The sequence below is a fragment of the Callionymus lyra genome, chromosome 1, assembly GCF_982586985.1.
Source record: "Callionymus lyra chromosome 1, fCalLyr1.hap1.1, whole genome shotgun sequence".
NCBI lineage: Eukaryota > Metazoa > Chordata > Actinopteri > Syngnathiformes > Callionymidae > Callionymus > Callionymus lyra.
The window spans coordinates 36,034,195-36,160,848 of NC_141818.1; the positions used below are offsets into that span (position 1 = coordinate 36,034,195).

General features: G+C 38.7%; 14 protein-coding genes, 1 long non-coding RNA gene and 1 pseudogene across 18 annotated transcripts; 2 read left to right on the plus strand and 14 right to left on the minus strand.

Annotated features, from left to right (window-relative positions):
* Positions 1–16,427: 16,427 nt before the first annotated feature.
* krt98 (keratin 98) lies at positions 16,428–21,267 on the plus strand. The gene is made up of 6 exons (XM_087805133.1): positions 16,428–16,802; positions 16,974–17,056; positions 17,976–18,132; positions 18,298–18,459; positions 18,539–18,664; positions 20,744–21,267. The coding sequence occupies exons 1-6, from the start codon at positions 16,428–16,430 to the stop codon at positions 20,966–20,968; spliced, it is 1,128 nt and encodes a 375-aa protein (XP_087661259.1). The 3' UTR covers positions 20,969–21,267.
* A 2,607-nt stretch (positions 21,268–23,874) lies between these two features.
* LOC148089270 (keratin, type I cytoskeletal 13-like) lies at positions 23,875–25,725 on the minus strand. Its single transcript, XM_087805004.1, has 7 exons — positions 25,266–25,725; positions 25,111–25,193; positions 24,875–25,031; positions 24,642–24,803; positions 24,452–24,577; positions 24,158–24,375; positions 23,875–24,074 (listed from the first exon to the last, which is right to left on the minus strand). Exons 1-7 carry the CDS (start codon positions 25,662–25,664, stop codon positions 23,960–23,962), a joined length of 1,260 nt encoding a protein of 419 aa, XP_087661130.1. The 5' UTR covers positions 25,665–25,725; the 3' UTR covers positions 23,875–23,959.
* A 445-nt stretch (positions 25,726–26,170) lies between these two features.
* Positions 26,171–27,999, minus strand: LOC148089271 (keratin, type I cytoskeletal 13-like). The gene is made up of 6 exons (XM_087805076.1): positions 27,558–27,999; positions 27,402–27,484; positions 27,166–27,322; positions 26,936–27,097; positions 26,748–26,873; positions 26,171–26,668 (listed from the first exon to the last, which is right to left on the minus strand). The coding sequence occupies exons 1-6, from the start codon at positions 27,954–27,956 to the stop codon at positions 26,447–26,449; spliced, it is 1,149 nt and encodes a 382-aa protein (XP_087661202.1). The 5' UTR covers positions 27,957–27,999; the 3' UTR covers positions 26,171–26,446.
* A 1,677-nt stretch (positions 28,000–29,676) lies between these two features.
* Positions 29,677–31,793, minus strand: LOC148089272 (keratin, type I cytoskeletal 13-like). 2 transcript variants are annotated; one of them, XM_087805029.1, is made up of 7 exons: positions 31,380–31,793; positions 31,214–31,296; positions 30,977–31,133; positions 30,748–30,909; positions 30,248–30,373; positions 29,954–30,171; positions 29,677–29,871 (listed from the first exon to the last, which is right to left on the minus strand). In XM_087805029.1, the coding sequence occupies exons 1-7, from the start codon at positions 31,776–31,778 to the stop codon at positions 29,769–29,771; spliced, it is 1,248 nt and encodes a 415-aa protein (XP_087661155.1). In that variant the 5' UTR covers positions 31,779–31,793; the 3' UTR covers positions 29,677–29,768. The 2 variants fall into 2 exon arrangements, with proteins under 2 accessions (XP_087661155.1, XP_087661163.1); XM_087805037.1 differs by lacking the exon at positions 29,677–29,871 and having other exon boundaries at positions 29,950–30,171.
* Positions 31,794–32,963: 1,170 nt separating this feature from the next.
* Positions 32,964–34,485, minus strand: LOC148089273 (keratin, type I cytoskeletal 13-like). Its single transcript, XM_087805098.1, has 6 exons — positions 34,087–34,485; positions 33,921–34,003; positions 33,685–33,841; positions 33,452–33,613; positions 33,262–33,387; positions 32,964–33,185 (listed from the first exon to the last, which is right to left on the minus strand). Exons 1-6 carry the CDS (start codon positions 34,483–34,485, stop codon positions 32,964–32,966), a joined length of 1,149 nt encoding a protein of 382 aa, XP_087661224.1.
* Positions 34,486–37,219: 2,734 nt separating this feature from the next.
* Positions 37,220–38,739, minus strand: LOC148089274 (keratin, type I cytoskeletal 13-like). The gene is made up of 6 exons (XM_087805108.1): positions 38,336–38,739; positions 38,170–38,252; positions 37,934–38,090; positions 37,705–37,866; positions 37,520–37,645; positions 37,220–37,443 (listed from the first exon to the last, which is right to left on the minus strand). The coding sequence occupies exons 1-6, from the start codon at positions 38,732–38,734 to the stop codon at positions 37,222–37,224; spliced, it is 1,149 nt and encodes a 382-aa protein (XP_087661234.1). The 5' UTR covers positions 38,735–38,739; the 3' UTR covers positions 37,220–37,221.
* Positions 38,740–42,773: 4,034 nt separating this feature from the next.
* LOC148089275 (keratin, type I cytoskeletal 13-like) lies at positions 42,774–44,544 on the minus strand. The gene is made up of 7 exons (XM_087805064.1): positions 44,087–44,544; positions 43,921–44,003; positions 43,690–43,846; positions 43,462–43,623; positions 43,273–43,398; positions 42,979–43,196; positions 42,774–42,898 (listed from the first exon to the last, which is right to left on the minus strand). The coding sequence occupies exons 1-7, from the start codon at positions 44,483–44,485 to the stop codon at positions 42,808–42,810; spliced, it is 1,236 nt and encodes a 411-aa protein (XP_087661190.1). The 5' UTR covers positions 44,486–44,544; the 3' UTR covers positions 42,774–42,807.
* A 4,195-nt stretch (positions 44,545–48,739) lies between these two features.
* Positions 48,740–50,310, minus strand: LOC148089276 (keratin, type I cytoskeletal 13-like). Its single transcript, XM_087805122.1, has 6 exons — positions 49,854–50,310; positions 49,688–49,770; positions 49,457–49,613; positions 49,229–49,390; positions 49,040–49,165; positions 48,740–48,963 (listed from the first exon to the last, which is right to left on the minus strand). Exons 1-6 carry the CDS (start codon positions 50,250–50,252, stop codon positions 48,742–48,744), a joined length of 1,149 nt encoding a protein of 382 aa, XP_087661248.1. The 5' UTR covers positions 50,253–50,310; the 3' UTR covers positions 48,740–48,741.
* A 3,296-nt stretch (positions 50,311–53,606) lies between these two features.
* LOC148089277 (keratin, type I cytoskeletal 13-like) lies at positions 53,607–55,296 on the minus strand (annotated as a pseudogene). The gene is made up of 6 exons (XR_015710558.1): positions 54,891–55,296; positions 54,725–54,807; positions 54,489–54,645; positions 54,261–54,422; positions 54,072–54,197; positions 53,607–53,995 (listed from the first exon to the last, which is right to left on the minus strand). The product of XR_015710558.1 is annotated as a keratin, type I cytoskeletal 13-like (transcript).
* A 4,002-nt stretch (positions 55,297–59,298) lies between these two features.
* Positions 59,299–61,089, minus strand: LOC148089278 (keratin, type I cytoskeletal 13-like). The gene is made up of 7 exons (XM_087805050.1): positions 60,633–61,089; positions 60,467–60,549; positions 60,236–60,392; positions 60,008–60,169; positions 59,819–59,944; positions 59,525–59,742; positions 59,299–59,444 (listed from the first exon to the last, which is right to left on the minus strand). Exons 1-7 carry the CDS (start codon positions 61,029–61,031, stop codon positions 59,354–59,356), a joined length of 1,236 nt encoding a protein of 411 aa, XP_087661176.1. The 5' UTR covers positions 61,032–61,089; the 3' UTR covers positions 59,299–59,353.
* A 4,197-nt stretch (positions 61,090–65,286) lies between these two features.
* Positions 65,287–66,857, minus strand: LOC148089279 (keratin, type I cytoskeletal 13-like). The gene is made up of 6 exons (XM_087805089.1): positions 66,401–66,857; positions 66,235–66,317; positions 66,004–66,160; positions 65,776–65,937; positions 65,587–65,712; positions 65,287–65,510 (listed from the first exon to the last, which is right to left on the minus strand). The coding sequence occupies exons 1-6, from the start codon at positions 66,797–66,799 to the stop codon at positions 65,289–65,291; spliced, it is 1,149 nt and encodes a 382-aa protein (XP_087661215.1). The 5' UTR covers positions 66,800–66,857; the 3' UTR covers positions 65,287–65,288.
* Positions 66,858–70,870: 4,013 nt separating this feature from the next.
* On the minus strand, positions 70,871–72,590 carry LOC148089280 (keratin, type I cytoskeletal 50 kDa-like). The gene is made up of 7 exons (XM_087785469.1): positions 72,156–72,590; positions 71,990–72,072; positions 71,754–71,910; positions 71,526–71,687; positions 71,336–71,461; positions 71,042–71,259; positions 70,871–70,994 (listed from the first exon to the last, which is right to left on the minus strand). The coding sequence occupies exons 1-7, from the start codon at positions 72,552–72,554 to the stop codon at positions 70,871–70,873; spliced, it is 1,269 nt and encodes a 422-aa protein (XP_087641595.1). The 5' UTR covers positions 72,555–72,590.
* A 5,484-nt stretch (positions 72,591–78,074) lies between these two features.
* LOC148089281 (keratin, type I cytoskeletal 13-like) lies at positions 78,075–80,025 on the minus strand. The gene is made up of 7 exons (XM_087804991.1): positions 79,480–80,025; positions 79,317–79,399; positions 79,081–79,237; positions 78,849–79,010; positions 78,660–78,785; positions 78,356–78,573; positions 78,075–78,283 (listed from the first exon to the last, which is right to left on the minus strand). Exons 1-7 carry the CDS (start codon positions 79,960–79,962, stop codon positions 78,184–78,186), a joined length of 1,329 nt encoding a protein of 442 aa, XP_087661117.1. The 5' UTR covers positions 79,963–80,025; the 3' UTR covers positions 78,075–78,183.
* Positions 80,026–100,598: 20,573 nt separating this feature from the next.
* Positions 100,599–100,998, plus strand: LOC148089282 (uncharacterized). Its single transcript, XM_087785561.1, has 2 exons — positions 100,599–100,836; positions 100,922–100,998. Exons 1-2 carry the CDS (start codon positions 100,599–100,601, stop codon positions 100,996–100,998), a joined length of 315 nt encoding a protein of 104 aa, XP_087641687.1.
* Positions 100,999–101,984: 986 nt separating this feature from the next.
* hap1 (huntingtin associated protein 1) lies at positions 101,985–115,397 on the minus strand. 2 transcript variants are annotated; one of them, XM_087805153.1, is made up of 15 exons: positions 115,077–115,396; positions 112,263–112,339; positions 112,013–112,129; positions 111,133–111,227; positions 110,958–111,066; positions 110,805–110,883; positions 110,602–110,732; positions 109,165–109,239; positions 108,869–109,080; positions 107,772–107,981; positions 107,378–107,709; positions 106,110–106,295; positions 104,573–104,675; positions 104,144–104,193; positions 103,183–103,291 (listed from the first exon to the last, which is right to left on the minus strand). In XM_087805153.1, exons 1-14 carry the CDS (start codon positions 115,261–115,263, stop codon positions 104,154–104,156), a joined length of 1,953 nt encoding a protein of 650 aa, XP_087661279.1. In that variant the 5' UTR covers positions 115,264–115,396; the 3' UTR covers positions 103,183–103,291; positions 104,144–104,153. The 2 variants fall into 2 exon arrangements, with proteins under 2 accessions (XP_087661271.1, XP_087661279.1); XM_087805145.1 differs by lacking the exon at positions 104,144–104,193 and having other exon boundaries at positions 101,985–103,291; positions 115,077–115,397.
* Positions 115,398–117,552: 2,155 nt separating this feature from the next.
* On the minus strand, positions 117,553–123,721 carry LOC148089284 (uncharacterized). The gene is made up of 3 exons (XR_015713214.1): positions 123,613–123,721; positions 121,309–121,420; positions 117,553–117,743 (listed from the first exon to the last, which is right to left on the minus strand). It is a non-coding gene; the product is annotated as an uncharacterized LOC148089284 (long non-coding RNA).
* Positions 123,722–126,654: the final 2,933 nt, after the last annotated feature.

Below are 126,654 nucleotides of genomic sequence, written 5' to 3' on the forward strand. Positions count from 1 at the left end.
TTTATGTTTTCATTTTGAGGAACATGGACAATTTCTACCTGTCTGGAATGTCTCAAGCATTCACATTGATGATGTGACACATGCCCTGTAAATAAATCAGCAGGACGGTCTTTGTGTGTTATAATTGTGTGTTATTAATTAAGTCAGAGTATCCAATCTTTTACCTTTGAAAGAAATTTTGCAGACAGAAAGTGTGCCTCAATAGCAGCAGATCCCAGCAATCCGTATGCGTACTAGTGCACACATGGCTGCACTGATTGTAGTGAAAAATCACCAACAATTAAAGATGGCCAAAACACTTGTTTAATTCTACCTTGAACATATAATGCATGCATAAGGAAACATTATAAATTGTTTTGCCCTGTGAAGTTCAATGAGTTCATTAACTTAATACAACTGATGTAGAACATTATGTCTCTCATACTGAGATTGTAACTCAATGAGGAGATCAACTTTACTCTGTAATATCCTGTGTAATATTAGTGCGATGTGAACATACCAGGTCAAATTCATATCCTCTCACGAGACAACATCGTATAGCTTTTACTGCAATGGAATTTAAATGGAGTCCACCCTTCCAGAGCCCCACTCACAAAAACATTTCCTGCGGAGATCTTGAAGAGATACCATTTCTATAGCATGATGCCAGGAACGTATTTCTCCTGAACATAAACTCATGATGATAGATACGTTTATTCTCTCAGATATGTTCAACCAAATCACAATATGTTCTTGCAGAATCTTCAGGGATAACTAAACTTCTATTTTGGCCAGGTTGATGAACTTTGACCCTTGGCTGGACAAGTTGTTACAAGGCAGAGCTTAAGTGTAAATAAGGAAGTAAGTTTTTTGGTTTTTGGTGGTATACACCATCTTCTTCTTAAGTTAAGGGTAAGTTTTAGTTTAGAGGTATTGTTTTTGTAAACATACGTTTAGCTATGCATGTAGCTTATATTTCCATTAACCTGGGATTCTTTTGCATTTTTTTAGGACGTAAAAGTATTTTGTTATCCTAGATAGCACTCTTGTTTTATAACATTTGACTTTGAGCAAATATTTTAACAGAACCTATTTCTAATTAAGCCAACAGTGCCACCTAATGAGCCCGGAAAATGTGTCATGAAGGTTCACCAGGCCATCACTGTCAGTTACACAGTCTACGACAGTCCATATCAACTATGTCACTTCTGAATGTCAAGGAAATGTAATTTAGAGATATATTTCTTTCACATTTTATCGTTCAGTCCAACTTTGGGAAACTTCTCTCACCATGATGTCCAATGGCTGCTTATTCAAGAGCCAACTAAAAAAATTGGAAGACACCACATGGGAAAAAGGTTTAATACCATTTTTCAGAGTTTATACAAGAGCTGTAAGTGTCACAATGTTATTGTTAATCCGGGATTTAACACTTTGAACGCGTTGAACCAAAAGATGGTAATTTATTTAAGAATCATCTGTAGTCTTGACGGACCATAGGAAAGCAGCTCTGTGAAATTCCTTTACTTTATTTCGGTTCCCCTCTGGTTCCGTTGAATAGACACTCCTGAATGGATGGCAGAGCTCCGGCAGATTTATCTGCTGCTGGTGTGAGCCCAGACTTAGTAAATCCAAGCAATGATCTGGAAATGTTGAGACAGTTTCTTCTTTGACCAACATGAGTCACACGTACCAAAAAAAGAAAAATCTCCATCTTTAATTGTAGACTGTTGAAAATCAGAGACACGTACTTGAACAAGATATAAACGTGGAATCAAACGAGAATCCCAATTTTTTTTGTTCACAGCATTACTGTGCTTAAACATGTTTCCATTAAATTCATTATTCAAACATGGTTGTTAGTACATCAGGCCAGGTGGCAGAGTAATGTCTTGACATATATAGGCCAACATCTAGTAAAAGAAAGAAAAATAAATACTTTTGCATCACTTTTGTGCTTTTGGAAAGTCCCTATGGATCAAAGCGTCTGCTAAACGACCTCTAGGGTTTGACACTTTGACGCTAACGGTTGACTTAGCTCTCTGACTTTTGTGTGACATTTGTGATCCTGCATTTTGTATGCTGCCTCATTGATAGGTATAGAAGGTTGTGCTGCTTATATACAGTACAAAGGTAAATATATATGCCAGCTCTTTCACCAGTGGGTTTGTTTGCTGAATGAGTTGCTAAAGGTGAAGCTTCTCCGAAGTACAAACACCTTTTACTGTAGTTTTACTTGTTGTTTTCGAGTATCTATACTTTATCCAAGTCAAGTATTTGGTAGGTAGCCTTAACTCATCTCTCATTTAATGGTTATCAATTTTCTATTGGATTGCAACTCGGTAGAAATCCTTCAGGAGAAAAGGTCGATGTGTACTGTATGTCAACACCTGGTTAAGGACTTTGCATTAAGTTAATATACGTGCTTGATTAAACACAGTCATGAAAAAAGCCGCTGTGTACACCTGCCTACAAAGGTAAACCAGTCGACATTGTTCACAATGACGAAATCTGATGCAATAATTACAGGTTTAAATGTTTGCTATACGATTTCAAAACCATTTAATTGAAGAAGTAATTATGGTATCAGTATGAAACTGTAATACCTCGTTCTAATATTACCTACACTAAAACTATATATTTTAGTTGAGTTGTTGAAAAATAATAATGATTTTTATCACTCTGCAAAAACACTATTTTTGAATTATATGTGCTAAAATACAGTAAATAATTTTTAAAAAATGTAATGTTTTTAAAGATTCAAGACAAAAACAAAAAAAGACAAGAGTGTCTTTTACCAGGAACTTATTATTTGCCGGGCTTCTATAAGGTAAGGATAGACACGCCCGTCCTCCTCAACAGACTTTCGCTCGTGTTTATCTAAAAAAGGTGTGTTCGTCTGAGGTTTATATTGGAGTCTTGGAGTGATCGACGGCGTGACTCAGCAGACGTGTCCTCCGCCCGCTTTTGTGTCTGGACGAGTTGAACTCAATCCAAGGATCTTTTGTGTTAGACCTGTCAATATTGTCATGACGGATGTAGTAGATCATAAATGAGTCATTTATTGAAAGTAAATAAACACCTGTGCTGAAGCTGAGAATTTTCTGTTTTCAAACCCACAACAAAGAAAGGAAGGAAGTCAGAGAATGGCAAAAGAACCTGTGTGTGTTTTTTTGTTTTTTTCTGAGTTGCCATAGACTCACAACAGCATCATAATAATTAGCTGCCCAGCAACCAGGGGTGTGTGTCACCGCTCGCACCGGAACATCTTATGCGGGCGGTGAGGATTCATCAACATGAGCGAGGCTTGATATCACAGTGTGAACACGAGTCGGTTTATTTTCACACATGCATCACGGAGAGTGTGTCATCAAACATCAGCAACAAAAGTGTTGCCTCAACATCAACACAGGGATGGATTTACCGTAGATTAATGACAAATACAAGACTGTCTGGTTTCGTCCTTTATCGTAGATTTGGATGTGTTGGGAAGAAGGGGAGTGTCGAGTGAAGTCGTGGCTGATTGTGTGACTGTCATTTTTTTTTTACATCAAAAATCTTCAATGGAAGAAGTTTTTCTAACTTATTTATTAAAAAATAAAGTTTTCCAATGGACTATGATGTTTGTTGATGATATGGTGATTCGTAGTTAGCCCGAGTAAGAGCTGTAAATGCAAGACATGCATGAGTGTAAACGAGGCCGTGTACACTGTGGTCTTTCTACTTTTATTTTGAAATAAAGCTCAAGATGGTACGAGAAAACTGACGAGTGTCCAAAGTGGGTAAACTTTACAGTTGTTTGGACAAACATATAGACTTTTATAATTTAGGGTTTAAGTCAATACCAGACACAGAAAATAATACAAATAATTGTCTTTGAAAAAAAAGAAAACATATAAACGATTGTTTTCAAAAAATATAGAATTATTTTATCAATAAATATTAGTTTGTTCTTAGGTTTTAATGTTGTGGCTCCATCATATAAAAGTATCAACAGGGAAGGTGAAGAAGAGAGTGTAGGCAGGGTGGAGAACTCCTAAAAAAAAGAGTTAAAAGGACTAAGAATATTTAGAGGTGCCTCAAGTCAAAGCTTCTACAAACATCTCCGAGGACACAGGAGGTCACTGAAGCAATCAAACTATAAGAGAAGAGCTTTCAGAACACGCTCTCTGAGAGATGGTCCAAACATTTGCCAGGAGCTTGCTAGCCACCATAAATCCTGGAGGAGTTTGGAAAAGCCACAGAGGAGATCTTTAAAGGATTCTCGGGGACATTGTACGAGGAAAGAAAACATTTTGTGAAACTAGAAGATGGTCAAATGGATTCCAGGGTTCAAGAGCCTCAGGTATGGCATGTCACGACAACTTAGCTGCAACACACATTTCACTCTTCAAACGACTCTAAAACAAAGGATCTAATAGATGGATAGATAAAACTTTATTTCTCACTAGTTCCGACCTGTCCCTGAGATAAACATTGTGGCAGTGAGTCATGTCTTATCCTGAGGTGTTAAGTGTGACTTCCAAAATTCTTTGTTCACAGGTGAGGATCTCTGAAATGTCAGGTGTGCGGGGCAGCAGGAAGAGGCCCTACATACAACTGTTCACCGTTCACTGCGCCCATCACGGACCATAAACTCAGAACAAGATCAAGGACAGCAAAGGGAGGTTCCTGACTTGCTTGGCTGCTTCTTTAGTACAGCGTTCACCCCAAACCCTGTTGTCTTCTTTTGGCAGTCACGGACAGCAGGGAACTCGACCCATGAGCAGGAATTCCCGGAGAATAAATCTCCCCCTGTTTAGGGAAGTTAAAAACCAAACCCATTTAATGCTTACGACAATTTTCATTAAAGTGAACTTAAGGAACTTTATTAGATCTTAGCTCAGGGCTTGGAGAGAAAATCCAAGAGAATCTGGATCACAAACTGCTCTTATGTTGCAATGATAAATTGATAATTGGGATCATCTGATGATTTATGATAATAATTTATTTCAACACAAAAACACGTTCTCATGACTTTTCATGGTGCTTCTAATTTGTGCTCAGAAGGAGGAGCTTAAGAAGGCGCCAGGCTTTCCAATTAAATTTACATTTGTCAAACTGACTTGGTGGAAAAAACTTTTTTACACTTACTTAGTGGTTGTTTCAAAGACAAAATGTCAGAAACTCTAGTTTCCTCCCACAGCAGTTCAGGTACTTAATATTTTAACTGTTTTGTAGAGGGATTGGAGAGATCTGTTTTGCCCAATCTTAGGTCATAAAAGTGGTCTTGGTTTTGATCTTGGTCGGGGAAAAATCTTGGTCTCCACTCTCTCAGGTTTGACCGACACATAAACAAAGATGTTGTCAAAAAAACAACTTAAGTTGTAATTTAATTGTATATTTGTTCATATATATACGTTAATCCTAAATGCTACAATAATAAACATCTAATGAATTACCCATAACATTTTACTTTTTTACTGCTCGCTTTAGTATAACAAATGAAAAGATAAAAGTGATAGATGATGTTCGACTAGCAGTTTATGACTTATTCAGCACCTGTAAAAGCGCTACTGTGAGTTAATGAGTTATTCTCTTGCATGATAGTCGACGAGCCACAATGGTTTCCATGCAAACAGACTCGGCCTGCAAACCTTTTTGTAACCGATCACAGCTGTGGGCAGCAACAGGGTCCCTGTATGAACCCCACCCAACGGCTTTATCACATCCTGCTGCTCTCGTGCACCTCAGTCTTGTCAGATACAGGAACTGAAATGAAGTATCCACATCATATTAAAGACTGTATCAACCAGTCCCTGCAGGTCTGTCAGCTTACAGAGGAGTATTGAATTATGGGCTGCGCACACAGACTTGTGCACTGTACTTTGAGCAAACAGAGCGGCTGTGTCAACAGAAAAGAGCCTCGTCTGGTTCCAGTAAAGATTGTTTTATAAATGGGAGGAGGGGGTCGATTACCTCACACAATTTTAGATAATCCTAAGTCAGAAATATATTTATTTATATATTTTAAAACCACTAGTTTTCAACTTCATTCATCTGACTTTTGACTCATTTTTTCACCGAGCAGTGACCAAGCAAAAGTAACTTAAATGTTTGCTTGTTGAATTATCGGTTATACCAAGAACAGATGGACGGTGTTTAAAGGATGATGAAAGCTTGGTCTAGTTCGAGCACCAGCCACACCCTAAGTATTCGGCTAAATCGGATTTCTGCATAAAGCATCGGTTCTACAGCGCTCTCTGCTGGACAAAAAAAACAGTCGCCATATGACCCCCGTTCTTATTTATTAAGTGAAATGTAAAAGAAAAAATGGAAACCTATAAACAATTGACACTATTTAATTTATAACCTGGTTGTCTACAAAATATCACAAAAAAGAATTAGTTGCGTAATAATAAACGCGTTTTAATATAATTATTTAGTATAAATAACTGACTGAAGTTTTGACACTTCAATTGATATTTTTCTCTTCTTTTTCATTACTAATAATGTAATCCTTTATATGTCATAAAAAGCACAGTACAAACAATTGACAGAACGCGACGTATCTGATCACACGACTAGTTAACTTCGTAATAAAGTTTCGAAATATGGTTGTTAGCAATGAGTTTACCGTTTTAAAAAGTTTGTTTTGTTTGTGTGCGTGTTTTGAGGAATTGCTGTGATTAAAAAAAACAAAAAAAACGAGCAGATAGATTATATTATTTAGATTATTCGTGCAGGCTTTTCCCTGATTTTCTTGGACACCTGTGTGTCTTTCTGTACGTGTCCTAAGTTGTGTTAGTGTTAAGTCATAATCTACAGAAGTTCAGAGACGTTCAGTGTGTGGATGCAATAACAACAGAAAAAAGCAAATGTATTTTATTGTTGAGCGATGCACTTAGATTCCAGCAGGGGTCACTCTTTAACCACCACAGCACGGAATCCATCGTATAGCTATGTTTGTCCACATTTGAAGCTCCTGTGTCTCACTCGCGCCACTTCCCTGAAAAGGTCGAACACGTCAGTCTTCTCCAGAATGAAAGCACATGTCAAGATAACGTTGATCTTTTATCACTTGTCCTTGAGGCAGTTGACATTTTCTGAGACGCCTTTGACATGAAAATGGGTCTTAAATATGTTTGAAAACTTGTCTGCGCACGAACGCAGGAAGATATTGAATGTGTGTGTTAAACATTCAGAACAGTGTGTGTGTTGAAACTTAAAATCGTTTTAATTTGTAAGCGGATTTTAAGCAACTTGCTCTGCATTGACTTGGTAATTTACACGACCTACTTGTAGTTGTAAATTATACGATTATTGTTGTCTTTAATTACTTAATTCGACGTTTTATGATAGTCGTGCGCCGTTCACGACACACCCGCACACACCTGCTCACACATACACACACCACTGACAACGCCCGTGTTGAAACTTCATGTCATAAATCAATGTTGTTCTTTTTGCGCAACTTTTCTTTGGCTAGTATTTTTATTTGCCTTTCTTTCTTCCTCATTTGTATGTTACACGCTGGTAGGTTGTAAGATAAACAAGATTTACGATATAAATGAAAATAAATGTTTCATCTGAACTGAATGAATGCAGAACCCATCCAAGTCTTGTTATTTGTTAGGTTTATAATATTAATTTATTTTGGCTCGACGCGTTTCAGTAACAAATTTAGTATCCAGTACTACCTCTAGGTGTTACCCTATCGACGCACAGTGCTTCGAAATACAGCAGAAATTTATTTTTACATTTTTTAACCAATTTTTTTCTTTTTTTTGCTAAATAAAATCCATTACGATAACCACAGTTTAACATAACAATATACATGTTGTAATTTTATTTGCACCAAAAATACTTTTCATAATATAAAGCCACAATGTTTCTTGGCAAAGACTACTCGCAAATAGGGAACAATCCGTGATGCCTCTTGAAAATCTGTACACAACGAAAAAGGAAATAATGTTATTGAACTCACTTTCACAGCAAACGGCATTTGAGAGAGAGAAAAGAAAACTGCTGCTTCTGTGCTAAATAGTGACAATTCTACAAATGTATTATGTATCCAGATGGTAACTCTGAACATCACCAAAATAAGCATTTACTGAAAATAGAAAAAAAAAGAAAAAGATTAACAACAGAACTGATGGATTACAGTTGTTTTATGTGTCACATTTTTTAAATTCAAAGACATTAAAAAAAAACTATGGTAGCAAATAAATATTTTAAAACCCTTTTAATTTTTTTTAAACCTGGCAGCGTCAACCTTGAACTTGGTGCAGGAATGTGGAGTTGAAGGTGTGTTTCTACACCTGCGTTGTCACTCAACACATTTTTCTGTCTCTGAGTGAAACCAGCAGAACAACATTGTTACAGTAGTCAGGAACAAAAGATTATTAATGCAGTGAGTTAGAGGTCTTTCCTCTTACAAATGATGGTTGTTCAAGTGTTGTTTATGGTACTTTATGTGGCATGTTTGCCAAAGGTTATTTCCTCTTGCAGTTCAAAACCATTCAGAGTCTGTGTCTGGTGCAAGAGCTTCTCATTTTGTAATTTAAATGATCAAAAGTGATACATTAAATGTGTGAATTATATAATTCACGCTTCAATGTCATATTTTTATTTCCCATTTTTTAAACCAAGAATATAGACCATTTCTTAAAATCTGGAATATCCCATAATTCATTAAGCAACAAAATATGACTCTATCCTTATTTAAAGTTATATAGGCTAAGAGCCAGTCAGTGTGGCCAGTTTGACACTGAGGTGACCAAGATCTTGGAAACCACAATTAAGGGGGAATTTAACCGGCGGCTCGAGAAAATGACTGCAATCATAGTGAGCTACGTAGCTGAGAGCTTTGGCCACATTTAGAGCAGTAAGTCCAGCTAAACTATGAACAATAGAGCCAGCCAGATCCACAAACTGCGTCAGGAACTTCGAAGCCTCAGACAACAGCGTGAGGTGGCTAGCGAGGACAAAAAGTAACCACTTGTCGAGCTTCGCAACATCTTCAGGAAGAAGCTCATGACGCTACGCAGGGCAGAGTAGCACTGAAGGCGGGGAAGGAAAGAGCAAGAAAGAACACCGCTTTCATCTCCTTTCACCAAGAAGCGCATGAGGGATAAGCGCATTGGCAGCCTAGCTTGCTCAGCGACGTTTTGAGCAACCCAGAGAGCAAACTGGAGCTTCTGCCGCAGAGGGCCCTCGTCAGCCCACAACTACCATCAGTGGATTTTGCTACGAGGGTGCCTACCTGAGCAGAGGTTCAGGAGGTGGTGAAAGGAGCCAGAACTGCGTCAGCCCCAGGCCCCAGTGGAGTCCCATACACTGTTTACAAGTGCTGCCCACAACTCTTTTGTAACCTGTGGAAGATCCTGAGGGTGATCTGGCGCAGGGGCAAAGTTGCCAACCAGTGGAGGTGTTCTGAAGGTTTGTGGATCCTTAAGGAAGAGGACTCCAAGGACATTAGTCAGTTTGGAACCATCTCACTGTGTTGAAGGCAAGATTTTCTTCAGTATCTTGTCACAACGACTGGGTTTTCCAAGGCATAGAGAAGCTCATCACCTGGGCAAAGATACGTTTGTCTGGAGCCACCATCCCAACCATCTCAGAAAAGCCAGTTAATGCCCTGTGGCCTCTGCTAGTGTATGTCTATTACAACAGTTGAGGGCATGGAGAGAAAGATCAGCAGCTATTCAATTAGTGGCCTCACTGAAGAGTTCATGGTTTCCAGAACACGGGAAGCATTGCAGTACGGACAATCCAGAGATCCTAAGGTAGCATCAGCTGGTATCCAGGTGCAAACAGGCAGGAAATGGAGTGAAGCCAAAGCCCTAGACATAGCTGAGTTGGCTACCTTCCATCAACCAGAGTTGACAATGTCCAGGGCAATCTGATCCAGGAGCAAGTGCGGGCAGGCGTGTAGAAAGTACGAGCCAGCAGGATGGTTGGAGTGGGGCAGCAAGGAGGGTGGACTAAATGGGAGAACAGTATGCAATGGAAAATCACCTGGTCCAACATCTGGAAAGCAGACTTCCATCTCATCTGGTTTTCAGTCCAGGCTGTTAATGATGTCCTTCCAAGCACTGCAAACCTCCAAGTCTGGGGTAAAACAGAGACGCTATCCTGTCCCCGCTGCTCAGGATTGGGCCCCCTGGAACACCTTGAGTTCCGCTTCCGGTGCGTTTGATCGGCTGCTTAAACGTGAGCTCTTGCAATAATTGCCAAAAACAGTCGTTTTAACGACTACTTGTCCGGATATTATGCTCATATCACTAAAGATATGTCTCAAGCATCACGGATCTATGATCGTAATGCTCTTTTCAACATCAGAGAGTCGATGGAGGACTTCACTCGCGACAGTTACCAACGTCCCGTTAGTGTGTTTCCTCCATCACTTCTCATCGACTCGGACTCTGTGGAATATCGTTTGATCTCTCGGGTACCGAGCGATTTCCACAAGCGATCGAGTAGGTCTGGAGTACAGGTCAGGTCTTCAAAAGATCCCGCTCTGCGTGCCTGTCAGTGACGCGGCGTCATCAGTGACGTCATCTGTGCTGAATGTAGGACTTCTGAATGTTCGCTCCATTACTAATAAATCCTTTATTCTTAATGATCTTTTCACAAGATGTCATTTGGATTTATTATGTCTTTCTGAGACTTGGCAGAGAGAGGAAGAGTTTATTCATCTGAACGAACTCTGCAGCTTCAAGTCAAACAAAATACAAGCTTTACGATCGATGGGGCGCGCTTTCTGCTGGCGACTTTACAGTTCAATAGTCCCAGGAGAAACTGTCTCGAGCTGTAGAAACATTGCGATTTTTAAGGAAAATGTCCCGCCCAGGGGGTCGTCTCTTCCGGGGCAAATGGTTCTTTCGTGTTGCCTGTGTCTTGATCACCCGCTGAGAAACTTCCTAACTTGCCCTCTTGCTCGGAAGGGGGCTTCTGTCTTCCAGCCCCCCCGACCCAAGGTGTGAAAAGGCAGACAAACAGACGTTTAAATAACCGGTGTCATGTCTCTAATTCTGTTCCAAGCTTGTCTTGAAAACAGTGTGTCAGTCTGAGTGAAATGTTGATTGTGAATGTGTATTCAAACATTTAAGCTCTTAGATGAAGCTAGTAATTTATACTTTATATTTTGATTATCTTTTAGCATTCATTTAAGTATGGCGTATACGTAAAGTGTATAATCATTTTTAATCTAACACTAATGTATCTGTACATGATGTCCATCTGAGTGATCATTCTCTTGTCTTGTTTAACCTGGACTTTATCCCTGAACCTAAGCCTTTGGAAGTTAGGTCTCAGAGGCGTGTCATCTCAGCCGATACTGCAGACAGTTTTTCTGCTATGTTTGACCCTCTTTCCTTTGATGACTGCCCAAATGTGGACATTTTGATTCACTGTTTCACTGGTCATTGTGTTGAAATACTGGATCAAGTGGCACCTGTTAAATCGAACTTGAAAATTCAGAAAAAACGGTGCCCTTGGACAAATGAAGATCTCCTGAGACTGAAGAGACTTTGTCGAAAGACTGAGCGTCTCTGGAAGTCCATTAAACTTGAGGGGCACAGACTTCACCTCAGGGATCTGATGTCTTCTTACAATGAGATTGTAGAAACTGCTAGATCTGATTACATCAGAAAACTGGTAGCAGCAAATAAGAAAACCCCCAAAGTGTTGTTTGACACGATTAATTCTCGTGTCTCCTGCTACTTAAATCACGCCTGTCTTCTGTAAACCTGACAGCAATGCATGGTAGAGATTTTTCATTGACAAAATTAAATTGATCAAAGAGAAAATCTCTCCCCCTCTTCTCCTCTTGGTCTTCCTTCACTGCTGTATCTTTGGGTGATATTTCGGCACTAGTGAACAAGATGATACCCACCTCTTGCTCAGCTGACGTCCTACCTTGTAGGCTTTTTATCAAAGTATTTGATGTAATTGGCCCCGGGGTTACCCATATGGTGAACCTCTCCCTTTCCACAGGGGTTTTTCCCAATGCATTTAAACATGCCATTGTGGAGCCTCTGCTCAAAAAGTCAGGCTTAGACCCAACTGACCTCAGTAATTTCAGGCCTATTTCTGAGCTCCCTTTCTTGTCCAAGATCTTGGAAAAGCTGGTGTCTGAGCAGGGACATCCTGATGTCGGGTGACTCGGGTAAATTCACTGTTCTGGTTCTCTTGGATCTGTCCTCAGCCTTTGACACAGTTGATCACCAGATCCTGCTGAGAAGACTGAGGGATGAAGTGGGACTATCTGGGTCTGTGTTAGAATGGTTCTCATCTTACCTTTCTGGGCGCAGTTTTAGTGTATCTGCATATCAAATGAGGTCTGAATCGGCAGATATGTTGTGTGAAGTCCCTCAAGGTTCTGTTCTGGGTCCTTTATTGTTTTTGCTGTACTTGATTCCCCTCGGTAAAATAATTCAGAGATTTCCTGATGACATCCAGCTCTACTGCTCTTTTGATCCAACTGAGCCCCAGAGGCTGAACAGCTTAGTCAATTGTTTGCTAGAAATCAAACAATGGCTGAGTGAAAACACTTTGCAGCTAAATGTGGACAAAACTGAAACTCTGGTAATTGCTCCTGATGATAAGATTCCAGGGTTGAGTCAGTACTTGGTACTTTGTTCAGGCTTTTCCTTGATTTTCTGGAACTCCTGTTGTGTTATCAGTTTTATCTTGACCTTAAAAGTATATACTTTATTGAATATTATTTTGATGGTTTAAGCGCTTTGTGACCCTGGTCTGGAAAAATTACTTACTTACTTACTTACCTTCTCAGAAGCTGTCCAAAAGCCCTTGGAGATTAGCGCTATCGATGGCGCCACAACCAGGTGCTTGGAGCAGCATCTCCACCGCCATCAACACCAGCAAAGGCCACTACCGACCAAAGCTTGCAAAAAATATATATTTTCAGTTGTTGAAATAATTAAAGTACTAAAAAAAAACGTTTTATGTGCTTTGAGAAACCTTGAAATACACATAAGTTACTGGTAATAATTTCTTAGGTTTCAAACTTAGATTGATTATTCAAATTACATCTGTTCAAAATGTTTGGGCTTGAATACAGGTTTTGATCTTTGGTCTCATTGACTAATATTGTACTTATTTTTTTTAATCTGCCAAGGCTTGAACTTTGAGAGGGTTTAAATAAGAGAGAACTGTGAGAAGATGTTAATGCCTGTCTGAGAAAAGTGTATAAAAGTGTGTGTTCAGGTTTTTTTTACGGCCTTAAAACATGTATAATAATTGTAAATAATAAAGCTAATTACTTCGCGAATTTCATCTTTTGTGGATAATTTAACGAGGGACCACTGTGTACCACCTGAGGCGAAGTTCAGCCTCGTCACCTCCACCAACGGCTGTCAACTTGAAGTAGACTTGGCCAGAAAACTGAAGTTCCCTCCCAGTATTACATCAACATTTTTTTTTCAACATCTTTGTCCAGACATGATTGTTGTCTCAGATTCCACCAAGCAGCAGAAGTTTCGGAAAATGACAAGAGTCGGATTTGAGTGTCATGAAGTTTATGAAGAAAACCATTTATATATTCGTCAGTATATACGCTTTACAGGTTTTCTCACTTTTATAGCAGTTATAGCATCATACACATGTCATCTTTGACAATGTCAGATGAGATCAGGGGTCCATAAACTTTTTCCCCTAAGGGCCACATGACATTTCCCTTCTCTGATCAGGGGCGGGGTCAGTTGGTAACAGAAAAACTGTGACGGTGCCTAGACATAAAATATTGCTTTCCAGAAAGCCACACATTAACACATATAACATAATAAATAACAATACTATTAAATAAATAAATAATAATAAAATAAGCCTCTTTGGGTTATTCACAGAAAAAAGGAAGGAAATATATGACAATATTTATGATTTAAACAATAACAAAAAAGTCTGATTTGAAAGATATCGATATTTACATCCCTAAACATTTTTTTCTTTCAAACTTCTTTCAAACTTTAAAACCAAACCTTCTTAGAGAGCAACAAAATGTTGGTACATGTAGAATATAACAACATTGATTTTTATTTATTATTATTATTATATTAATATATTATTATTTATCCCTCCATAAATAGGTGGGGGGGGGGGTCATCTAGTTTGTTGACACACTGTTTATGAAAATGAATAATCTAAATGTGTCTCTGGTATTGTTCAGGGGGCCGGCCAAACGTGGTTCGTAGTTTGGGGACCAATGACTAAGATGGTTCAAATATACTGATTGAATTATTGATTCCTCTAAAAGTCTTCATTGAGTTGTTGTGAAGTTTTAAGGTGTACTTGTGCATATCTTCGAGAAGACATCTCAGACATTCAACGATTATAACTTAGTCGAAGAGCTGATTTATAGCATCACAAACTGTCATCTTTGAAAATGGCATATACACGTTATAGTTATGAATGTCTCTAAAATTCCACATTTAAATGTTATGATGTTGAGTGAAATCTTTTAGAAGTGATTGTGTGACGTATGCAGAAGTGGTGGCCCAACAGACTATGAAATCGATGATTGTAACTCATGGAAAGATTGTTGTATGCCATTTTAAACTTTCCATTTTAAATGATCTAAAACCCATTATTAATAACGCAATAATGGCTTCACTTCTACTCCAGCCTGCTGTAACCACGTCCCCTTTGTTTATACAACGAGTCCCTTGGAGGTGGAGACTTCCGGGATCAATGACGCCGCGTGACAAACCTTGATGCTTGACCAATCACAGCAGAGTGGGTGTGGTTATTGTAAACCAGATTAAAGTCTATAAAATCAAAGTGTTTTCAGTGTGCGGGGCTTAAGATAATTTTCTAATGTCAATATTTAAATGAAAAGAAAGTTTTTTATAAACACAGACACATACTGATGAGTAAAAAAATATAGATCCATTGAAGACACACAGACAGTATGTCAACACATTAGTTGCCTTTTCGCTAATGTCAAAACTGATTGACATTACTCTCCAGTTTTCAATGGTGTTTTTTAATAATGGTTTTGTTCAGACAGAGTCGAGAAAAGATAAATCATCTTCGCCTGTCGCCACTGTCAGCCTCAGGAACGCAAACGTCCCGCAGCTGCACAAAGTTTCGTCTGTCGTCTGGTTTCTTATCTGATGTAGCAAATCATTAGGTTGATCTCGCTTAAACAGATAGAAACAGTGAAAAAACCCAAGTTTTACTCTTGTTTTCCTAAACAATGTTTATGCAGCTAGAAATAATTCATGTAATGCCTTGAAGAACTTTAGTTTGTAGTAAAATGCTAAAGCTATTGACTATAGAACTTTTTCTTGTAACCAAGAAAACTATCGAAAATGTCTATAAATATCTATAAATCTTTTGTATTTTAAGCTAAAAGAGAAATTGCATCAAGGAAGATTCATCAAAATTGATCAAATGATATATATTTTAAAAAAATCGGAACTTTATTGCTTGAAACTTAACCTGGTCCTCCAGCAACGTCGAACAACTGCCCAAATCCAGCAACTTTTAAAAAACTGGGTCCAAAGTTTGAATGAGCTTTTTTTTACAACACAAATCGACGTGAAAACATTTCACAATAGTACAATGTCTCCACCTTCACCTCTCTGTCACACATGGTCAACTACCGTGGTGGAGAAATCAAGCTCCCTATTACCAGCAGCTGTATTATAAAGATAAATAGATTGAACTTTATTGATACACCGGAAAATAAATTATTTTGTCCAGCAACAATAACACATCCATCCATACAAACATCAATAAATACATGAATACAGTCAAATAAACACATAAATACGTATTCAAATGAGAAAATATCGCACAGGCCCATTTGAAGCAATTTTTCCTTAATTGATTTCATTATAATTCTATTGGTAAAAGAAACCAAAACTAAACATTTCGTTTATTCAGGTGAAAACTTCTTGACTATCTTAAATCGATTGTCTTGACAAAAGTGTAAAACTAAATCGAGATGAAATCATATTTAGACGTATATATTCGGGGTTGAGCTTTTGGTCTCCATCACACCTTCTTATTGTGACAAGAATGTCTATTTTTACTGACATTTTCAACCTTCTAAGACCCACTGTGATGAAATTGTCACTGGCAGGTGTCAGTTCCGTCACTGCGGTGGGAAGAGAGAAAGGTAAATACTTCAGTTAATTCTGTCATGGATGGTTTTGTCCCATGGTGCCGAATTATGATCGGTGACAGTGTCTGCGTATGGACGCAGCAGGAATGTGAAAATTACACATGTGGTGCAAGATTCAAAGAATGTTTTTCGAACGGAAATGTGGAATCACGGGTTTGACCTGTAGACATGGTGGCTGAGCCCACTACCCACCATACCAGTGTTAATGTTACGCTTGAGATGAGTTAGGGGCTCGTTGCATTCCTCTCTTTCATGAGCAATCCTGGGCTCCTCCTTCCTTTTTCGTGCGGCCACTATATAACCTGGATGACTGTTGATGCCTTCAACTGCAGATCCAGTCCTTGACTTGTCCAGATCCAGACCTCCCATCATGTCTCTCAGATCTTACGGCCAGAGGACCATGAGTGTCTACGGTGGAGCCGGCGGACGCGGCACTCGCATCTCCACAAACGGGAACACCTACAAGCCTTTCGACCTGGCAGATGGACTGGACCTCCACGTCAGCGCCAACGAGAAGGCCACCATGCAGAACCTGAACGACCGTTTGTCCTCTTACCTGCAGAAGGTACGCACCCTGGAAAAGGAGAACGACCGCCTGGACAAGCAGATCCGCGAATGGTATGCCAGCCGCACAATCGTCACACACGACCACAGCAGGTTCTTCGCCATCATCGCCGACTTGAAGGACAAGGTGAGAGGACGTGGGCGGGTCTTATCTCATCAGGGCGACATCTTTATCAGGGGGAAATTCCTTCTACTGTACAATCACCACAGAAGATCTTCATTCTTGACATAGGCAGACACACACAGGGGGAGCGCCAGACTGGCAGTTTGACAGTTATGTATTTGCAATTGTTGACAGATCCGGGTTGCAGCCAGGCTCAACGCCAAAACGATTTTGGATATCGACAACGCCAAACTCGCTGCTGATGACTTTAAAATGAAGTGAGTGTGGGAAGATATTTTAATGTTTATTATAAGACCCTATTCAAAGTGATAGTTCACCCAAAATTCAAACTTCACTCATTTTCTACTCACCCTCATGTTGATTTAGGATTGAGATTATTGTCTTAATATGAATTATAGACAAAAATGTATGTTAATTTGAATGTAGGGACTAGCGACAAAACGACACCTCATGCATCCAAATTCCTCCATACTGCTCGTCTGTAACGTAGTATTGAAGCCTCAACGAGAATAATTGTTCCTGGAAAAATAGTCTATATTTTACGCTTGTTTGTGGCAGAAGGTTAATCAGGAAGTACTTTGAAAGTACTCCAGGTAAACATCGCAACCGCTTCCAGAGCGCACACAGTCGACTGTCTACTACACTGGAAGCGCTGGCGATGTTTAGATAAGATACTTTATTCATCCCTCTGGAGATCTCCATCTGGAAACTAGGTAATTACCAGGTGTAAGCTATTTACCCAGAGTACAAACGCGCATAAAATATAGACTTGTTTAATGTTGTTTAGCTCCAGTCACTACATTAAAATAAAAAAAATGTTTTCTATATGTCAGATTACTCTGAAAAAATCCCAACCCCCTAGTCAAAATTCGAACTTCCCTCATTTTCCACTCACCCTGAAAATGAGTGGAGTTGGAATTTTGGATAAACTAAACCTCTTATAATTGCATTGATGACGGTGTATTGTTTGTCATCAATCTGTGAATAAGATGTTAAATATTTGTGTCCCTGAGCAAGAATGCTCCTGATGGTTGATCTGGCGCATTGTGCTCTCTCATCAGTGTGCGATTGTGTGTATGAATGGGTGAATGCGTAACTTAGTGTAAAGCGCTTTGGCTGCTGCATAAGCAAAGAAAAACATATAAGTAAGAGCCATTTACCATTTACTCTCCACAGGTATGAGAGTGAGCTGGCCATCAGGTTGGCGGTGGATGCCGACATCGCTGGGCTGAGGAAGGTTCTGGACGACTTGAACATCGCCAGGATGGATTTGGAGAGTCAGCTGGAGGGCTTGAAGGAAGAACTGATCATGCTGAAGAGGAACCACGAGGAGGTGAGGATGACAAGATGAGGTCTACAGAAGGAATCGACGAGTTTAAGATGTTTTCAATCAGGCCCCATCGTGAGCCAATACTATGTTGGAGCTTAAAAGTCTTCCAGAAGTCTTCAGGGCTGCGTTGAAGATGAGAAGATTCATTATTTTGTTGCTCCTCTGCAGGAGATGGCTATGCTGAGAAGCCAGATGGGAGGACAGGTCAACGTGTCCGTGGATGCCTCTCCCTCTCAAGACCTGAACGAGGCCATGAAGGAGATCAGAGGGCAGTACGAGAACTCCATCGCCAAGAACCGCAGAGAGCTGGAGGACTGGTACCAGAACAAGGTAAGAAGATGATCTTGAAGGCTCACGCGCTCTGGTTCGTTATCGCCCGTTGCTCACAGCCTTCCTTCATCTGTTCCAGATCTCAGGTCTGGAGGCCGAAGTCAGCACACACACAGAGGTTCTGTCCACATCACGCACAGAAATCAAAGATCTGAAGAGCACCCTTCAGAGACTGCAGATTGAACTGCAGTCTCATTTGAGCATGGTAAGTCAACCATTAATAAACACTTAAGTATTATAAAACTGGGTATAAACTTCATATAAGCCACTTAAATTGACAGTTCAACCCATAGTTCTATAATAATAATAATACATTTTATTTAAGAGCTCCTTTCAAGAAACTCAAGGTCACTGCCCTGTATGGAAAACCTGCCACCAATAACCACTTAGCAGTATAACATCTCAGTCCAATGGGTCGTGATTCCGGTGCTTTTTCTTATTTATAATTCTAATTTCTATTCAGCATCTCCTCGTGTAGACAGTAGTCAATCAGAACTCGTGATATTAACCAGGAGTGTTTCCTGTCTGTGTAGCATGTTAGCCTTTTAGCATCTGCTACAAAGCTTAAAATAAAGACTTGTTCATTCAATTTCTCTTGTTGAGGCTTCAATATAAAAGGGACATTACAGACGAGCAGTACGGAGGTATTTGGATGTTTAATTGTCTTTTTGACAAAGAAAATGTGTGTTGCTATCGACTGTGTTACTGGCATACGATTTTGCCCATAACTCCAAAAGCGCATGGATAAATCCCAACCCTTAGTCAACATGTGGGTGATCCGAAAATGTGGGAATTTAATGAATTATGGGTGAACTATCACTTTAACAACCATTACAAAAAAGTATACACAAACATTCTGTTCCACATGATTATATATTTATTCTAGAAATATGTTTCCTTTTGATTCACAATGGAAATGCAGAAAAGTGTTACCAACTGTTTGATAATGATTTCTAATCTACTTAATAGATTTAAAAAAACATTAAACATAAAAAGTCATTATATATTTAATATATGAATGTATATTTGTTTTTTTATATTTTGTTTTGATTCCCAATTTCCCAATTTAAAACATATTAAAAATATATATACGTATATTAAAAAGATTTATTGTCAATTCATCGGAAAAAAAATAAATATATACATCACAGTAGAGACTGGATTCCAGGATAGGATTCTTCTAGTTGAGATTGGAATTCCAATCTAGTAGAGATTGGAATTCTTCTAGTGAATCAAAAATGTTTTATATACGTTAATATATATCATAATAATTGTATCATCATTATTACTACTATCATTTCAACAATGCAGAATACAAAATAATAGGATAATAATTCAAAACTAAACTATTTGATATCAAACTTAACCTAATTTATTATAATGTACATGTTTGCAACTGACTTGCTGAAAAAATTAAATATTTTCTATGAAGCCAGAAAGAAATTATAGTTTAATTAATTGTAATTAAGTATTTTTCAGGTCTGCACAAATTTGAAATCACATTTTTGAACAAACCAAAGGAAAATACGATAACGATAATACGATTGTTTTGCGTGTCACTGTTCCTTTAAGAGTGAGACATGTGAGGGAGGGGGGCGCGAGGAGTCAAAGTTCTGCGCTGATGATCCTGAAGAACTAATATATTATAATATAATATAATTGTTCTTATATCAGTGAAGAACTAATGTTGTTCTTATGTCAGCAAAGTTACGTCTTACACTTACAGTTTGTATTAAATATAAAAAAAGGAAACGGAAGAAGAGGTTTGCATATTGTTCATGCATCATTGGAAAAACGCTACGAAACATTAAAATAAAATTCCCACATTTATCCTTTTTTTCTTTTTTTTTAAACTCAGAGAGTTGCCTACCCCTGGTGTAAGGTAACTAGGGCTACAATTGTTGAGTAAAAATAGTGAGTAGTATAAAGCATATGTTTTACATCTAAATGCAAGAAAAACATGTTACAATGTGTATTAACAGAGGGGTTATCAGATATCTAAAACATGAAGTCATTTGAAATTTTAGGTATGAAATGATTTAGTCTATTTTCCAAAACATTTTAATGCAATCTGAATTTCCCCTATTAGAATTGGAGATTGTCCTGGTAGAATTCCAATCTCTATTAGTAGAGTTCCGGACTCTCCTGTATTCCACTCTCTACTGTGACATATGTCTCTAGATCTGGGATAATAAAGTTTTTTTTCTCTCTGAGATTGTTCATTAATACCGACACAATCACTCGTGTGGCTCTGAGTATCCTCCTCCGTCTGTGACCCAAACAGAAAGCTTCACTGGAAGGAACTCTGGCGGAAACTCAGGCCCGCTACGCATCTCAGCTAGCCGCTCTGCAGAACCAGGTGTCCGCACTGGAGGATCAGCTCTCGCAGATCCAGGCCAACATCGTGTCCAACAAGCAAGAGTACGACATGCTGCTGGACCTGAAGACCCGACTGGAGCTGGAGATCGCGGAGTACAGACGTCTGCTGGACGGGGAGGATCAAACGTGAGAAGAAACACAAACTGTTTCGAACGACAAGTGTCAACATGAACTCCTCTAACCTTTTTTTTTTTTTTTTTCCTATCCCTCCGTCAACACCAGAACAAAGAAAGGTAAACATTTTCAGTCACTCGAGGACCTTCTGGAGCTTCATGAACCAGTTCGTTGACTTTTCTTTCCCTCTTCAGTGATCACCAAAGTCATCACGGTGGTGGAGACGCTCGTGGACGGCAAAGTGGTCGAGACCAGCCAGACTGTGGGCTGATGTCCCATGAACATGATAACACTTAATAAATACCACGCAGTGAATTCCATGTCTACCTTCACATATCAGTATTGCAGGTGTTCTTCCAAACGTCGTGACCGAGCTGCAATTTGGACTTTAACTTTTCCAAGTGCGTCTTTCAAAAGTGCTTAAAAATACATACCATTTCCTTAACACAAAAGAAATAGAAATTATAACCAAATAGAAAGATAAAGGTTGAGAAAAACTGCTGCATTACCTTGTTAAAACTCAACCAACATGCAATATGAAACAGGTTATATGTGTACAAAGGAAAGAAAACAACTGTTTGACCAAAACAACAACAACTAACATTTACCAGAATTGCTCATATTACTAAGAGGCTTAAGCAAAGAAATGGACAATATCTCCAGTCAAGACCCACAATTTTGAGTTGAGTTGTTGGAAAAACATTCATTATTGCTCCTAACACCATTCAGGACATTTTGTTTGGAAGTCCATATTTGATGGTTGGAACCAGGTCCCACTTCAAATTTGTCGTTTTTATTTGTCTTTTCATATAAAATACAACACCAACACTGAATCTCTTAACTTAAAGCACATGCAAAAGTGTTAAAGCTGTTAGAGAGTGAAAAAAAAGGTTGGTAATGTACCGAGCCAGAAAATAAAGTCTGATGAAGAGGAACATGGAGGAAGTTCAATATAAGTAAGTAAGTAAGTAAGTAAGTAAGTAAGTAAGTAAGTAAGTTATAGATCTTTGTAATGCGCCTTTCTAGTGCAACATAAGTTCCTATTACTCTGAGACAAATAAACACTTAAATCAAGGGTTGGTATTATTTTCAGAGTAATCTGTTCTCTTTTAGAGTTATAGAAAGAAAATGTTTGTTCATTTTAATGTAGCGACTGGAGCTCAGTTGTCTTCGTCCAAAAAGCTGCTCGTCTGTAATGTGTATTGAAGCCTTGACTTGAGGAAGTATTCTGGAAAATATTTTAAAAAAAGTCTATATTTTAGAATCCTTTTGGCAGACGCTAGAAAGGCTAGCTGCTAGGCTAGTTGCTGGGCTAGCTGTGTCTTCATCTTGGTCCAAAGAGACACTTAAAAACATCCAAATACCTCCATACTTTTAATCTGTAAAGTCTATCCTGTATTAAAGCCTCGACCTGAGGAATGGTTTAGGTACAAATCTATAGTTTAACTGGTTCTTCATCAAACTTGCTAGGCCATCAGCCTAAATCTTGCACATGCTCAATGATACTTGCAATGTGTTTCAATGAGTTTAGACGTCAGGCAGCAGCTGTGAGACTTATAACCTCCGCTATAAAAAACAAACCTAAATTATATAGACTTATGTAAGTTTTTTTTTTTTTTCAGAGCAATTAATTATGTCGAGGCGTCAATACAAGAGGGACGTTACATAAGTATGGAGGAATTGGGATGAAGATAATGAAAAAGGTAGAGTGTTATTGCTTGTATAGTTCAAAGTATGTCTAGGTGCGCTAAGAAAGTAACCAAGGAATCTCTCTATGATTTTGTACTGAGGGAGGAAACCTGATACAACCTGCAGAAGCATCATGAGAACAAACAATCTTCAGACAGAAAAGTGTAAAATGCAAATGACTGCTTTGACTACAGCGGAACCCTTTTTAATTAAAAATTAACCACTGTTTGTGTCATTTAGGAATGTTCTTGAGAAATTCTCCTTATCAGGCCCTGACACAGAACCGAGCCTCACCCTCTTCTGTTGTGTCACTAAGTTATTTATCATCTTACTTCCTCTTGGAGTTCACAGAAATCCCTCTGTTCTTATCTACCTTTCAGTGGACAGCTGCAGTTAATGTTTAAAGTGAAAAGAGGCGCAAAATATCCACAACTTTATTGATAGAAATATGAAAAGAAAAAAAAAGAACCCTTTACCTTGAGTATTTGCTTCATCTGAGCAAGTATTAACATGCTGTATCTGACATGAATTTGAGTGTTTGAGTGTGCGTTTCCATGACAAAATCGTAAATCAGCTGCTTTGCCTTTTTTTTGTTCACTTGTTATTTATGTTCGTATACAAATATATCACTAGTACTTGAACTGTGGCACGGAATTCAAATTCCTATGCGTGTGGGGAAAGTTCAAACAGGAGACATACAGACTGTCGTATTTAATCTGTTTATATTCCGCTGTTTTTGAGGTGTACATAATCTTTTGTTGGTTCTGGGATATCATTTTTTTTTATGTTTTGCTAGTTTTTTTAAAACTTATTTTGCTTTGAGTTTAGCCAGATACCCACCTGTATACTCATCCAGAACACTTTTTTCAACATCACCTGAGTTTATGGATGTTGTTGGTTCTCAAGTTTTTGACCAACAAACAGGAAGTAAACTTGTAGTGTCACACCAGAAGAAGTGTGCACTGACATTTAGCGCGAAGCCCTTCCTATGGGCTAACCACCTGTGAAAGGGGCCAGAGGGGTTCTGTACAATGTGCATGCCAAAAGTCAGGCCCTTATGTTAGCTTGATAGAATCTGTTCCACTGATGTTAGTCCTGTAAAACATGATTCTATACAACATGGGCCTTTAGATGAAGCCAGATAAAGTAGCACATTTCTGATATCAGATTATGACATTTTTTTAAATTATTTATGCATTATTACATCTCAATAATAAAGGAGCAGAGAACAGGTAAGTTTAGAGACTTTTATTTAGTCCAGTGATTTTATCAACGGAACTCTTGTTCAAAAGTCTCAGATCTCAGTTTTTCCCCGTTGTTACTTTGAGAGGGTATGGCTTCTGGAGGAAGATGAAGACACCACTTTTCCATCAACAACTTCCTCGACGATGACCACTTTGGTCCTGGTGGTGGAGGTGGAGGTGGAGGTGGATCTGTAGTTCAGAGAGGAGACGTGGTTATTTAAAAACCTCACAAAGAAGTTATGTTTGCAGAACCCCATTCTTCCTTCTCTTACCTCGCTTCTCCGTCCAGCAGTCTCCTGTATTCTGCAATTTCCAGCTCCAGACGAGTCTTGATGTCAAGCAGCATTTTGTACTCTTGGCTCTGGTGCTCAATGTCGGCACGCAGACCCATCAGCTGTTCTTCCAGACTGGTCACCTGCATCTGGAGGGCTTGAAGTTTCATGGAGTATCGTGCCTCAGTTTCTGAAAGAGTTCCTTCCAGAGCCGCTTTCTGAAGAAGGTAACAAGTCAAAGAAATGAGTTGACTCTACATAAACCTGCAGAGTAAATCAAGCGTTCATTATTACCATGCTGAGTTGAGACTGGAGCTCGATTTCCAAGCTCTGCAGTGTACGACGGACCTCAGAAATCTCTGACCTGGAGGTCTGGAGGGTTTCTGTGCTGACAGCTACTTCTTTGTTCAGTTCTTCTGTCTGAAGGATGAAAATGTTCAGTTTTTTTTACTTAAAGTTAACAAGTTTTTAAAATAGATCTTGCCTTGGTCTGGAACCACAACTCCAGTTCGCGTTGGTTCTTTGCAGCGACACTCTCATACTGATCACGGATCTCACGCATAACAACACTCAGGTCAACAGCTGGCGCTGCATCAACCTCCACGTTGACCTGTCCACCCACTGCCAACCTAATGTTTGCCATTTCCTGCCAAAGCGTGATAGTGAGAAACAAACATCCTCTTGTTAAACAGACTTATAACTGTGACAAAAACAAACCTCCTCGTGGTTCTTCTTGAGGTAAATCAGCTCCTCCCTTAAGCCTTCAATCCGCATCTCCAGATCTGATCTGGCCAACGTCAGCTCATCCAACACTCTCTTTAGACCAGCGATATCTGCTTCCACTGACAGGCGCATGGCGAGCTCATTCTCATACCTGCATGACAGAAACACATGAATATTTTGACCCTCAAATAGTTTCAACAGAGGATCGTTCTGAGGACTAGGTTTCTCACTTCATCCTGAAGTCATCTGCAGCAAGTTTGGCATTGTCAATGGACAGATAGATTCCACCGTTGAGCCTGGTGGCACCCTGGATCTGTGTGTCAAGGAAAGGTTACCATATTGACAGAAAGTAATAATTTAGTGCCTTTTGTCGTGACACACATACCTTTCCCTGCAGGTCCAAAATGGTGGCAAAGTAAGCAGAGTAGTCTCTTGCAGAGGGAGAGGTCTTGCTGTCCAAGAACTGGCGGATCTTCAGCTCCAGCTCAGCATTGGCCTTCTCCAGACTGCGCACCTTGTCCAGGTAAGTGGCCAGACGGTCGTTCAGGTTCTGCATGGTGGCCTTCTCGTTGGCTCCAACATGGAGGTCCATGCCTCCACTGCTCATGCCATAGCCAAAGCCAGCAGCACCACCTCCTGAGCTGAAGGAACTGGAGGCAACTGAAGCTCTGACTCCACTGCCTCCAGCGCCACCATACACAGACAAGGACTTGCGGGCTGGACCGCCTCCCATGCGGTAGCCACTAGATGAGCTCCTGATGCTGCGGGATCCAAACACTTCCATGGTGATGTCTTGTTGTGTGTCTCTGTGCCTTTGATTGCAGAGGGTTGACTGAGATGCAGAACTCATCTGTCACTGCCCTTTTATTCTCAATTTGGTGGCGTGGGAGGGGACCAATCGGGTCAAAGGAGGAGACATTCCTTTGATAAGTATGCGGCTCCACCTAGACATGCTATTTGGCAATGGGGCATTTACCAAAACATTGGAGTGTAGAGTGATTTCAATGTTCCTAGTTCGACAGAAAACTGTATTCAAGTGAAACTTGTTTAACCACCTATCCATCTCGAAGTTCAAAATAATAATGACAGTTGATTAATTATGTGAGGTGCTGACATCTGTAATAGTGAGGTTACCCAACTCTGTAGTGAATCACTCAAACGATGACAACTTTGTTTTTATTAAAAAATAAATGAAAAAATGCATAACCTCTGATGCACTAAAAATGGGGCCATTTCATTTTTTTATAGATTTATATCTTTTATTTAGATAATAAAGAACTGAGCAACGTGTAGGTTTTGATCCTTTTATTCAATCCATTGATTGTATCAAAATAACTCTTGAATTCAAAGGTCTCGGATCTCAGTCATTCCCTTGCTGTTACTACGAGATGGTTCGGCTCGTAGAGGAAGATGAAGACACCACTTTGCCATCAACAACTTCCTCAGTAACGATGACCACTTTAGTGTTGGTGCTGGAGGTGGATCTTTGGTTCAGAGAAGAGATATGTGGTTATTTCAAAAGCTCAAAAAAGACGTTACGGTTGTACAAGAGGGATCTGCCTTCTCTTACCTCGCTTCTCCATCCAGCAGTCTCCTGTATTCTGCAATTTCCAGCTCCAGACGAGTCTTGATGTCAAGCAGCATTTTGTACTCCTGGCTCTGGTGCTCAATGTCGGCACGCAGACCCATCAGCTGTTCTTCCAGACTGGTCACCTGCATCTGGAGGGCTTGAAGTTTCATGGAGTATCGTGCCTCAGTTTCTGAAAGAGTTCCTTCCAGAGCCGCTTTCTGAAGAATATAAAAAGTCAAAGAAATTAGCTAGGATCTTGACTCTACATAAACCTGCAGAGTAAATGTCCATTATTACCATGCTGAGTTGAGACTGGAGCTCGATTTCCAAGCTCTGCAGTGTACGACGGACCTCGGATATCTCTGACCTGGAGGTCTGGAGGGTTTCTGTGCTGACAGCCACTTGCTTGTTCAGTTCTTCTGACTTCAGGATGAAAAAAATCATTTTGTTTCTTAAAGTTTACAAGTTTCAAAAAGACATCTTACCTTGGTTTGGAACCACAACTCCAGGTCTCGTTGGTTCTTTGCAGCGACACCCTCATACTGCTCACGGATATCACGCATAACAACACTCAGGTCAACAGCTGGCTTTGCATCGACCTCCACGCTGACCTGTCCACCCACTGCCAACCTAAGGTTCGCCATTTCCTATGAAAATATATTAGAAACAAACATCCATTTGATTACAAAAAAAAATAGCTGTGACGAAAACAAACCTCCTCGTGGTTCTTCCTAAGGTAGATCAGCTCCTCCCTTAAGCCTTCAATCTGCATCTCCAGGTCTGATCTGGCCAACGTCAGCTCATCCAACAACCTCTTCAGACCAGCGATATCTGCTTCCACCGACTGGCGCATGACGAGCTCATTCTCATACCTGCATGACAGAAACACATGAATATTTGGATCCTCGAATAGTTTGAACAGAGAATCTGTCTGAGAACTAGGTTCCTCACTTGGTCCTGAAGTCATCTGCAGCAAGTTTGGCGTTGTCAATGGACAGATAGATTCCACCGTTGATCCTGGTGGCATCTTGGATCTGTGTTGGGTACAAGTTGTCAAACATTGTCTCTGTCTTATTAAATTCAAGAGTTTCATAGTCACACACGTACCTTTCCCTGCAGGTCAGAGATGGTGACATAGAAAGCCCCATAGTCTCTTGCAGAGGGAGAAATCCTGCCGTCCATGAACTGGCGAATCTTCAGCTCAAGCTCAGCATTGGCCTTCTCTAAACTGCGCACCTTTTCCAGATAAGTAGCCAGACGATCGTTTAGGTTCTGCATGGTGGCCTTCTCGTTGGCTCCAACATGGAGGTCCATGCCTCCAGTGCTCATGCCATACCCAAAGCCAGCAGCACCACCTCCTGAGCTGAAGGAACGGGAGGCAACTGAGGTTCTGACTCCACTGCCTCCAGCGCCACCATACACAGACAAGGACTTGCGGGCTGAACCGCTTCCCATTCCGTAGCCACCAGATGAGCTCCTGATGCTGCTGGATCTGTACACTTCCATGGTGAGGTCTGGTGAGGTGGTCTGTGTACCTTGGAGAGCAGAGAATGGACTGAGATACTGACCTTAGCTTTCGCTGCCTTTTTATCCTCTTGAGGATTAATGGGAGGGGACATCTGTGGGGTCAAAGGGAGGAGACATTCCTTTAATAAATCCTTTGCTCCACCTATAGACTCAATGTGGTCATCTGTGTACTCAGCCAAGGGTTGAAGTGTGGAGTGATGTGTACACCCTTAGTCTGACAAAGAAATTTACATTTGAAAGGAAATACATGCTTGTTTGAGTTAAACAAGCAGAAAAAAACGAACTTCCATTCAAGTAACAGGGTTGTTACACAATGTTGTAAAACTGGCCTGGGTTTGACAGAGAGATAACGCTTTCTTATCAGTTACAATTCTTCATTTTCTTTCAATAAAATAACCTATGATCTTGTAGGAGGTTGTTAATAGTAGTCACTGTTTATCTAAAATAATATTATTTGTAACATTTTAGAAAGTTGAGGGGGAAAAAGAAATCCTTTCCTTTGTACAATCCCATGAGAAAAACGTTTTTATTTGATTTGATTTGATTACCTTAAGAATAAAAATAAGAGAGAAATCATTTAAAAGTTAGAGTAGAGATGTTATAAAACTACACTTGTAGTTGACTTATATAAACAGCCGTAAATCACCTGCAGGTTCAAGTGCCACATTTATCTAAACTGAATCGGTCAATCTTTGTTATTGTTCTTACTTGCCAGCAGATGTCCCAGTTACTCAAGGCATTTACCAAACTACACAAACACCATTTTTCATCAAGCAGGACATTTTATTTTACAACAACTCCATTATGAAATCTGAAATCTGTAAGTCATAGCTCTGGAATCAAAAGTTTAGTTTTTGCCGCCAAACTTTTTGTTGTTACATAATCACCATTCATGTAGAAAGATATATTTACATTTTTCGAAACTGCTTCCATCCTTCTCCAAGATTTGGCTCAGGTTTTATTTTATATGTGCTATTGTATTGTTGGGATTTCCAGTTTTCAGAAACTCATTTTGATTAATGTCTGTCAAAATAAGTGACATTGAAAGTAGTTAAATTCTGTAAAACTTGTTTGAATATCTTTACAAGTGTAATCTATATTATTAGTCAAAGGTACTAAGAACATGGACAATTTCCTGAAATTCGTAAATTGCCACCTACAAAATAAAGAATCCATTAGAGGTTTAAGCTTTCAAAAACATTTTCCTTAATCACATTGTCTAATGTATGCCCATGATACAGTACCACATTGGCTTTATAGAGGAAAGGTATAGTTTTTTTAATTAACATAATGATTTATGTCCCCTCCAAAATTCTGCATAACATCCCATAACAATGGCATATTCTGAACATTACAAACCAAAGTTTCAAACAGGAAAGTTCCCACACAATTTGTTTACATTTATAGACTCTTTTGACATAATCTCTAACACTGATGTAAGCCTCATAAAACACGGTACACAGAACCTGTTGAAAGTCATCAGTGATGATGTTTGATGGACTTTTTGAACTGAATCATATGCATGCTTGATCCGTTCCTCCATGAATACTAGTTGAAGTTGTTCTGAGGTGAAATGTAATTCATCTGTTAAGTTTCACGTATAGGAACTATATTTCCAATATCAAATTTAGGACATTTTGCGAGTTTAAAAAAATAAAATCAATCTACATATCTTTGTAATAAAGAAGCAGAGAACATGTAAGTTTTGAAACTTTTATTTTCTCCAGTGATTATTTTCAATAAAACACCTGGATTAAAAAGTCTCAGATCTCAGTTATTTTCCTGTTGTTACTATGAGACGGTCTGGCTTCTGGAGGTAGAGGAAGACACCACTCTTCCATCAAGAACTTCCTCAGTGACAATTACCACTTTGGTGCTGGTGCTGGAGGTGGATCTGTAGTTTAGAAGGAAAACTTGGTTATTTAAAAAGCTCACGTAGAAGCAACGATTTTAGAACCCCATTTATCTTCTCTTACCTCGCTTCTCCATCCAGCAGTCTCCTGTATTCTGCAATTTCCAGCTCCAGACGAGTCTTGATGTCAAGCAGCATTTTGTACTCTTGGCTCTGGTGCTCAATGTCGGCACGCAGACCCATCAGCTGTTCTTCCAGACTGGTCACCTGCATCTGGAGGCCTTGAAGTTTCATGGAGTACCGTGCCTCAGTTTCTGAAAGAGTTCCTTCCAGAGCCGCTTTCTGAAGAAGATAACAACTCAAAGAAATTAGTTGACTCTACATAAACCTGCAGAGTAAATCAAGCATTCATTATTACCATGCTGAGTTGAGACTGGAGCTCGATTTCCAAGCTCTGCAGTGTACGACGGACCTCAGAAATCTCTGACCTGGAGGTCTGGAGGGTTTCTGTGCTGACAGCCACTTGCTTGTTCAGTTCTTCTGACTGTAGGATGAAAAATGTCAGTTCATTTATTAATTTTCTACCGCTTTATCCCTTATGGGGGTTGCAGGGAGATTGGAGCCTATCCTAGTTTCATTGGGCGAGAAGGAGGGGACACCCTGGACCGGCGCGAGTCTGTCGCAGGGCATACAAAACAGACAACCACACACACACTCATACCTACGGACAATTTCCTCAAGTTCTCAATAAACCTCTGTATGTTTTTGAACTGTGGGAAGAAACCAGAGTGCCCAGAGTAAACCCATGCAACATGGGAAGAACATTCAAACTCCACACAGAAAGGTAATTAGTTGGCTTGGCCTGGAAGCGAACCAGCAACCTTATTAAAGTTAACACGTTTTAAAAAGAGATCTTACCTTGGTCTGGAACCACAACTCCAGGTCTCGTTGGTTCTTCGCAGCAACACCCTCATACTGCTCACGGATCGACAGCATAACAGCACTCAGGTCAACAGCTGGCGCTGCATCAACCTCCACGCTGACCTGTCCACCTACTGTCAACCTAAGGTTCGCCATTTCCTATGAAAATATATTAGAAACAAACATTCATTTGATTACAAAGAAAATAGCTGTGACAAAAACAAACCTCCTCGTGGTTCTTTCTAAGATAGATCAGCTCCTCCCTTAAGCCTTCAATCTGCATCTCCAGGTCTGATCTGGCCAACGTCAGCTCATCCAACACTCTCTTCAGACCAGCGATATCTGCTTCCACCGACTGGCGCATGGCGAGCTCATTCTCATACCTGCATGACAGAAACACATGAATATTTTGACCCTCGAAATAGTTTGAACAGAGGATCGTTCTGAGAACTCGGTTCCTCACTTGGTCCTGAAGTCATCTGCAGCAAGTTTGGCGTTGTCAATGGACAGATAGATTCCACCGTTGAGCCTGGTGGCATCTTGGATCTGTGTTGGGTACAAATTGTCAAACAGTGTCTCTGGTGGTCTCAGTCTTGTTAAATTCAAGAGTTTCATAGTCACACACGTACCTTTCCCTGCAGGTCAGAGATGGTGACATAGAAAGCCCCATAGTCTCTTGCAGAGGGAGAAATCCTGCTGTCCAAGAACTGGTGAATCTTCAGCTCCAGCTCAGCATTGGCCTTCTCCAGACTACGCACCTTGTCCAGGTAAGTGGCCAGACGGTCATTCAGGTTCTGCATGGTGGCCTTCTCGTTGGCTCCAACATGGAGGTCCATGCCTCCACTGCTCATGCCATAGCCAAAGCCGGCAGCACCACCTCCTGAGCTGAAGGAACGAGAGGCAACTGAGGCTCTGACTCCACTGCCTCCAGCGCCACCATACACAGACAAGGACTGGCGGGCTGAACCGCTTCCCATTCCGTAGCCACCAGATGAGCTCCTGATGCTGCTGGATCTGAACACTTCCATGGTGTTGTCTTGTTGGTCAGTTTCTGTGCCTTGGAAAACAGGGGGTGGACTGAGACGCAATACCCAGTCTTCACTGCCCTTTTATCCTTAATGTGCTTGCATGGGAGGGGTGACCAATTGGGTCAGAGGGAGGACACATTCTTACATAAATACTGTGCCCCACCTATAGCTTCCATCTTGTCAAATCTGTATTTTCCAGAGAGTTGAAGTGTGGAGTGATGGGTATGGACCACTTTTCTAACAAAGAAAAGTTTATCTGAAAGAAAATAAATTCCTGTGAAAGAAGCAGAAAAACCAGCTCCTGTCAAAGAAGCACCAGGGTTGTTAAACAATGTTGTAAAACTTGGCTCAGTTTCAACAGCTCAGTGGAGATTAGCCTTTCCTTATCAGTTACACTTCTTCATTTTCATCTCATAAAATAATGTTTAAAGACAAGTAGCAGTTAACACACAACAAAAATAATTTTAATGATGATATTGTCTAACTTTAAGAGAAAAGGGAATTCTGTCCATGTCGAATGATTCCTGTCGAAGCTTTTCAATCTGAAACCTTAATTTTAGTTGATATTATAATTATTTTATAATTCAAATTCTTCTTTAAATAATGTTCGTGCCAAACTGAACATCTGAGTGTAGCAACTGCACAGGTGAGATACTATGACCTAACGCCAGCATATTTTCACAAACCCCAGCCCCTGTTGTACTTAAATTAAGTGCATTCAAAGTTGCAAGGTTGGACTTACCTTAGATTTCATTTCATCAGAAGGGTTTCTATATATCTACCTTTTTATTCAAGGATTTTAAGTCAATTTATGTCGCTGGTTAATCGTATTAATACTAGACTAAGTATAAAAAGTTCTCTGAGGCTATGAAAAAATAAATGCACTCTATGAAAACTACATTCTGTTGTTGGTATAATGAAGACGCAGGAAGTGTGTAATTTTAGAAACTTTATTCAGTCAAGTACACTATTGGATTCCAAATCTCTCATTCAATCTCTTGATGTTGCTGTGAAGTAGTTGAGCTTGATGAAGTAGAAGACACGACCCTGCCGTTAACAACTTCCTCAGTGATAATGACCACTCTGGAGCTGGTGCTAGAGGTTGATCTGTATTCCAGAGAGCAGACATGGTTATTAAAAAGGTCACGAAGAGGTTATGGTTGTTCAAGCGACGCCTTGCTTTTCTTACTTCGCATCTCCGTCCAGCAGTCTCCTGTATTCTGCAATTTCCAGCTCCAGACGAGTCTTGATGTCAAGCAACATTTTGTACTCTTGGCTCTGGTGCTCAATGTTGGCACGCAGACCTGAAAGCTGTTCTTCCAGACTGGTCACCTGCATCTGGAGGCCTTGAAGTTTCATGGAGTACAGTGCCTCTGTTTCTGCAAGAGTTCCTTCCAGAGCCGCTTTCTGAAGAAGATAACAACTCAAAGAAATTAGTTGACTCTACATAAACCTGCAGAGTAAATCAAGCGTTCATTATTACCATGCTGAGTTGAGACTGGAGCTCGATTTCCAAGCTCTGCAGTGTACGACGGACCTCAGAAATCTCTGACCTGGAGGTCTGGAGGGTTTCTGTGCTGACAGCCACTTGCTTGCTCAGTTCTTCTGACTGCAGGATGAAAAATGTCAGTTTCTTTGTCTTAAAGTTAAAAAGTTTGAGAAAGACATCTTACCTTGGTCTGGAACCACAACTCCAGGTCTCTGGCATTCTTTGCAGCGACACCCTCATACTGCTCACGGATCTCACTCATAACAGTGCTCAGGTCAACAGCTGGTGCTGCATCAACCTCCACGTTGACCTCTCCAACCATGGAAAACCTAAGGTTCGCCATTTCCTACCAAAGCATGATAGTGAGAAACAAACATCAACTTTATAAACAAACGTATTCATCTAATAAAAACAAACCTCCTCGTGGTTCTTCTTGAGGAAGATCAGCTCCTCCATTAAGCCTTCAATCTGCATCTCAAGGTCTGATCTGGCCAACGTCAGCTCGTCTAACATCCTCTTCAGACCAGTGATATCTGCTTCCACCGACTGGCGCATGACGAGCTCATTCTCATACCTGCATGACAGAAACACATGAATATTTGGATCCTCAAATAGTTTGAACAGAGGATCGTTCTGAGAACTAGGTTTCTCACCTGATCGTGAAGTCATCTGCAGCAAGTTTGGCATTGTCAATGGACAGATAGATTCCACCGTTGAGCCTGGTGGCATCTTGGATCTGTGTTGGGTACAAATTGTCAAACATTGTCTCTGGAGGTCTCAGCCATGGTAAATTCAAGAGTTTCATAGTCACGCACGTACCTTTCCCTGCAGGTCAGAGATGGTGAAGTAGAAATCAGAGTAGTCTCTTGCAGAGGGAGAAATCCTGCTGTCCATGAACTGGCTAATCTTCAGCTCCAGCTCAGCATTGGCCTTCTCCAGACTGCGCACCTTGTCCAGGTAAGAGGCTAGACGGTCGTTCAGGTTCTGCATGGTGGCCTTCTTGTTGGTTCCAACATGGAGGTCCATGCCTCCACTGCTCATGCCATAGCCAAAGCCGGCAGCACCACCTCCTGAGCTGAAGGAACGGGAGGCAACTGAGGCTCTGACTCCACTGCCTCCAGCGCCACCATACACAGACATGGACTTGCGGGCTGAACCACCTCCCATGCTGTAGCCACCAGATGAACTCCTGATGCTGCTGGATCTGAACACTTCCATGGTGATGTCTGGTGAGTTGGTCTCTGTGAATTGGAGAGCTGAGGGTGGACTGTGATACTGACCTCGGTCTCACTGCCTTTGTATCCTCAAGAGGCTGCATGGGAGGGGACCCCTATGGGGTCAAAGGGAGTAAACATTCTTGCATAAATACTTTCCTCCACCTAAAAATGCAATGTAATCATTCACGTATTTATCAGGTTGACCAAGTGTAGTCCTGTTCTGCATGTGAAAGTTGAATTGGCAGAAAAACAAGTTCTACATCTTGCAGGTCCAAAAATTTGATCGAGGGGGCCTCATTTACTTAGAATTACTTGTATTTACTACTAAAAACCAGTGTAGTCTCAACTTCAGAAAAAGTTCACAATAATACTTAGATTTATGAATCTGCGGGAATGAATGAATCTAAGAACTTATAAATCAAAATCATGGTAGAATTCAGTGCAATGTTTAGCCCTTTCCATGCCCTCAGTAAATTACGTCAATCATATTTAAATTAATCAAAACCTGGGATTCCCCTGTACAAGATAAAAAAAAAACATTAATTTAAGATTAATAAGATTAATAGCTTATATTTGTTTTGACATGACTAACACATTGTTTTAGATTCCTACAGAATCTCTGGTGAAAATGTTTGTATTTAACATACTTATTATCATGAATAGTTGAATCACAGAGTAAATCAGGAGGGCTGGGGGTGTAGGAGAAAAGAATGAGGTAGGATACAGTGAGAGAAAAAAGGAGAGTATAGAGTAGGGCAGAAGAGTCCATGGAGGGTCATGGATTGAAATCTGGATAAATTGACATTGTGGAGATCCTGGTTCCAGCAGTACCTCTGGAAGTGGAGCCCTGGGGCGCCGTGAGAGAAGAAAAGTGTGGGTATAAACTGCACAGGTGATGAATATAATGAAGAAAAGAAGGATACACAGATAGAAATCTCGGTTTCTAAATATCTTCCTCCAAAAATCTAGGCCTATAGCAGCATCAAAACAATCCAGAGTCAGTCCTTACTATAGACTTTATCGAAAAATCAAGTTTTAATATTACTCTTGTGGATAGAGAGGGTGTCTGCCCTCCGGACTGAATCCTGTAGTAGGTTCCACAGCAGAAGGGCTTGAAAATCTAAGGCCCTGGCTCCAAATCTACATTTAGAGATTTGAGTTTAAGAATAGTAACATCCTAGAAAGTTTATAAGGTTGGATACGAATATCTTGGAATACAAGTTTTTCAAGTTACAAATCAATTACATTCATGTCACCTCCGGGGCTCAGTAGTACATAAGGCCCCAGGACTTTCAAACAATGTCAAAAAATGGTGACATTTCTCTTTATATACTAAAATGTGTTTCATGAAACAGTGTCATGTTGTTTAAAAGTCAGTAAGTGGCACCATCAAAACAAATAATAATGTGACAGGCTGTTCAGAGAAGCAGGTCAGTACGGCTGGGTTATCTGGAGAGTCTTTCATGTGTTCTTGGGTTTCCTCTTTCTCTTCAACCCACCACCAGGATTTGGCTCCCTGGCCAACACAGTGTGGCTATCCGGTTTGTTCTTGTCCTTCCCACCGCAGTTTCTGCTCCTCCCCCTCATTCAAAGGGTGAGGCTACTGAACTTAAGGGGGGTATTAGTGGCTGTGGATTGTCCCAGTGCTCCCTGGTTTCCAGAGATAGTGCAGATGGCAATAGCAGACCTGTGGCCGATCCCTTGGCACCGCTGTGGCTCTGAATCAGGCGGAGGGAGCGCTTTTCCATTGTGAGGGTGGCCACTAAAGGTTTGGTTACCCTACAGGACAGGCTGAACAGTTGGGGTCTTGGCCCAGGGGTGATGCACATCACCCAGAACTCGAGGGATTCTTCTACCAGGAAAACTATGCCTCAGACAGCTTGTTTTTCACACACTGCTGTGCAGTAAAGTCTATCACTCCCAATCTTGCCCTGTCCAGGAGTTATTGTCCTTTATGCAGTATCTATGTCTACCCACTGCTTGTCGCCTTTTGGGTCGGAGCAACCATTTGTCTGACTGAGCCAGCGGTTGGTCCCGACCCTGTGACTCCAACTGGGGGTTTCGGTGTAAGACACCACAACAAGTTCCTTGCCTTATGTTTGGCAGCAGAGCATTCGACATGACTTCCGAGGAGAATATTTAGATAAGTGGATTTAATACGAGAGAGTTCAGATTGAGATAACAAACTACTTTTTTCAAAATATGCGTGTTAAAACTTTTATCTATCTCTGGCCTGTTTTATGCTGTCTTTTAGTTTTGTGGCAGCTGTACAATCCCTTGCTTTTAATGACTGAGCAGAAGCTCCACTTTTTTTTTACTTTACTAAAATCTTTTTTGAGATACTATTTCCAGTGCAAACATTTTCAGTGGAAGCTCCACTCTTAAAGCTTTGATAACAAATAGTTGTTGATGGTTTTTTTTAACTATGAAAATGATTTATTTAAGCCAATAAATGACAGAACAATGTGTAAGTTTAGAAACTTTTATTCAATCCAGTTGTTTTTTGAGATGGAGCTCTTGGATTCAAAAGTCTCAGATCTCAGCCATTCCTCAGTGGTTACTGTGAGATAGTTTAGCTTCTGGCGGAAGAAGAGGTAACCACCTTGCCATCGACAATCTGCTCAGTGATGATGACCACTCTGGAGCTGGTGCTAGAGGTGGATCTGGAATTGAGAAAAGTGGCTATTTAAAAAGCTCATGTAAAAATGACAGTTGTACCAGCACTGGCGTTCTTCTCTTACTTCGCATCTCCGTCCAGCAGTCTCCTGTATTCGGCAATTTCCAGCTCCAGACGAGTCTTGATGTCAAGCAGCATTTTGTACTCTTGGCTCTGGTGCTCAATGTCGGCACGCAGACCTGAAAGCTGTTCTTCCAGACTGGTCACCTGCATCTGGAGGCCTTGGAGTATCATGGAGTACCGAGCCTCAGTTTCTGCGAGAGTTCCTTCCAGAGCCGCTTTCTGAAGAAGATAACAAGTCAAAGAAATGAGTTGACTCCACATAAACCTGCAGAGTAAATCAAGCGTTCATTATTACCATGCTGAGTTGAGACTGGAGCTCGATTTCCAAGCTCTGCAGTGTACGACGGACCTCAGATATCTCTGACCTGGAGGTCTGGAGGGTTTCTGTGCTGACAGCCACTTGCTTGTTCAGTTCTTCTGACTACAGGATGAAAAATGTTTTGTTTGTTAAAGTTAACACGCTGGACAAAGAGATCATACCTTAGCCTGGAACCATGCCTCCAGGTCTCGTGCGTTCTTTGCAGCAACACCCTCATACTGCTCACGGATCGACAGCATAACAGCGCTCAGGTCAACAGCTGGTTTTGCATCGACCTCCACGCTGACCTGTCCACCCACTGCCAACCTAAGGTTCGCCATATCCTGTAAAAGCATGTTAGTGAAAAAACAAACATCCATATACTGACTAATAAATGTGACGGAAACAAACCTCCTCGTGGTTCTTCTTGAGGTACATCAGCTCCTCCCTTAAGCCTTCAATCTGCATCTCCAGGTCTGATCTGGCCATAGTCAGCTCATCCAACACTCTCTTCAGACCAGCGATATCTGCTTCCACCGACTGGCGCATGGCGAGCTCATTCTCATACCTGCATGACAGAAACACATGAATATTTTGACCCTCAAATTGTTTGAACAGAGGATCGTTCTTAGAACTAGGTTTCTCACTTTGTCCTGAAGTCATCTGCAGCAAGTTTGGCGTTGTCAATGGACAGATAGATTCCACCGTTGAGCCTGGTGGCACCCTGGATCTGTGTTGGGTATAAGTTGTCAAACATTGTCTCTGGAGGTCTCAGCCTTGTTAAATTCAAGAGTTTCATAGTCACACACGTACCTTTCCCTGCAGATCAGAGATGGTGAAGTAGAAAGCAGAGTAGTCTCTTGCAGAGGGAGAAATCCTGCTGTCCATGAACTGGCGAATCTTCAGCTCCAGCTCAGCATTGGCCTTCTCCAGACTGCGCACCTTGTTCAGGTAAGTGGCCAGACGGTCGTTCAGGTTCTGCATGGTGGCCTTCTCGTTGGTTCCAACATGGAGGTCCATGCCTCCACTGCTCATGCCATACCCAAAGCCAGCAGCACCACCTCCTGAGCTGAAGGAACGGGAGGCAACTGAGGTTCTGACTCCACTGCCTCCAGCGCCACCATACACAGACAAGGACTTGCGGGCTGAACCACCTCCCATGCCGTAGCCACCAGATGAGCTCCTGATGCTGCTGGATCTGAAAACTTCCATGGTGAGGTCTGGTTCGTCTTTGTACCTTTGAGAGCAGAGAATGGACTGAGATACTGACCTGAGCTTTCGCTGCCTTTTATCCACTTGAGGATTAATGGGAGGGGACCCCTGTGGGGTCAAAGGGAGGAGACATTCTTGGATACATTCTTTACTCCACCTAAACATGCAATGTGGTCATTCGCGTATTTACCAGGTTGACCAAGTATGTTTAGTCCTGTTCTGCATGTGAAAGTTGAATTGGCAGAAAAACCAGTTCTCCATCTCGAAAGTCCAAGTATGAACCAGAATTCTAAGTCAATTTCAAAAAACTTAGACAACATTCCTCCGTAAGTCTTCCTTTTCAAGACCGTGATGAATTATGTAAACCAACTTTGTCGTCAGTTACAAGGTACTGGATACAGAGTAAGATTCAATAATGTATAATTTGGAGTAGATATTGATATTTGGTCTTGCTGGTCAAAATGTTTATTTCTTTTAAAAAAAAGACATTAAGTCTCGTTCTTAAAACATGTGCATAACGAATTTGTGTGTTAAACATTAGCATTATAATATTTAACAGAATTCAGAATCCATCTGTATTTTTCTGGCTCTGATCTTTTCGTCGCTACTAACAAAATCGACATATGCTCCTAACTATGTGTAGTTCTTGCGTAAATGTAAGAATCAACATAATGTTTGCCACTATTCATGTAATACATTTTTATTCATGTTCCTGTTATGTTATGTAAAAATGTACAGATGATGTCTTTGAAAAACGTGATATGAACTTTCCAAAATATTGAACCATGATGTATTTCTTTTATAGCAGGTTTAAAATAGATATTAAGTACATTTTTGTTGGCTATCTACGTGAATTTACACAATAAATTACACGTTACTAGAAATCTAATTTTTCTAAAAGGAATAATAAAGTCTTTCTAATCGAATCAAATCTATTTCTACTTATAATCTAAATAACCGTCTGGTATAATTCCCGACTGGGAGGTCTACCTTATAACGTGAGCAATTATCTCGTCAGCAGGTGATATTTTCAAGTATATCCAGCTGCAGCGGCAGAGGATTCAGACCGACGTCGATTCAGACAGGATGTGGGTTTAGACGAGCGTTGGGGGCGTGGACAATTCCGGAAGTAGCCTCAGACTAACTACGCCTTTTTTTATTTCGTGAAAGACTTATCGAAGACGAAGATGGAGGAATTTGTACAAGACACAAAAATAATTAAAACTGTGACAACCATGGTGGACAACACGGTAAAATAAACAAATGACAATTTTAAAATTTATTTTACATTTTTACTGTTATTTCATGTCATAACGTTTTCACGTAGTTAAATGACAAATTCTACGCTTTTTAAAAGGTTTACTGTCATTTCATGTCAGAGTTTTCATGTAGTTAAATGGCAATTTTTACGCTACTTTAAATGTTTACTGGCAATTCATGTCATAACTTTTTCACATAGTTTTAGCAATGCTTCTGTTAAAGTGTTTTTTTAGATGTATAACCTCAGCCAAATGTAGGCTTACAACATTGTTTTTGTTTATTAATTAGTAAGTAAGTGAGTTATTTTTATTTGTAAAGCAATTGAGGTTCAAGCAATATATATACAGTTTATACTGTATATATATATATATATATATATATATATGTATATATATATACACACACACCAAATAGGCATAGACGAAAAGTTAGTAATTATTATTATTACTTCACTGCGTGTGACCCTGGTCTAGAAAAGCGCTCTACAAATACTAATTACTTACTTACTGTTGTTTGTTTTTTTAATTTTCCTAATTCGAAACGTTGTCTGTGTTTACTATCTTTAAATCCCTTCAGTTACACATCTCAATCCAGATGGAGAACAGCCAAATGACCATTGAGAAATGCAACAAGTGTTGCTTGTTCTATCACTGCCCTTTTTTGATAGGTCACCAAATTCCAACCAGCACGGATGGACGAAACCGAACAGCACATACAAAGCCACTTCAGAAAGGCAATCATCCATGGAGGTGTGTACAGTATTTCTTTAGTTAGTTCCTTATATGTAGCATATTAAAAGTCTAACCATTTTTATGTTTGACAGACTATACGATACACAGATGTGGGCTGCAGACCAGAACCTAACGTCCATTGTCCGTATTGTGGTGAGCTGTCATGGTTGCATGTTGCATGGATGTGTGTATCTTTAAAACATGTTGTATAACGGAAAAATGTATTCAGTATTAATACTGTTTGGTGTGTGTTCAGTTCTAAAAATCCAATGGGCCTTTTCATACAATGCTAACAAACTCATCTGTTATCTTTGCAGTAAGATCACATCCAAAGTATTTCCTTTATATAGCACACTCCACAACAAAAGACTGTGGAGTCTTCATGCTGATGGTGAGATATGGTTTTAAATATTTGAAATTCGGGTTCTACTTAACACGTTTATCATTTAAATTGTTTCCAATTTATCTTTTTTATCGTTTTTTTTTGGTATGCCTTGCGGCACCATGCAACTTCACAGCAGTATGTACAAATGAAAATATTAACCTCGGTTTTTTTTGTTTTTGTTCAAACAAACATTGAGTTCTTCCAATACATATTTTTCTTCCAGTCTGACCTTCCAACAATAAGGAAATTGTGGACCCTGGTTCTGAGGGAGAACTTTGGGGACTTCCATGAAAGACAAGTCCTACAACATTGAATTACTCTGTGAAGAACCCATGTCTAACCAATTCATTGCAGGACAGAAAACCATGATGACAGAGATGGCCAGCTAAACCATTCGTTTTTTATTTCATAGTTTGGGTTAGGTGGTTTGTTTGTTCCTTTTGGTTGTTTGGATGTTTTATGTAAATAAAGTTTTATGAACAGTGCCACTGTGTCTTTCAATAATGTGATTTATATATCAGATATATATATAGATCATAACATCTAAATGAATCTTCACAGCAATGCAAAAATGAATACATCAGATGATTACTACTGTTGCAGGTGTCTCATATTTAAGCATTATATTGGCATGTTTCTATTCAGATACGAAGAATGACACTGACAAGATACTGTGTACAGTGTTCCAGTTTCTGTTTGGTAAACTGTTCAAGATTTTATGCCAATAAACACAAATTTATGTTTGATTTTGAGACAATACGCAAAAACTTTTATCTTAAAACATTGAGGGATTCTTTATAAAGGTAAAAATAAACAAGTGAGTTAATAGTACATAGCAATACAATAAGTACTTGTTTATGGTAACCCTTGCTGCAGGACATAAACAAAGAAAAAAAGACAAAATGGAACGTGTCAGACCTGTATACGTGCCTGTCATGCATGGTATAGTTTTCAAAACAGGTTATTTTTTATTTAAGTCACATTACGTTGCAGGTATCATTAGATCATCCATTATCTGCATGAAGTATCTTTAAAGTGCTGTTAACTAACTAGTTGTGTTGTTTCTAATTATAAATAAACTTAATGTGTGTTGAACGTTCAAATAACTCCCCGTTTAATTATGCCTATGAAGGCTATCATGGCATTGATGGTGAGATGACTTGCAAAGGTGTGCATGGGGCTGTGGCGTACGACTGAGCAACATTGAGATGCAGTGGAATTTATAATATCTCTTATTTGTGAGGATGTTGCACCTTCTTGTGATGCCATTTGTTGATTTGTCAATCATCCACCTTGTCTAAATTTTAAAATTTGCATATCAAAGCCTTCATCTCTCCCTGGTCTGTGTTCCACTTTTCACTATTGTTTAGTCAGTGGTACGATCCCTTGTTTAAATGACTGAGCAGGTCAGTTGCACAGTTCAAAGATGGTGCTTTATTGAAAATCTGTTTGGATCTTTATTGAGATACTATTTCCAGTGCAAACATTTTCAGTGGAAGCTCCACTCTTGGAGCGTTGACAACAAATAGTTGATTTTGTTTTTTTTAAATATGAAAATGATTTATTCAAGCCAATAAATGACAGAGCAATGTGTATGTTTAGAAACTTTTATTCAATCCAGTTATTTTTTGAGATGGAGCTCTTGGATTCAAAAGTCTCAGATCTCAGCCATTCCTCAGTGGTTGCTGTGAGATAGTTTAGCTTCTGGCAGAAGAAGAGGTAACCACCTTGCCATCAACAATCTGCTCAGTGATGATGACCACTCTGGAGCTGGTGCTAGAGGTGGATCTGGAATTGAGAAAAGCGTGGCTATTCAAAAAGCTCATGTAAAAATGACAGTTGTGCCAGCATTGGCGTTCTTCTCTTACTTCGCATCTCCGTCCAGCAGTCTCCTGTATTCTGCAATTTCCAGCTCCAGACGAGTCTTGATGTCAAGCAACATTTTGTACTCTTGGCTCTGTTGCTCAATGTCGGCACGCAGACCTGAAAGCTGTTCTTCCAGACTGATCACCTGCATCTGGAGGCCTTGGAGTATCATGGAGTACCGTGCCTCAGTTTCTGCGAGAGTTCCTTCCAGAGCCGCTTTCTGAAGAAGATAACAAGTCAAAGAAATGAGTTGACTCTACATAAACCTGCAGAGTAAATCAAGCGTTCATTATTACCATGCTGAGTTGAGACTGGAGCTCGATTTCCAAGCTCTGCAGTGTACGACGGACCTCGGATATCTCTGACCTGGAGGTCTGGAGGGTTTCTGTGCTGACAGCCACTTGCTTGTTCAGTTCTTCTGACTACAGGATGAAAAATGTGAGTTTTGTTTGTTAAAGTTAACACGCTGGAAAAAGAGATCATACCTTAGCCTGGAACCATGCCTCCAGGTCTCGTGCGTTCTTTGCAGCGACACCCTCATACTGCTCACGGATCGACAGCATAACAGCGCTCAGGTCAACAGCTGGTTTTGCATCGACCTCCACGCTGACCTGTCCACCCACTGCCAACCTAAGGTTCGCCATATCCTGTAAAAGCATGTTAGTGAGAAACAAACATCCATATACTGACTAATAAATGTGAAGGAAACAAACCTCCTCGTGGTTCTTCTTGAGGTAGATCAGCTCCTCCCTTAAGCCTTCAATCTGCATCTCCAGGTCTGATCTGGCCATGGTCAGCTCATCCAACACTCTCTTCAGACCAGCGATATCTGCTTCCACCGACTGGCGCATGGCGAGCTCATTCTCATACCTTCATGACAGAAACACATTTTTGACCCTCAAATAGTTTGAACAGAGGATCATTCTGAGAAGTAGGTTTCTCACTTGGTCCTGAAGTCATCTGCAGCAAGTTTGGCGTTGTCAATGGACAGATAGATTCCACCGTTGAGCCTGGTGGCATCTTGGATCTGTGTTGGGTACAAGTTGTCAAACATTGTCTCTGGAGGTCTCAGCCTTGTTCAATTCAAGAGTTTCATAGTCACACACGTACCTTTCCCTGCAGGTCAGAGATGGTGAAGTAGAAAGCAGAGTAGTCTCTTGCAGAGGGAGAAATCCTGCTGTCCATGAACTGGCGAATCTTCAGCTCCAGCTCAGCATTGGCCTTCTCCAGACTGCGCACCTTGTCCAGGTAAGTGGCCAGACGGTCGTTCAGGTTCTGCATGGTGGCCTTCTCGTTGGTTCCAACATGGAGGTCCATGCCTCCACTGCTCATGCCATACCCAAAGCCAGCAGCACCACCTCCTGAGCTGAAGGAACGGGAGGCAACTGAGGTTCTGACTCCACTGCCTCCAGCGCCCCCATACACAGACAAGGACTTGCGGGCTGAACCACCTCCCATGCCGTAGCCACCAGATGAGCTCCTGATGCTGCTGGATCTGAACACTTCCATGGTGAGGTCTGGTGAGTTGGTCTCTGTGCCTTGGAGAGCAGAGAATGGACTGAGATACTGAACTGAGCTTTCGCTGCCCTTTTATCCACTTGAGGATTAATGGGAGGGGACCCCTGTGGGGTCAAAGGGAGGAGACATTCTTGGATACATTCTTTACTCCACCTAAACATGCAATGTGGTCATTCGTGTATTTACCAGATTGAACAAGTATGTTTATTCCTGTTCTGCATGTGAAAGTTGAACTGGCAGAAAAACCAGTTCTCCATCTTGAAAGTCCAAGTATGAACCAGAATTCTAAGTCAATTTCAAAAAACTTTGACAACATTCCTCCGTAAGTCTTCCTTTTCAAGACCGTGATGAATTATGTAAACCAACTTTGTCATCAGTTAAAAGGTAATTGATACAGAGTAAGATTAATTAATGTATAATTTGGAGTAGATATTGATATTTGGTCTTGCTGGTTAAAAGTTTCTTTCTTTTAAAAAGAGACATAATGTCTCGTTCTTAAAACATGTGCAGAACGAATTTGTGTGTTAAACATTAGCATTATAATATTTAACGGAATTCAGAATCCATCTGTATTTTTCTGGCTCTGATCTTTTCGTCGCTACTAACAAAATCTACATATGCTCCTAACTATGTGTCGTTCTTGCGTAAATGTAAGAATCCACATGATGTTTGCCACTATTCATGTAATACATTTGTATTCATGTTGCTGTTATGTTATGTAAGAATGTGCAGATGTCTTTGAAAAAAGTGATATGAACGTCCCAAAATATTGAACCATGATGCATTTCTTTTATGTTTGTAGACAAATAGCAGGTTTAAAATGAGATGAGAGAGATCAGATGATAAAAAATAAAAAGATAACACTGAGAACAACACAGGAGTTCCAGAAAATCAAGGAAAAGCCTGCACAAATTAAAAGGTCTTAAGAAGTTTCTTAAAGGAGTCAGTAGAATCATCAAGCGCAAAGAGAGAGGAAGATCGTTCCAAAGCTTAGGACCAAAAGCCTGGAAGGATTTCTCTCCTCTGGTCCTGAACCGTGTTCAGGAACCATCAGTAGATTCTGATCCACAGACCTCAGAGCCCGAGCTGGGGTTTAAGGCTGGATCAGATCAGTGATGTAAGGAGTAGTCTGACCATGAATAGCTCTGAAAGTAAGAACCAGAATTTTAAAGTTGATCCTGAAAGAAACTGGAAGCCAGTGAAGAGTATTAAGGATCGGAGAAATTTGAGTTCTTCTACTAGAGCGGGTCAGAATTCTCGCTGCAGAGTTCTGTATCAACTGCAGGCGAGACAGCTCCTTCTTGTTAAGACATGAAAAAAAACTGTTGCAATTGTCCAGGCGAGAAGACACAAACACATGGATTACTAGCTCCAGATCATGTTGTGACTACATTTTCCTTAATTTAGATATTTTTCTCAGTTGAAGGAAACAGTTTCTAGTCAGTTTTCTGCAGTGTTGAACAAGAGTCATGTCTTTATCAAATACAACACCCAGGTTTCTCAGGCTCAGTTTGACAGACTGACCTAAGTCACCCAAGTACTGACTCAACTCTGGAACCTTATCATCAGGAGCAATAACCAGAGTTTCAGTTTTGTCCACATTTAGCTGCTTTTTTTTAATGTGAAAATGATTTATTTAAGCCAATAAATGATAGAACAATGTGTAAGTTTAGAAACTTTTATTCAATCCAGTTATTTTTTGAGATGGAGCTCTTGGATTCAAAAGTCTCAGATCTCAGCCATTCCTCAGTGGTTGCTGTGAGATAGTTTAGCTTCTGGCAGAAGAAGAGGACACGACCTTGCCATCAACAATCTGCTCAGTGATGATGACCACTCTGGAGCTTGTGCTAGAGGTGGATCTGGAATTGAGCAACAAATTAAATCTTTCAATGAAGGAATTATTGAACTAAATGATTACAAATATAAGAATCAAATGAAAACAACAGTTAAATGTTATGACCTGAAGCTTCTGATCTAGATGTCTTCATGTGTTCAAACTTGGTACAAGTAGAGGCAAGATGGTCAACTCTGGTTTTATAAGGAATTACATCTATAGGAATAGTAGTCACTATCAGTTTGAAGAGCTGTCATACCACAAGATAATCGAAGATTCATTACTGGCACTTTTTCCTCTTTTAAGACAAACCAGTCAAGCAGGCAGACTTAGGTATTTACACGTACATTTGATTCAGGTATACTGACTGAAAAGAGAAGAATGCTGCCACTATTCATGTAACGCGTTTTATTCATGTTGCTGTTATGTTATGCGAAAATGTGCAGATGCCTTTGAAAAACGTGATATGAACGTCCCAAAATATTTAACCATGATGCATTTCTTTTATATTTGTAGACAAATATCAGGTTTAAAATCTATATTAAGTACATGTTTTTGGCTATCTACGTAAATCAACACAATAGATTACACATTACTAGAAATCAATTTTTTCCAAAAGGAATAATAAAGTCTTTCTAATCAAAACAAATCTATTTCTACTTATGTTCAAGAATAAAAATCAATGAATATTGGCTAAAATAACAAATAATTTAAATAACCGTCTGGTATAATTCCCAACTGGGAGATCTACCTTATAACGTGAGTGATTGTCTCGTCAGCAGGTTTCAAACGACAAGAACAAGAACAAAATGCAAATAAAAAGATCATAGATCAAAGGAAATAACACAAAGACCCAAAAAGTTACAAACATAGAATTTCATCATCCCTTCTCTCGGCTCCTGCCACCAATCTCAGAATTATACAGTCTAATAGCACGAGGAAAGAATGAGTCCCTGAGTCTATTGGTGTTGCATCTGGGGAGGAGCATTTGTGCACTCCATCTGCTTCTCTTTTCACTAATGACGGTGTTCAGAGGATGACTTTCATCATCCATGATGGACAGTAGATTGTCCAGAGATATCCTCTCTGAAACTGTCACCAGTGATTCCAGCTTCATGTCAACCACAGAGCCAGCCCTCCTGATCAGCCTGTCCAACCTGTTGACACTCCTCTTGGTTCTCGGTGTTATCTTGACCTTTTAAGTATATATTTTATTGAGTATTGTTTTGATTGTTTAAGCGCTTTGTGAACGTGGTCCGGAAAACGCTCTAGAAATATAAATTACTTACGTAATTACTTACATTCCGACCACATCATAGAACAGGACACTGGCCACCACAGACTGGTAGAACATGCAGAGGAGTTTCCTGCAGATGTTAAATGATCGGAGCTTCCTCACAAGGTACAGTCTACTCTGGTCTTTCTTATATACATGGTCTATGTTGCAGGACCAGTCCAGTTTACTATCCAGCCACACACCGAGGTACTTATAGTTGTCAACTCTCTCCATGTTGTCACCTCTGATGGAGACATTTTGGACTCTAAAATGTACGCTCTCTGTGGCTAACGTGTTTCTTTTGTGTTTCTTTTCAATAAATCATACAGTTTTCATCTGGGATACGGTGGATGTTCTACAGGTGCAACACCATGGTAAATTTAATTTGATATTGCATGTTCTCTCCTGAAGTAGCTGAGCCTTTGTCCTTCACGCCAGAAGTTAGCTCTCTTATCACGGGCCGGTTAATCTTGAACCTCTCTAGCTGCAGCGGTTCATCTGTTATGAATCTGATAACATGGAATATCGTCTGATAGAGATGTTAGGATGATTAAGGGCATCTGGCATCTCCTTTAAAGAACCAGAGCTTCACCTGAACCTTTCACAACTACCCCTACTAGCAGAAGAAAATAAAACATATTTACTTACCTCTTAAACACATTTTACCAGTTTTATAAGCATATACCTTTGATTAAAAGATGGTTCTTTATTGAAAATCTGTTTGGATCTTTATTGAGATACTATTTCCAGTGCAAACATTTTCAGTGGAAGCTCCACTCTTGGAGCGTTGACCACAAATAGTTGATGTTGTTTTTTTTTAAATATGAAGATGATTTAATCAAGCCAATAAATGACAGAACAATGTGTATGTTTAGAAACTTTTATTCAATCCAGTTATTTTTTGAGATGGAGCTCTTGGATTCAAAAGTCTCAGATCTCAGCCATTCCTCAGTGGTTGCTGTGAGATAGTTTAGCTTCTGGCAGAAGAAGAGGTAACCACCTTGCCATCAACAATCTGCTCAGTGATGATGACCACTCTGGAGCTGGTGCTAGAGGTGGATCTGGAATTGAGAAAAGCGTGGCTATTCAAAAAGCTCATGTAAAAATGACAGTTGTGCCAGCATTGGCGTTCTTCTCTTACTTCGCATCTCCGTCCAGCAGTCTCCTGTATTCTGCAATTTCCAGCTCCAGACGAGTCTTGATGTCAAGCAGCATTTTGTACTCTTGGCTCTGGTGCTCAATGTCGGCACGCAGACCTGAAAGCTGTTCTTCCAGACTGGTCACCTGCATCTGGAGGCCTTGGAGTTTCATGCAGTACCGTGCCTCAGTTTCTGCGAGAGTTCCTTCCAGAGCCGCTTTCTAAAGAAGATAACAAGTCAAAGAAATGAGTTGACTCCACATAAACCTGCAGAGTAAATCAAGCGTTCATTATTACCATGCTGAGTTGAGACTGGAGCTCGATTTCCAAGCTCTGCAGTGTACGACGGACCTCGGATATCTCTGACCTGGAGGTCTGGAGGGTTTCTGTGCTGACAGCCACTTGCTTGTTCAGTTCTTCTGACTACAGGATGAAAAATGTGAGTTTTGTTTGTTAAAGTTAACACGCTGGAAAAAGAGATCATACCTTAGCCTGGAACCATGCCTCCAGGTCTCGTGCGTTCTTTGCAGCGACACCCTCATACTGCTCACGGATCGACAGCATAACAGCGCTCAGGTCAACAGCTGGTTTTGCATCGACCTCCACGCTGACCTGTCCACCCACTGCCAACCTAAGGTTCGCCATATCCTGTAAAAGCATGTTAGTGAGAAACAAACATCCATATACTGACTAATAAATGTGAAGGAAACAAACCTCCTCGTGGTTCTTCTTGAGGTAGATCAGCTCCTCCCTTAAGCCTTCAATCTGCATCTCCAGGTCTGATCTGGCCATGGTCAGCTCATCCAACACTCTCTTCAGACCAGCGATATCTGCTTCCACCGACTGGCGCATGGCGAGCTCATTCTCATACCTGCATGACAGAAACACATTTTTGACCCTCAAATAGTTTGAACAGAGGATCATTCTGAGAAGTAGGTTTCTCACTTGGTCCTGAAGTCATCTGCAGCAAGTTTGGCATTGTCAATGGACAGATAGATTCCACCGTTGAGCCTGGTGGCACCCTGGATCTGTGTTGGGTACAAGTTGTCAAACATTGTCTCTGGAGGTCTCAGCCTTGTTCAATTCAAGAGTTTCATAGTCACACACGTACCTTTCCCTGCAGGTCAGAGATGGTGAAGTAGAAAGCAGAGTAGTCTCTTGCAGAGGGAGAAATCCTGCTGTCCATGAACTGGCGAATCTTCAGCTCCAGCTCAGCATTGGCCTTCTCCAGACTGCGCACCTTGTTCAGGTAAGTAGCCAGACGGTCGTTCAGGTTCTGCATGGTGGCCTTCTCGTTGGTTCCAACATGGAGGTCCATGCCTCCACTGCTCATGCCATACCCAAAGCCAGCAGCACCACCTCCTGAGCTGAAGGAACGGGAGGCAACTGAGGTTCTGACTCCACTTCCTCCAGCGCCCCCATACACAGACAAGGACTTGCGGGCTGAACCACCTCCCATGCCGTAGCCACCAGATGAGCTCCTGATGCTGCTGGATCTGAACACTTCCATGGTGAGGTCTGGTGAGTTGGTCTCTGTGCCTTGGAGAGCAGAGAATGGACTGAGATACTGAACTGAGCTTTCGCTGCCTTTTTATCCACTTGAGGATTAATGGGAGGGGACCCCTATGGGGTCAAAGGGAGGAGACATTCTTGGATACATTCTTTACTCCACCTAAACATGCAATGTGGTCATTCGTGTATTTACCAGATTGACAAGTATGTTTATTCCTGTTCTGTATGTGAAAGTTGAACTGGCAGAAAAAACAGTTCTCCATCTTGAAAGTCCAAGAATGAACCAGAATTCTAAGTCAATTTCAAAAAACTTTGACAACATTCCTCCGTAAGTCTTCCTTTTCAAGACCGTGATAAATTATGTAAACCAACTTTGTCATCAGTTACAAGGTACTTGATACAGAGTAAGATTAATTAATGTATAATTTGGAGTAGATATTGATATTTGGTATTGCTGGTCAAAAGTTTCTTTCTTTTAAAAAGAGACATAATGTCTCGTTCTTAAAACATGTGCAGAACGAATTTGTGTGTTAAACATTAGCATTATAATATTTAACGGAATTCAGAATCCATCTGTATTTTTCTGGCTCTGATCTTTTCGTCGCTACTTACAAAATCTACACATGCTCCTAACTATGTGTAGTTCTTGCGTAAATGTAAGAATCCACATGATGTTTGCCACTATTCATGTAATACATTTTTATTCATGTTGCTGTTATGTTATGTGAAAATGTGCAGATGTCTTTGAAAAAAGTGATATGAACGTCCCAAAATATTTAACCATGATGCATTTATTTTATGTTTGTAGACAAATAGCAGGTTTAAAATGAGATGAGAGAGATCAGATGATAAAAAATTAAAAGATAACACTGAGAACAACACAGGAGTTCCAGAAAATCAAGGAAAAGCCTGCACAAATTAAAAGGTCTTAAGATGTTTCTTAAAGGAGTCAGTAGATCCATCAAACGCAAAAAGAGAGGAAGATCGTTCCAAAGCTTAGGACCAAAAGCCTGGAAGGATTTCTCTCCTCTGGTCCTGAACCGTGTTCAGGAACCATCAGTAGATTCTGATCCACAGACCTCAGAGCCCGAGCTGGGGTGTAAGGCTGGATCAGATCAGTGATGTAAGGAGTAGTCTGACCATGAATAGCTCTGAAAGTAAGAACCAGAATTTTAAAGTTGATCCTGAAAGAAACTGGAAGCCAGTGAAGAGTATTAAGGATCGGAGAAATTTGAGTTCTTCTACTAGAGCGGGTCAGAATTCTCGCTGCAGAGTTCTGAATCAACTGCAGGCGAGACAGCTCCTTCTTGTTAAGACATGAAAAAAAACTGTTGCAATTGTCCAGGCGAGAAGACACAAACACATGGATTACTAGCTCCAGATCATGTTGTGACTACATTTTCCTTAATTTAGATATTTTTCTCAGTTGAAGGAAACAGTTTCTAGTCAGTTTTCTGCAGTGTTGAACAAGAGTCATGTCTTTATCAAATACAACACCCAGGTTTCTCAGGCTCAGTTTGACAGACTGACCTAAGTCACCCAAGTACTGACTCAACCCTGGAACCTTATCATCAGGAGCAATAACCAGAGTTTCAGTTTTGTCCACATTTAGCTGCTTTTTTAAAAAAAAAAAAATTAAAATCTATATTAAGTACATGTTTTTGGCTATCTACGTAAATCAACACAATAGATTACACGTTACTAGAAATCTATTATTTCAAAAAAGAATAATAAAGTCTTTCTAATCAAAACAAATCTATTTCTACTTATGTTCAAGAATAAAAATCAATGAATATTGGCTAAAATAACAAATAATTTAAATAACCATCTGGTATAATTCCCAACTGGGAGATCTACCTTATAACGTGAGCGATTGTCTCGTCAGCAGGTTTCAAACGACAAGAACAAGAACAAAACGCAAATAAAAAGATCATAGATCAAAGGAAATAACACAAAGACCCAAAAAGTTACAAACATAGAATTTCATCATCCCTTCTCTCGGCTCCTGCCACCAATCTCAGAATTATACAGTCTAATAGCACGAGGAAAGAATGAGTCCCTGAGTCTATTGGTGTTGCATCTGGGGAGGAGCATTTGTGCACTCCATCTGCTTCTCTTTTCACTAATGACGGTGTTCAGAGGATGACTTTCATCATCCATGATGGACAGTAGATTGTCCAGAGATATCCTCTCTGAAACTGTCACCAGTGATTCCAGCTTCATGTCAACCACAGAGCCAGCCCTCCTGATCAGCCTGTCCAACCTGTTGACACTCCTCTTGGTTCTCGGTGTTATCTTGACCTTTTAAGTATATATTTTATTGAGTATTGTTTTGATTGTTTAAGCGTTTTGTGAACGTGGTCCGGAAAACGCTCTAGAAATATAAATTACTTACGTAATTACTTACATTCCGACCACATCATAGAACAGGACACTGGCCACCACAGACTGGTAGAACATGCAGAGGAGTTTCCTGCAGATGTTAAATGATCGGAGCTTCCTCACAAGGTACAGTCTACTCTGGTCTTTCTTATATACATGGTCTATGTTGCAGGACCAGTCCAGTTTACTATCCAGCCACACACCGAGGTACTTATAGTTGTCAACTCTCTCCATGTTGTCACCTCTGATGGAGACATTTTGGACTCTAAAATGTACGCTCTCTGTGGCTAACGTGTTTCTTTTGTGTTTCTTTTCAATAAATCATACAGTTTTCATCTGGGATACGGTGGATGTTCTACAGGTGCAACACCATGGTAAATTTAATTTGATATTGCATGTTCTCTCCTGAAGTAGCTGAGCCTTTGTCCTTCACGCCAGAAGTTAGCTCTCTTATCACGGGCCGGTTAATCTTGAACCTCTCTAGCTGCAGCGGTTCATCTGTTATGAATCTGATAACATGGAATATCGTCTGATAGAGATGTTAGGATGATTAAGGGCATCTGGCATCTCCTTTAAAGAACCAGAGCTTCACCTGAACCTTTCACAACTACCCCTACTAGCAGAAGAAAATAAAACATATTTACTTACCTCTTAAACACATTTTACCAGTTTTATAAGCATATACCTTTGATTAAAAGATGGTTCTTTATTGAAAATCTGTTTGGATCTTTATTGAGATACTATTTCCAGTGCAAACATTTTCAGTGGAAGCTCCACTCTTGGAGCGTTGACCACAAATAGTTGATGTTGTTTTTTTTTAAATATGAAGATGATTTAATCAAGCCAATAAATGACAGAACAATGTGTATGTTTAGAAACTTTTATTCAATCCAGTTATTTTTTGAGATGGAGCTCTTGGATTCAAAAGTCTCAGATCTCAGCCATTCCTCAGTGGTTGCTGTGAGATAGTTTAGCTTCTGGCAGAAGAAGAGGTAACCACCTTGCCATCAACAATCTGCTCAGTGATGATGACAACTCTGGAGCTGGTGCTAGAGGTGGATCTGGAATTGAGAAAAGCGTGGCTATTCAAAAAGCTCATGTAAAAATGACAGTTGTGCCAGCATTGGCGTTCTTCTCTTACTTCGCATCTCCGTCCAGCAGTCTCCTGTATTCTGCAATTTCCAGCTCCAGACGAGTCTTGATGTCAAGCAGCATTTTGTACTCTTGGCTCTGGTGCTCAATGTCGGCACGCAGACCTGAAAGCTGTTCTTCCAGACTGGTCACCTGCATCTGGAGGCCTTGGAGTTTCATGCAGTACCGTGCCTCAGTTTCTGCGAGAGTTCCTTCCAGAGCCGCTTTCTAAAGAAGATAACAAGTCAAAGAAATGAGTTGACTCCACATAAACCTGCAGAGTAAATCAAGCGTTCATTATTACCATGCTGAGTTGAGACTGGAGCTCGATTTCCAAGCTCTGCAGTGTACGACGGACCTCGGATATCTCTGACCTGGAGGTCTGGAGGGTTTCTGTGCTGACAGCCACTTGCTTGTTCAGTTCTTCTGACTACAGGATGAAAAATGTGAGTTTTGTTTGTTAAAGTTAACACGCTGGAAAAAGAGATCATACCTTAGCCTGGAACCATGCCTCCAGGTCTCGTGCGTTCTTTGCAGCGACACCCTCATACTGCTCACGGATCGACAGCATAACAGCGCTCAGGTCAACAGCTGGTTTTGCATCGACCTCCACGCTGACCTGTCCACCCACTGCCAACCTAAGGTTCGCCATATCCTGTAAAAGCATGTTAGTGAGAAACAAACATCCATATACTGACTAATAAATGTGACGGAAACAAACCTCCTCGTGGTTCTTCTTGAGGTACATCAGCTCCTCCCTTAAGCCTTCAATCTGCATCTCCAGGTCTGATCTGGCCATAGTCAGCTCATCCAACACTCTCTTCAGACCAGCGATATCTGCTTCCACCGACTGGCGCATGGCGAGCTCATTCTCATACCTGCATGACAGAAACACATGAATATTTTGACCCTCAAATTGTTTGAACAGAGGATCGTTCTTCGAACTAGGTTTCTCACTTTGTCCTGAAGTCATCTGCAGCAAGTTTGGCGTTGTCAATGGACAGATAGATTCCACCGTTGAGCCTGGTGGCACCCTGGATCTGTGTTGGGTACAAGTTGTCAAACATTGTCTCTGGAGGTCTCAGCCTTGTTAAATTCAAGAGTTTCATAGTCACACACGTACCTTTCCCTGCAGATCAGAGATGGTGAAGTAGAAAGCAGAGTAGTCTCTTGCAGAGGGAGAAATCCTGCTGTCCATGAACTGGCGAATCTTCAGCTCCAGCTCAGCATTGGCCTTCTCCAGACTGCGCACCTTGTTCAGGTAAGTGGCCAGACGGTCGTTCAGGTTCTGCATGGTGGCCTTCTCGTTGGTTCCAACATGGAGGTCCATGCCTCCACTGCTCATGCCATACCCAAAGCCAGCAGCACCACCTCCTGAGCTGAAGGAACGGGAGGCAACTGAGGTTCTGACTCCACTGCCTCCAGCGCCACCATACACAGACAAGGACTTGCGGGCTGAACCACCTCCCATGCCGTAGCCACCAGATGAGCTCCTGATGCTGCTGGATCTGAAAACTTCCATGGTGAGGTCTGGTTCGTCTTTGTACCTTTGAGAGCAGAGAATGGACTGAGATACTGACCTGAGCTTTCGCTGCCTTTTATCCACTTGAGGATTAATGGGAGGGGACCCCTGTGGGGTCAAAGGGAGGAGACATTCTTGGATACATTCTTTACTCCACCTAAACATGCAATGTGGTCATTCGCGTATTTACCAGGTTGACCAAGTATGTTTAGTCCTGTTCTGCATGTGAAAGTTGAATTGGCAGAAAAACCAGTTCTCCATCTCGAAAGTCCAAGTATGAACCAGAATTCTAAGTCAATTTCAAAAAACTTAGACAACATTCCTCCGTAAGTCTTCCTTTTCAAGACCGTGATAAATTATGAAAACCAACTTTGTCGTCAGTTACAAGGTACTGGATACAGAGTAAGATTCAATAATGTATAATTTGGAGTAGATATTGATATTTGGTCTTGCTGGTCAAAATGTTTATTTCTTTTAAAAAAAGACATTAAGTCTCGTTCTTAAAACAAGTGCATAACGAATTTGTGTGTTAAACATTAGCATTATAATATTTAACAGAATTCAGAATCCATCTGTATTTTTCTGGCTCTGATCTTTTCGTCGCTACTAACAAAATCGACATATGCTCCTAACTATGTGTAGTTCTTGCGTAAATGTAAGAATCAACATAATGTTTGCCACTATTCATGTAATACATTTTTATTCATGTTCCTGTTATGTTATGTAAAAATGTACAGATGATGTCTTTGAAAAACGTGATATGAACTTCCCAAAATATTGAACCATGATGTATTTCTTTTATAGCAGGTTTAAAATAGATATTAAGTACATTTTTGTTGGCTATCTACGTGAATTTACACAATAGATTACACGTTACTAGAAATCTAATTTTTCTAAAAGGAATAATAAAGTCTTTCTAATCGAATCAAATCTATTTCTACTTCTAATCTAAATAACCGTCTGGTATAATTCCCGACTGGGAGGTCTACCTTATAACGTGAGCAATTATCTCGTCAGCAGGTGATATTTTCAAGTATATCCAGCTGCAGCGGCAGAGGATTCAGACCGACGTCGATTCAGACAGGATGTGGGTTTAGACGAGCGTTGGGGGCGTGGACAATTCCGGAAGTAGCCTCAGACTAACTACGCCTTTTTTTATTTCGTGAAAGACTTATCGAAGACGAAGATGGAGGAATTTGTACAAGACACAAAAATAATTAAAACTGTGACAACCATGGTGGACAACACGGTAAAATAAACAAATGACAATTTTAAAATTTATTTTACATTTTTACTGTTATTTCATGTCATAACGTTTTCACGTAGTTAAATGACAAGTTCTACGCTTTTTAAAAGGTTTACTGTCATTTCATGTCAGAGTTTTCATGTAGTTAAATGGCAATTTTTACGCTACTTTAAATGTTTACTGGCAATTCATGTCATAACTTTTTCACATAGTTTTAGCAATGCTTCTGTTAACTTGTTTTTTTAGATGTATAACCTCAGCCAAATGTAGGCTTACAACATTGTTTTTGTTTATTAATTAGTAAGTAAGTGAGTTATTTTTATTTGTAAAGCAATTGAGGTTCAAGCAATATATATACAGTTTATACTGTATATATATATATATATATATGTATATATATATACACACACACCAAATAGGCATAGACGAAAAGTTAGTAATTATTATTATTACTTCACTGCGTGTGACCCTGGTCTAGAAAAGCGCTCTACAAATACTAATTACTTACTTACTGTTGTTTGTTTTTTTAATTTTCCTAATTCGAAACGTTGTCTGTGTTTACTATCTTTAAATTCCTTCAGTTACACATCTCAATCCAGATGGAGAACAGCCAAATGACCATTGAGAAATGCAACAAGTGTTGCTTGTTCTATCACTGCCCTTTTTTGATAGGTCACCAAATTCCAACCAGCACGGATGGACGAAACCGAACAGCACATACAAAGCCACTTCAGAAAGGCAATCATCCATGGAGGTGTGTACAGTATTTCTTTAGTTAGTTCCTTATATGTAGCATATTAAAAGTCTAACCATTTTTATGTTTGACAGACTATACGATACACAGATGTGGGCTGCAGACCAGAACCTCACGTCCATTGTCCGTATTGTGGTGAGCTGTCATGGTTGCATGTTGCATGGATGTGTGTATCTTTAAAACATGTTGTATAACGGAAAAATGTATTCAGTATTAATACTGTTTGGTGTGTGTTCAGTTCTAAAAATCCAATGGGCCTTTTCATACAATGCTAACAAACTCATCTGTTATCTTTGCAGTAAGATCACATCCAAAGTATTTCCTTTATATAGCACACTCCACAACAAAAGACTGTGGAGTCTTCATGCTGATGGTGAGATATGGTTTTAAATATTTGAAATTCGGGTTCTACTTAACACGTTTATCATTTAAATTGTTTCCAATTTATCTTTTTTATCGTTTTTTTTTGGTATGCCTTGCGGCACCATGCAACTTCACAGCAGTATGTACAAATGAAAATATTAACCTCGGTTTTTTTTGTTTTTGTTCAAACAAACATTGAGTTCTTCCAATACATATTTTTCTTCCAGTCTGACCTTCCAACAATAAGGAAATTGTGGACCCTGGTTCTGAGGGAGAACTTTGGGGACTTCCATGAAAGACAAGTCCTACAACATTGAATTACTCTGTGAAAAACCCATGTCTAACCAATTCATTGCAGGACAGAAAACCATGATGACAGAGATGGCCAGCTAAACCATTCGTTTTTTATTTCATAGTTTGGGTTAGGTGGTTTGTTTGTTCCTTTTTGTTGTTTGGATGTTTTATGTAAATAAAGTTTTATGAACAGTGCCACTGTGTCTTTCAATAATGTGATTTATATATCAGATATATATATAGATCATAACATCTAAATGAATCTTCACAGCAATGCAAAAATGAATACATCAGATGATTACTACTGTTGCAGGTGTCTCATATTTAAGCATTATATTGGCATGTTTCTATTCAGATACGAAGAATGACACTGACAAGATACTGTGTACAGTGTTCCAGTTTCTGTTTGGTAAACTGTTCAAGATTTTATGCCAATAAACACAAATTTATGTTTGATTTTGAGACAATACGCAAAAACTTTTATCTTAAAACATTGAGGGATTCTTTATAAAGGTAAAAATAAACAAGTGAGTTAATAGTTCATAGCAATACAATAAGTACTTGTTTATGGTAACCCTTGCTGCAGGACATAAACAAAGAAAAAAAGACAAAATGGAACGTGTCAGACCTGTATACGTGCCTGTCATGCATGGTATAGTTTTCAAAACAGGTTATTTTTTATTTAAGTCACATTACGTAGCAGGTATCATTAGATCATCCATTATCTGCATGAAGTATCTTTAAAGCGCTGTTAACTAACTAGTTGTGTTGTTTCTAATTATAAATAAACTTAATGTGTGTTGAACGTTCAAATAACTCCCCGTTTAATTATGCCTGTGAAGGCTATCATGGCATTGATGGTGAGATGACTTGCAAAGGTGTGCATGGGGCTGTGGCGTACGACTGAGCAACATTGAGATGCAGTGGAATTTATAATATCTCTTATTTGTGAGGATGTTGCACCTTCTTGTGATGCCATTTGTTGATTTGTCAATCATCCACCTTGTCTAAATTTTAAAATTTGCATATCAAAGCCTTCATCTCTCCCTGGTCTGTGTTCCACTTTTCACTATTGTTTAGTCAGTGGTACGATCCCTTGTTTAAATGACTGAGCAGGTCAGTTGCACAGTTCAAAGATGGTGCTTTATTGAAAATCTGTTTGGATCTTTATTGAGATACTATTTCCAGTGCAAACATTTTCAGTGGAAGCTCCACTCTTGGAGCGTTGACAACAAATAGTTGATTTTGTTTTTTTTAAATATGAAAATGATTTATTCAAGCCAATAAATGACAGAGCAATGTGTATGTTTAGAAACTTTTATTCAATCCAGTTATTTTTTGAGATGGAGCTCTTGGATTCAAAAGTCTCAGATCTCAGCCATTCCTCAGTGGTTGCTGTGAGATAGTTTAGCTTCTGGCAGAAGAAGAGGTAACCACCTTGCCATCAACAATCTGCTCAGTGATGATGACCACTCTGGAGCTGGTGCTAGAGGTGGATCTGGAATTGAGAAAAGCGTGGCTATTCAAAAAGCTCATGTAAAAATGACAGTTGTGCCAGCATTGGCGTTCTTCTCTTACTTCGCATCTCCGTCCAGCAGTCTCCTGTATTCTGCAATTTCCAGCTCCAGACGAGTCTTGATGTCAAGCAACATTTTGTACTCTTGGCTCTGGTGCTCAATGTCGGCACGCAGACCTGAAAGCTGTTCTTCCAGACTGATCACCTGCATCTGGAGGCCTTGGAGTATCATGGAGTACCGTGCCTCAGTTTCTGCGAGAGTTCCTTCCAGAGCCGCTTTCTGAAGAAGATAACAAGTCAAAGAAATGAGTTGACTCTACATAAACCTGCAGAGTAAATCAAGCGTTCATTATTACCATGCTGAGTTGAGACTGGAGCTCGATTTCCAAGCTCTGCAGTGTACGACGGACCTCGGATATCTCTGACCTGGAGGTCTGGAGGGTTTCTGTGCTGACAGCCACTTGCTTGTTCAGTTCTTCTGACTACAGGATGAAAAATGTGAGTTTTGTTTGTTAAAGTTAACACGCTGGAAAAAGAGATCATACCTTAGCCTGGAACCATGCCTCCAGGTCTCGTGCGTTCTTTGCAGCGACACCCTCATACTGCTCACGGATCGACAGCATAACAGCGCTCAGGTCAACAGCTGGTTTTGCATCGACCTCCACGCTGACCTGTCCACCCACTGCCAGCCTAAGGTTCGCCATATCCTGTAAAAGCATGTTAGTGAGAAACAAACATCCATATACTGACTAATAAATGTGAAGGAAACAAACCTCCTCGTGGTTCTTCTTGAGGTAGATCAGCTCCTCCCTTAAGCCTTCAATCTGCATCTCCAGGTCTGATCTGGCCATGGTCAGCTCATCCAACACTCTCTTCAGACCAGCGATATCTGCTTCCACCGACTGGCGCATGGCGAGCTCATTCTCATACCTTCATGACAGAAACACATTTTTGACCCTCAAATAGTTTGAACAGAGGATCATTCTGAGAAGTAGGTTTCTCACTTGGTCCTGAAGTCATCTGCAGCAAGTTTGGCGTTGTCAATGGACAGATAGATTCCACCGTTGAGCCTGGTGGCATCTTGGATCTGTGTTGGGTACAAGTTGTCAAACATTGTCTCTGGAGGTCTCAGCCTTGTTAAATTCAAGAGTTTCATAGTCACACACGTACCTTTCCCTGCAGGTCAGAGATGGTGAAGTAGAAAGCAGAGTAGTCTCTTGCAGAGGGAGAAATCCTGCTGTCCATGAACTGGCGAATCTTCAGCTCCAGCTCAGCATTGGCCTTCTCCAGACTGCGCACCTTGTTCAGGTAAGTGGCCAGACGGTCGTTCAGGTTCTGCATGGTGGCCTTCTCGTTGGTTCCAACATGGAGGTCCATGCCTCCACTGCTCATGCCATACCCAAAGCCAGCAGCACCACCTCCTGAGCTGAAGGAACGGGAGGCAACTGAGGTTCTGACTCCACTTCCTCCAGCGCCCCCATACACAGACAAGGACTTGCGGGCTGAACCACCTCCCATGCCGTAGCCACCAGATGAGCTCCTGATGCTGCTGGATCTGAACACTTCCATGGTGAGGTCTGGTGAGTTGGTCTCTGTGCCTTGGAGAGCAGAGAATGGACTGAGATACTGAACTGAGCTTTCGCTGCCTTTTTATCCACTTGAGGATTAATGGGAGGGGACCCCTATGGGGTCAAAGGGAGGAGACATTCTTGGATACATTCTTTACTCCACCTAAACATGCAATGTGGTCATTCGTGTATTTACCAGATTGAACAAGTATGTTTATTCCTGTTCTGCATGTGAAAGTTGAACTGGCAGAAAAACCAGTTCTCCATCTTGAAAGTCCAAGTATGAACCAGAATTCTAAGTCAATTTCAAAAAACTTTGACAACATTCCTCCGTAAGTCTTCCTTTTCAAGACCGTGATGAATTATGTAAACCAACTTTGTCATCAGTTAAAAGGTAATTGATACAGAGTAAGATTAATTAATGTATAATTTGGAGTAGATATTGATATTTGGTCTTGCTGGTCAAAAGTTTCTTTCTTTTAAAAAGAGACATAATGTCTCGTTCTTAAAACATGTGCAGAACGAATTTGTGTGTTAAACATTAGCATTATAATATTTAACGGAATTCAGAATCCATCTGTATTTTTCTGGCTCTGATCTTTTCGTCGCTACTTACAAAATCTACATATGCTCCTAACTATGTGTCGTTCTTGCGTAAATGTAAGAATCCACATGATGTTTGCCACTATTCATGTAATACATTTGTATTCATGTTGCTGTTATGTTATGTAAGAATGTGCAGATGTCTTTGAAAAAAGTGATATGAACGTCCCAAAATATTGAACCATGATGCATTTCTTTTATGTTTGTAGACAAATAGCAGGTTTAAAATGAGATGAGAGAGATCAGATGATAAAAAATAAAAAGATAACACTGAGAACAACACAGGAGTTCCAGAAAATCAAGGAAAAGCCTGCACAAATTAAAAGGTCTTCAGAAGTTTCTTAAAGGAGTCAGTAGAATCATCAAGCGCAAAGAGAGAGGAAGATCGTTCCAAAGCTTAGGACCAAAAGCCTGGAAGGATTTCTCTCCTCTGGTCCTGAACCGTGTTCAGGAACCATCAGTAGATTCTGATCCACAGACCTCAGAGCCCGAGCTGGGGTTTAAGGCTGGATTAGATCAGTGATGTAAGGAGTAGTCTGACCATGAATAGCTCTGAAAGTAAGAACCAGAATTTTAAAGTTGATCCTGAAAGAAACTGGAAGCCAGTGAAGAGTATTAAGGATCGGAGAAATTTGAGTTCTTCTACTAGAGCGGGTCAGAATTCTCGCTGCAGAGTTCTGTATCAACTGCAGGCGAGACAGCTCCTTCTTGTTAAGACATGAAAAAAAACTGTTGCAATTGTCCAGGCGAGAAGACACAAACACATGGATTACTAGCTCCAGATCATGTTGTGACTACATTTTCCTTAATTTAGATTTTTTTCTCAGTTGAAGGAAACAGTTTCTAGTCAGTTTTCTGCAGTGTTGAACAAGAGTCATGTCTTAATCAAATACAACACCCAGGTTTCTCAGGCTCAGTTTGACAGACTGACCTAAGTCACCCAAGTACTGACTCAACCCTGGAACCTTATCATCAGGAGCAATAACCAGAGTTTCAGTTTTGTCCACATTTAGCTGCTTTTTTTAATGTGAAAATGATTTATTTAAGCCAATAAATGATAGAACAATGTGTAAGTTTAGAAACTTTTATTCAATCCAGTTATTTTTTGAGATGGAGCTCTTGGATTCAAAAGTCTCAGATCTCAGCCATTCCTCAGTGGTTGCTGTGAGATAGTTTAGCTTCTGGCAGAAGAAGAGGACACGACCTTGCCATCAACAATCTGCTCAGTGATGATGACCACTCTGGAGCTTGTGCTAGAGGTGGATCTGGAATTGAGCAACAAATTAAATCTTTCAATGAAGGAATTATTGAACTAAATGATTAAAAATATAAGAATCAAATGAAAACAACAGTTAAATGTTATGACCTGAAGCTTCTGATCTAGATGTCTTCATGTGTTCAAACTTGGTACAAGTAGAGGCAAGATGGTCAACTCTGGTTTTATAAGGAAAAACATCTATAGGAATAGTAGTCACTATCAGTTTGAAGAGCTGTCATACCACAAGATAATCGAAGATTCATTACTGGCACTTTTTCCTCTTTTAAGACAAACCAGTCAAGCAGGCAGACTTAGGTATTTACACGTACATTTGATTCAAGTATACTGACTGAAAAGAGAAGAATGCTGCCACTATTCATGTAACGCGTTTTATTCATGTTGCTGTTATGTTATGCGAAAATGTGCAGATGCCTTTGAAAAATGTGATATGAACGTCCCAAAATATTTAACCATGATGCATTTCTTTTATATTTGTAGACAAATATCAGGTTTAAAATCTATATTAAGTACATGTTTTTGGCTATCTACGTGAATCAACACAATAGATTACACGTTACTAGAAATCAATTTTTTCCAAAAGGAATAATAAAGTCTTTCTAATCAAAACAAATCTATTTCTACTTATGTTCAAGAATAAAAATCAATGAATATTGGCTAAAATAACAAATAATTTAAATAACCGTCTGGTATAATTCCCAACTGGGAGATCTACCTTATAACGTGAGTGATTGTCTCGTCAGCAGGTTTCAAACGACAAGAACAAGAACAAAAAATGCAAATAAAAAGATCATAGATCAAAGGAAATAACACAAAGACCCAAAAAGTTACAAACATAGAATTTCATCATCCCTTCTCTCGGCTCTTGCCACCAATCTCAGAATTATACAGTCTAATAGCACGAGGAAAGAATGAGTCCCTGAGTCTATTGGTGTTGCATCTGGGGAGGAGCATTTGTGCACTCCATCTGCTTCTCTTTTCACTAATGACGGTGTTCAGAGGATGACTTTCATCATCCATGATGGACAGTAGATTGTCCAGAGATATCCTCTCTGAAACTGTCACCAGTGATTCCAGCTTCATGACAACCACAGAGCCAGCCCTCCTGATCAGCCTGTCCAACCTGTTGACACTCCTCTTGGTTCTCGGTGTTATCTTGACCTTTTAAGTATATATTTTATTGAGTATTGTTTTGATTGTTTAAGCGCTTTGTGAACGTGGTCCGGAAAACGCTCTAGAAATATAAATTACTTACGTAATTACTTACATTCCGACCACATCATAGAACAGGACACTGGCCACCACAGACTGGTAGAACATGCAGAGGAGTTTCCTGCAGATGTTAAATGATCGGAGCTTCCTCACAAGGTACAGTCTACTCTGGTCTTTCTTATATACATGGTCTATGTTGCAGGACCAGTCCAGTTTACTATCCAGCCACACACCGAGGTACTTATAGTTGTCAACTCTCTCCATGTTGTCACCTCTGATGGAGACATTTTGGACTCTAAAATGTACGCTCTCTGTGGCTAACGTGTTTCTTTTGTGTTTCTTTTCAATAAATCATACAGTTTTCATCTGGGATACGGTGGATGTTCTACAGGTGCAACACCATGGTAAATTTAATTTGATATTGCATGTTCTCTCCTGAAATAGCTGAGCCTTTGTCCTTCACGCCAGAAGTTAGCTCTCTTATCACGGGCCGGTTAATCTTGAACCTCTCTAGCTGCAGCGGTTCATCTGTTATGAATCTGATAACATGGAATATCGTCTGATAGAGATGTTAGGATGATTAAGGGCATCTGGCATCTCCTTTAAAGAACCAGAGCTTCGCCTGAACTTTTCACAACTACCCCTACTAGCAGAAGAAAATAAAACATATTTACTTACCTCTTAAACACATTTTACCAGTTTTATAAGCATATACCTTTGATTAAAAGATGGTTCTTTATTGAAAATCTGTTTGGATCTTTATTGAGATACTATTTCCAGTGCAAACATTTTCAGTGGAAGCTCCACTCTTGGAGCGTTGACCACAAATAGTTGATGTTGTTTTTTTTTAAATATGAAGATGATTTAATCAAGCCAATAAATGACAGAACAATGTGTATGTTTAGAAACTTTTATTCAATCCAGTTATTTTTTGAGATGGAGCTCTTGGATTCAAAAGTCTCAGATCTCAGCCATTCCTCAGTGGTTGCTGTGAGATAGTTTAGCTTCTGGCAGAAGAAGAGGTAACCACCTTGCCATCAACAATCTGCTCAGTGATGATGACCACTCTGGAGCTGGTGCTAGAGGTGGATCTGGAATTGAGAAAAGCGTGGCTATTCAAAAAGCTCATGTAAAAATGACAGTTGTGCCAGCATTGGCGTTCTTCTCTTACTTCGCATCTCCGTCCAGCAGTCTCCTGTATTCTGCAATTTCCAGCTCCAGACGAGTCTTGATGTCAAGCAGCATTTTGTACTCTTGGCTCTGGTGCTCAATGTCAGCACGCAGACCTGAAAGCTGTTCTTCCAGACTGGTCACCTGCATCTGGAGGCCTTGGAGTTTCATGCAGTACCGTGCCTCAGTTTCTGCGAGAGTTCCTTCCAGAGCCGCTTTCTAAAGAAGATAACAAGTCAAAGAAATGAGTTGACTCCACATAAACCTGCAGAGTAAATCAAGCGTTCATTATTACCATGCTGAGTTGAGACTGGAGCTCGATTTCCAAGCTCTGCAGTGTACGACGGACCTCGGATATCTCTGACCTGGAGGTCTGGAGGGTTTCTGTGCTGACAGCCACTTGCTTGTTCAGTTCTTCTGACTACAGGATGAAAAATGTGAGTTTTGTTTGTTAAAGTTAACACGCTGGAAAAAGAGATCATACCTTAGCCTGGAACCATGCCTCCAGGTCTCGTGCGTTCTTTGCAGCGACACCCTCATACTGCTCACGGATCGACAGCATAACAGCGCTCAGGTCAACAGCTGGTTTTGCATCGACCTCCACGCTGACCTGTCCACCCACTGCCAACCTAAGGTTCGCCATATCCTGTAAAAGCATGTTAGTGAGAAACAAACATCCATATACTGACTAATAAATGTGAAGGAAACAAACCTCCTCGTGGTTCTTCTTGAGGTAGATCAGCTCCTCCCTTAAGCCTTCAATCTGCATCTCCAGGTCTGATCTGGCCATGGTCAGCTCATCCAACACTCTCTTCAGACCAGCGATATCTGCTTCCACCGACTGGCGCATGGCGAGCTCATTCTCATACCTGCATGACAGAAACACATTTTTGACCCTCAAATAGTTTGAACAGAGGATCATTCTGAGAAGTAGGTTTCTCACTTGGTCCTGAAGTCATCTGCAGCAAGTTTGGCATTGTCAATGGACAGATAGATTCCACCGTTGAGCCTGGTGGCATCTTGGATCTGTGTTGGGTACAAGTTGTCAAACATTGTCTCTGGAGGTCTCAGCCTTGTTCAATTCAAGAGTTTCATAGTCACACACGTACCTTTCCCTGCAGGTCAGAGATGGTGAAGTAGAAAGCAGAGTAGTCTCTTGCAGAGGGAGAAATCCTGCTGTCCATGAACTGGCGAATCTTCAGCTCCAGCTCAGCATTGGCCTTCTCCAGACTGCGCACCTTGTTCAGGTAAGTAGCCAGACGGTCGTTCAGGTTCTGCATGGTGGCCTTCTCGTTGGTTCCAACATGGAGGTCCATGCCTCCACTGCTCATGCCATACCCAAAGCCAGCAGCACCACCTCCTGAGCTGAAGGAACGGGAGGCAACTGAGGTTCTGACTCCACTTCCTCCAGCGCCCCCATACACAGACAAGGACTTGCGGGCTGAACCACCTCCCATGCCGTAGCCACCAGATGAGCTTCTGATGCTGCTGGATCTGAACACTTCCATGGTGAGGTCTGGTGAGTTGGTCTCTGTGCCTTGGAGAGCAGAGAATGGACTGAGATACTGAACTGAGCTTTCGCTGCCTTTTTATCCACTTGAGGATTAATGGGAGGGGACCCCTATGGGGTCAAAGGGAGGAGACATTCTTGGATACATTCTTTACTCCACCTAAACATGCAATGTGGTCATCCGTGTATTTACCAGATTGACAAGTATGTTTATTCCTGTTCTGTATGTGAAAGTTGAACTGGCAGAAAAAACAGTTCTCCATCTTGAAAGTCCAAGAATGAACCAGAATTCTAAGTCAATTTCAAAAAACTTTGACAACATTCCTCCATAAGTCTTCCTTTTCAAGACCGTGATAAATTATGTAAACCAACTTTGTCATCAGTTACAAGGTACTTGATACAGAGTAAGATTAATTAATGTATAATTTGGAGTAGATATTGATATTTGGTCTTGCTGGTCAAAAGTTTCTTTCTTTTAAAAAGAGACATAATGTCTCGTTCTTAAAACATGTGCAGAACGAATTTGTGTGTTAAACATTAGCATTATAATATTTAACGGAATTCAGAATCCATCTGTATTTTTCTGGCTCTGATCTTTTCGTCGCTACTTACAAAATCTACACATGCTCCTAACTATGTGTAGTTCTTGCGTAAATGTAAGAATCCACATGATGTTTGCCACTATTCATGTAATACATTTGTATTCATGTTGCTGTTATGTTATGTAAGAATGTGCAGATGTCTTTGAAAAAAGTGATATGAACGTCCCAAAATATTGAACCATGATGCATTTCTTTTATGTTTGTAGACAAATAGCAGGTTTAAAATGAGATGAGAGAGATCAGATGATAAAAAATAAAAAGATAACACTGAGAACAACACAGGAGTTCCAGAAAATCAAGGAAAAGCCTGCACAAATTAAAAGGTCTTAAGATGTTTCTTAAAGGAGTCAGTAGATCCATCAAGCGCAAAAAGAGAGGAAGATCGTTCCAAAGCTTAGGACCAAAAGCCTGGAAGGATTTCTCTCCTCTGGTCCTGAACCGTGTTCAGGAACCATCAGTAGATTCTGATCCACAGACCTCAGAGCCCGAGCTGGGGTTTAAGGCTGGATCAGATCAGTGATGTAAGGAGTAGTCTGACCATGAATAGCTCTGAAAGTAAGAACCAGAATTTTAAAGTTGATCCTGAAAGAAACTGGAAGCCAGTGAAGAGTATTAAGGATCGGAGAAATTTGAGTTCTTCTACTAGAGCGGGTCAGAATTCTCGCTGCAGAGTTCTGTATCAACTGCAGGCGAGACAGCTCCTTCTTGTTAAGACATGAAAAAAAACTGTTGCAATTGTCCAGGCGAGAAGACACAAACACATGGATTACTAGCTCCAGATCATGTTGTGACTACATTTTCCTTAATTTAGATTTTTTTCTCAGTTGAAGGAAACAGTTTCTAGTCAGTTTTCTGCAGTGTTGAACAAGAGTCATGTCTTTATCAAATACAACACCCAGGTTTCTCAGGCTCAGTTTGACAGACTGACCTAAGTCACCCAAGTACTGACTCAACCCTGGAACCTTATCATCAGGAGCAATAACCAGAGTTTCAGTTTTGTCCACATTTAGCTGCTTTTAAAAAAAAAAAAAAAATTAAAATCTATATTAAGTACATGTTTTTGGCTATCTACGTAAATCAACACAATAGATTACACGTTACTAGAAATCTATTTTTTCAAAAAGGAATAATAAAGTCTTTCTAATCAAAACAAATCTATTTCTACTTATGTTCAAGAATAAAAATCAATGAATATTGGCTAAAATAACAAATAATTTAAATAACCGTCTGGTATAATTCCCAACTGGGAGATCTACCTTATAACGTGAGCGATTGTCTCGTCAGCAGGTTTCAAACGACAAGAACAAGAACGAATGCAAATAAAAAGATCATAGATCAAAGGAAATAACACAAAGACCCAAAAAGTTACAAACATAGAATTTCATCATCCCTTCTCTCGGCTCCTGCCACCAATCTCAGAATTATACAGTCTAATAGCACAAGGAAAGAATGAGTCCCTGAGTCTATTGGTGTTGCATCTGGGGAGGAGCATTTGTGCACTCCATCTGCTTCTCTTTTCACTAATGACGGCGTTCAGAGGCTGTCATCATCCATGATGGACAGAAGTTTGTCCAGTGAGCTCCTCTCTGAAACTGTCACCAGTGATTCCAGCTTCATGTCAACCACAGAGCCAGCCCTCCTGATCAGCCTGTCCAACCTCTTGACACTCCTCTTGGTTCTCGGTGTTATCTTGAGCTTTTAAGTATATATTTTATTGAGTATTGTTTTGATTGTTTAAGCGCTTTGTGAACGTGGTCCGGAAAACGCTCTAGAAATATAAATTACTTACGTAATTACTTACATTCCGACCACATCATAGAACAGGACACTGGCCACCACAGACTGGTAGAACATGCAGAGGAGTTTCCTGCAGATGTTAAATGATCGGAGCTTCCTCAGAAAGTACAGTTTACTCTAGACTTTATTAGACACATAGTCTGTGTTGCAGGACCAGTCCAGTTTACTATCCAGCCACACACCAAGGTACTTATAGTTGTCAACTCTCTCCACGTTGTCACCTCTGCTGGAGACATTTTGGACTCTAAAATGTACGCTCTCTGTGGCTGACGTGTTTTTTTTGTGTGTTTATTTTCAATAAATCATACAGTTTTCATCTGGGATACGTTGTATGTTCTACAGGTGCAACACCATGGTTAATTTAATTTGATATTGCATGTTCGCATCTGAAATAGCTGAGCCCTGGTCCTCTACACGCCAGAAGTTAGCTCTCTTATCACGGGCCGGTTGATCTTGAACCTCTCTAGCCGCAGCGGTTCATCTGTTATGAATCTGATAACATGGACCATCGTCTGATAGAGATGTTATGATGATGAAGGTAAAACGGTCAAAACTGCAGTCCTTTCCGGTCGCTCCAACACGCTGCCACTTCCTGTCACCGGGTCTTAATTCTTCGCTTTGTGGAGAGAAATGGTCAAAGCAGAGTGTCACGGGTCGTTTATTCGCCCCTTTAAGTCAAACAAAATATAACCTTTACGATCGATCGGGCGCACTTTCTCCCGGTGACTTTACAGGTCAATAGCCCCGGGAGAAAAGGTCTCGAACAATAGAAACATCGCTATATTTAAGGCAAATTTCCAGGCCGGGAGGTCCGCCCCCTATCGGCAAATGGTTCTTTCATGTTGCCTGTGTCACCGACCAGCCGCTGAGAAAACATCCTAACTTGCCCTCAAGATTCAAATGTTCTCGGGTGGGGGCCTCTGTCTTTCTAAACAGATTGATCAGGGGCGTTGATTTATACTAATTCCACATTTTACCAGTTTTATAAGCATAGACCTTTATGTTCAAATCTGCGCGTAGATTTACTCACTTTTCATTATTGAGACCGATTTTCTTGTAATGTACTGAAGAGCCACTTGAATTGTCATCAGCATTTATCAGGCCTATGAAGGCTATCATTGCAATGATGGTGGGATGACTTGCAAAGGTGTGCATGGGGCTGTGGCGTACGACTGAGCAGCAGTGAGATGCAGTGGAATGCATAATATCTCTTATTTGTGAGGATGTTGCACCTTCTTGTGATGCCATTTGTTGATTTGTCAATCATCCACCTTGTCTAAATTTTAAATTTGCATATCAAAGCCTTCATCTCTCCCTGGTCTGTGTTCCACTTTTCACTATTGTTTAGTCAGTGGTACGATCCCTTGTTTAAATGACTGAGCTGGTCAGTTGCACAGTTCAAAGATGGTTCCTTATTGAAAATCTGTTTGGATCTTTATTGAGATACTATTTTCAGTACAAACACTTTCAGTGGAAGCTCCACTCTTGGAGCGTTGACAACAAAAAGTTGATGTTGTGTTTTTTTTTAATATGAAAATGATTTTTTTAAGCCAATAAATTACAGAACAATGTGTAAGTTTCGAAACTTTTATTCAATCCAGTAATTTTTTGAGATGGAGCTCTTGGATTCAAAAGTCTCAGCCATTCCTCAGTGGTTGCTGTGAGATAGTTTAGCTTCTGGCAGAAGAAGAGGACATGACCTTGCCATCAACAATCTGCTCAGTGATGATGACCACTCTGGAGCTTGTGCTAGAGGTGGATCTGGAATTGAGAAAAGCGTGGCTATTTAAAAGGCTCATGTAAAAATGACAGTTGTACCAGCACTGGCGTTCTTCTCTTACTTCTCATCTCCGTCCAGCAGTCTCCTGTATTCTGCAATTTCCAGCTCCAGACGAGTCTTGATGTCAAGCAGCATTTTGTACTCTTGGCTCTGGTGCTCAATGTCAGCACGCAGACCTGAAAGCTGTTCTTCCAGACTGGTCACCTGCATCTGGAGGCCTTGGAGTTTCATGCAGTACCGTGCCTCAGTTTCTGAAAGAGTTCCTTCCAGAGCCGCTTTCTGAAGAAGATAATAAGTCAAAGAAATGAGTTGACTCCACATAAACCTGCAGAGTAAATCAAGCGTTCATTATTACCATGCTGAGTTGAGACTGGAGCTCGATTTCCAAGCTCTGCAGTGTACGACGGACCTCAGAAATCTCTGACCTGGAGGTCTGGAGGGTTTCTGTGCTGACAGCCACTTGCTTGTTCAGTTCTACTGACTAGAGGAAGAAACATGTCAGTTTCTTTGTCTTGAAGTTAAAAAGTTTGATAAAGACATCTTACCTTGGTCTGGAACCACAACTCCACGTCTCTGGCATTCTTTGCAGCGACACCCTCATACTGCTCACGGATCGACAGCATAACAGCGCTCAGGTCAACAGCTGGTTTTGCATCGACCTCCACGCTGACCTGCCCACCCACTGCCAACCTAAGGTTCGCCATATCCTGTAAAAGCATGTCAGTGAGAAACAAACATCCATATACTGGCTAATAAATGTGAAGGAAACAAACCTCCTCGTGGTTCTTCTTGAGGTACATCAGCTCCTCCCTTAAGCCTTCAATCTGCATCTCCAGGTCTGATCTGGCCATAGTCAGCTCATCCAACACTCTCTTCAGACCAGCGATATCTGCTTCCACCGACTGGCGCATGGTGAGCTCATTCTCATACCTGCATGACAGAAACACATTAATATTTTGACCCTCAAATAGTTTGAACAGAGGATTGTTCTGAGAACTAGGTTTCTCACTTGGTCCTGAAGTCATCTGCAGCAAGTTTGGCGTTGTCAATAGACAGATAGATTCCACCGTTGAGCCTGGTGGCATCTTGGATCTATGTTGGGCAAAAGTTGTCAAACAGTGTCTCTGGAGGTCTCAGCCTTGTTAAATTCAAGAGTTTCATAGTCACACACGTACCTTTCCCTGCAGGTCAGAGATGGTGAAGTAGAAAGCAGAGTAGTCTCTTGCAGAGGGAGAAATCTTGCTGTCCATGAACTGGCGAATCTTCAGCTCCAGCTCAGCATTGGCCTTCTCCAGACTGCGCACCTTGTTCAGGTAAGTAGCCAGACGGTCGTTCAGGTTCTGCATGGTGGCCTTCTCGTTGGCTCCAACATGGAGGTCCATGCCTCCACTGCTCATGCCATAGCCAAAGCTGGCAGCACCACCTCCTGAGCTGAAGGAACGGGAGGCAACTGAGGTTCTGACTCCACTTCCTCCAGCGCCACCATACACAGACAAGGACTTGCGGGCTGAACCACCTCCCATGCTGTAGCCACCAGATGAGCTCCTGATGCTGCTGGATCTGAACACTTCCATGGTGAGGTCTGGTGAGTTGGTCTTTGTACCTTGGAGAGCCGAGAATGGACTGAGATACTGAACTCAGCCTTCATTCCCATTTTATACTAAACTGTGCATGTGAGGGGACCCCTGAGGGGTCAAAGGGAGGAGACATTTTTGGATACATTCTTTGCTCGCCTAAACATGCAATGTGGTCATTTGCATATTTCTCAGAGGGGTCAAGTACTTGAAGTCCTGTTCTGCAGGTGAAAGTCGATATGGAAGAAAAAACAGTTCTCCCTCTTAATTGTCCAAATAATAACCAGGTCTTTTAAGCAATGTCAGAAAATTGCCACAACCATTCTTCTCAGATATCCCTGTTCAGGAAAACGATCAATAATAATTCCTGTATATTTTAGGGTAGATAATAATTGTTGGTCCTCTATTAGTCATAATGTTGTCCATTTTTTTTTCGATGGAGAAACTATCTTGTAATGTTCCGGAGCGGCACTGGGATTGGTGTCAGGCCTCAGAGGGTGGTCATGGCAGTGTGTACCGTATTTCCGGACTACAAGCCGCTACTTTTTTCCTACACTTTAAACACTGCGGTTTATACTACGGTGCGGCTTATTCATTTTTTTTTCGTGGCGGGAAAAACATTTTGCTCAGCAACAGTAGACCAATAGAATGAATGAGTAACTTTGTGTCAGCAGCTCCCTCCCGACTACGAAGAGAAACTTACTTCATTCCGCACATTCACTCAAACAAAGATAGCGGAGAATTCCATCGGGCCAGATGAAATCATAAATATGGATGAAGTACCTCTGACGTTTTGTAACGGACCTTCTCACATAACTCCTCGAGAGATCGTCACACACACATTCTTTATGGGGCGGAGCTCTGGTGCGGACTTGGTGACGCTCCAGAGTGACAGCATTAATTATAACAACACTGACCACACATGAAGCCGTTATAGAAGTTAATCAAAATATATTTACTTAATAACATTTAACAAAAAGCGCTCCTTAAAGGAGGATCAATCAAACATGAACAAAACAACGAACACCCACGACACCCCACAGTCAAATCCCCGCGATCAGTGTCCAATGTTCAAGTCCATTATTGTCCAGAAAAAAGGCTGCGTTAAGTGAATCCTAGGTGAGGCGCAGAGACGCAGGACGGCTCGCCGTGAAGTCGCGTTTATCCGCGCAATCACTGCGTTACGATCAGGTGGAAAAAAGCAAACTACTCATCCGTGTTGCCGGCGTGATGAAGAAATAATTCCCCGGTTGAAGGACACGGACAGTTTGTCCACCTGCCTTGTGCTATTGTCGCTGGTTCCTCGGACTGTAAATATCTGAACAATGCTTAAGAAGAATAACACAGTGCTTTATTTATTTAAGTGTAAGAAATGGACGTGAATTACCGGTAGTTCATTTTTTTGGCTGTTTAAACCTGCGGCTTAAAATCCGGTGCGGCTTGTATAATTACAAAATTGATTTTCTTTCTAAAATTTGAGCATGCGGCTTTTAATCGGGTGCCTTCTGTAGTCCGGAATTTACGGTATATGACCTGAAGCTTCTGATCTACATGTCTTCATGTGTTCACACTTGGTACAAGTAGAGGCAAGATGGTCAACCCTGGTTTTATTAGGAATAACATCTATAGGAATAGTAGTCACAATTAGTTTGAAGAGCTGTCATACCACAAGATATTCAAAGATTCATTGCTGGCACTTCTCTTTTAAGACAAACCACTCAAGCAGGCAGACTTAGGTACTAGTCTACTAGGACTAAAAGAGAAGAAATGCTGCATGCTATTGGGTTTAGCAAAAATAACATTGTTAGATAATATCAGCATCCGCCATTTTAGCAGTAAAAGAAAATAGTACTTGGCCTGACACAAACACTATGCTGAGGCTCATACTGAAGACTATTGCATCTATGCAACTATGTTAGGAGTTATGGTATTAGGCGATGCGTTACAGTAACTACTTTAGTTTTTGCACTAACCAATGCTTTAACTAATAACTTTGTCAAAAGTTAAAATAATTATGTAAAACAACTTTTATTCCAATTACTGTCTGTATTTTTCTACATTTCATTGATTAACTTGTTTTCATGTTTGATGAAGTTGATTTGGCAACTGATGGGACAAGGGGAGCAAATTGGAGGGAAGGGAATGTAATTTAATATAAAATGATATAATACAAAATAATTATTTTTTTTACCATTTCACCTGAACAAACAATACAAAAACCGTCATGATCTATGGATTCTCAAGTTTCCTATTGTACTTAACCTCATCAAGTGTGAGATTTTAATGTCATTATGGGCTCGGCAAAAAAAAAAAAAAAAAAAATCATTCTTACATTTTCTCATATTAAACAATACAAAACAAAAACACAGTTAACTGACAATAAACAAAAAAACAGGCACACGTCCACTCACTCACACCCACACAGCTGCACGGTACATAAACATTCAGGTTCACAAAAAAAAAAAAATCCTATTCAAAAACAGAAAAGTATAATAAAACAAAATTTCCAAGGTTACATTTCCCATTTGTGTATTCCTTTCTTCTATTATGTTTGTATATGGTTTCTAGAGATTTGGGAATTCCTTTCTTTTTCCTTTCAATATATATGTTAGTCCAGGGGTGGGCAAACTCTGTCCGCAGAGGGCCGGGTCGGTGCAGGTTTTTGTTCCAACCGATCCAACATGCACTGTTTAACCAATGAGGTTTCAGTTGAAACAAGCAACACCAGACTGACAATCAAGTGATTACACTCTGAAGACTCATGATTGGTCAAAAGGCGTCCTCTTGATTGGTTGGAACAAAAACCTGTACCCACCGAGTTTGCCCACCCCAGTGTTCGTCGCTCCAGTCCAATACCTTTCAGTTACTGCGGTACTGCCGTTTCCACATGTCCATGGTTGGTGCATTTATTCTCTTCCAGCAGAGTGCAATTACTCTCCTGGCCAGGAGGAGGCCGAAGTCAAACGGTGTACTCTTTTTTTGCGGTTGCCAATTTGTTGGGGCAAATGCCAAGAAGAAAAAGTTTAGAATTTACAGGGATATTGATGTCAAACATACCTGAAAGCAATGGTGTAAATTAGAAAGCTTATCATGTTCACCTGCCTCTTCACTGCCAGCATTAATATTTGCTTCCATTGTAACCAAATTGTTATTATATCTTAAAAACCCTGTGATCTTGAACACAATTAAGGTCTGGTATCAATTCAGAAAACACACTAAGTGTTTGGGTTTATCCCCATTAGGCCCAATATATAAAAATAACCTATTTCTTCTGCAACCAAGGACTCACCTTCTTCTATGTGGCACAACAAAGGTCTACATAATTTCCTGGATTTGTATACAGATGGCCAATTGTAAAACTTTACCAACCTTTCTTCGAAAGACGGACTACCAGCTAGTAATCTTTTTAGGTATTTTCAAATCAGGAACTTTCATTTCACATAACTTCACTAATATTCCTTCAAACCCATCTCAGCAGCTCAGTGTTGATTTTATGACTTTCAAAACCAATAGAGGGGGAATCGTGTCAGAGGTTTATGATCAAATTTAAATCTCTGTGATCAGTCCAACTTAAAAACTTAAAACTTAAAACTGCCTGGGAAAAAGACTTGAATATGCAGCTTGGCGAGACTTGGTGGGATAAAGTGGTTTGTGAAATCGGTTCCGTTTCATCTTGAGCTCGACTGTCACTAATCCATTTTAAAGTAATCTACAGAGTTCCCGACTCTAAATTTAGACTTAACAAATATGACCGGAAGCAGCTGATTAATGTGACAGGTGTTTGAAATCCGATGGTCATTTGGGGCATATGTTCTCTTTTTTCAAAATTATTCACATTCTGGTCTGGCTAGTTTAACTGTATACTGTATATACTGTATCGGGAATTACAATTCAGCCATGCCCATTTATAGCAGTTTTTGGAACCCCGTCAGAAGACATGAATCTGAGTTCTTTCCAGAAAATGGTTGTGAAATTCACTTCTTTGATTGCTCGACGACGATTGCTGTTGCTTTGGAAATCTCCAAAACCACCAACAACTTCAATGTGGCTGAGAGACGTTGTGTCTTTTCTCAAACTTGAAAAGATTAAATATATAATGATAGGCTCAACACAGAAATTCACAGTTACTTGGGAACCATTTCTGTCATATTTTAAAGCTTTGCAAGTTTTGCCTGACTGAGAGTATTACTCATTATTCTAACTTGTCTAGAGGTTATTTTTTATTGATGACGTTATGAATGCCAGGATATGGGGAGGGTGTGGGTTGGTGTGTTGTTTGATTTCTTGTATTGCCCTTTTGTTTTCCTTCTATTTTTGTATTATTGTTTTGTTTTTTAATTTATTTGTTTGTTGTGTTCTTTGCAATGTAAAAAAAAAAAGGAAAAAGTCAAGGAAAGTTTTGTGATGTACACTGTGATCTAATTTGTCGTTTTCCAATAAAAAATATTGAAACAAAAAACATTCCTAAAATAATTTTCATCACCTCTCTCCAAAATATCTGGATTTTTTTTTCGCATTCCCGTAGACAGTGTACCAGAGTTCCTTTTTATTCTAGACATTTTGGACAAGTATCCGAGACATGGCAGACTGTGATAGTCATGCTGAAATACTTAAAATATGATGATTTGATTATTAAATTATAAAGTCTACGTTCAAATGTTACCATATTTGGTGGGTTTGTAGTCTACATCATACAGAAAAGATATATAGCAGCCAATGATTGTGACTTGAGATAATTATTGTTATAAGCCATCATTAACCTGTCATCTTTGAAAATGACATATTCATAGCTTAAATGCGCCCATAGCTAAAATTGCCTGCAAGTAGCTTGTAGAAATGGACAGTTATCTGACAGGAAACAACCAAAGAAGCAGACCAACAGCCCTGTCGTGAGGATTGTGCTGCTAAAAAATATATTGTGACCTAGCCATCCCAAAATATGAAGAAGAAAAAAATCAAGTACGGCTTAACACACAGAGAGAATCATGGCTACTTTTGAAACTTTTCCATTTGCAATATTTTCTCAACCCATGTGTTATCTTAGGGTCATATTGTATTTAATTGATACGAAGGTTTGTAATTTTTTTTAAATGTGTGTGCATGTGTCAGGTTGAAGGTTTTAAACTCCAGGACCCTGCTGGTGTGATAGTGTAACCACTTGTGGTTCTACACCGGGGCCAGTAGGTACTAATTACCCTAATGAAATCTCTCTTGGCCACCCTGAGGCCCCTGTGCTCCGGCTGAAGTATGGAATTATGTTAGGGTTTGAAATTAAAGTTTATTTGTTTTAACACATTTTTTTGCCTTTTTTTTATCTCCCCCTGTCATTGGACTGTGCTCCCACCTCAGCCCTTGTAATAAAACACTGGAAAGCATAGAGAGCCTGGAAATTGTGATATTTTTTAGGACAATCTATTAATAAATAATCACACTAATTACCAAGTGACTGGTTTGATGAATAGAAATTAGCAACAAAAGGGAACAATGGACGATTCTGCAATCAAACACCAGAACATGAAGTATGTCCACAAACTTTTATTCAATCCAGTATATTTGTGATGGAGTCATGGAGTTGAATGTCTCGGTCCTCGGCTGTTTGTGCTGCGCATGTTTCGTTCCTTGAGTAAGTTTAGGAGGTTTGGGACGAAATAACCCTGCCATCCTTTAATTCCTCAGTGATGACGACCACCTTGGTTTTGGTGGTGGAGGTGGAGGTGGAGGAGGAGGAGCTGAGAAAGGAAATGGAGACATGTAACAACTCAGTTTGTTTGTTCTACCAGCAGCTGTTGTCCCTCTCTTACCCTCCTTCTCCATCCAGCAGTCTCCTGTATTCTGCAATTTCCATCTCCAGACGAGTCTTGATGTCAAGCAGCATTTGGTACTGTTGGCTCTGGTTCTCAATGTCGGCACGCAGGGACATAATCTGTTCTTCCAGACTGGTCACCTGCATCTGGAGGCTTTGGAGTTTCATGGCATATCTCGATTGTGTTTCTGCAAGAGTTCCTTCCAGAGACGCTTTCTGAGGGAAATAGGGAGAAGATTGTGTAAGAAACTATCCAGTGCACTGGGTTCAATGTGCACAGAGATGTCAACATTTTTAGTTACCATGCTGAGTTGAGACTGGAGCTCGATTTCCAAGCCCTGCAGCGTACGACGAATTTCAGTGATCTCTGACTTGGAGGTCTGGAGGGTTTCTGTGCTGACAGCCACCTCTTTGTTCAGTTCTTCTGACTACAAGAGGAAAATGTCAGTTTTGTTTCTTAAAGGAAGAGGTTTTTGAAAGAGAGATCTTACTTTGGACTGGAACCATGCCTCCAGTTCTTTTCCGTTCTTTGCAGCGACACACTCATATTGCTCACGGATCTCAGACATGATCGTGCTGAGGTCAGGACCAGGTTTGGAATCCACCTCAACGTTAACCTGTCCAGCCATTGAAGTCTTCATGCTGGCCATTTCCTGTCAAAGCATGATAGTGAGAAACAAACATCCTCTTTTTAATAAGACAAATAACTGAGCAAAAACAAACCTCCTCGTGGTTCTTCTTGAGGAAGACCAGCTCCTCCCTTAAGCCTTCAATCTGCATCTCCAGGTCTGATCTGGCCAACGTCAGCTCATCCAACATCCTCTTCAGACCAGCGATATCTGCTTCCACCGACTGGCGCATGGCGAGCTCATTCTCATACCTGCATGACAGAAACACATGAATATTTTGACCCTCAAATAGTTTGAACAGAGGATCATTCTGAGAAGTAGGTTCCTCACTTGGTCCTGAAGTCATCTGCAGCAAGTTTGGCGTTGTCAATGGACAGATAGATTCCACCGTTGATCCTGGTGGCATCTTGGATCTAAGTGATGTGTATTTTTTAGTGATTTTAATATGCCAGTAAATTAAAATTTAAGAGCAGTATTGTCATGACACACATACCTTTCCCTGCAGTTCGGCAATGGTGGCAAAGTAAACAGAGTAGTCTCTTGCAGAGGGAGAGGTCTTGCTGTCCAAGAACTGGCGAATCTTCAGCTCCAGCTCAGCATTGGCCTTCTCCAGACTGCGCACCTTGTCCAGGTAAGTGGCCAGACGGTCGTTCAGGTTCTGCATGGTGGCCTTCTCGTTGGCTCCGATGTCAATGCATCCGCCACCTCCACCTCCACCACCACCGGCACCACCGCCAAAACCAAAGCCGGAACCTCCACCGTAGCCTCCACTGGATCCTCCACTGTAGCCTCCACTGTAGCCTCCACCGAAGCTAGCACCGCCTCCAGAGCTGTAGGAGCGGGAGGCAATGGAGGTTCTGGCTCCAGAGCCACCTGCCCCGCCGTACACAGACATGGACTTACGAGCAGAACTACCTCCCCCTCCGAAGCCACCGGATGAGCTCCTCATGCTGCCGGCTCTGCTGTAGAAATCCATGGTGAGGTCTGGTGAGTTGGTCTCTGTGCCTTGGTGAGCAGAGAATGGACCGAGATGCAGAACCTACAATACACCCCCTTTTATCCTTAATTTACAAGCGTGGGAGGGGACACCTGTGGTTCCCGAAGAGGGAGGAGAAGCACCTGGATTGATTCTCTGCCCCACCTACTCAGGTAGCGAACGCACATTTCCATAGCAACATGAGAAAGTAGAGTTCAGAACTTGGCACATCAAATTGAGTTTCTGGAGTGTGTGACTCCGCCACACCTACTGCTGTTTGCCTTAGGCTAGTTTTTCAGTCCGATCCTCGGGGTTAGAAACCGGTTCTTACAGGTGATCTGCCCTCAATGAACTTGTTTGATGAACAAGGCTGCTATTCAAAGTTAGTTCAAGCTTTTATGTAACCAAGCAAATAACAAATGTCAACAACAGTGCAGCTTTATCTTTCTCAGTTGCACAAACCTTTTTACTTTCACTAACAACCTTTTTGAGTCTCATTGACAACAAGCTCTTTCACTTGAAGCAGAGATGAGTTCAAGTTCATGGTTCAAGTCTCAGCTCCACATGAAATCCCGGCATATTTTCCCCTCGACATGCGAGGACCTGTCGGAATTTAGTCCTCAATGTCCTAAAGGCGAACGCTGACTTGGCAGTAAATATCTTATGGTCGAAAATAGTGGTTAAGCATAAGATTTACGAGTTTCGCACCCACCCTCCACTCAGGTGTGATGAGAGCCCCCTATTTGCAGTTCAGCGAGGATATTTTTATTGCTGTGCATGTGTGTGTCATGTTCAGTGGGTGTGGCAGTGGCTCAGAGAACACCAAGTTCATTTATGTAAGCCCATAAGCATCTTGATTCAACGTTCAACAAAGGGGCCTCTTTTATCCTGACATGAAGAATGACTTATTGAAAGCTGGATTTGTGTTGGATTAGATGGTAGCAATTATTAATGATTCGGTTGATGTGGTTAAAAAAAATAAAAAAAAGAAGAAAAAAGTTTTTGTCAGCAGATTTTGCTCAGATTCGTTTTTTAACTTTTAATGTAGAATTCACAGAGATCACACCTCTGCCAAGGACCCCTTTTACTAGTGAACCTGTAAGAGACAGCATCCAATCGAATCACTACAATGATAGATGATGGCACAAAATTGTAAATCATCACAGGGTAAGCAGTGAGATGTTTATTTTCTTAACAAAACTAAAGTGATATCGTGCCACGCCAAGTTTGAAATGAAAAATGTTATTGTTTGTAGGTTTAATTATCATCTAAACCCCCCCTCCTAGTTTTTATTTGCTAGCTCTTAGCCCTTGTGTTATCTCAGGGTCAAAGTGACACGAAGGCCTGAAAAAAAATGTGTGTATCCCTTGTGATGTCTCTGTCAGATGAAAGACCTCGTTGACCTTGACCCAGAGACTACAAATAGCCATACAGTTAAGACCTGTTCATATACTGTAATATTAAGACAATTTCTATACTGAAAATTGTCGTGTGTCGCAAATACCCACTTCTGCACTTACATTTAATATTTTGAGTAGACAAGTGTGTTCACACTGAGCAGTGTGCGAAAATAGCACACTACATTAGCGCACTCAAACCAAAAAATTGAGTGTGAATCGACACTCAACGGCCACAAAACAACACAACAACAATAATACAACAATGAAACACAACCTAATAACTTTTTTCAATTGTTGAAAAGTGCTGTCAAGTGTCGGCGATAGGGTTTCAACGGCCGGTCGTAATCTGCGTTAAAATGTAGTAGAAGAAGAAGGTAATTTACGGTAAGTGTTTAGATTTGAGACCGTACTAAACCGTCGAAATCTGAGCTTTTTAAAGCAGTGCACTTTGAGAAGTGCCCAATTTCAGAATTTCTTTTTTCACTTCATCACAGATTTTAAACGTGTATTTATAACTTTAACACACATTTTTCGAAGTAGATCCCGGTATAGTTTCAAAAGTGTTCAGTGAACAGTGTTATTTTTGCCGCCTGGAAAAAAAGAACTAAAGAAATTCCATCAAAGGAGTCGAAACTTGGGAGACCCTTTTCCTTCTGCAAGGGACAGCTCGAACAAGATTGTTATAGTATCTGCAGCATGACGCCGAGACTGTGTTTTTGGAAATTTGACAATGTAAAACATTTACAGATGTTAAATAGCTTTTAGTTCATAATACAACTCATACCTGTACATGTAGCATACATGTTGAATTGCTGGGATCTGTATTTCCTTTCTCCACTATAGTCTTACTTCAACTGTAAAGTGTCTTGAGATAACTTTGTTATGATAAGACACTTTAAATAAAATTGAATGGAAATGAATTGAATAGAATACCAAGTTAGAGGTCAACAGACAGAAATATTATATTTTGCGAGACTAATACGAGTGAATGTGAGACATTCTTGGGTAAGAAATCACTGTTCAGTACTTTGGGCAGTGATTGGCTGATCGCAAAGACCTAAGAGCCAGAGGAAGAAGCTCCTATCATAGAGAGGCTTTTGAAAGGAAAAAGTATGAATTAAAAAGAGACTTATTTGTACTTGTTAATTGAAGAAAATAGAATGAGGAGTTGTTGCTGAAGGTGGAAGCGTGCCTGACTGGAACACGCCTGACAGCACCTTTAATAAAGGGTGGGAGGAGAGCGACGACGGACAACACAATAAAAATGAGATGCAATGCTAATTGCTATATGCTGATGTCAGTATCACAGTCATAAAACAGAACGTTACGCAATGATTATTTATACTTTAATTTTCTTTTTTTTAAACAAATTTAATTGAAATTATTTTTGAGACAACAATTTATTATTACGGTTTTTGTTTTATTTAGACTTTTATTTAGGATTTTGTGTTTTTAACTCCTGACAGATGCCAACCAATTGTATCTAACGTTTAATCTGTTAAAATAACTAGCGATGCTTTAGTAACTCAAATATTTCTCAAAGGCAAAAGTGAAATATGTTTATTATACACAACTTAAATATATATTTTGTGATGATAAATACGAGCTAGTTTAAATTAAAATGTTTGTTTGTTTTTTTGTTTTTACAGTTGTACAGAACAGTTGATCTAGTTTTTATTTTTGACTTTTTAACCTGTTAGTATTTTTTTTTAGTATTACCACCACAATTACACGTAAAAATCAAAGTATGTCTGTCCTCTTGCCTGTAAGGCAACATTACTCAGGAAATGTTGTCTTTTATTTTGCAAAGAAGAAATTTATCTTTGTCTTGAGTTACTTTTTAAAAAATTAATTCAAGGATGGATTCAAGAATATTTCAGAATAAAGTAAAGGGTTATTCCAAACATTTTTTTTCTCATTTAAAAAATGAAATCATTATGTAATTTCAAACCTTCACACTTTAATTAAAAGCACAAAAATTGCATATCAGTTGAAGAGGTGCTAGAGACACGCTTGGAAAGGAAAGAGAGCAATTTATTCTTTTGTGGGAAAGCAGCAGGGAGTGATCCACATTCACACCCAAAGATTGGCTGCTGTCAGAAATGAGATCATGCACACGTCTTACCGTTTGACCTGAGGCGCTGATTTATAGGTAATTCCACTGAGTCAGGTTTATAAATCCACAGCGTGACAGATGTGGCTGCAGGTGATAAACAGATGAATTAAAAGAAAGGAAAAGCCTCTTTATAGAACTAGTCTCCATGTACATAAGTATCAATACAATACTGCTTTTTTAACTTCTGCACTAACAACTTGCACAAGTGCAGGAAGAGCATAAATAAATCTTGAAATTTTTATAAAAGATGACAAAACAATGACATTAAACATGTGACTTTCTTACATTTTACGTGAGTTACGAAGCTCATGACAGGAAAGGTTATCTGTGACGATAGGTTGAAACTGTGTGTTTAAAAGTGTTTACTTGTGTCAGGAGCTTGTTTTTTCAGTCTGCTGTGTGAGAACTTTGTGTGATAAAGACAAAGACACACAAAGATTTGTTTGCTCGTTGTTTTTTTCTTTTTCCACGTACGTTTTTGACTTCCTGCTTTATCGAGTCTGATTTTTACCTCCTGCTTTATCAAGTTTTTTTGACTTCCTGCTTAATCAAGTCTGTTATTGACTTCCTGCATAATTGTCAGTGGTTTGACCTTCTGCTTTTTCATGTCAGTCTTTGACTTCCTGCTTTATCAAGTCTGTTTTTGACTTCCTGCATAATTGTCTGTTTTTGACTTCCTGCTTTATCAAGTCAGTTTTTTACTTCATGCTTTAACACGTTAATTTTTTAATTTCTGCTTTATCAAGTCAGTCTTTGACTTCCTGCTCTATCAAATCAGTTTTTGACTTCCTGCTTTATCAAGTCTTTTTTTTGACTTCTTGCTTTATCAAGTCTGTTATTGACTTCCTGCATAATATTCTGTTTTTTACTTCCTGCTTTATCAAGTCAGTTTTTGATTTCCTGATTTATCAAGTGTTTTTTACTTCCTGCTTTATTAAGTCAGTCTTTGAATTCATGCTTTATCAAGTCAGTTTTTGACTTCCTGCTTTATCAAGTCAGTTTTTTACTTTCTGCTTTATCAAGTCAGTTTTTGACTTCCTGCTTTATCAAGTCTGTTTTTGACTTCCTGCTTTATCAAGTCAGTTTTTGACTTCCTGCTTTATCAAGTCAGTTTTTTACTTCCTGCTTTATCAAGTCAGTTTTTTAAATCCTGCTTTATCAAGTCTGTTTTTGACTTCCTGCTTTATCAAGTCAGTTTTTTACTTTCTGCTTTATCAAGTCAGTTTTTGACTTCATGCTTTATCAAGTCTGTTTTTGACTTCCTGCTTTATCAAGTCAGTTTTTTACCTTCTGCTTTATCAAGTCAGTTTTTTAATTTCTGCTTTATCAAGTATGTTTTTGACTTCCTGCTTTATCAAGTCAGTTTTTTAATTTCTGCTTTATCAAGTCAGTTTTTTACTTTCTGCTTTATCAAGTCACTTTTTTTACCTTCTGCTTTATCAAGTCACTTTTTTACTTTCTGCTTTATCAAGTCAGTTTTTGACTTCCTGCTTTATCAAGTCACTTTTTTACTTTCTGCTTTATCAAGTCACTTTTTTACCTTCTGCTTTATCAAGTCACTTTTTTACTTCCTGCTTTAACACGTCATTTTTTTTATTTCTGCTTTATCAAGTCTGTTTTTGACTTCATGCTTTATCAAGTCAGTGTTTTACTTTCTGCTTTATCAAGTCTGTTTTTGACTTCCTGCTTTATCAAGTCTGTTTTTGACTTCCTGCTTTATCAAGTCAGTTGTTTACTTTCTGCTTTATCAAGTCAGTTTTTGACTTCCTGCTTTATCAAGTCAGTTTTTTACCTTCTGCTTTATCAAATCAGTTTTTGACTTTCTGCTTTATCAAGTCTGTTTTTGACTTCCTGCTTTATCAAGTCAGTTTTTGACTTCATGCTTTATCAAGTCTGTTTTTGACTTCCTGCTTTATCAAGTCAGTTTTTTACCTTCTGCTTTATCAAATCAGTTTTTGACTTTCTGCTTTATCAAGTCTGTTTTTGACTTCCTGCTTTATCAAGTCAGTTTTTGACTTCATGCTTTATCAAGTCTGTTTTTGACTTCATGCTTTATCAAGTCAGTTTTTTACCTTCTGCTTTATCAAGTCAGTTTTTTACTTTCTGCTTTATCAAGTCACTGTTTTACCTTCTGCTTTATCAAGTCAGTTTTTTACTTTCTGCTTTATCAAGTCACTGTTTTACCTTCTGCTTTTTCAAGTCAGTTTTTGACTTTCTGCTTTATCAAGTCTGTTTTTGACTTCATGCTTTATCAAGTCTGTTTTTGACTTCCTGCTTTATCAAGTCAGTTTTTGACTTTCTGCTTTATCAAGTCAGTTTTTTACTTTCTGCTTCATCAAGTCACTTTTTTACCTTCTGCTTTATCAAGTCTGTTTTTGACTTCCTGCTTGATCAAGTCACTTTTTTACTTTCTGCTTTATCAAGTCTGTTTTTGACTTCCTGCTTTATCAAGTCAGTTTTTTACTTTCTGCTTCATCAAGTCACTTTTTTACCTTCTACTTTATCAAGTCAGTTTTTTACTTTCTGCTTTATCAAGTCTGTCTTTGACTTCATGCTTTATCAAGTCAGTTTTTTACTTCCTGCTCTATCAAATCAGTTTTTGACTTCCTGCTTTATCAAGTCTTTTTTTGACTTCCTGCTTTATCAAGTCTTTTTTTGACTTATTGCTTTATCAAGTCTATTATTGACTTCCTGCATAATAGTCTGTTTTTTACTTCCTGCTTTATCAAGTCTGTTTTTGATATCCTGCTTTATCAAGTGTTTTTTACTTCCTGCTTTATTAAGTCAGTCTTTGAATTCATGCTTTATCAAGTCAGTTTTTTACTTTCTGCTTAATCAAGTCAGTTTTTGACTTCCTGCTTTATCAAGTATTTTTTTTACTTCCTGCTTTATCAATTCAGTCTTTGACTTCATGCTTTATCAAGTCAGTTTTTTACTTTCTGCTTTATCAAGTCAGTTTTTGACTTCCTGCTTCATCAAGTCATTTTTTGACTTCCTGTTTTATCAATTCAGTCTTTGACTTCATGCTTTATCAAGTCCGTTTTTTACTTTCTGCTTTATCAAGTCAGTTTTTGACTTCCTGCTTTATCAAGTCTGTTTTTGACTTCCTGCTTTATCAAGTCTGTTTTTGACTTTCTGCTTTATCAAGTCAGTTTTTGACTTCCTGCTTTATCAAGTCTGCTTTTGACTTCCTGCTTTATCAAGTCAGTTTTTTACTTTCTGCTTCATCAAGTCAGTTTTTGACTTCATGCTTTATCAAGTCTGTTTTTGACTTCCTGCTTTATCAAGTCAGTTTTTGACTTCCTGCTTTATCAAGTCAGTTTTTACTTTCTGCTTTATCAAGTCAGTTTTTGACTTCCTGCTTTATCAAGTCAGTTTTTGACTTCCTGCTTTATCAAGTCAGTTTTTGACTTCCTGCTTTATCAAGTCAGTTTTTGACTTCCTGCTTCATCAAGTCATTTTTTTACTTCCTGTTTTATCAATTCAGTCTTTGACTTCATGCTTTATCAAGTCCGTTTTTTACTTTCTGCTTTATCAAGTCAGTTTTTGACTTCCTGCTTTATCAAGTCTGTTTTTGACTTCCTGCTTTATCAAGTCAGTTTTTGACTTCCTGCTTTATCAAGTCTGTTTTTGACTTCCTGCTTTATCAATTCAGTTTTTTACTTTCTGCTTCATCAAGTCAGTTTTTTACTTTCTGCTTTATCAAGTCAGTTTTTTACTTTCTGCTTTATCAATTCAGTTTTTTACTTTCTGCTTCATCAAGTCAGTTTTTTACTTTCTGCTTTATCAAGACAGTTTTTGACTTCCTGCTTTATCAAATCAGTTTTTTACTTTCTGCTTCATCAAGTCAGTTTTTTACTTTCTGCTTTATCAAGTCAGTTTTTGACTTCCTGCTTTATCAAGTCAGTTTTTTACTTTCTGCTTCATCAAGTCAGTTTTTTACTTTCTGCTTTATCAAGTCAGTTTTTTACTTTCTGCTTCATCAAGTCCGTTTTTTACTTTCTGCTTCATCAAGTCAGTTTTTTACTTTCTGCTTCATCAAGTCAGTTTTTTACTTTCTGCTTTATCAAGTCCGTTTTTTACTTCCTGCTTCATCAAGTCATTTTTTTACTTCCTGCTTTATCAAGTCAGTTTTTTACTTTCTGCTTTATCAAGTCAGTTTTTTACTTTCTGCTTTATCAAGTCAGTTTTTGACTTCCTGCTTCATCAAGTCATTTTTTTACTTCCTGTTTTATCAATTCAGTCTTTGACTTCATGCTTTATCAAGTCCGTTTTTTACTTTCTGCTTTATCAAGTCAGTTTTTGACTTCCTGCTTTATCAAGTCAGTTTTTGACTTCCTGCTTTATCAAGTCTGTTTTTGACTTCCTGCTTTATCAAGTCTGTTTTTGACTTCCTGCTTTATCAAGTCAGTTTTTTACTTTCTGCTTAATCAAGTCAGTTTTTGACTTCCTGCTTTATCAAGTCTGTTTTTGACTTCCTGCTTTATCAAGTCAGTTTTTTACTTTCTGCTTCATCAAGTCAGTTTTTTACTTCCTGCTCTATCAAATCAGTTTTTTACTTCATGCTTTATTAAGTCAGTCTTTGAATTCATGCTTTATCAAGTCTGTTTTTGACTTCCTGCTTTATCAAGTCAGTTTTTTACTTTCTGCTTTATCAAGTCAGTCTTTGACTTCCTGCTCTATCAAATCAGTTTTTTACTTCATGCTTTATTAAGTCAGTCTTTGAATTCATGCTTTATCAAGTCAGTTTTTTACTTTCTGCTTTATCAAGTCAGTTTTTGACTTCCTGCTTCATCAAGTCATTTTTTTACTTCCTGTTTTATCAATTCAGTCTTTGACTTCATGCTTTATCAAGTCCGTTTTTTACTTTCTGCTGTATCAAGTCAGTTTTTTACTTTCTGCTTTATCAAGTCACTGTTTTACCTTCTGCTTTATCAAGTCAGTTTTTTACTTTCTGCTTTATCAAGTCAGTTTTTGACTTCCTGCTTTATCAAGTCAGTTTTTGACTTTCTGCTTTATCAAGTCAGTTTTTTACCTTCTGCTTTATCAAGTCAGTTTTTTACTTTCTGCTTTATCAAGTCACTGTTTTACCTTCTGCTTTTTCAAGTCAGTTTTTGACTTTCTGCTTTATCAAGTCTGTTTTTGACTTCCTGCTTTATCAAGTCAGTTTTTGACTTTCTGCTTTATCAAGTCAGTTTTTGACTTCCTGCTTTATCAAGTCAGTTTTTTACTTTCTGCTTTATCAATTCAGTTTTTTACTTTCTGCTTCATCAAGTCAGTTTTTTACTTTCTGCTTTATCAAGTCAGTTTTTTACTTTCTGCTTTATCAAGTGAGTTTTTGACTTCCTGCTTTATCAAGTCAGTTTTTTACTTTCTGCTTTATCAAGTCAGTTTTTGACTTCCTGCTTTATCAAGACAGTTTTTTACTTTCTGCTTTATCAAGTCAGTTTTTGACTTCCTGCTTTATCAAGTCAGTTTTTGACTTCATGCTTTATCAAGTCAGTTTTTTACTTCCTGCTTTAACACGTCATTTTTTTTAATTTCTGCTTTATCAAGTCAGTCTTTGACTTCCTGCTCTATCAAGTCAATTTTTGACTTCCTGCTTTATCAAGTCTGTTTTTGATTTCATGCTTTATCAAGTGTTTTTTACTTTCTGCTTTATCAAGTCAGTTTTTGACTTCCTGCTTTATCAAGTCAGTTTTTGACTTTCTGCTTTATCAAGTCAGTTTTTGACTTCCTGCTTCATCAAGTCATTTTTTTACTTCCTGTTTTATCAATTCAGTTTTTGACTTCCTGCTTTATCAAGTCTGTTTTTTACTTTCTGCTTTATCAAGTCAGTTTTTGACTTCCTGATTTATCAAGTCTGTTTTTGACTTCCTGCTTTATCAAGTCAGTTTTTTACTTTCTGCTTTATCAAGTCAGTTTTTGACTTCCTGCTTTATCAAGTCCGTTTTTTACTTTCTGCTTTATCAAGTTTTACCTTCTGCTTTATCAAGTCAGTTTTTTACTTTCTGCTTTATCAAGTCAGTTTTTGACTTCCTGCTTTATCAAGTCAGTTTTTTACCTTCTGCTTTATCAAGTCAGTTTTTTACTTTCTGCTTTATCAAGTCACTGTTTTACCTTCTGCTTTTTCAAGTCAGTTTTTGACTTTCTGCTTTATCAAGTCTGTTTTTGACTTCCTGCTTTATCAAGTCAGTTTTTGACTTTCTGCTTTATCAAGTCAGTTTTTGACTTCCTGCTTTATCAAGTCAGTTTTTTACTTTCTGCTTTATCAATTCAGTTTTTTACTTTCTGCTTCATCAAGTCAGTTTTTTACTTTCTGCTTTATCAAGTCAGTTTTTGACTTCCTGCTTTATCAAGTGAGTTTTTGACTTCCTGCTTTATCAAGTCAGTTTTTTACTTTCTGCTTTATCAAGTCAGTTTTTGACTTCCTGCTTTATCAAGACAGTTTTTTACTTTCTGCTTTATCAAGTCAGTTTTTGACTTCCTGCTTTATCAAGTCAGTTTTTGACTTCATGCTTTATCAAGTCAGTTTTTTACTTCCTGCTTTAACACGTCATTTTTTTTAATTTCTGCTTTATCAAGTCAGTCTTTGACTTCCTGCTCTATCAAGTCAGTTTTTGACTTCCTGCTTTATCAAGTCTGTTTTTGATTTCATGCTTTATCAAGTGTTTTTTACTTTCTGCTTTATCAAGTCAGTTTTTGACTTCCTGCTTTATCAAGTCAGTTTTTGACTTTCTGCTTTATCAAGTCAGTTTTTGACTTCCTGCTTCATCAAGTCATTTTTTTACTTCCTGTTTTATCAATTCAGTTTTTGACTTCCTGCTTTATCAAGTCTGTTTTTGACTTCCTGCTTTATCAAGTCAGTTTTTGACTTCCTGCTTTATCAAGTCTGTTTTTGACTTCCTGCTTTATCAAGTCTGTTTTTTACTTTCTGCTTTATCAAGTCAGTTTTTGACTTCCTGCTTTATCAAGTCTGTTTTTGACTTCCTGCTTTATCAAGTCAGTTTTTTACTTTCTGCTTTATCAAGTCAGTTTTTGACTTCCTGCTTTATCAAGTCCGTTTTTTACTTTCTGCTTTATCAAGTCAGTTTTTGACTTCCTGCTTTATCAAGTCTGTTTTTGACTTCCTGCTTTATCAAGTCATTTTTTTACTTTCTGCTTCATCAAGTCAGTTTTTGACTTCATGCTTTATCAAGTCAGTTTTTTACTTCCTGCTTTAACGCGTCGTTTTTTAAATTTCTGCTTTATCAAGTCAGTCTTTGACTTCCTGCTTTATCAAGTCTGTTTTTGATTTCCTGCTTTATCAAGTGTTTTTTACTTCCTGCTTTATCAAGTCAGTTTTTTACTTTCTGCTTTATTAAGTCAGTCTTTGACTTCATGCTTTATCAAGTCAGTTTTTTACTTCCTGCTTTAACACGTCATTTTTTTAATTTCTGCTTTATCAAGTCAGTCTTTGACTTCCTGCTTTATCAAGTCTGTTTTTGACTTCCTGCTTTATCAAGTCTGTTTTTGACTTCCTGCTTTATCAAGTCAGTTGTTTACTTTCTGCTTCATCAAGTCAGTATTTGACTTCCTGCTTTATCAAGTCAGTTTTTTACTTTCTGCTTCATCAAGTCAGTTTTTGACTTCATGCTTTATCAAGTCAGTTTTTGACTTCCTGCTTTATCAAGTAAGTTTTTGACTTTCTGCTTTATCAAGTCAGTTTTTTACCTTCTGCTTTATCAAGTCAGTTTTTTACTTTCTGCTTTATCAAGTCACTGTTTTACCTTCTGCTTTATCAAGTCAGTTTTTTACTTTCTGCTTTATCAAGTCACTGTTTTACCTTCTGCTTTATCAAGTCAGTTTTTGACTTTCTGCTTTATCAAGTCAGTTTTTTACTTTCTGCTTTATCAAGTCACTGTTTTACCTTCTGCTTTATCAAGTCAGTTTTTTACCTTCTGCTTTATCAAGTCAGTTTTTTACTTCCTGCTTTATCAAGTCACTGTTTTACCTTCTGCTTTATCAAGTCAGTTTTTTACTTTCTGCTTTATCAAGTCACTGTTTTACCTTCTGCTTTATCAAGTCAGTTTTTTACTTTCTGCTTTATCAAGTCAGTTTTTTACTTTCTGCTTTATCAAGTCAGTTTTTGACTTCCTGCTTTATCAAGTCCGTTTTTTACTTTCTGCTTTATCAAGTCAGTTTTTGACTTCCTGCTTTATCAAGTCTGTTTTTGACTTCCTGCTTTATCAAGTCAGTTTTTTACTTTCTGCTTTATCAAGTCAGTTTTTGACTTCCTGCTTTATCAAGTCTGTTTTTGACTTCCTGCTTTATCAAGTCAGTTTTTTACTTTCTGCTTCATCAAGTCAGATTTTGACTTCATGCTTTATCAAGTCAGTTTTTTACTTCCTGCTTTAACGGGTCATTTTTTTAATTTCTGCTTTATCAAGTCAGTCTTTGACTTCCTGCTTTATCAAGTGTTTTTTACTTCCTGCTTTATTAAGTCAGTCTTTGAATTCATGCTTTATCAAGTCAGTTTTTTACTTCCTGCTTTATTAAGTCAGTCTTTGAATTCATGCTTTATCAAGTCAGTTTTTTACTTCCTGCTTTAACACGTCATTTTTTTACTTTCTGCTTTATCAAGTCAGTTTTTGACTTCCTGCTTTATCAAGTCTGTTTTTGACTTCCTGCTTTATCAAGTCAGTTTTTTACTTTCTGCTTCATCAAGTCAGTTTTTGACTTCATGCTTTATCAAGTCAGTTTTTTACTTCCTGCTTTAACGCGTCATTTTTTTAATTTCTGCTTTATCAAGTCAGTCTTTGACTTCCTGCTCTATCAAATCAGTTTTTGATTTCCTGCTTTATCAAGTGTTTTTTACTTCCTGCTTTATTAAGTCAGTCTTTGAATTCATGCTTTATCAAGTCAGTTTTTTACTTCCTGCTTTATTAAGTCAGTCTTTGAATTCATGCTTTATCAAGTCAGTTTTTTACTTCCTGCTTTAACACGTCATTTTTTTAATTTCTGCTTTATCAAGTCAGTCTTTGACTTCCTGCTTTATCAAGTCTGTTTTTGACTTCCTGCTTTATCAAGTCAGTTGTTTACTTTCTGCTTCATCAAGTCAGTATTTGACTTCCTGCTTTATCAAGTCAGTTTTTTACTTTCTGCTTCATCAAGTCAGTTTTTGACTTCATGCTTTATCAAGTAAGTTTTTGACTTTCTGCTTTATCAAGTCAGTTTTTTACCTTCTGCTTTATCAAGTCAGTTTTTTACTTTCTGCTTTATCAAGTCACTGTTTTACCTTCTGCTTTATCAAGTCAGTTTTTTACTTCCTGCTTTATCAAGTCACTGTTTTACCTTCTGCTTTATCAAGTCAGTTTTTTACTTTCTGCTTTATCAAGTCAGTTTTTGACTTCCTGCTTTATCAAGTCAGTTTTTGACTTTCTGCTTTATCAAGTCAGTTTTTGACTTCCTGCTTTATCAAGTCTGTTTTTGACTTCCTGCTTTATCAAGTCAGTTTTTGACTTTCTGCTTTATCAAGTCAGTTTTTTACCTTCTGCTTTATCAAGTCAGTTTTTTACTTTCTGCTTTATCAAGTTGGTTTTTCTGACTTTTTGCTCTGTGAAGTCTTTCCGATCTAACCCCCACAGGCAATATATGGCCTCCTTTTTTATTTATCGCTGTGCCCCACAGGTTTTTACTTGCTCTTGAATATCTTCCAAATATTATCTTTGTGCCTGCAGGTCATCCAGACACATGACACTCCCTTCGCTGCAAATAAGTTCAGACAAGAATCACCCGTCGACTGCATTCTTCTGTACTTCCAACCGTCCTAGTCAGATGATGCAGGTTAATCATCTTGATATGTACACGTTGGTCTTGTGCCTCTGCTTGCACAGAGGAAGAGTTCCATCCAGTTCAGGACTTGGCATCAAGAACCGTCCAGCAAATACTTCAATGGTCTCACGCACCTCTAAAGTAGGTGTGTCCAAGGTCACGGTCATCTAGCAGTTTTTATTCTACCCTGTGTTTCCATTATAAACTAAATAAACACTTTTTATTTTTTTTTTATTTTGTCCAATAGTTCCTAAATAATGTCTTGAACTAGATGAAGTTAGAGAAGCTTTATTTGAATTGATGGACACCGTTGCCTGTAAATTCTCCGTAGAACGCCTCCTGCTGGTGTTTTGCTGATGTGTTTGGATCAACATGGAAAGAACCAGAGTTCAACCCTTGGGTCGTCTCAGGGTCAAAGGGAATGTGTCGCCTTTGGGTCACCTTGACCCTGTGATAACACAAGGGTTAAAGCTGGTTTTATATCATGAGCTGAAAACTAAGGACTGAGTGAAAAAAAGAAATAGGAAAAAAAAGTTGCTTTTTTTATTTTATTATTTTATATGTATTCATCTCATCTAGTTATTTATGTATTTCATTCATTTTAGTAATTATTTAAATATAATTAAACTGGGACCACACACAATTCCTGTGTCATCTTTAGAATACATGCAACAAACATTGCGTCACTTTTGTTTTTTTATTTGATAGTTTTTTTTAAAGCATTTCATTTTTTCTTTAATCATTTCTAATTTAAATTAAAACGACAACTACAATCAAAATTCATTCTGTTCCTTCGGAAGAAACAAAAAATATTTTTCTCTCTCTTCTCCCTTTTAATCTCTAAAATCTTGCATGAGTTCAGTGAAATAATTTTTATTTTTTGTCTTTCAAAATATATTTTTCGCAACACTCAAATATACTTTTTTTAACTTTCTTGCAATGCCTTGTTTCTTCTTTTTTTTTCGCAAGACAGGTTGTCTCTTTCCCACATCGGTCATGGAAGAGTGCAGCGATGATTGATACCATGTCAGGTCGACACAGTCAGCCAACACCATGAGTCATCATCGGGAAATTCGTTGATCAAATCACAGATGAGTTTTTTCTAAATCAATTCCAGAGTTTATTTAGTGTGGCCCGGATCTCAAATTCAGCTGCTTATTCCTTTATCTGGGTACTTTATCTTTTTTTTTTTTTTATATCTGCATGTGTTTTACTGGCTTGTCTTTCCTTTTTTTTCCAATCAGACACACTTCCTGGCATCGTCCTGAGTAGAAATCTGTCAATCATCTTTTGGTTTACCTGGATGTTTAGTATAATTATAAAATTATTTGTTTGTATCGGTTTAATTTTATCGCCTCAGCAATTGAAGACACCTTTTGACTTCCTGCCGATGAATAGTGTCGGAGGAATGCAGCAGAGTTTAAGGTGCGGCTCCTCATCTTGGGCGTGAAGTCTGTAAAGCCCTTTTGATTTATGACAGTTTTTATTAGTCGTGCCCCAGCGGCGCCACGGGCGGTTTCAGAGGAAGCCAAGTTCCCTCTGAGTCGATAACGGATTCTGAAAGTGAATTTAAGCCTCGCGTCCACATTCAGTGGGAGACCTTGTGTGGGCAGGTATGTTCAAGATGGCTGCGGGTGCTTCTCAAAAATCAGGGCATGTTCCTCTTGAGTCACATTTATCAAAGCGAGAAACTTTTCCACCCAGGCAGAGAGAAACCTCGGGAATGGACGGAGCTCTGACATGGTCTTTGATTCATTTTCAGGTTAAAACCTGCTGCACCTGGATTAAAGTAGTGCTGATTTAGCAAAGTTTGGTCCAAACGCACTCCCTCAATGATCCTAGAGGTGAAGCTACGATGGTCATAAAAATAAAAATTAATCAAATAAGATCCTAACGGGGGTCAAAAGTCATTTATTTGAAGATTTTAGAATTTTTTTTAATCTCTGTATTATTGTTTTACACTAAAAACTATCGTTTTTTGTCCATATCAGTTGATATTAAAGATAAAAAATCAATAATTCTAAGAAAACTCAGGCATTTCAAGATGCTTTTATCATTTTAAGAATTTGTATATTTAAAATGATCGTTTTAACAATTACATTCAATTGATAATTCAATTAAAGGTCATTTTTCAAGTACATAATGTTAACTTTGTAAGTCCAAAAGTGTCCAATAGTTTTATAAGTAATAGAGGCTTTTTTTTAAATTGAATATAAAAATGTTTCCAACCATTCAACGTCCTGATGACACTGATGTACTTCCATAATACACGTTTATTTTATCAAGAGAGCAGCAAAAACAAGAATATACTTTTGTCAAATTTAAGTTTCAATCTTTTTTGTTTTCTTTTTATTTTCTTTTGTGTCGCTGTCTGTCGCCTAGCGACCGGATATTTTCACTGAGCTCGAATTATGTGCAGGTTAAAGAATGCAGTTTGCAATGTGACCTTTTTAACAAGACAAAGAAAGTCGTCTCCTCTGATCAGAAGACTTTCCAAACAGCCTGACACGAGGACGTCTATAAAGAAATAAAGAACGTCGTGAAAAGTATCATAAAATGTAACGGGTTCCACTCGTTTGGATCGATGTTCGCCGACACTGAAACTGGAAACAAAAGACTAGAATGTGGTTGAAAATGTGGATCGAGCCCCAAGGAGAGGAGCCTTGACTAAAACCAGAGGCAAAATGTAAAAAACACTTCTTCTGCACGACATGTTTGTAACTCCTGGTTCCTAAATACACTTTTTTCTGTCAATCCCATGATATTTGAATGTTCTACTTCATTTTTACATGACTAATATTAAACCTGGTTTCTTCTTTTTGCATCATTTTTCTTGTATTTTCTGCAGAATAAAATCTGTCTTCAAGTTCTTGAGAAAAATCCATTTTTAAGTGAGAATGTTGCTGCAGGTGCATCAGCCAAGAAAGCAAATAATGACAAAATGTTGTTTGTTTTTTTAGATAAAAGTGAGGAACATGGTGAAATTTGCACATATAAGTCAATTGTAGCTTTAAAAAGACACCTTTTGTACAGTCAGAAGTTTATTCATTTTTATTTTGGGTAGGTTGCATAAAATAACATATTAAAATGCAGTTCTAAGTGTCATCATTTAATTTCTTTCTTCATTTTTTCCTCAGCATTTTTTTAAGGAGTCATTAGCTTTATTGTCGACTTATTTTAACTTTAAGGAAATATCCAGTTGACATTAAAACATACTGAGATTCCTTCAGAAACTTGTGAACAGTGAACCAACATGTTTGATTTTGTTTTGCTACTCTTCCGCATGTTAGAATGTGACCCTGGTTTCGACTCAAGACTCACCAAAACCGGTCTACACTGGTTCCTTTCGGGCGTCGTCCTTTCTGCTGGTGCAGGACTAGACTTTTACTCGGTAAATGTTCGGACTAAGCTTGTTAACGTTTAAGTAAAACAAACATATTTGTGTTACCTGAGAAAAGATGTTGATCTTAAGAAAGTTGTGGTAGAAATATGTACAAGATAATTATTTGAGATTAAATCACTTTAAAGGTGGAAGTTGAGAAAACTAAAATCAAGAATGACCTAAAACTTTGATTTTTTATTGTGTTGGTAAAAAGAAACATAAACATTTATCTCGTTATTTTTGTTCTTTTTGAAATGCTCCATTACGTTGTAGTTACACTATCTTGACACCGGGGTCGCTAGAAACAACGTTTGTAATCATACGTGTCGCTGACAGAAACATTGCTAAAAGAATATAAAAAAAACTTTTTTTTTCGTGCAAAATAAAACAAAAGCCTCTGAAAGTTTTTACAAATATTGTTTTTTTTTAAGTCTTCTTGTCTATATTGTAGAATGTAAAATTAAACAGAAGCTGTAAGAACGTTTTGAGAACTACTACAGTTATGGAGTATCAGCAATTTACTTACTTCTATCAAGCAGAATAAAGCTCAATATTATTGGAATTATTATCATTTAGTCCAGGTATAACGATTTCTTGACTCAATAAAGCATCAACTGAAACTAGGAGAGTAAAATAAGTCTAATTTCACTTTTTTAATACTAAAAAACAAAGATTTGCTTTAAAAGAAAAAACAATCTTGTGACTTCTAAAATAAACTCTTGGATTTTAACTCGTTACAGGTTTAAAAAACTAAAATTAGCTTAAAAACATACAAAATATGAGTGAGAAATACTTTTTCCAGATCAAGATATGTTTGCTGAAAATGTTGAGATGTCAGATTTGTATTGTGTACTCAAAGAGCAACACTTCCCACACAGATAACCTCAGTTATTGATTGATGGTTTGTCATTGACTACTTGGTCGACCTGGAAGGACGACGCCCGAGTGCCTCTCAGTATCCAGGCAGTGGACGCTGGTGTGAGAATCAAGATGGAGTGTTAATACGTTTGTTATTGTTCTTTAATCGACGTATATTAAAACTTTGCTGACAAGTTAATCATAGTGATCCTGTTCGCCTCAACTGGATATTGTTGTCCAATAATTCCTCACTATTACTTGATTAATAAAAGAATACTGTGTAGGAAGAGGAGTGTTGATGGATGTTGATGGATGTTGATGTTGGGATTAAACTGTCATTCTACGACTCTCTGTGTGGGGACAGACAGGTTAGGCTTGTATCTTGCGTAACAAGCGACAGGAAGGCCGCGGGGCAGAGAGGTTAGGCTTGCAGTCCACCACACCTCTTTTGTTCCGTTCAAATTCCACTGATAAATCAGGATTATCTGATGCTCTCGACTCTATAGTCACAGTTGGGACGACTTTGTTCAATTGCTACTTTGAGAGGATATTACAAATTGTTTCTAATTATCTTCACTAAGTCCTTTAAATAAATAGACAGCCATTATTAAAACTTGCAGATAAATTCTTGTCAGACTTTAGATTGTGTCCATGCATTTATTTGTTTAAACGTTCATTGCAGTCATGAAACAAAATAAAACTAGACTTCTGTGTATGTGTGTGGTGTTTTTTGTGAAAGTACAAAATAAAATGAATGAAAAAATGTAATAAAAATAAAACGAGTCTGATAAGTTACTCATAAACTAAAGTGGGCTGGAGTTAAGAATGCATTGTGTGTTCGTCGTATGTAGAGAGAGAAATAAAAGCTTGAAATGTCAAATTGTAAAATTACTGCATCAAATGTTTTGATTGGAAACTAAACTAGTGTAAAAATAGATACAAACAGGAAAAGGGCTGAAGGTCCGACCTTCTCTAGTCTCTGCAGCTTGTCATAAGTTACTAGTAACTTAGGACCAGTAACTAATAATACACAATCATACTAGTAATATTAAATATCAGTTGGGGTTGAACCGAGATGGAGTTAAAATAAGTTACGTCATCTGCAAGTTTCTCAAGTGTCAAAGAAAACACATTTAAACGTTTTTGTTATGTTTTGAAGTTTAAATATGAAAATATTTAAACAAACAATTTTGTTTTGAATTGAAAAGTTCGTTTCTGTGACGATTGCCAGGACTACTGACTCCTTCAAGAAACATCTCAAGACATTTTTATTCGTGCAGGCTTTTCCTTGATATTCTGAGACTCCTGTGTTTGACTCGGTGTTATCTTGACCTTTTAAGTATGTGTTTTATTGAGTATTGTTTTGATTGTTTAAGCGCTTTGTGATCCTGGTCTTGAAAAGCGCTCTTTTAAATTTAAATTAATTACTTATTACTTACTTACTCGCTCGGTAAATCTACTTCACGGAGCTCGTGTTTTATGCGGGGTTTGTCGCCATCAAGTGGCAACCTGATGGAAACGCAGCTCTATGATGTTTTATCAATACAAATGTTTTATTTATTTCCGATGTCTTCGAATGGGACTTTAAAAAACAGATTATGTTCTATAAGCAAAACCACATGTCTTGAAAAGGTTGGGCGTTTATTTGTGTACCTTGAGTGGTTGCCACGGCAAACTTGACGTAAAGCTTCCCCATCGATGATCAATGTCTCCGCCCTGACTGCACTCTCCTCTTCACCTCCCTTCTGCCTCTAAATCCGGTGAGGGGATGTAAACTTCATTTCATGATTACCCTCCAAACAAAGGGAGTCCCATGATGCACCTGGACAGTTTGGTATCCCTGATTAAACCCGGACCTTCTCGGATGAATTCAATAAACGTTTCTATTATAGAGCAGCTTGATGAATCTGCACGATGGATTACAGTTTGTTTGAGAACGTCTCCATGAGTCCAATTGACGGCTTTTAACGCATCTGCTGACGTCAGCAAAAACTAGTCCTACACCTGCTGTGGTTCAATGCTTCTGCTCAGTGTAAATAAAAATACTCTTTGAGCGTCTTACGAGTTGACAACTCTTGGTAATCTTGTCGACTCAAGATTAATACTAATTATTTATTATAAATATTGCTTATAGCAACAAGCTCAATAAGACAGTAGGTTGAGGAACTCCCTTGCAAAACACAAACAGATTAAAGATATTAGCAGATCTATCTAAAGGTTGGTAGATCTAATCCAGAATATTTATCAATGTGTCTTTTTTTATCTGTTACAAACAAAAATAAACATTTGTGCAGAGGTGTGTATTGTCAATAATCTGGTGATAAGATACGCGTCACAATGCAGGCGCAACGATATGATATAATACAGAAATATTTCAATATTGTAGAAAAGGATATATTTGTAGTATTGACGAAGTCGTAACTGCTTTCATTTGTTTCGAAACCAAACTATGTACAAACATCAGCTTTAAAAGCTGCTGGAGTCACTGTATCCTCTCGTCCTCAGTTATCGGATTTCGAATGATTAAGTTGTTCCTTTAACTTCAGGACGTAATGACTGCTGCCATCTAGTGGCCAGAAGTTTAATTGAAATTGAACAAATGCCGTTAATGTTGATTTAAAAAAAAAAAATGTATTAAATACACACTTTTTTGTAATATAAACCATTTACAACTATACTTTTTTTTTTAAAAAAATATGATATAAAAGCCAAAAAAATAAAGGTTGTTTGACTAAATTGTATTTTTTTTTTTGCAATGGGTTTTTCTTTTTAAGTGTATTAATATTTTGTGCTGCATTTGTGTCAACGTCCGGTCCAGCAGTGGTGAAGTAAACAAACATGGGGGGATCAGTCGTCCATTAAAGGCTTCTGGTAAGTGACTGCTAGTGTCCACACATCGACAAGTTTTACTGTTATTGATGCACTTGTTCGTCATATCCCCTCACGCACATCTGTCAATCAATCCCAGCCAACAGCACTATGGACTGAGGAGGGGGGTCACATGCACCTGATGCAGGTATAAGTAGCTCCACTGCTGCTGTGGACTCCTCATCCATCACCGTCAGTCATGAAGACACTTCTGATGATCGCTCTGGTCGCTGCTCTCCTGGCGTCGGCTGCTGCTCAACCCGGGAAGAAATCCGAGAACCTGATACTGCAGCAGCTGCTGACCAGGAACCAGGCGGAGACGGACCCGGCGGAGACGAGGGAGGAGCATCCTCGCCCGGCGTGGCGGGCCAGGCGGGCACACCTGTCCGAGGACGAGCGGGAGGTCATGACCAAGCAGATCATGCAGGCCATCTCAGGTACCACGACCCTCGTCTCTCGCTCCAGAGTTTCCCCTGAGAGAATAACTGTGTGGGTTTTCATGTAGGGGTGGTTTGTTCACAGAGATGATGAGCTCCGACTGCATGACCGACCGGGACTACCAGGGCTGGGTGGATTTCGGACGCAGAGAAGCCGAATGAGCCGTGATCGCCGATCACCGTCTTCGATTTTCGAAATTAAACATTTACACAATGAGCTTTGACTCGTGGTTGGTGTTTACAAGGCGCGTTAGAGTGAGGTTGTGGGTTCAAATCCAGCCTCAGTAATGTAATGCAGAGCTGCAGATGTAAGATAATGGAAATGAGAGTTACTCATAAAATCAATCAAACATTACATAAATATATACAGATATTAGAGCAGTCGATTCAGCTCACTTAAACAGTTTTTTTTTTTTACGAGATAGACATTCTATATATTGCATTTATTACATACATTAATTAGTATGTACATTATACATGTACATATAATATTTATTAGAGTTTTATCAATTTCATTTACTACGAGATCCAAGTCCTACATGTTTTATTTAATTAACGACAAGATTAAAGTTATATTCATTATGAGATGTATTAAATATATTAAATGTATTACAAGAATAAAGTTGTACACCTTTTACAAAACAAGATTTAAGTTGTAAATATGACATTCATTAAGAGACTTATATATTTTATTTTGTACAATTTTTAAATATTTAATTTAATATGATTAATACATGACATTATAGGAACAAGTGAAGTAATATTAACTTGTTTTTTAAAATTAAAAAAAAAGTTTTGAATAAACAAAACAAAGACAAATCACAAAATCGTTTTTGTTCTTTTTCCCCCGAAATTTGAAATTACAAAAGTACTCATACTGCAGTTTTGTTTCCTATTCACCTTATTTCCTTACGTTCATTTTATCTACATTGTTTTGATACTTTTATTTAATCATTTAATTAACATTGATAGCAGTGAGCTAAATCGAACAGTAGGCGGCGCCACAGAACTTGCACACAGAAATAATGTTCTTCCTCTTGTTCATGTGTTTTTGAGTCAATTTGCGAACATAAACCATGATGTAACCTCCTGAGGTAATATTAACAAAACAAGGTTTTCATGTATTTAAAGTTTTATTGACCAGGATATAATCTAAAGATACACAACAGTAGTGCAGACAAAGTTTCTGGCTCTTTCCCTTTAAAAAACAAAACATCCTTGTTATTCACACCTACGTCTTTACGGCACTATAAATAAGAAAACAACTTTATTGCATTTGAATCCCAGCAGAGTGACGACTTCTCACGACAAGTAAAGTCACACCTGATGTCTCAAAAACATTTCTACATTTACACGTATTTACAAGTCTGAGTGACGAGCGTCGGAAGACTGAGTTGCATTTGACAGATTTACAGAGTGACAGCCAAGGATTGATGACCATTCACTGACATGTCAACAACTAATCAGGTTTGTGCGTCATTTGTTCCTTTAATATTCAACGGTGATAATTATTGACTCGGTTGAACATACCAGGGTTAAAGTGCAGATCCAGGTGACGAACATTTTGCCTTCTTTTAAGATCAAGTTGTGATAAAAAACTTTCCACAAGAACCTGCGCAATGAATTCATTTTCTCCATCAGTAAAAAAAAATAGAGATTTTCACGACAGTCAGTAAAGCATTAATTTTATCCTTTTATCCTTTTTCTTTACATTTTATCGGAACTTTTTTTTCTTTTTTGACAACCAAAGCGGATTTTAAACACTATTTTTTCATCCTGTTGCACAATTGATTTCAGGTTTAACTTATAATCGTCTTAAATATTCAATGAACGAATGATGCACAAAACATTTTTTCTAACTACACAAGAAAAGAAGCTTGTATGAACTCGTAAAACAGCATTTACAACAGTCTTAAAACCTCTTTTTTCATACTATTCTTTTGGAGAAACATGAGCAGTTTGGACACAAAAAGCAGGTGATTGTCCTGAGATGGATGTTACACACACACACACACACACACACACACACACACACACACACACACACACACACACACACACACACACACACAAGCTGATGGCTACTCACGTTATGGCTTCACCTGCATCATCAGAAGTGGCTCAAGTGCAAAGTCACGGCGGTGAAGGGGTTTGATGTCAAACTTTGGGAGGTCGCCGGTACAATACCCTGCCGTCTCTAGCGCCCCCTGCCATCCCGAGCGCCGCCACTTTGTGCAAACCCAGACCCTGAAGTTTCTCGACCAGGTTCAAGCTGAAGACGCTCCTCTGAGCGTGAGCGGAGGTTTGCGAGGCACAAATGCCGCGTTCCTGCAGCAGCCGCATGAGTCCCAGTGATGACGGCGTCGCGCTCGCGCTCCGACCTCGGGGCGCCGACGCCGAGGGGGTCTTCACGCTCTTACGGTTCCGACAAGATGGCAGGCTGCCAGAGTGAAGGCTGTGAAAAAAAACATTGTTTTTTTTTTAATCAATCAAAAAATATTTTAAAAAACTGAGCACGTTGAATGATCATGCAGGTTTGTTAGTTTAGGTTAGAGATGCCCAAAGGCCCGCGGGAAGTTCACAGACCCTGAGTCAGTTTGTGAGATCCACGATACTCATGTGTCTCCAGAGCAGACATTTAAGCAAGAATTGTTTCTTTACTTTTCAGTTAGAAAAAGATTTCAAAACTGTTTTCACCAAAATGAAAACATTTTTTAAAATTAAAACACAAATGTTTCTATTATAATGGTTGTTTTTTTTATTATTTTAGTATTTCTGTTTGTTTTCTTAATTATTTGCTTTAAAAAAAATGTAATTTAACTTTGGCTTTCAATAAATAACAGCATTACCTGGTTATGTTCATGTTAACATGTTAAAAGTTGACTCAAGAAACATCTTAAGACGTTTTTATTTGTTCAGGCTTTTCCTTGATTTTCTGGAACTCCTGTGTTTTTCTCAGTATTATCTTGAACTTTAAAGTATATACTTTATTGAATAGTATTGTTTTGATTGTTTAAGCGCTTTGTGATCCTGGTCTGGAAAAGCGCTATATAAATAAAAATTACTTACTTACTAACTTACATTTGCGTGTCAACATGAAGTGCATTAGAGAGATATACGTCAATAATACTTAGAGTTTGCCGCACTCTATAAGAAGTTTGGACCCCCCTGGTTTAATTTGTACAACAGGCGTGATGTTAATGTAGCGAAAGCGCGTGATGATTACAAATGTTTTAATTCAAGCAGCAGTGAGGACTTGAAGTCATGGATGAGTTTGAAAATGAATCGTAAACTCTCTCGCTCTTACTTTGCTTTCCCTACAGTTGGTGAAAGAGTCTGGACAAATGTTTCCTGCTACTGCGGAGTGAAGAGAATCACAAGGATTTCATGAACACTTTAGGTGGAAAAGATTCATTTATGATGAGTAGCCTGGTTTATATCACGCTTTTATTGCACAAAAACTTAATCGTTGTTTTTACTCCCCCTAGTGTCAGAACAGAGTAACTTCAGTGTCTAAGAACGTCCGTTGCACGTACCTCATGTATATTTGTAAACAAAGAAAACAAAGTAAATATTCTTGTTGTGTCTGCTTATCATTTGAATTATAAAAAAATCAACAAAACATTGCAGGAGAAAAGTCAAAACATTGCTTACATTTGCAAAATACGTTTCATGATTAGTGTCACTTTGCTTTAAATAAAGTATAAAAAGTCTCAGTAAAAGAGCAGGATCTTACCCAGAGGAGAAGGAGGGGGTGAGGAGGGACGGAGGCGGGACTCTGCAGGTAGATTTGGGGAGACTTGACGGGGTCTGAGGGGTTTTAGGACCAGAGGACGTGGCTGTGAGGATGTGAAGGGAGAAAAATGTTTGTTATCTACACATGAAGTGGAAATACTGGGGGTGGAATAAGAAGCAGAGGATCGAAGCATCCAGAAGATACTCTGACTAGATCATGACACACTTCATCACAGACAGCAGGGGGAGCTGCAGGACCAAAAAAAAAAAAAAACTCTTGAACCGAAGCATGAAACCAACTGACCAACTATTAAACAAAATTACAAGAATAAGTAGTAATTTTGTTTCAAAGTGAATAATTTTGTTCAGAGTTTATCGTTTTGTTTCAGAGTTTATCGTTTTGTTTCAAAGTTTATCGTTTTGTTTCAAAGTTAATCGTTTTGTTTCAGTTTTTCATTTTGTTTCAGTTTTTCATTTTGTTTCACAGGTTATTCGTTTTGTTTTAAAGTTTATCGTTTTGTTTCAAAGTGTATCATTTTGTTTCAGTTTTTCATTTTGTTTCAGAGTTTATCGTTTTGTTCCAAAGTTTATCGTTTTGTTTCAAAGTTTATCGTTTTGTTTCAAAGTTAATCATTTTGTTTCAGTTTTTCATTTTGTTTCAGAGGTTATTCATTTTGTTTTAAAGTTTATCCTTTTGTTTCATTTTTTCATTTTGTTCCAAAGTTCATCGTTTTGTTTCAAAGTTTATCGTTTTGTTTCAAAGTTTATTGTTTTGTTTCAGTTTTATTTTGTTTCAGAGTTTATTCATTTTGTTTTAAAGTTCATTCTTTTGTTTCAGAGATAATCATTTTTTTTCAAAGTTTATCGTTTTGTTTCAAAGTTTATCCTTTTGTTTCAAAGTTTATTGTTTTGTTTCAGTTTTTCATTTTGTTTCAGAGTTTATTCATTTTGTTTTAAAGTTCATCCTTTTGTTTCAGAGTTTATCATTTTGTTTCAAAGTTTATCCTTTTGTTTCAAAGTTTATTGTTTTGTTTCAAAGTTTATCCTTTTGTTTCAAAGTTTATTGTTTTGTTTCAAAGTTTATCCTTTTGTTTCAAAGTTTATTGTTTTGTTTCAGTTTTTCATTTTGTTTCAGAGTTTATTCATTTTGTTTTAAAGTTCATCCTTTTGTTTCAGAGTTTATCATTTTGTTTCAGAGTTTATCATTTTGTTTCAGAGTGTATCATTTTGTTTCAAAGTTTATCATTTTGTTTCAGAGTTTGTGAATTTGTTTCAAACTTAATTTGTGTCGAAATCGTGTATTGTGTCTGAGAGTGTGTATATATTTTTACCACATCTGGGCCACTGTGTGAAACAGATATTTCACACGAAGCGATATGAAAAATGTGTATTTTAATTCAAGCTCATTAAAAAAACAATGCTGTCTGACGAAGACCGCTGTGAGAAATGATACTCTTCAAGACTTAAACATACGACTTCATCAGGTGTGTGTCTCTGCAGCAGGTCATAAATCCTCTCGTTGGGTCACGTCTTCTCACCCATGCCGTGAGCCGCCAGCAGCGACAGGTCGGGCTCGTCCTCCTCCAGGTCGTTCAGACTGTAGACGTGTTGGACGTCCACCTCCAGCTCCCGGAAGTCTTTGGTCAGGACTCCCGGCCGCGGGTGCAGGATCCCGCCCAGGTTTGGTTTGGCCAACTGTTGCCACTGATGCAGCGTCACGGAGCCTGTCGGCGAGACATGAAGAGAAAACCCAGTGAGAGACGAACACTGACGTACGGAAACAAGAAGACGGCTGCGGCAATGAGTTCAATGAGAGGGAGTGAGATGAAGAAAGTGAGTTTAAAGTCTGGTCTCACTCAGCATTATATACATTAGCTTGAGGAAGAGTTCAGCTAAAACAACCTGGACATAGATTGAGAAACTGAATAACAGAGTGAACGTTGCTTACTTTAAATATACAAAATGAACATTGACTAGTCGTCTCAGAGTCCATGTTTTAAAGCTCGGAAAAATGTTATCGGAGTCAGATATATTAGTTATCTTGGGACAAAACGGTAGCTCATTGATATTCTTACAATTCTAAAATCATAAATTTAAATCAAACTTTGTGAGTCTAAATAATTATTATGTAATTATTCTGCCCCTAAGCAAGTTGATATTATTTTACAACACTTCTCATAAAAGTTTACCTTTGCCATCAGAATATTAAATAGCTGAACTTCAAACGTTAAAAAAAATGGGTGAAATGTTAAAAATATTTGTAATAAAATGTTGTTTTTATAAGCTTTGAATAATTTTTTTGTTTTTATATTCCATTCTTTCTATATTCAAAGGTTGAATTAATTTTTTTTTTTTTATAATTTGAACATTGTCAGAATGACACTTACATATAGAGTTTGACATTTTAATTCCAATAAATAAAAAATTACATTTTCTGAATTCAATATTTTTATCTGTTTTCTTTAAATTCAATAAATAAATGTGGGTAAAATGGTGATCAGACAATAGCAACTAAGTATTGCATTTAAAATGCTACAAATAAAAAAAATAATGAATACCTTTTATTTTTGTAATATTGGAATTAGAATCTATCTTCTATTATTTAAAAAAAACCTAATCAACATTTCAACATACACATTTTTAAAGTTTCATTATTCAATTACCAAAATCTAACCCTTCAATAAAGAGATATTTGGATTAAATTATTCCAAAAAATAAAAAGAACTTAATTCAGATCAGATTAATGAGATTAATAAGGTATGAACTTAGTTTAAACCTTTCCTTGACAGTCAAACCTGCTTCTTACCTTCCAGTGGTTTAACGATCTGTAAGCGGTCTGGCAGGTACGACCTGGATCCAGAAGAAGAGACGCAGGAGTGCCGAGAGCTTCCGTTGGAGTAGTTGGTTCCTGTGGAAGCTGCGGAGCTCGAGGCCAAACTGTCGTTCGGCGTCAAAAACCCACTGGACGCCTCCTCGTCCTCGCAGTCCGCGGCCAAGGCCCGAAGTTTCCTCTCGCGCTCCACGTCGAAGAACGGACGCTCGGACGAGTGGCTCTGCTGACGCGCCGACAGGTTATGCAGCGCGGCCTCGAGGTCCTGACCTCCGGGCAGACCCGGTTGACCCAGACGCTTCGGCCCACTGCAGAAAAAAACATCTCATGAGTTTAAAACTCTTGGGTCGGCTGAAGGTGCGACACACACCTGTCTTCCTTTTGCTGGGGGCTGGACTTGTCCTCCAGGATAAGGCTGGCGTTATCAGAGCCGTAGCAGCTGGTTCTCGGGGTGCTGTTACAGCTGGAGTGGACTGTTGGGGAGCTGGATCCGGGGAGTCCCGGGGAGTGACATCGAGATCTCATCCTCGTCGCCTTGTTCGCGACCTTCACCGTCTCGAACACACGCCACGGGTGGTTTCTGGAAGAATAGAATGAAAACACTATTGAGGCGCTGGAACAAACCAGTGAGCAGAAAAAATACATTCAACAATTCAACAAACTCCTCAGTAGTTCAACTAAAATGAAATAACGTATTCAGCCTTGAACAGAGATGCCTGCAATACTGTAGGCTACCAGAAGAGGTCATTGCACGCCCTTACAAGAACCGAGAAGTTGAAAATGATTTTTGTTTTATTAATAACATTTTATTGTTATTTTATTTTATTTTCTCCTGGGATTTTAATTGAAATGTGTTCTTAAAAGGTGTCTGGATCATGAATAATGTTCATTTTATTTCAATTTAATGTATTTGATTTATTAAATATTTAGATATAGACTTTATTAATCCCTCTATTAAATAGTATATGCTTTAATATAATGTCTATTTAATTTGTCTTTTATTTAATTCATCTCACTTATATTTATTTCAGTCACACTATTCTATACTGTAACCACCACGAAAAATACTGTTTTGTTACATGTTTCCAGGAATACATTTTTTTCTGACAATGATGTAAACTGACTTTGATCTCCCACAGAAAACTTTTTTACACAATTGGCTTATTATTAAAATAACCATTATTATTACTTTCCTCTTTACTACTTTGACTGCGTGTAAAGATTTGACGCTAAAACTAGAGGCAAAACCTTTTTTTTTTTACGAGAAATCTTTTGCTGATATTCCTGTCATAGCAACAAAAAAAAAATCGTATAGTTTGGTTTATTTTTTCAATTGCCCATTTCCACCATTGTGTGTTGTTTTCCTATAATGTACATAAGTTAAATGAACATTCCTACAGAGACACAGTTGTGTCTATTACCCAGGGTCACCGTCAGTGTGATTAATAGTGCAGCAGTGAAGCTCACTTGTACTCGGGAGGCGCAGGTGCGTCCAGGCCTTTACGGAAGGTTCCTTCTATTTCTGCTGCGAGACTGTCCATGGGGAGGACGGAGGCCAGGGCGGTGTATCTCTGCACGGTTCCATTAGGCACACTCTTGTTTCGGAGGTTTTTAATGTCCTCTCGAGCTTCACGGAGCATGTCCTCACACTCGGAGTATTTGTCCTGCAGCTCCTTCAGCTGGACACAACAGGAAGTGGACAGAAGATTCTTAAAAAACGAGGCTCGAGGTTGTCGAACAAATAACACTTGAATCCGACTTGCCTCGGACTGGAATTGGACTTGACTCTCACGCGAGGCACTCAAGTGCTGATTCAACTCTTCGTTTTCATGAATGACCTGCGAAGACAAGCGACGAGTCTCTGTGACTTTATGACTTAAACCGATCATTCAACATCAACTTAGAGAGAATTAAACTTGTACGCATGTCTCCGGAGTTAAGCTGCTTTGGATAAGAAGGCTGGAAACTAAAGACCTACATTCTTAAATGTCGTCTATCAGCAGATATATTTAAGGTTAAGTATATATTTGACATTAAAGATTAAAAATATAGATATATATATATATGTGAAGACAATATTTGTATTTACCATCAAAGATTAAAAAACACTTCCATGACTTTAAATGTCATAAATACATATAAATATATTTATCATTGAAGTTAGAACATTTTTATGTTCTTAAAGTTAATTTTAAGTTAATTTAAATGTACAAAAATATATACTGTATATTCATCAAAGTTTGTAAATTATTATGCACTTTAAGTTCTTCAAAATGTCATTGAAACAATATATATATATATACTGTATATATATATTTACACATTTTCTTTATGATATTTTGTAAGGAAAATAATTCTGTTCATATCCTGTTTAAGTAAATGTACTTGATATATTTATATAAATTGATATTTTATTATATTTTAATAATTGTGAATTATTTATCCGTTTTAGTGTATTGAAATACATTTAAAATCAAAGATTGTGAATTATTTTCCCGTTTAGGTTAATTTAAACATCATAAAATATATACATTAATCATCAAAGATTATGAATGATATTTCTGTTTAACTTTTATCAGATTTCATAAAATATATATACATTTCTCAAAGATTTATAATTATTTTCCTGTTTAAGCGTCACAACAATATTTATATTCATCAAATTGTTTTACAATTATTTTAACTTTTAGTTCATTTAAAGGTCCTTTTAGGTCATAAAAATGTATAAATTTAACCTCAAGGATTGCAAATAATTTATCTGTACAAGTTCATTTAAGTCATATGTGTCAAACTCAAGGCCCGCGGGCCAAATGTGGCCCGCCATGTGATTTTATGTGGCCCGCCTGCCTTACCTTATATATCTTATTTAGTGCACCACATGCAAGGCTGTGTGCAGCCATTTTTATTTAATTGTAAAATGCTACATCACACATGTTTTTAGCAGCTCACAATTGTTGGTTTTACAGTAGTTATGCCCCCTCTCAAATAATAAATTCAAAGCCATTTAACATTAAGGAGTAGTTACATTTATTTTAAATTAGCTTAGATTTAGTTACATTTATAAGTTACATCTGGCCCTTTGAGGGCAGCCATTATGATGATGTGGCCCCTGGTGAAAACCAGTTTGACACCCCTGATTTAAGTCATAAAGAAATACATTCAAACTATTTTCAACGACTGAAAGGATTCGGATCACTCACGCCTTTGCAGCGAGCCTGCAGGTCCACGATCTGAGCCAGGAGTGAGCTGATCTCCTCTTGTTGCCTCAGAGAGTCTTCGACTTTGCGAGCCAGCTCCTCCGACAGGTTGACCACCTGTTTGTTGAGCGTAGCTGGAAGCAGACGTCTGGTTACCACCATGTCCGTTTTTGACGACTCAGCATAAAAAAGTGGGTGGAACTTACTGAGCTCCTCCACACACACCATCATCAGCTCCTGCTCCTGCTCTTCATAGTTGGTCGTCTCTGTGGTCAAGTCGCTGGCCTGACGCAAGCGGCACAATTTTATTTTTATTTTATGAGCTTCTTAAACGGGTCAACAACGTTTTCCAGCCTCACCTCCGATCGCAGTTGACGGTTCTCATCCTCTAGATTTTTCAGCTTTTGCTGCAGGAAGTCGTATTGCACAAACTGGCCCAGAGAGCTGCACGACGCATTCCTCTTGACGCTGCGTCGGAAAAACAAAACCATCAACTTCAGATGTGATTTAATAACCAAGACATGGAGTACTCACGGCGAGTGCGACTCTGCAGGATCCGTCTCTTCTGTACTTGCATAGAATTGAAGAAGATCTTCTCGCATTGAGAGTTCATGTCGAAGTTGAGCGATCTGGAAAGACAAAAGATGATTTTTTTTAACGTTTGTAGAATTGGGTAAATAAAGTGACGAATTACAGATATTAAGAGTTAAAAAATAAGGAAGGCAATGATACAATATATTGTAGTAATTAGGATATATTTGTAGTATTGTCAAGTACTTTAAAAATGTGTCCAAACATCAGCTTTAAAAAGGAACATGAGTCAACTGTATCCTCTTGTCCTTAGTCATCGCTAGGATCTTGCAGCATTTCATGATCCTTTAGCTAAATAGTATTTAATGACTGCTGCCATCTAGCGGCCAAAAATCAAATCTTCTGATATTTGCATGTCAACTGAAAAAAAATAAAATATATACATTTTTTTTCATTAAATAAAGACTTTAATTAGAAATGTAAACTTTCCTGTTATAATATGTATATAATCTTTCGAAAGTTTATTGAAACTAAAAAATACTGAATATGAATATTTGAGTTTTAATTGTAAGTTTAGAAAATGTTGTCTTTATTGAAATATAAAACATAAAATAACTATAATGAAAATATATATGTAGGATTTAAAGCCCCAAAACAAAAATTTTGCAATATCTGACTGTATCCATATTTTCTTACACCCCCTCCTTCAAGCATTTGAAATAACTCAATGAGTTCAATAAACTTGAAGAAGTTTAAGAACTTGCTTGGATTCTACTGAAGTAGAAAAAATATACAGGCAGGTTTGATCAAGATCAAGTTTGATTTTAATTTCTGGGGGGTTATTTCAACACATGATCTCCTCCATAGACGTAATAAGTCGTACCTCTTCCTTCGCCATCTCCAGCTGCTCGTCCAAGACGCCATTTTTCTCCGTCAGTTCCTGGTTTTGTTTCAGTAGAGACTGACCGATGCGCGCCGCTAACTCCAGATCCCGCTCTTTCTACACATCCATGAACAGAATGGGATGTTTTAAGTTAGTAATGCAGTGATTAAAACAGGGTGTTGACAAACAAGTCCAGGGAGCAGGAGAGGTTTAATCCTCTTTAACTGCCCGCGGTGCGTCTCCGGCTCACCTCCTCCAGCAGGTGGGTGACCGCCTTGATGTCGTGATACGTCTTTGTGACTTGACCCACTCTGTCTGCACACAACACTGGAGGACGACAAGATGGTGAAGGGAAGAGAAGGCATTAAAGTACAAATTTAAAAATTAACTTTTTTTGTATTCAAAGAGAGAAAAGATGAGAAACAACATTTGAACTTCCTCAGTATCATTAAAACTTTTTTAGGTATATAGTATTAAAATATTTACAAAACATAACAAGTTTCATTTACCATTCTTTCCTATCTTAAGCAGCCAAAACATTAAGACCATCGGTTGGCCTGTAGAAGTAAAATCGTATTCCACCATTTTTATTTCCGACGTTTTATTTTATAAAACATTTGACTTGCGTTATAATTGTTTGACCTTTTAAAGCAGTAAATATGTCCAAAAAGTATCAATGACTTACATTTCCTATAAAGCAAGGGTTCAATTTCCAGCGAGTTCACATTATCTACTGGAAGTTTCTTTGAATAATATACTAGTAATATACCATAAAAACACAAACAAGGTCATTTTAAAGAGAGTAAATGAAAAGAAAATATATAATAGTATATATATGGTTACATAAATTAAACAATATGAAGAGAAATAAACAAAATGAATACCAAATTCAAAATACAAATCTTCCAAAATTAAATAAATGAATAGAAATGCATTTCAGGGGAAATTATTCAGCACACTCAAAATGCAAAGTAGTAAACCAAGGTAAGATATTCTGAGGATTTGGGAAATAATTCAAATAAAAAAAGGGGCTTGTACACAAAATATAAAATTCATATAAACTGTTATATAATGTGTATACTGTATATTTAAATTTAAAAAGAAAAAATCATTTATATTACTAATTTAAATCAGTTTAAAAATGATAAATGCGTGCATGTGGAACCCAGGCCACATTAAATCCTGCTAATCTGATGAATGCACCTCCATGTTCCGTAAAACAGCAGCAGTTTCTAACGTTCTAATGTCGCCAACTTAATAGCAGTAAAGCATCGATCCTTCATCTGTAATTCATTTAATGAACCAACTAACACGTTTCAACCAAAACATCCTTGTAGTCGGCCTGAGCGTGATCCTCTTAGCCTGATCCCTTTTAGCCTAGATAAGATGCCAGCGTAGACCTGGTCCTCCTGATCCTAATATAGCCCAGTCGGAGGGACAGTCAAGTACTCAAGAGCAGCAGGACAAGTACAACGTGGACTTGGACAACAGGCGCCGACCTCTGACCTGAACCTTGTTTATGTTTTTGAAGTGTTAGTACCATGAAACCTGGACTTGGGTTTGGTTAAAGAAAAAATATGAACAGGGAAATGTATGTTTAATTAATCTTTTCTTTAACAAGAAAGAAAATAACTTTTATTTTTACTGACAAGTTAAATGTAAACGAACATCTGATATTTTTTATCAAACCAATTATTAATTATTTAAAATTTGACTTGAGAGAATAATGATTTAGAGACTATATTTTTTAATGTTGGGATTTTTGCAACACCAATTTATGAAAACAGTATTTCATGTAAAATAAAAAACATAAATTGTCCTTTAACTTTAATAGTGATTCAATTTAATTTCAGGGGTTTTTTTTCGTGAGAATGAATCAGGGAATTTTGGACTTTCTGGACCATCGTTGCTCTTAGAGACCGTTAAAATATTTATATTTCACCCCATTAGGAATCGCATCACCGCACAATGAAACTATTATTATACAGCATGTGACACAGAGGTTTATTTAATGTAATTCTGTTATTACAGTCACTTGAAATTAGGAATCGTCTTGCTTTTAAAAGCTCTTGTACAGAAGAAAACGTCCTGTTTTTAATGACGATGGTGCTTTGATCTCAAAGAGTAAACAATTATTAATATCTACTTAGCGTTCCGTGTTCAGCATTTTTAGGGATTTATCGATCATAACAAAACTGACAATTTTAGGTCAAATTCTTTAGCTGGACATTAGCTTTAGAAATTTGCTTTGGCTAAAAGTGTCTAACCCGGATTTACGTAGGACGTCCTTCAGTCTAAAGAGATCAGACAGGGAAGGATGAGTTCCAGAGAATAAGCTTTAGATTGAGCCCCTATTGATCCCTTTTGTTGACAAGGTGAATGCTTGACAAGATTTAAAGACGCTAAAAAAGGGTCTCAGTATACAATTTTCACATCCATCCAGGTGGTTACATACGATTTTATAAAGGGATCCTAAATGTCTCGCTGTAGACGAGAGTCAGTGCTGCAGTATCTCAGAGGTGGTATAGAGGACGATCTCTCTGCGCATCACTGGTTTGAGGGGGTTAGTTAGTGTCCTCACATCGCTTTTACTAAAATGTTTAACATAATATAAACACTTTAAAGCGTAAAAGATGCAGCTTTATCACATTGATGTCATCTTTATAGTTTCAGGTCACAATTTTTACAGTAGTCACTCAAATAATTGTATCATTATTCATAATAAAAGTGAATTATTTGACATGTTTAAAGAAACAAAATGTAAGAAATGTCGTTTTTTTTATTTATTAATAAAAATTACCGTTAAATTAAAATCACCGTGATAAATCTAGGGAATCAAACACACAGCTCCATAAAGCAGGAATCATCCAAACGCATGTCAAGAAGCACTTATGATGAACCCCAGTAGCCACACACCTCCAGCCTCATTTTACTGAATGAACGATGACGTCGTTCCCGGCACAGATCACCTTCTCCTCTGCAGCGCTCGACCCATTAAGTATTTAAGCTCTTGGATAACACAGAACAATCTAAGAATACCAGCATGAATAACGCCTGATCTCACCTTGTGCGACTTCGCTGTTGTTGTTGTTATTGTTGTTGTTGTTATTATTATTGCTGTTGACAAAAGTCTTCTTCTGCACAACGACATCACCGCGAGTGCTCCTCTCCTCCTCGTCTCCCTCGGATGCCGAGGAGCTCCAGACCTCCATGGTGGCCAGAGAAACCACGGCGTCCGTCTCACCGCTCATGGCTAAAATCCGCTGTTCTTCCTGACGTTAGACTCTCCTTCTTGATGTGCGACCGTCCCTCCCTGTCTGCAGCATCGCACTCCCTCCTCTCTGCTCTGTGTGTGGTGATGTATAATCCCTCAGTCTGCAATCTGTCGTCACGCCTGCCAACGTTCACCTGGACACGTTGGACTACCGGGTAAGATGAAGAGGGAGACGAAAGGGAGGAGGGCGAAGATAAGGAGCTCAGAAAACAAACCCTCCATCCAATGCAAAATTAATTCCTGATCATCTCTCTCATCTGAAAACTGGTCCATGTGACACTGCTAGCCGTTGGAAATACAGGATTCCGGAGGAGAGGTTTTGCAAAAGGAAGCTGCATCAGGGTGACACCCCCCCGCCAGAGGAATGATGGTAGCTTCTGCCTGCATCAGACGCTCTTTTCTATACGCAACCGTGTTGGAGCCTCCGCATGATCCTGGCGCAGACATAGACACACCCACTATAAGGGGGGTCTGGAGGGTACAATAGTGAACGTGGGCCAAGATTATGAATAATGAAGGCTTCAAGACAAAAGCACAAAAAAAGGAATAACAATTTATTTATTTTTTGAATCATTAGGCGATGTTACGCCTCTGTCTAGCACTTTCCCTTGTACCTGCCGCCTTTATGTAATCACACTTTCAAACACACCCTGAAAGGATAAAAACAACTCACTACAGAAGCAGTAATTAAAAGATAAATGCAGCTGTCAAATGACTACTTGTAATAAATAAATTGTACAAAGGTTTTTCTAAGGAGCCACATAATTCACTGCTATGAGCCTCGGCGCCATCAAAGCCGAAAGAAGGAAGGGACGAGAAAAAGGGGCTGAAAAAAGATGGGAATAGTTTAAAAAAAATCCCTTAACTGAGAGGGGGTATTTGGAAAATCGAAATGTTGAAAAAATGAGGTAAAACATAAACAAATGCAACCATCATATAAAAACAATGTGCGAATGTGCGTTGTGGTTGTTGTTTTTTACATATATTCTGACTTAGGATATTAATAATAACAAACAAAAACACTGCTGTCAGAAACATTTCTACATAATCAGTTGTATGGTTAGTTACAATTTATCCACATCTGCAATTACATATATTATTTTAAACGCACACTTAATGAAATCTGTTTTGTATAAAACTGTTTTAAAGATATTATAAATGTATCAAATAATAATAATATAATAATTACTGGGCAATAATATATAAAAAAAATACATTGATGTCGTTGAGATGCTGTATTGTGAACTTTCCTAGTCGAAGCAGATGATCTTTTCAAACGAAATAATTGAATTAAGTGTTTAGCTGCCACAAGCTAGCAGGTACGAGCCAGGAGAAAGTCAGTCGGTCCTGCTCCAGAGAAGAACACAGGGTCAGACTATCTATAGACGAGCTGCTAACAAAGCCAATCGGAACAATGCACAATGCCAACGATGCTAAATGCAGCCATTTAATCCAAACAACCCTTCAAAGTCCAGTTTAAGCCTCGATTTATTCTCCTTCACATAATGATCTCGACCGTTCGACTTGCATAACACCAGCAACTGGAGCCGGCATGAATGACAGCCTTAAACAATCAATGATGTCTTAGATATCTTCTGATAAGGACAGTCGTTTCGCTAATGAAGCTTGAGTTTGTTAGCATGTAAGCATGAAGTTATTGTGTCTCACTTGCACCCACTGACTCAGAGCCGCGGCGACACGGAAAGCTTATTGAAGCGGGGTTAATAGGCTTGGTGACACCTGACGTGTGTGCCAGACAAATGTGCGTATTTGTTTGTGTGAGGGGACGGGGGGGCGTTTTGTAATGCTTTGCTCATTACAAAAAAATGAGTTCATTGTGAGGGGGTGAGAATAAGAGAAAGGAACATTTCAGATAATGATTCAAAACTTACAGAAGTACTTGAACGTCTCGTTGATCTGCTCGTGTGTGAGTCCAAGTACGACCGTAGGGGCGAGCACTGGCGTCTGCAGCCAGTCTTCATTGTCGTAACCAAATACACAATTTGCCCGAAGAGTGTAGTTTGGTTGGCCCTCTGAGAGCAGGCTCACTATTTCCAACTCCGGTAGGTTGGAACAGAGATCTGAGAAAGTATATTTTTGTTTAATTAAAGAGGATTTAATAACGTTTTATTCAAAATACCCGTTAGTGTTGAAGCATCATGACTTGGTGGTTGTGTCGCACAGGGGTCCCCATCCAGGAACCCCAGTGACTCGTCCCACCCCTCATGGAGGAGGACGTCCGACTGGGAGTCCAGATGGGCCTGGGTCGTCCAGGTGGTTTGAGAAGGAAAAGCAGCAGGAGTAGGAGAGAAAAGCGGGGAGGAAGGTTGGGACAGCTTGTCTGATCTTGGAGCGTTCAGGGTGAAGGTGTCGCTTCTTCTGAGGCCCCCTGCTGGTTGAGAGAGGAATTGCGACCCCCCTGGTTATCGTGTTAAAAAAGGTTGTTGTAGTTTTCCACTAGGACAGAAAAGAATATGAAAGTGAATTACAACCTAATAAAGCACTTCTACATAGTACAAACAGTAATAAGTAGAACAAAGTTCAGATAAATAAGCAAAACACTTTTATTATTCGATACAAGAGCAACATATCATATCACTGGAAACCAAAAACCCTTTTGTAGTTTAATAGGTCACAAGTATCACACTGCTAAAGTTAGCAAAGATCATGTTTCCTGTGCACATGCAGATGTGAAACAACCGGACCAACTGACTGCAGACGATAAAACACGCTTATGTAATGCATTTGTAAAATAGCAGCAGGCGAATAAGAGTTAAAATATCTTGAAGAATTTACTCGTGTATCCTCTTTAAAAGGAATTATATATTTATACACTATCAAAAAGAAATTAGATCTATGACAATAGAGTGTATAAATAAGCTTACATTATCATTTCTGTACCTCTCCAATGTATCTATATTTATAAATATGTATTTGCAGTTTATATTCAGACTCAATAGCTATGGTAGATAAGTTTTTGTTTTTTTAAATTACAGATAAAAGAACACACAAATTAAAACATCTGTCACTAGCTATTCAACTTCATTAACATACACAATATACAAAAAAGCCTTCAGCCGACCAAACATAATAATGCTCGACTCATTAAACCTAACCTCTGCTTAGCAACACCCTCTCTGCTGGCAAAATGTTCCTCTTTTCTAATCAGCCGAGTGGGTTTGGATTGCGTCCAACATCCCATCACTTCCAAGACTACCTCGGAGGGCGTTCAACTCCAGTCGTGTATATTCAACGAAGAAGCAACATCAGATCTTTCTACGTTTGTCTTGATACATTCAGTTAAGAACTCAATAAATAACATACAACTGAGCAAGACACTGGGGTTTCTGTCATCAGTCGTCTCTTCATGCTTCAGGGTGTTTTATTCTGTCAGCTGGTCGACAGACTTATCAGCTGACACGACTGTGACGATACTAGAGCCACGGAAACGACTTTGGTGTTTGTGTGTAAACAAAGTTAAAACCTCTTCAAGTTTACTGTAATCATGATCAATAATGGAAACTAAATTAACATGATGTCATGTGTGCAGCGGCACATTAGATGCCTTTGGACTGAACTTCCTGAGTGTGTTTTAAAACACTGCTCACTGGCACTAAGGGCAAACAGTGCCCTCCACGAGGATGAGTACGTGCGCTAAGGCACACAGTCAGGACGACATACGACGAGCACTTAAGGTGGTAAAATTAAATTGCAGCAACAGTAGGCAGCCTACTGGATACAGTTTTTTTTTTTTAAGGTTTTATTACTGCAGAGAGAGATGGTAAGATTCAGAACACAACTATGAGGACAACTATTTTTTAGGCTAAATAAATGAAGTGCAATTATATCAGGTAAAAGAAACAGTGATTATAAGTGTACATGAGCTGCTTTCCAGTGGTCTGCACGCTCTCTGGTGCTTCTGGGATTTATTTACTTTATACGTCTTATTCTTTAATAAATAAACTATATTACTTATAAAACTAAAAGGCAAAGGTTTAAGAAAGAACAAGATACACGTTTACAAGTATATGAAGACACTAAATTTTTTTGTAGTTTTCATTAATAAAAGTGATCATGGCATTACTCTTAGATCACTTCAGAAAACAAATATTTTAATGATGAATATAACAAAATAAATTATAAAGCATGCAGGGAAGACAGCTAGTTATTTATTTAAATGTATTAAATGACTTTAATTGCCATCTTCATTGTAGTGTTTTTTTATGTCTTTGCTCATTACAAAAAAATGTCCTGAGTTCATTGTGAGGGGGTGAGAATAAGAGGGTTTTTTAAAGTCAACAACTTCTATGGGCAGATATAGTAATAATTCAATAGATATCTAAACCACTTATTTACCATATTTTTCCTTGGGACTTGGACTCTTTAGCTTTAAGGAAACGTTTTTTTCTGAATAAATAAAAAGGTGCAAAGGTGGAGAATTAAGTGCCCGGTGGAGATAAGGCTTGTTTATCCAGTCGTGGGTGGAAATGTTTTCGATATAAACGAGAAGGAAGTCTGTGATCACGTCAGCTCAGGTGTCAAACTGTTAAATCTTAAAGCAACCAAAAGGAAATTTACACTATTATATACTTTCTGTGGGGGTGAATGTTTTCCTAACATTGCTCTACAAACATGCATTAAAGTTAATAGTCTAATGGTTGTATTCAGTTTCTCTTTTTTGTTTCTTTTACGTTGCGTGTAAAGTGTATATATAGTGATATTCTACTCCACCATTGTATCTAAATTATTTAACATAATTAGGTTCCGGCTTTATTGACGACTTCTTTGATCAATAAAATGTTCAATGTCATATGAGAAAGCAAACCAAAACAGACTTTAAAAACAGCGTTTCATGGATTCAATCCAAACGCGCGGAAGGTTAAATCTAATCAGGTGTGTTGATAAAAGGACTCTTGAACAGTGAGTGCTGCATGTGCCTCTGATAAACCGACAAACACTGCAAGTTTAAGATCACGCAGCTGTTTGATCTGCCAAGAGAGTCATACACGTTAATATCTATAATTCAAATGAAAAATATGATAATGATCGCATTATTAATGTGTCGTTTACATCATACATCAAAAATGTTCCTAAATATATCTGAAATAAATGTGTTGATTATATATACACATATAAAAACCCTGACAGACAATGGGATATTACTTGAGATATGAAAGGGAGAGCTAGTTTAGAATCATAAACATAAAAACATATACCGTTTCCTGACAATTAATTGTTTTCTGCTTCATTTAAGAACATGTTTCAAGAGAACTTCCATGTATTATTTTTTTAAGTTAATAAATATAAGAGAACTGTATATTTTAGTTTAATAATTCCAGTTGGTTCCAAAAATTGTTACACATTATACAACAAATTACAGTTTTCTTAGAAAATAAATTAAATTTAGAGCAAAAAACATTTTAGAAACAACTCTGTTTATCGCTTCTGGAATTCCAGGAATAGTAGAAAATGTAATTTAATGTCTGCCCTAATTAATAATTTAAAATCTGTTTATGTTTTGGTTTTTTTCTTACCAGGATCTTTCATCTTTGCCGTTAAAAATGCACCGCACGGTGTTTACTTATACAGAGTCTCATCACTTAATCTGAACATGTGCCGGACAGATTTTTCCGTGTGTACTTTTCTCCCGAATAACCCAATGACTACACTTAGCAGATACAACTTACTATCAACACGATTTATAAAAGATTATTTCTGAAGGTTCGTGAAGAGATAGGTGAGCGAGGGAAGGAGCCTGGGAATCAACAGTTGGGGGTGTTGGACCTTAATGTGAGCAAGAATGTCCCCTTGACAACTGGGGGAGCTAAATCTGGATGGTAACCCAGGAGAAAACAAAGTTGTCACCTAAAAATGTCACACACCAATCACCTCTACATGGAATCTAAATTGAAATGTTAAAAAATCATTAACTCCTTAATATAATTTTTCACAGCTTCTTCGCTCATGATTTTTTTAAATAACAAAATTACTCTTTCTATTTTAAGATAAAAAACAAACTTACTGTGCACTAGTGCAGCAACGTTAGCGAGTTGAGTTTCATGAAGATAAGAACAGTTGTGCGCCAATATGTGTCCATTCAATCCGTGGCGAACGTCTCACGGGTGGTTGCTGTCCTGTCAGAGGAGAGAGGCAGAGCAGCCATGAGGAAGAGGAGGAGCCCAGGGATCAATGAAGAGGAGGGACACACGGGAAAACGTCAGTCCCTTTTATTGATCAAGCACTTTTTCTCAAAAAGGCTTTAAGAAACATTCAGCTTTATTATCACAACTGAGAGCAAAATCGAGATTAAACACTGGATTTACCTTCTTGGATAAGAGTATAACTCCAGCACTGGTCGCAGAAACACTATCATTTAAATACTGCAGTAAAATCAAGTAATCAGTCTGATCTTGCAAAGTTGTTTTCTTGCATGATCACGTTGATAATTTATTCAAGTGGTTCAAAGGAAAGTCAATTGGACTGCGTTGAGACTCGTCTTTGAAGCACCTGGATAACCATGACCTGAATGAATGAGAACCTTCATGGACATTTATAATTTACCAAAACATCTAAATAAAAAACATCTTAACATCACTCAAACCCTAATACACTGGATGACATAAATACCGTGGTTTAACAGTGCTGATTATACCATTTTAATGCGAAAAATACTGAAAAAGTGAGTTATTTTTCCTTTAGATGGAGAAATGTCAACATATTTTGGTATAGATCACAAATGAGAGGCTCCTGGGCTCTCTTTGCAGTTGTTCACAATACCAGCATTTCAACTAGTAAATGTCAGCTTTTGCAGCTAGTATTTGGGCTTTTTGTTATTGTTAATTGTATATGTAGCAATGTTCTGGTTTTTCCATTATAGATGTTTATCATTACAAATTACTGTATGTGTTCTAGGAGACTAACTCGGAGGTCTGTGGATCAAAATCTACTTATGGTTCCACACCCACGGTTCAGGACCAGAGGAGAGAAATCTTTTCAGGCTGTTGCTCCTAAGCTTTTGAACGATCTTCCTCTCTCTTTGCGCTTGATGGATCTACTGACTCCTTCAAGAAGCATCTTAAGACGTTTCTATTTGTTCAGGCTTTTCCTTGATTTTCTGGAACTCCTGTTGTGTTATCAGTTTTATCTTGACCTTTAAAGTATATACTTTATTGAATATTGTTTTGATTGTTTAAGCGCTTTGTGACCCTGGTCTGGAAAAGCGCTCTATAAATAAAAATTACTTACTTACTTACTTTTACATTTTGAGAAGATATAACTTCATGAGATTAATCAGTAACTGTCAAGACAACTGAAAGTAAATATTTAAAACGAGAGCAAAACAAAATGGATACTGAGTGACTAAGAAGTAGTCGACGGACAGAAGGAAGAATGATTTAAATATCAGTTGTAGCTTAGGTTGGATGGAGCAGCATGACACGAAGAAAATGTCAGCATGATTAACATCCTATATTTACCTGAACATGAGAGAAAACTTATTTCCTAACCTGAACTGTTTCTTTCTAAATGTTCAACTGAGATTTATGCGTTTCACTTCAATGCACAAAGGTGCTATTCATGCCCCACCCGTCACCTTCAACAGACCTTTGCCTTTTCATTCAACCACTAAAGCTTCTGTGGATCTGCAGGAACAATCACTACAAGAACCCTAGACGAACAATGTCCTTCGCAAAATATACTTTTAAAATTGAACACTTGATAAGATTTGATAGAAACAACATCAGATTTTGCAATGATCTACACTTTTTGTTCACGGCAAACAGACGTCTTTGTGTTAGTTTCCAGGCACGCCTCTGTTAGTTTATGGGGATGTGTTTCAGTTTTGCTTCTTTCGTTTGGATCCATCTTTAATCCATAGTTTGTATTTTAGATTGTCTTTTTCTTATCAGCTTCTTGTTGATTAACTTAAAACTCTAAATTGATAGTAGCAGTTAGTAAAACATTTTTAATAATACCTCAGATGTTCACAACACATTATCTTTGACTGAAAAAGGAGGGATTTGGGGATTTAGCTTCATCTTTAGCATCATAACATGATACAATCAAAACATCAAGTTGTAGTTCAGTAGCGAGCTTGCTTCTGTAATAAAATACTACGACTTCTGCTAAAAACAAATCAAATTTTCTTCCCATTCGACGATATTTGTGTAAAAATGTGGACAATATAAATCGTCCAAACATCCCAGTAGAAAAAGATCCGCCCTGCGGCGTTATGGAAATGTACTCCACACCAAGACCCAGCCGAATGACACAACTATTTAAAACATTGTAGAGGTAACCGAATTGAAAATCATGGCTTGAAACTTACATGTGTGCCTTTAGGGCTTCCCGTTGAAGGACGACGTTGAAGTTTCTGACGAGAAACTTTCTACTCAGCTGTCAAAACGACTGGTCCGTGTTCCATTCGGTCATCCGGGGTGCAGGGGATTATGGGAAATGTAGTTTGTAAACCAATATCTTCCAAGCGAGAGTTAAAAGTGGCCTGAAGTGTAATGTTCTTACATTTTCAGGATGCATTTTTATTAAAAGTCAATAATTATATAAAGTTTGGGTTCGCTCGCCGTTGTGACGCTACACTTATTCAACAGAACAGAAACTAATGATCTGGAAATAATTCTGGCGAGTCACATGAGGGATATTTTAGGAAATAATACACTGCTTTCAGTTTTCCAATTTTAAACAGACTGATTGCTTAAAGCATGCTTCGAGTGAGAGATTAGAAATAAAACAAAAGAAAGCTCTTGTTATTTGAAGACATTTTTATTGTGTAGACTAATTCTGGTTTTCATTATAATGTCATGAGCAATATTCTATATGAAGCTCCTATTTTAAGCATCATTTTATGTGACATGAGGTCAAACATGAAGAGCAAACGCGGAGCTATTTTAACTTGAGGCAGACAAGAATTTTCACAACCACTCATCTGACATCAGCAGATGCCTCACGCACACCGTTGTTTGAGGATTTGGCGACCTCTAACGGTCGCGATTTGAAATACAAATTAAATGTGAATTTGTTGGGACTATTTATGAGAAGAATAAACTACGAAATAATTCGATTGGTTTCTTCGTGTGATAGAAGTTTAAGAGTTTACAATGTATCATATTGTATTGATGTTTTTCTATCTCTCTCTCTATCTATCTATCTATCTATCTATCTATCTATCTATCTATCTATCTATCTATCTATCTATCTATCTATCTATCTATCTATCTATCTATCTATCTATCTATCTATCTATCTATCTATCTATCTATCTATCTATCTATCTATCTATCTATCTATTTATCTATCTATCTATCTATCTATCTATTTATCTATCTACCAGCTACTAAGCAGGTGATAGAAGGTACAGCAAGTCTCATGAAAACGAGAACAAAGTGCAAATGAAAAGAAGTGCAAATTGATAACAAAGTTCAAATATAAAGAGCGTAGATCAAAGTAAATAACACAAAGATCTTTAAAAGAATACTAAGATTAAAAAGAAGTGAACAGCCAAAACTTTAGATATTAAAACATTTTAAAGTTTTTTGCAGAGCTGGGATTGAACCTGCAACTTCTCAGGCCACAAGCTCAGTACTCTACTATCTGAGCTATGATGTATATTAAAACAAAATTTGAAAAAATAACCCCTATGTAGAAACCAAATTGATGGAAAAATGGATTTTTGTCATGTTTATTTCTTCTTTCTTAATGAAAAACTAAAAGTTTACCTTGTTTTAAATCATTCGTTTCATGTCCTTTCAACAGAACAAGTAAACCATTTGATGCATTTTCATATTTCATTTCCCACCTCTAGACTGTGTGAGGTCTATGATTGACAAAGCTGCTTTTCATCCGTGAACGTCACAGGACAATGGAAATAAACGTGTGGCACATCTTGGTCTAGATTAATACGGCCAGCTGCTGCCCGGCTGTCCATTGTACTGCACTGATCCACAGTGAACAGCCTGTGTGTCCACCATTTGTAAGTCATGATTAATTATTTACTACAGTCTCCACAGACAGAGTGAACCAGTGGACTGCACTCGGCCACTTCCTCTCTCAAGGACAATGGGACAACTTCCTGTTGTGGTGTGAGGCGGGGGGGCTGCACAGGCCGGGGAGTTAAACAGGCCAGCATTGTGTCCTGCTGCTGAACAACATTTACGATCCGTTTGTCGAGATGCAACGAAGTCGATTAGACGCCGACCAGGTATTTCATCAAACTATGATCAAACCAACATCTCTGAAAAGCAGAGATGTTGACATGACAGACACAGCAGACATGCTGTGTACTTTATGGAATAGTCTTAACTATTTGTAGTACTTTATTTCCTTTTTTCCCCCCACATTTCATATCATTTCCTCCTTTCTGTGTGTATTTTTTTCCTCTCAAATGTGTTTCCATGATTAAAAAAAAACGCATATAAAGTAAATACACAATAAAACAACAATTATTATGTTGTAAAACAACCTAAACGTTTTGATTGTGATTCTAATAACACTTGTGAATCCCAAATCCAAACAGATATAACACAATATAATCAGATGATTACAACATAAGTCGCAGTAAAGCCAGTGGGTTTAAATTAGAATGACACTGGTAGCATAACTAAATGCACTCATAGGAAATGAAAAACCATCTGTTATTATTGCACGGTTGATTCATTGTCCAGTGTTCGACATACTGTATATTGTTTTTTTAGCAAGGTTCTTACAGTGCAAGGCCAGGGGAATTCAAGACCGTTTAAAGGGCAACTAGTGTGTTGATTTAAGTGTCTCTTAAATTGATCTTGGACCACTATTGTTCCCATCAGTACCTTTGAAGAGTTTTTAAAGGAATACGTGGGGATTTGCTTGAATGTTACCGTGTCTGAATTTACCAATTTATGCTCTTCTGTAGCAGTTTGCTATTCTCTTCCTCATGCTTAAACTGAATAAAGCATTATAGGTTATTTATTCAGAAAAAAATTAGTTACCAAAGACCCTCGTAAAGTGAGAATGTTGCCTAAAGCGTCTTTTTTAAATGGAGCTGTCAGTGTAAACATTGACACAAACAAACAGCATAATGGAATCTCCAGAAGTTGCCGGACTTGTTTACCTTCAACTCTGTCAGATAGTACTGAAGTAATGTAGTGAAGCATTCATGTTTAAAAATAAATTAAAAAAATACATATAGAAAAATTCCTAGGTGTGAATGATTTATAATTGTATGTACAAACAGATCTGTATACAAACAACATGTGCTTATGTACTGTAAAAAAAACTAATCATGATGAATCTTTTTACATAAAAGTTTCTTATAAAAGTATCGTGATTTAATTTAATTTTACTATTTTTAAATAAAGATATGTTTGGATTTGGAATA

What these genes read in the sequence shown, in the direction of transcription:
- krt98 (XM_087805133.1), top strand. Translation starts at nt 16,428, where the DNA reads ATGCCTTCAACTGCAGATCCAGTCCTTGACTTGTCCAGATCCAGACCT. An exon ending in GCTGATGACTTTAAAATGAA is followed by an intron (nt 17,057 to 17,975) that starts GTGAGTGTGGGA and finishes TACTCTCCACAG; the next exon opens with GTATGAGAGTGAGCTGGCCA. An exon ending in AGGACTGGTACCAGAACAAG is followed by an intron (nt 18,460 to 18,538) that starts GTAAGAAGATGA and finishes CATCTGTTCCAG; the next exon opens with ATCTCAGGTCTGGAGGCCGA.
- LOC148089270 (XM_087805004.1), bottom strand. Translation starts at nt 25,664, where the DNA reads ATGGAAGTGTTTGGATCCCGCAGCATCAGGAGCTCATCTAGTGGCTAC. An exon ending in GCAGATGACTTCAGGATGAA is followed by an intron (nt 25,032 to 25,110) that starts GTGAGAAACCTA and finishes TCTGTCATGCAG; the next exon opens with GTATGAGAATGAGCTCGCCA. An exon ending in TCCAGTCTCAACTCAGCATG is followed by an intron (nt 24,376 to 24,451) that starts GTAATAATGAAC and finishes TACCTTCTTCAG; the next exon opens with AAAGCGGCTCTGGAAGGAAC.
- LOC148089271 (XM_087805076.1), bottom strand. Translation starts at nt 27,956, where the DNA reads ATGGAAGTGTACAGATCCAGCAGCATCAGGAGCTCATCTGGTGGCTAC. An exon ending in TCTCTGACCTGCAGGGAAAG is followed by an intron (nt 27,485 to 27,557) that starts GTACGTGTGTGA and finishes TACCCAACACAG; the next exon opens with ATCCAAGATGCCACCAGGAT. An exon ending in AGTTGTGGTTCCAAACCAAG is followed by an intron (nt 26,874 to 26,935) that starts GTAAGATGTCTT and finishes TTCATCCTGAAG; the next exon opens with TCAGAAGAACTGAACAAGCA.
- LOC148089272 (XM_087805029.1), bottom strand. Translation starts at nt 31,778, where the DNA reads ATGGAAGTGTTCAGATCCAGCAGCATCAGGAGCTCATCTGGTGGCTAC. An exon ending in TTAGAAAGAACCACGAGGAG is followed by an intron (nt 30,910 to 30,976) that starts GTTTGTTTTTGT and finishes ATATTTTCATAG; the next exon opens with GAAATGGCGAACCTTAGGTT. An exon ending in TCCAGTCTCAACTCAGCATG is followed by an intron (nt 30,172 to 30,247) that starts GTAATAATGAAT and finishes TATCTTCTTCAG; the next exon opens with AAAGCGGCTCTGGAAGGAAC.
- LOC148089273 (XM_087805098.1), bottom strand. Translation starts at nt 34,485, where the DNA reads ATGGAAGTGTTCAGATCCAGCAGCATCAGGAGTTCATCTGGTGGCTAC. An exon ending in TCTCTGACCTGCAGGGAAAG is followed by an intron (nt 34,004 to 34,086) that starts GTACGTGCGTGA and finishes TACCCAACACAG; the next exon opens with ATCCAAGATGCCACCAGGCT. An exon ending in TCAAGAAGAACCACGAGGAG is followed by an intron (nt 33,614 to 33,684) that starts GTTTGTTTTTAT and finishes ATGCTTTGGTAG; the next exon opens with GAAATGGCGAACCTTAGGTT.
- LOC148089274 (XM_087805108.1), bottom strand. Translation starts at nt 38,734, where the DNA reads ATGGAAGTTTTCAGATCCAGCAGCATCAGGAGCTCATCTGGTGGCTAC. An exon ending in GCAGATGACTTCAGGACAAA is followed by an intron (nt 38,091 to 38,169) that starts GTGAGAAACCTA and finishes TCTGTCATGCAG; the next exon opens with GTATGAGAATGAGCTCGCCA. An exon ending in TCCAGTCTCAACTCAGCATG is followed by an intron (nt 37,444 to 37,519) that starts GTAATAATGAAC and finishes TATCTTCTTCAG; the next exon opens with AAAGCGGCTCTGGAAGGAAC.
- LOC148089275 (XM_087805064.1), bottom strand. Translation starts at nt 44,485, where the DNA reads ATGGAAGTGTTCAGATCCAGCAGCATCAGGAGCTCATCTGGTGGCTAC. An exon ending in TCCAGTCTCAACTCAGCATG is followed by an intron (nt 43,197 to 43,272) that starts GTAATAATGAAC and finishes TATCTTCTTCAG; the next exon opens with AAAGCGGCTCTGGAAGGAAC. An exon ending in CTGCTGGACGGAGATGCGAA is followed by an intron (nt 42,899 to 42,978) that starts GTAAGAGAAGAA and finishes TCTCAATTCCAG; the next exon opens with ATCCACCTCTAGCACCAGCT.
- LOC148089276 (XM_087805122.1), bottom strand. Translation starts at nt 50,252, where the DNA reads ATGGAAGTGTTCAGATCCAGCAGCATCAGGAGCTCATCTGGTGGCTAC. An exon ending in TCAAGAAGAACCACGAGGAG is followed by an intron (nt 49,391 to 49,456) that starts GTTTGTTTCCTT and finishes ATGCTTTTACAG; the next exon opens with GATATGGCGAACCTTAGGTT. An exon ending in TCCAGTCTCAACTCAGCATG is followed by an intron (nt 48,964 to 49,039) that starts GTAATAATGAAC and finishes TATCTTCTTTAG; the next exon opens with AAAGCGGCTCTGGAAGGAAC.
- LOC148089278 (XM_087805050.1), bottom strand. Translation starts at nt 61,031, where the DNA reads ATGGAAGTGTTCAGATCCAGCAGCATCAGGAGCTCATCTGGTGGCTAC. An exon ending in TCTCTGACCTGCAGGGAAAG is followed by an intron (nt 60,550 to 60,632) that starts GTACGTGTGTGA and finishes TACCCAACACAG; the next exon opens with ATCCAAGATGCCACCAGGCT. An exon ending in GCAGATGACTTCAGGACCAA is followed by an intron (nt 60,393 to 60,466) that starts GTGAGAAACCTA and finishes TCTGTCATGAAG; the next exon opens with GTATGAGAATGAGCTCGCCA.
- LOC148089279 (XM_087805089.1), bottom strand. Translation starts at nt 66,799, where the DNA reads ATGGAAGTGTTCAGATCCAGCAGCATCAGAAGCTCATCTGGTGGCTAC. An exon ending in GCAGATGACTTCAGGACCAA is followed by an intron (nt 66,161 to 66,234) that starts GTGAGAAACCTA and finishes TCTGTCATGCAG; the next exon opens with GTATGAGAATGAGCTCGCCA. An exon ending in TCCAGTCTCAACTCAGCATG is followed by an intron (nt 65,511 to 65,586) that starts GTAATAATGAAC and finishes TATCTTCTTTAG; the next exon opens with AAAGCGGCTCTGGAAGGAAC.
- LOC148089280 (XM_087785469.1), bottom strand. Translation starts at nt 72,554, where the DNA reads ATGGAAGTGTTCAGATCCAGCAGCATCAGGAGCTCATCTGGTGGCTAC. An exon ending in GCAGATGACTTCAGGACCAA is followed by an intron (nt 71,911 to 71,989) that starts GTGAGAAACCTA and finishes TCTGTCATGCAG; the next exon opens with GTATGAGAATGAGCTCACCA. An exon ending in TCCAGTCTCAACTCAGCATG is followed by an intron (nt 71,260 to 71,335) that starts GTAATAATGAAC and finishes TATCTTCTTCAG; the next exon opens with AAAGCGGCTCTGGAAGGAAC.
- LOC148089281 (XM_087804991.1), bottom strand. Translation starts at nt 79,962, where the DNA reads ATGGATTTCTACAGCAGAGCCGGCAGCATGAGGAGCTCATCCGGTGGC. An exon ending in TCAAGAAGAACCACGAGGAG is followed by an intron (nt 79,011 to 79,080) that starts GTTTGTTTTTGC and finishes ATGCTTTGACAG; the next exon opens with GAAATGGCCAGCATGAAGAC. An exon ending in CTGCTGGATGGAGAAGGAGG is followed by an intron (nt 78,284 to 78,355) that starts GTAAGAGAGGGA and finishes TTCCTTTCTCAG; the next exon opens with CTCCTCCTCCTCCACCTCCA.
- LOC148089282 (XM_087785561.1), top strand. Translation starts at nt 100,599, where the DNA reads ATGAAGACACTTCTGATGATCGCTCTGGTCGCTGCTCTCCTGGCGTCG. An exon ending in GATCATGCAGGCCATCTCAG is followed by an intron (nt 100,837 to 100,921) that starts GTACCACGACCC and finishes GTTTGTTCACAG; the next exon opens with AGATGATGAGCTCCGACTGC.
- hap1 (XM_087805145.1), bottom strand. Translation starts at nt 115,263, where the DNA reads ATGAGCGGTGAGACGGACGCCGTGGTTTCTCTGGCCACCATGGAGGTC. An exon ending in GGTGTGTGTGGAGGAGCTCA is followed by an intron (nt 110,733 to 110,804) that starts GTAAGTTCCACC and finishes GTCTGCTTCCAG; the next exon opens with CTACGCTCAACAAACAGGTG. An exon ending in CCCCAGCAAAAGGAAGACAG is followed by an intron (nt 107,710 to 107,771) that starts GTGTGTGTCGCA and finishes TTTTTTCTGCAG; the next exon opens with TGGGCCGAAGCGTCTGGGTC.